General features: G+C 34.1%; 6 protein-coding genes across 9 annotated transcripts; 3 read left to right on the top strand and 3 right to left on the bottom strand.

The window, feature by feature from the left end:
* The first annotated feature begins 2,760 nt into the window (after nucleotides 1-2,760).
* On the top strand, nucleotides 2,761-6,768 carry LOC126691009 (NDR1/HIN1-like protein 10). The gene is made up of 2 exons (XM_050386094.1): nucleotides 2,761-2,833; nucleotides 6,194-6,768. Exons 1-2 carry the CDS (start codon nucleotides 2,761-2,763, stop codon nucleotides 6,766-6,768), a joined length of 648 nt encoding a protein of 215 aa, XP_050242051.1.
* Nucleotides 6,769-8,740: 1,972 nt separating this feature from the next.
* Nucleotides 8,741-9,791, top strand: LOC126692250 (NDR1/HIN1-like protein 10). The gene has a single exon (XM_050387782.1). The coding sequence runs from the start codon at nucleotides 8,876-8,878 to the stop codon at nucleotides 9,548-9,550; it is 675 nt and encodes a 224-aa protein (XP_050243739.1). The 5' UTR covers nucleotides 8,741-8,875; the 3' UTR covers nucleotides 9,551-9,791.
* A 1,722-nt stretch (nucleotides 9,792-11,513) lies between these two features.
* Nucleotides 11,514-12,434, top strand: LOC126692249 (NDR1/HIN1-like protein 10). Its single transcript, XM_050387781.1, has one exon. It carries the CDS (start codon nucleotides 11,592-11,594, stop codon nucleotides 12,276-12,278), a length of 687 nt encoding a protein of 228 aa, XP_050243738.1. The 5' UTR covers nucleotides 11,514-11,591; the 3' UTR covers nucleotides 12,279-12,434.
* A 17,391-nt stretch (nucleotides 12,435-29,825) lies between these two features.
* LOC126692248 (uncharacterized) lies at nucleotides 29,826-31,036 on the bottom strand. Its single transcript, XM_050387780.1, has one exon. It carries the CDS (start codon nucleotides 30,765-30,767, stop codon nucleotides 30,171-30,173), a length of 597 nt encoding a protein of 198 aa, XP_050243737.1. The 5' UTR covers nucleotides 30,768-31,036; the 3' UTR covers nucleotides 29,826-30,170.
* A 10,882-nt stretch (nucleotides 31,037-41,918) lies between these two features.
* Nucleotides 41,919-116,154, bottom strand: LOC126692245 (UDP-glycosyltransferase 73C3-like). Of its 4 annotated transcripts, none has more exons than XM_050387776.1 (5): nucleotides 115,857-116,138; nucleotides 90,305-90,566; nucleotides 45,483-46,503; nucleotides 44,163-44,290; nucleotides 41,919-42,230 (listed from the first exon to the last, which is right to left on the bottom strand). In XM_050387776.1, exons 1-4 carry the CDS (start codon nucleotides 116,043-116,045, stop codon nucleotides 44,254-44,256), a joined length of 1,509 nt encoding a protein of 502 aa, XP_050243733.1. In that variant the 5' UTR covers nucleotides 116,046-116,138; the 3' UTR covers nucleotides 41,919-42,230; nucleotides 44,163-44,253. The 4 variants fall into 4 exon arrangements, with proteins under 4 accessions (XP_050243733.1, XP_050243732.1, XP_050243731.1 ...); XM_050387775.1 differs by having other exon boundaries at nucleotides 45,483-46,696; nucleotides 90,498-90,566; nucleotides 115,857-116,137; XM_050387774.1 differs by lacking the exon at nucleotides 90,305-90,566 and having other exon boundaries at nucleotides 45,483-46,816; nucleotides 115,908-116,136.
* LOC126692247 (uncharacterized) lies at nucleotides 75,485-76,580 on the bottom strand. Its single transcript, XM_050387778.1, has 2 exons — nucleotides 76,149-76,580; nucleotides 75,485-76,065 (listed from the first exon to the last, which is right to left on the bottom strand). The coding sequence occupies exons 1-2, from the start codon at nucleotides 76,248-76,250 to the stop codon at nucleotides 75,619-75,621; spliced, it is 549 nt and encodes a 182-aa protein (XP_050243735.1). The 5' UTR covers nucleotides 76,251-76,580; the 3' UTR covers nucleotides 75,485-75,618.
* Nucleotides 116,155-118,216: the final 2,062 nt, after the last annotated feature.

Raw genomic sequence — 118,216 nt, 5'->3', positions numbered from 1 at the left:
GATTCTGTTATCAGTGGTCAGTTTAGTCTATTAGCTTTGTCCGAGTGAACTTTATATTTGCCTTTAGATCTGCCAATAACTCCCAGGCTAGCATTGTCTTTCCCAATTGTTGCATTACTTCTCGATGGTTTTTGAAAACACTTATGATTTGCTCCGCAATTCTCAGAGTCAGATCGTTCATAAGTTTTACTAAGAGTATTCATGTTCATCCATACTTAAAAAAGATTCCCTTCTCCCTATTTCCTCATACATTTAGTTTTTTTTTTTTTTTTTTTTTTTTTTTTTTTTTTTTTTTTTAAATAATAAACTCCACCTAATTTTAGTTGGATGTATAACACAGAATTTATTTGACTTTTAAATGCAACATGTTTCATATCTAAATAAAAATTGAAAGATTCAATGAACGGGGATCTAGGGTTCAAGTGATAATCTAATGCAGTGGCAGACTAGGATTTTAGCTCAAGAGGACAAGATTAATTTACAATATTAAAAAAGTAACATATAAAATACTAATCGATATATATATAACTAATAAATTATAGACAATGGTAATTGTAATTCAAAGTCTAAGACAAATGTAAACTAAAATTTCTTTCTCTGTTTTTTATAAATGATTAAAAGTTGGGGTTTATAGCAAAACCAAACTTTGAAACTGTGAAAAAGTAAGAGATTGAGGAAAAATTGGTAGGGGGGAGAAAACAAAGTGGCGTGGATGGCCAAATAGGTGTGACAAGTGAAACGTGTAACAAATTTACTGATTAGCTAACAAATAGTGAATTAGATTGGTTTTTATTTTTGTTGTGTTAGAGCAATTACACAAGAGAAAGAGATACTGCATCATAATTAATCACAGCAAGCAATGATGTAGTTATACTATTGACATATCGTATCTTGTATCTTGACATTATTATATCTTTCCTTCATGAGAGTTTTGACTCCTTAATTTCTCGTGTGCCATGGGTTTACAAGGTTTATTGCAAAAGGCAAAGGTGGAGGGTAGTATAAAGGGAGTGGCTATTAGTAGATATGGTCCTCGAGTATCGCACTTATTCTTTGTTGATGATAGTGTCCTCTTTTGCCGTGCTACTGAGGCTGAGTGTCAAAGGATTCTGGATATTTTGGCTATTTATGAAAGGGGAACGGGTCAAAAAATCAATAAAGAGAATACTAATATTTTTTTACAACTCCAATACCCTTCAACAAACCTAAACCCGCATCCAACAATTATTGGGAGTTCCAGCGAGCAGACAATATGAAAAATACTTAGGTTTGCCAGCACTAGTGGGGAGGGAGAAAAAAAGGAGCTTTATTTACCTTAAGGAAAGGGTGTGGAAGAAATTACAGAGGTGGAAAGAAAAGTTACTATCCATACCAGGTAGGGAAGTCCTTATTAAAGTTGTTATTCAAGTCATCCCAACATATACTATGAGTTGTTTTAAGCTCCCCAAAGGGCTGATCAAAGAACTAGAAGTCCTCATTAGGAAATTTTGGTGGGGTTACAATGATGACTCAAGGAAGGTGCATTGGGTTAGTTGGGAGAGGTTGTGTGAAGCAAAAGAAGTGGGTGGAATGGGCTTCAAAGAAATTAAGAAGTTTAATAAAGCTCTAAACAAGTATGGTGGATGTTGCATAACCGGAGTCCCTTTGCTTTAGAGTCTTTAAAGCCTGATTCTTCCCAAATTGCTCTATTCTTGATGCCAAGGAATCCAACTCCAGTTCCTATGCATGGAAGAGCATCCTTGGTGCTTGGGATGTTATTAGAAAGGGTACGGTTTGGCGCATGGGGAATGGTCAATCAGTTCAAATCAAGGAAGACAAGTGGTTGCCAGTGAAACCAAGTAGAGTAATCATTTCCCCCCTCCCTTCAGTTATGGCAGAAGCTAAGGTGAGCTCTCTTATCAATCCAAACTTAGGTTTATGGACATCTGAGGAGGTAAAATGTGCTTTTCTACCTCATGAAGCTTCTTTGGTATTGGGTATTCCACTTAGCCACAAAAAACCCCCTGACCGTGTGTCTTGGTTGTGCACTCCATCCGGGGAGTTTAGCACTAGTAGTGCCTACAAGCTGTTGGCTGCCTCGGCTTCAACAAACTGCGCAAGTTCATCCAATCAGGCCAATCAGAGAAGCTTTTGGAAAGGAATTTGGAAGATGTAGGTGCCCAGCAAGATAAAACACTTTGTTTGGAGAGTTTGTAATAACGCTCTGCCCACCAAGTGTAACCTGAAGCGACGACAAATTACAAATTCAGATTTGTGTGAGATGTGTAAAGTTACTCCGTAAGATGCCCTCCACTGCTATGCTTTCGCAACCACGTAGCCCTTGTGTGGCTACCTTTCCAATGGTTCCAGACCATGATATCTCCCCTTCCCCTAAATTTTTGTGATTTACTTAACAAGTTTATGCAGGTCCGTGAAGAGCTTAGAATGGAGATGTTCGCAACAATTACTCGGTGCTTATGGAACAGACGAAATGCACTCCATTTTGGTCACCCAACTCACCCCATATCAAATATCAGCTTTGTTGCAGGTGCATTGCTCCAAGACTTCATTGCTAGTCAGATTCTAGAAATTCCTCTCCTTCGACCTTCTGCTCGGCATCAATGGCACCCTCCAAAACCAGGCTTTGTTAAAGTGAACTTCGACGCTACCCTCTTCAAACACACGAATTCAGCTGGAATCAATGTCATTGTGCATGACTAGTGAGGCGCTACCCTTGGTGCTTTGTCCACGCCTACTCGGCTATCTTCATCAGTTGCTAATATGGAAGCTCTCGCCTATCTCAGAGCGATCCAATTTGCTGCTGAACTTGATTTTCATTGCATAATATTTGAAGGTGATTCGGCCACAATTATTTTTGCAGTATCCCAGGGGACTTCATTAAGCCTTGCCTTTAGATACTGCTGTTTTGGTAGACTTTGATGTCCATTAAGTTCTGTTTTGTTCCTTCAATAAAGTCCCAGGCTTGAGGTCTGGTTTCTCCAAAAAAAAAAAAAAAAAAAAAAGAATATTGCATATATTGTGCATTTGTATAAGAGTAATGCTACAGCCACAAACTATTTTACAATATTTTTACAAAATATTGATGTGGCCAACCTCTTATTGGTTTTCATATAAACCCATCATTAATATCACCTTTTCATTTACCAATAATCACTCACCATATCAATAATTTGTAAATTTTTTTGTAAAATAGTTTGTATCTCTAGCATTATTCTTTATATAATAAGATGAGCTACGGTAATTTTACTTACATCATGTGATATGGTGATTTTAGGTTTATTATAATTATCTTATTATTATATGATTATAAAAATAATTATCTTTTATATTCCTTTATATATATATATATATATTGATAGATTATTGTTATTATTACATGTCAGTGTGCTATAGTTATATTATTACATAGGCCAAATAAACTTTTGTAAACTCAAATTTTACACTTTTTTCTTTTTTGGTTGATTATTGTAACATGTCAATTTAAACCAATTATAATTCACTGTTTTAATGCAAATAAATCAACAACTTGAGGGGTTTGTATTGGAGAGATAAAATATCCTTCCAAATCCTCCTCAAACCCCTTTTAAAAGACCATCTTAAAAAAATAAAAATAAAAAAGCATCAAGAGAATGATTCGGAGTTCTTGCAAAGTGGAACAGTGTAGTGCCAGACAAGAGATAAATCTTCCAAAGAACAAGGCTTTTTTGTAATAAAGAAATTCTTTTGGGACCCTACGGATCCACTTTTTTTCCTATTCAAAGATCTGCCCTTTGTCTTTGTGTTTTCATATCAAGAATTCTTTGCAGATGAAGAGATATCAAAGGGGCTTCTTACTTACAAACAAACCTTCCTACATCTATATATAAACACTGGTTTATTAAGAATACGCAAGAAAAGCACTTCGAATTGTTGATTTATCACCAGAAATGGCTTAGAACCAATGACAACTTGATATATTTCGTCTAGACTTCAATTTTTCAGGAACCAATAACATATGTTGTTAAAAACTTTTATACAACTAAATCAAAATCAAGTGTATGCTTCCATTATCTTCTATTAACAATATTGGTTTCTCACAAAAACCAAACTTTCTCTTGGTGTTTGTTTGGTTGGATTGGAAAAGTTGAAGAATAGAAAATGGAGAAGTGATAAAAAAAAGTAGGAAAATAGAAGATGTTTAGTTTTCTCTCATATGTGTTTAGTTGGAAAAATGAAAAAGTGGAGATATAAAAATTTAAGTGTATGTTTGGTAACTGTTTTTCCCCTTATTTTCTGTTTCCAAAAATAATTTTCTATTTTTGAGACTGAAAAACTTATTTCGCAATCCAAAATGGACAAAAAACAAAAAATATGCTCAAAAGTCAATTTGTGAAGGAAACTGAAAACATGTAAAAGGCTGTTTTCAGTTTCTAATTTTCAAAAGTTAATGAAAACATGCATTTAATTTAATGAATATGTCTCATTTAATGAGTTAGTATTAGAGTTTAAATCCTAGTAACAACATATTTTAGTATTTTCTATTTTTTTTTCTTCAAAAAACTATCTGTTTAATTTCAACTAACCAAACATGTTTTTGATTGCAAAAATACAAGAAAATTGTTTTTTTCTTTATATTCCCAAAAACAAGTTTTTGAAAATAGAAAATAAAAACTGTTACCAAACATAACCTAATTCTTTGCTTAAGAAGAAAGTGAAAGGATGAAAAATAAAGTTGGTATAAATTGACTCATATACCTTTATTAAAAAAAATTGTGCTCAATTAAAAAAAAAAAAACTATCAACCAAATAAAATAACCCCTCAATTAAAAAAAAAAACTATCAACCAAATAAAATAACCCCACCAAGTTTATTAAAACAAAAATCATGCCCAATTAAAAAACAAAAAGCAAAGAAACAAAAAAAATAAAAATAAAAATAAAAACTGAACCATGCCCAGTAAATAAAAAAATAAAAAATAAAAAAAGGAGAAAAAAGAAAAAGAGCAAACAGCCATAATACCATACACACGCCCATTTAGAAAATAAGAAGGAAAAAAAAGGCATAGCATCAACATTGGTGGTGCAAAAAATTTAGCAATTTGGCACCATAAAAAGTTACTTTATTTATTTTACTATCTCACTTTACAAAACACTCAACATAAGTGGTTTTATTTTAGTATTTATCAACATAATAAAATAATATAAACAACACAATAAAATAATATATCTACTACAATAAACAACAACCACCATCACCAACATAATAAAATAATATATCTTTTAATAAAATATTGTTTTTTTTTACCATCCTAGCTATAGTGCACAGCCATCTTGAAAAAAATATGGTTTTTGCTCCATTGATACATTAGCCTTTTGTTCCACTTTTGTTATATATAGTTGCTAAATTTAACATTTTACCTATTTGGCTCCACTAATATTAATGCTCTTTACTGCATAGAGATAAAAGCTAAAGACAAAAACAAATGAAAGAAAAAGATACGAATGGATGAGAGTAAAAAGAGTTTTCTTTTTTTTGGTGGAGAAAACGAGTAAAAAGAAGCTTGTATAAGATAAGGGGTTAATTTTGTTAAACCAATTGATAAAGAGTTTTCCACCCTTTTTTTCTCTATGTTTTGAAGAGATCAATTTTTGGTTTGGGGAGAAAATATCTTAGTGCCCGTTTGGATTCGAATGAATCCAGCGTCTGCGTTTTCTGATTTTTTTTTTTTTTGCAGCCGCATAATATGACCAAGTCAACTGTGAACAGTGCACGGATGTACTGTTCACAGACCCACACATTCCACTTTTCAGCAACTTTTTTATTAAAAATGGGTCCCACAATACTATTCACACATTTAAAAATTATTTTGCTACAGTGTTTTCAGTTTCAGTTTTCAGTTTCAGCAAAAATAAGCTCAATCCAAACGGACCCTTAGTCACACCAAAATCCTTTCTATTTTCCCTTCTTATCAAATTATCCGAAAAGCTATTTTCGCTCCTATTTTCCCTCATCCATTCTATTTCTTTTCTAATCAAACACGCTCTTATTGAATTTCCTGCGCTTAATTTTTTTGATCAACTATGGCAGAGAAACAATCCCAGCTGAACGGTGCCTATTACGGTCCATCAATACCCCCACAAGACCAATCCTACCAACGCCGTGGCCGTAGCCGCAGCTGTTGTTACCGCCTTTTCAAGCGCCTTTTTAAAACCAGTCTCCGTGATTCTCATCATTTTCCTTGCCTACATCATTGCTTGGTTCATCCTTCACCCCAGAACCTTCAAGCTCCATGTAACGGATGCCAAACTCACCAAGTTCAATTTCACAACCAACAACAACATTCTCCAATACAAACTTGATCTCAACATCTCTCTCAGAAACCCCAACAAGAAGGTGACTATCTACTTCGACAAAATCAAGGCCAATGCACTCTACGAGGGCCAGAGGTTCGATACAGAGAGTTTGACGGAGTTGGGTTTTAAAGTAGACCGCAAGAGTACGCATTTTTTGAATGCAACTTTTGCAGGTCAGCAATTGATTGAGCTTGATGCTCATGAGATTTCGGACTTCAATGAGGAGAAGAGTGCTGGGGTTTATAGTGTCGATTTGAGGTTCTATCTTCGTATTAGGATCAGGATCGGAGATTTCATAACTGGGAAATACAAGCCAAAAGTTAAGTGCGAATTGGAAGTTCCATTGAGTTCTAAGGGAAATTCATCAACAGCTCGGTTTGAGACTACCAGGTGCCACATATATTATCTAATTGCCCGAAATGATCGTGATGTCTGATTCAGGATTGTAATATATTCTTATCATATGTTTTTTTTTTTTTTAATTATGATTTCTTCATTATTTTGTTATTTGGTGTAAAATAAGGACTCGGGTTTGTGTGATATAGATCGATCTGGTGATTATCATATTATATATGCTTTCAGACTTTATGGTCATATATATCATGGATTTTATTGGGATATCATATTTGGACTTCCTTGTTCTTTCCTTCTTTCTTTCTTTTTTTAAGTGAAAATCATATTTGGACTTCCTTGTTGTACATTGTGAAAGCACGTTTGGGCCACATAAATCTTAACCACATAAAAGCACGTTTGGGCCAAGTAATGGTTAATGGAGGGATGATTGAAATTTAGTGAAGGCTGCAAAAAGTGGCTCACATTGGGCTAAAAAATTGGTGTTGATAGATGTGAAAAGTGAAACATGTTACAAATTTACTGATTAGCAAAAAAAATAAAAGGAAACAGTTTGGGTTTTTTTTTTTTTTTTTTTTTTTTTTTTGGTGTCAGAGCAATCACATTGGGCTTCCTAAAATGGGATAAGACCCCAATTTAGGGAGAAGATAAAAAAAAGTCCGGTGTTGAACTTCTAAATTAGGTAATGACATTCTGTATGGTGTCTCATATCTATGGTTTAAACTCCACTAATCACTTTCTTATTATTTACTTATCTAAAAAAAATTAAATGAGAGAGAGAGCTATTATCTACTTATCTAAAAAAAATGAAGAGAGAGAGAACATCATAATTAATCACAATAAGTCCAGGGTACTTACTTCAAACATTTGTCATATGTATGTTTGTAATTATACTATTGACATATTGCATCTCTTTCTTTTTGCTGAATGAAAAAATGGGGCTTCTGATTTGGACTCATCGAACCCACAATCCATACCATGTAACAATAATAAGTAATACAACATATATCACCGGGGTTTTGATGGAGGTATCATTGTGAGCACAATACATTTATTGAAGCACCACTATTGACATATATATCACATCTTGGTATCGTTAATGTCTTTACTTTTGAGAGCTTTGACTCCTTCCTAATTTTTGACGACATCATGCTACATTTGAAATATATACTATTGGAATAATGCTGCATATATTGTGCACTTGTATAATAAGATGAGCTACCGTAATTTTATAACATCATGTGCTTGGGTAATTTTACGTTTTTTATAATTATCTTGTTATTATATGATTATCAAAAATAATTATCTTATTATATTTACTATATATATCCTTTAATGAATTATTATCTATATTAATATTTAAAGGGCTTCCCTAATTTGGGATTCTCATTTTTTTTTGTTCAAAAATGCCCCTACACTCTATGTTTAAGTAGAAACAAAACTAAAAAACAATTTGATAAAAATTCAACTGTAAATCCCACTAAAACAATCCCTAAAACATATAGTTACTCTCCGGTTGATTTTCAAATTCCTTTATTTATTTATAAATTAGATTTTCAAAATAAAAATTATATATATTAAATAAAAGCACAGATTTTTTTTTTTTTTTGCTACAAAATAAAAATAAGACCACTAGTTGTTATTATTATTATTATTATTACATGTCAATGTGCTATATATAGTTATATTATTACATATGCCAAATAGACTTTCGTAAACTCAAATTTTACACATCTGTTTTTGTTGGTTTTTGTAACATGTCAATTTAAACCAATTATAATTCACTGTTTTAATAAAAATAAATCACAACAACTTTAAATATTTCATCTCCATGCATATGTTTTGTCAAAATTCTAGTGAGGCTAGGGAAGTTTCCACGAAACACCTCCATGATCCATCACATAACTTAAGTAGGAAGTCTTTAACACACACAACACTCTAACGCAGCTCTTCCGTACTTGTTTCCACATTAGAAGTTTAGAACACGTTTTCTCACAATCACATAACTTCATTATTTTGTGTAATTATTTGCAACATCATCGCCTTTATGTAAAAAAGAATGTTGCATGTAACTATTACACCAATAATATCACTAACTCCATATAAACACACACTTATAAGTTATACTCTCTCACTCCAATTCTCTCTCACACTTTGACATACTCTCTGCGTCCCTCTCTTTCTTCGTTGCCATGGAAGAGAAACAATTCCACTTGGATGAAGCCTACTACGGCCCTTCAATCCCACCACCAACCCCATCCTACCGCCGCCATCGCAGTGACGACTGGTGCGACGACTGTGGCAGCTGTTGCTGCCTTATTAGCTTCTTTTTACAACTCATTGGCTTAGTTGTTGTCACTATAGCCCTTGCGTTCCTCATCTTCCACCCCAGCAAGGTTAAGATCCATGTCACTGACGCCTCACTTACACTGTTCAACTTCACCACCACACTCAACTACAATCTCGCTCTCAACATCACTATCAGAAACCCCAACAAAATGATTGGCATATACTACGATAGTATCGAAGCCAGTGCATTCTTTGGGGACCGGTGGTTTGGTTCAGTGTCTCTGACACCGTTTTACCAAGGCCACAAGAACACGACGGTTCTTGGTCCTGTGTTCGAAGGGCAACAATTGGTTTCGCTTGGGGCTAGTGACAGTTCGGTGTTTAATTCAGAGAAAAGTGCTGGGGTTTATGATATTAACGTTAAGCTCAATCTCAGGATTAGGTTTAAGTTGGGTAATTATTTAAAGACATGGCGGATTAAGCCTGAGATCAAGTGCGACTTGAAGGTTCCTTTGATTTCTAATGGAGAATCTGGGGCTGGGACGTTTGAGGCTACAAAGTGCCACACCAGTTTCTGATCATTTGAATCTTATTCATGTTTGATTGAGTCTTTGATTATGTTTTACTATCATATATCGATGAGGGTCTAGGTTATTTTCCTAGTGGATGAGGTATACAGATGATTATATATATATATATATATATATATATGATTATTGTTTCATTTTACATGGTTTTTCTTTTCATGATTTTTTTTATTTTCTTTTGTATAAAATTATAAATACATAACGAAATGAATGAAATTGATGGTTTTTTTTTTTTTTCCTGTTTTCTCGATGATCATGATTGTGCATTGATTTTTTAATAGTCTTTTTGTCTACTCATTGTATTTCGTTACTAAGAGTATACTGTAAGTGATCTGATTCTAAACTCGAAATACAGTGATTATATTATAACCAAAAAACAAGGAAAAAAATGGTGTGGAATTGGGCAGTATATGGTGCTGATATCTAAAACTTGAAATGTTATACCCATAACAATAAATCCCAATTTTTATAAAAATAATTATTAATAAAGACGTAACATTCAGCTGAATATCATGGAGTAGGTAATTTGTCACATTAAAAAAATTAATCCGACAAGAAGTCGATATTGAATTACGAACAAGTGAACAAAAAAAAAAGGTACGAACAAGTGAACAACATATTTCATATCTGCATGATTAGAGGGGGTAAAATATAGTTGGAGCACAATAAGAAATCCATCTCTCAAGGCCCATGGTAGTTTAACCCCTATGCTGGAGCCCACTCCTACATTCCTTGGTAAATGTTAGGCCAACCTGCAGCCCCCAAATCATCCCTAAGAAGTCCATTGGCAATAGAAGCCCGGGTTACCCAAGTAGCCTAAACATTTGCGCTTTCGATATGGGTTGATGGACCTAATGAGTCAAGTGTTTTTTTCTTTTTTTTATAGTATATATATAGTTAGGTAAGTGGGGAACTATATGTGAGATTTGAGCCACATGCATAAAACAATACAAAGGATATCATTACTATTTAAACTATTACCTGAATTTGTTGGACTATGTAAAGCCTAGTTTGTACTTGATTCAGTTTGTGACTTAATCTAACTTGGAAGCATGATGGTTTTAATTGGAAATTGAGAGATTTTCTAAGACTTTGTATTTTGGTCATTTTGCTTCAAATTGGGGTTTAATGTTGTATTTAAAAACTGTATTGCACGATTGCCCTTAAATTTTCTCAGTAATTAATAAAATAAAAACGTAACAGCTTCGTAAATTTAGACAAATTGTTCAACCATGTAAATTTTGTGTCTGTGATTGTTTTTTCTCTTTGCATGATTTTTTTTTCTTTCTATTTTTCGTTTCTCACATGTTTCTCACATGAATTAGGTAATTAGGTTAAATTCCTATCAGAACCCAATTTGTGGGGTATTTGAAGCAGTAAGATATTCCATGTCAAAATTGCGGCTCTTCGTTCAACATTAGGTTACGCCCTATCACAATTCTTTATTCTCAGTTGACTTAATTCTCTACCCACCCCAAATATAAACACACACTTATATACTACCACTTCTTTAATTTTCATCAAACACTTCAATTCTCTCTCACCCTTTCAAAAACACTGTGGCCCTCTCTTTCTTTGTTTCCATGGCAGAGAAACAATCCCACGATTGCCCTTAAATTTTCTCAGTAATTAATAAAATAAAAACGTAACAGCTTCGTAAATTTAGACAAATTGTTCAACCATGTAAATTTTGTGTCTGTGATTGTTTTTTCTCTTTGCATGATTTTTTTTTCTTTCTATTTTTCGTTTCTCACATGTTTCTCACATGAATTAGGTAATTAGGTTAAATTCCTATCAGAACCCAATTTGTGGGGTATTTGAAGCAGTAAGATATTCCATGTCAAAATTGCGGCTCTTCGTTCAACATTAGGTTACGCCCTATCACAATTCTTTATTCTCAGTTGACTTAATTCTCTACCCACCCCAAATATAAACACACACTTATATACTACCACTTCTTTAATTTTCATCAAACACTTCAATTCTCTCTCACCCTTTCAAAAACACTGTGGCCCTCTCTTTCTTTGTTTCCATGGCAGAGAAACAATCCCACTTGAACGGAGCCTACTATGGCCCTTCAATCCCGCCACCCGCCCGAACCTACCACCGCCCTGGCCGCGGCGATGGCTGCGGCTGTGGCTGTGGCTGCCTTATTTGCTTCCTTCTCGAACTTATTGGCACAATTGTTGTCATTGTAGGTGTTGCGGTCCTCGTCTTCTGGCTCATCTTTCGCCCCAACAGAATCAACTTTCACGTCACTGACGCTTCTCTTACACAGTTCGACTTCACCACCAACACTAACACGCTCAACTACAATCTCGCTCTCAACATCAATATCAGAAACCCCAACAACAAGATTGGCATATACTATGATAACATCGAAGCCAGTGTATTCTTCGAGGACCAGAGGTTTGGTACAGAGTTTCTGACACCGTTTTATCAAGGCCACAAAAATACGACGATTCTCAGTCCTGTGTTCAAAGGGCAACAATTGGTTTTGCTTGGGACTAGTGAGCTTTCGGTGTTCAACTCTGAGAAAAGTATAGGGGTTTATTATATAAAAGTTAGGCTCTATCTTAGGATTAGGTTTAAGTTGGGGAAGGTTAAGACTTGGCGGATTAAGCCTAAGATCAAGTGCGACTTGATGGTTCCTTTGAGTTCTAATGGAAATTCTGTGGCTGGGACATTTCAAACTACCAAGTGCCGCGTCGGTTTCTGATGATTTGAGTCTTTGATGATACAGATGATTATATGTTTATTGTTTTATTGTATTTTGTTCTGTTTTGTCTTTCTTTTCATGAGTTTATTTTTATCTTTTCTTTTGTAGTATAAAATTATAAATAAATAAAGAATGAAACTAGTTGTCTTTTCCTAATGTCCTCTATGATGATTGTGAATTGATATTTCAGTGGACTTTTTGTGTATTCAATGTTGTTCGTTTCAAAGAAAATTTAGAAAAGATTATAGTAAACTCATTCCAAACTCAGGTTTTGTCATAAGCTGATCGATTATATTACAAACAAGAGGCTAGAAGAAGTAGGTGTTGAATTGGCCAATGGTGCTGGTATCCCAAATTTTATTAAAATAATATTGATATTTATTAATAAAGACGTAACATACTAACATTCATCTGAATTTCATGAAGTGGGTAATATGTCACATTGAACAACGTAATCAGACAAGGCTATACTGAGGTACAAGTGAACAATATTAATATTACATAGTCAATCATGATTAGATAATAATAATAATAATAATAATACCTAAAGCACCATACTAAATCTATCTCTCATGGGCCCAGGGCCCATGGCTGTTTTACCCCTAAGCCCGAGCCCACTGCTACATTTCTTGGCAAGCATTTTACCCAACATGCCCCCAAATCATCCCTAATAAGCTCAATGGGCAATAGAAGCCCGGGTTAACTAGTTAGCCTAAACATTTGCCCTTTCAACATGGGCTGATGGACCCAATGAGGTGGCATTCAAATTATAGATATAAGACATCACAAAAGATATGATTAACAATAGGTTATTACTTTTTTTTTTTTTTTTTTTTTGAGAAGGAAACAATAGGTTATTACTTGAATTCCAATGAATTGAGTATTTAACGATATAACTTATAAGATATATCATATTAAAATTGCGGATTGGGAATAGTAACCCTTATGTAAAGGGAAAAAAAGTTGTCCTATTTCATTCGGACCCAACAACAAAAAATTCCTCCATCTCGAAATAGTGATGAGATGATGAAAATATGTGAAATTTTTAATTTTAAAAAATGAAGTTTTCCTTTAATTTTTTATATTATACTTTAAAAAAATCTTATTAAAAACATCTCTAGGTGGCATGGGGAAGTACTCTTTGGAGAAAAACAAGGAGAAAGACGAAGAAAAAGGAAGATATATTAAAAATATCAAAATATTTTTATAATTTTATTAATAATAATGTCATTTTAAATTATATCTTATATAGTGGAACCGCCTTAGCATTCTAGTATAGTAAGTCAATTTAGTCATGAGCTTGTACATGTACTTGTCCCTATACCTACCATTCCACGCCTCAAAATTGTCATTCTCAATTTTTGCATACTACATGCACATAAGGATGGCAATGGGGCGGGGCGGGTCCGAAGGATGGAGTCTTTGCCCCCGTCTCACATGGTTTTTTCTTATCCCATTCCCGCTCTGCCCTGCCTCGCATGATAGTAAAAATTTTCTTACCCCATTTCCGCCCCTTGGGGCCTTGCGAAGCCCTGTCCCACCCCGTAAAACTCAACTTTTTATTAATTTGCCCACAATTATTGCAATTGTTTTTAACAAAACCTGTTTCATTAGTAAAAATATACTTGAAATTAAAAATAAATTTATCTCATCAAATCAAACTAATTTTTAGCAAAAATTGAATAATATTATTAAAGTGTTTACAGGACAATATCACAACAAAAACAAAACTCTCATAATACAAAATCAATAATTCAATAGTATATAAATTTGTTTATAATAAAGATAAAAAAAAAAAAAAAAAAATTGTTAAAATTGGTACTATAGGGCTCTTGGGCCCAAGAGTTCATTATCAACCAATATATTGGGCCTATGGCCCAAGCCAAGGATGAGGATTTGTCCGAGGATGAGGAGTCTTCAACAGAAGATACTGTGTTAATGAATAAAGAGGTTAGTTTTGGTCATAATAGCTCATGAGAGTGGGCCGAGGATGAATGCGTCCTCGGCTAGACAAAGCCGAGGTCCCAAGAGATGGTCTGTTAACAAGGGTAGCGATCCCAGAAGTTTAGTTAAAGCGGATAAGCATTGCAGAGACATCAGATAGGAAGAAGTCCTAAAATATCTGAGGAGAAAGCTGCTACAAATGTATTAAATACATTGCAACTAACTCTCTGACTGCATTAATGTGGAGGTGATGCCTGAACAGTGGATTTCAGCCTTACAGCTACTACATAAGGACTTATGGGGAATGCTGATGGGACAAGTATCCACACCGACTGTCTGGCATGCACGTGGAAGATGGAGATAAAAAGGAAAGACAGTATAAAAGAAGAAAGAAGTAGTAAGATGGGGGATGGGAAAAAAATCAGGAAAGAAACATTATAGCAATCTAGAACCAGACTTGTAACATTACCTAAGAACATTATATAAGAACCAGCATCCTCGAACTTCGTCGAGGACGTTTTTTCTTCAGTTTACACTTGTGTATTTTCATTCTTTTATCATCAAACCTACTTAACTTGTTGTTTGGTTAACTAAAACCCAGTTTTTTAACACATTCTCTACAAATTCATTGTTTTTGGCTTTTTGGGCCTAAGTCTATTCACACCTTGGGCTAGGATATCAAATATGGTCCTTATAGGTACCTTCTTTCCAACCTTGCTAGAGGGGGAAAAAAAAAAAAAAAAAAAAAAAAAAAATGTAGAAATCCTTGTTCGGTAGAATAAAATAAGTTGATGATATGTTTTTTTAAATAGTAGGGTTTTATGGTATAAAAAATTTACAATTTAACCCTTATCAATGTGGGGTTGGATCTAAAAAGTCTAAACCCATCTCCGCCCTAACTCGAAATGCGTGGCAAAAATCTCACCCCATCCCCGCCTCACCACCTTTGAAAGGCGACGAAAACCCACATAGGACGAAACAGGGAGGGGTGGGTCAAGTGGGGCGGAGCAAAATTACCATCCCTACGTGCACAATGCATTCCAAAAATCAAACGCCCCCTCTTTATTTAATTATATGGATTTAGAATTTTTATACATGTATTTTACGGTTATATGTGTGTCTTCTTCCCCCAAATTACACCAGTCGTCTTATGATTTCACAAAATGCCACCCTTAATCGTTTCAAAAAATGACACTCTGATTCATGAGGTTTGTATAACTACAATAAATAAATATACTTATCCTCTATTACTTTCTTAATGGAAAATTGCGATTTTAAAAAAATATTATTACCCAAACAATGAGCAAAATGACATTCTTTGTTGAGGTTTGTGGAAAATGACAATGGCACTGACCCTTAAGGTTGTACGAATAACTATATATAATAATCCATTTTGGGAAAGTTTTTATAAGGAATTGAAAAAATTGTCAAAACAGTTCATCACTTTTTCTTTTTCTTTTTTTCATAAAAAATTTCTTAAAATAATTTACTAATATATACTCTAAGGGCACACGTTAATAAAACTATATATATATATATATATATAAATGAAATATTCCATTAAAGAATCAACTGTTTGAGAAAACATGGTTTATCTCTCTTGCATTTAGAAAGACATAAAGGGTGTGACTGCCAACTTTTGAAACGCTTAGGGGGAGATATCATTTTGTGAAACCTTAAGAGAGGCTCGTTTCTAACTTGCATCTGTCCACCAAAATGTTGGATCTCAAGCATGTGGTTGGTTCCACCTCTTAGCTTTTGAGCTACTATATATGTATTCACAGCAAGGGTAGACTTTTTTCTTCTAGTTATAATGTTCCCCCTTAGTGGTTTTGATCCTTTGGAGGTGGGTTCTTAGATTGCATCCAAATTTTTTTTTTTTTAATTTTTATTATTTTCTGATATTATTGTTGTCTCTCCTCATATATTTGGATAGACTTGGCTTCTGATTTTTTTTTTTTTTTCTCTGAGAGTCTAGTCTCTCCCAACATATATGATTCTTATAATTCTTGTCTTTTACATCTAGTTATTTTTATTTTAGCAACAAAATATTGTTGTTCACTCTCTTAGAGAGGAAAGGAAATCAACCATGGTAGAATTTTTGGGCATGGAACTGAATGACAAAACTTAACATAGCCATTATAGAAGAAACTGGTGTCTCCTTTTTAGGTAAATACTCTTGTAGTTGACTAAAAAATTTGGGGTTTAATTTTATCCATGTCTACACTAATAATTAATTAATATTTTTGTCAAATGATAAAGGACACTCATTAGAACTGGATGCCATAAGTTGTAAATCTCTCTAAAAAAAATCAATTAAATTTAAAACTATGATTGTATTGGTCAATAAATTCACTACAAGAAACAAGGGCTATAGCCACATTTCCTATAGCCACATTTACAAACGCGACCTATACTACACAACAATAGCCCTTGTAGGTCTATAGCCGCATTTTTTTAACCACTGCTACAGGTTGAGACCTATAGCCGTTTTTTTTTTTTTTTTTAAACCATGGCTATAGATTAAGGCGTATATCTGCGTTTTTGTAAACACGACTATAGGCTAAGACCTATAGCTGCGTCTTTAAAAAACGCGGCTATAGACCCGTTTTGGGCTACGTTTAAAATCGCAGTTATAGGCTAGACCTATAGCTGCATTTCTTAATACACGGCTATAGGGTCAGAACTGTAGCTGCGTTTTTCAAACCGTGGCTATAGAACACCTTTAAGCTGCGTTTGGAAATGTAGTTATAGGGTCAGATCGTAGTTGCGTTTTCCAAAACGCGGCTAAAGAACATCTTTAAACTGCGTTTTTAAACTAAAGCCTCCTACATTTGTAAAACCTATAGCCACGTTTTAAAAACGCAGCTATAGGTTTTTTTTCCTTGCTAAATCACAATTTCTTGCTAAATCATAACTCAAAACCAAACAACGATAGCCACAAACAGATACGTAAATTGAACCAAAAACATCACAAATAGATACTTAAGGATTTTTTACATCACAAAATCACAAGTTCCCAACATCACAAGTTCCCAACAAAAAATTGCCAAAAGATTTTTAACATCACAAAAAATATAAAAGAAGGATTTTTTACATTAAAAACTACCCTCAAACAAACACAGCTAGCAAGCAACAGCAGCACCTCCAAACTGTCCTCAAAAACTTCAAGAAATTGCTCTCTTGAAACACACCCAAAAAGAACAAACACAAGTAGCAAAATATACCAAAACATGAACCTAAATATTTTTAGCATTCAAAAATAACAAATTAAACATAAAATAACTCAAAGTTATTCAAATTATGTAAAATTGATTTTATACTAAATTTGCAACAATTTCTCTTTTACTGAACATAACCTTGTGTTTGTTCATGTAATGACCAAATACAATAACAAAGATTGAGAGTATTAGAACCACACATGTCTATTCACAAAAAACTAAAGTACAACATGCTTACAATGACAAACTTGACGGTGTATATTTTTAGAGAAATTTTGTTTTACCTGAGGATTCACAGTTTCATTCCCATTATTTATGTACTACCCTGAATATATTAAAGGTATCGTATTAATATCGAATAACAATGCATTGTAAAAGTAGTGTTTCACTAAATAACATTTGTTTGCTACCTGAAAAGGATTTGAATTACGCATATGTCAAATACAAATTTACATATCAGACATCAACTACTTTTATTAATTTAAAGTTGGAAAAACATTATGGTTCTAATAAATATAAAATGAAAAGAAAAATTATGTTTTCATATAATTAATATGTGAGGAACACAGTATTAATTTGTAATGGTTAGTTTGTAATGGTTAGGCATACATGGAATACAAAACCATATAGGAAATGAAAGTTTGACATGATTTAAAAAGAAAAGTAAAAAACTTGATCTAGAGGTAGAAGGTCATCAAATTTAGAAATTACATTGAATATCAACCTGCGTAAACTAGAAAAGCGAGTCTGGAATTTGTCCAGTTATGCTGTTGAAGCTCAAATCCCTTAGAAAAGGAAAGACAAAGAAACTAAAATCACATGGTTGTCTAAATAACAAAAGATAGAAAGTAACAACAAATTTTGAAAACCCAAAAAATAAATTAAACTCATACTCAGTATACCATCCCCAAGAAAGGGAAAATCTTAAAAAGATAAAATTTATTCAATAAGCTAATTTTTCTTTTCAATTAGTTTTAAGTAATTGATTTTTAATAATTGTATATACATTGAGCAAATTAGTTTAACAACTTGGAAACACAAAATTCTAAAGAAAAAAAAAAGAAGAAGAAAGGGCCAATTTGGGTAAAAGGAAACATATTATAAGGTTGCTTTAAGCCACATTAAGGGAGACGAATTTTACCTAAGGAACCTTTCAATAGAATTTGATAAGAAACTGAGTAGAAGCATTACTTCATTAAATTGATCCAATGAAGACAAAAATTCATGTTTTCCAGCATAGCCAAAACGAGATCCCAAATAAGTCTATCCTAAGCTTTATTCATATAAACTTTTTCTGGAAAAAAAAAATCTATATAAACTTTATAGGCTGCAAACCAAGTTTTCCACCTCCTGATCTTTCTAAATTTCTCATCCAAGTCATAAGCTCATAACAAAGTATCATAAATCAATCTACCTTTAACAAAAGCATGATTGGCAAGGACAACTAGGTAGCAGCCCACATAGGTCATGGACATGAGCTTGAAGATGATCTTGAAATGCTAACTTCTTAGCTGGAAGATGAAAGAGAATGTAAGTGTATATGTGTGTGTCCTTGAATTTATGAATGGTCCAACGCATACTAGCTTATACAGTTATTAGAAATCATTTTAACATTAAAGTATGATTAAATTTGATTAAGAGTAATGACATTATGAAAGAAAGTCTTATACAGTTACCAAAACACAATTACTACATTGTAGAGAAAGAACAACCCTAAGAAACCACAACAATATTATAAAGGCTAAGTTCCTTCATCATCACCACCATCATGGGATAGGATATCTATGCATGAAGCCACACTCAAAAGGGCCATGGCTCAACTTTGAAAAAAACATGGATGATCAATCACAGAAACAGAGTCATAGACAGCACATGCCCTTGCAATCTAAACATGGTCGCAAAAGCATAGAAGAAGCCTTATGCTTTTTTAGAAAAATAAAAAATACACAGAAAGAAGTGAATGCCTTTGTAGGGACTAGGGTTCAAAATAATGTATTGGGCCTTGGGCCTTGTCTGAGGACACTAACAAGTCTGAGGATGAGGAGATAACTATTAAATGATTCCCAGTAAAAGTCTCATCAGCAGGAGATGAAGGGAAGGAGATCTGAGGAGGAATTCCTCCTCAAACATGACGAATGCAGTCCAAGTATGTACTCTAGCAATTGAAATGCGTCTTATGAACATGTGAGAGGGAAGGAAACTTGAAATATCTAAAGAAAAGCTACTACCACCGCATTAAATGCATTGCAGCTATTTTTCTGGCTGCATTAATGTGGAGAGGACCTCTAAACAGTACTGTCTTGGCTACCACAACTCACAAAAGGTTGAAAGGGGTGTCTGATGGGATGGGTACTCAAGTGGGGATCCAAATGATCAACAAGTGTAGGGTCTAAATGATCATAAAGGAGCTATATAATGTGGAAGAACCCCCATGAGAAGGGGATCGTGAAAAACAGAGAGAAAACACTATAGCAGACTAAACTATCTTAATATCCAACTGTGATCAGTATACAATAACTTTGGCTTCCTCGGACTAAAAGTCCATTGACACCAATATCTCTTATTTGTGCTTGATTGTATTTTAATCCAACATTAGCCATTGCCCAATTCATTAAAACCTAGTTCTTTGATCCATTCTCTACAAATTCATTGTATTGAGCTCATTGGACCAAAACTCCATATATTTTGGGCTTGGGCCCCAAACTGTGTCCCTACAGCCTTTATGTATTTTTTTTCTTCTCTCTCTCACTTTTTCCCTTAGTGGTAATTTCTCTCATGCACCCAATGGATTTTGAATCCATGATCAAACTTAATGGGACTTGCTAATATCTACCATCTCATATTATATTACTCATCATAACAATATTGATAATTTCATCATGTGCAGTTTTTATAAATGAAAACATATAGAAACTACACATGGTATGTTACCAAGGTAACATACCTATTCATCATCAAACTTTTATCTTCTTTGCAGCAAGCTAGTCGCCACCCACCTGCAAAAATAAAACCAACCACCAATCAGCACTGGATAGTACCTAATTATTGCATTCTATTTATTTTTATTTGCAAAGTGAAAATACTGGTGCAACAGGAAATGATAAACATAAACAAGGTGTAGCTTCTTACAAATTCTGGGCATTCATGCACAATGCCAGTTGCCGCTATTTTCTTTTGCCGTTTAAGATCTCGCAACCTAATCTTTTCCAAAAACTTCTTGTGCTCTTTCAAACTCTTTTCCTAAATAATCATCATGGAATAGTAAAATGTTTAATAGCTTTTTCCTTTTTTAATTCTTTATCATAAGAAATAGTTTCTAGAGGTTATCTCTTTCATATACTCATTGGATACCTTGTCCTACCGATCACGTTCAAGTTGAACCTAGTTGACTGGCTTGTAAAACCTCTCCATCTATATATATATATATATATATATATATATACACACACACATATATAAAAGAGAGAGAAAATAATATGATCAGAGATATATTGATGAAAAGGAAATTGTGTTTACTAGCTGTTAGGATATATGTGATTCAATGTCAGGAACATATGTCAACATTTTATGTAATTGGCTAATCCTTTGACAAAACGCACTTTACTTATATTTGGGTAGATCTAAGATGTGTTTAATGTTTCAAGAAATAAGGTTTCAAGTTCAAGTGTTAAAACCATGCAAGTCTGTCCAAGAATCAAGTCAGAAAATGCAGGATTTTAAAACTCAATAGTTATCTCGATAGTTAGTATCTATCGAGGTTTAAAAGTTGCTGAAGCCTGTGGCTTGACAGCTAGCTCGATAGATGGCTATCTATCGAGGTTTATGAAGTTCGGTTTTTCAGGATTGTTTTTCATCCAATTCGTGAATGTATGTTTAAGTTTTCTTTTCTCACAACCCTAAACATATATAAGGATTATTTTAAGGGCTGAAAAAGGTGGCACAGTTGCACAAGTGTAGAACAAAGTCTTATTCATGCAAATTGTGACCGAAGACAGAATTTTCCCTAATTCATCTTTCTCTTGAAGAAGCTGTTGTGTTTGTACACTATAGGGTTTTATAACCAAAGAGCTTATTGATTTTCATCGTCTGGATGAACTCAAGAACTTTGCAGTCAACATTTTTCTTAAGTTGGTGATTAAGTCGCATACTGGAATCCGCATAATTAGTTAGTCGTGTACTAGGATCCGCGCAATTAGTTAGTCATGTACTGAGAGCCATGCATTGAAAAGGAGATATTGTCACTACAGAACAAGTTCAATTAGATATTGGGGTAAGGGTTCAACTGTAGGTTGGTATAAGATACTGGGATTCTTTTACTTGTAATCGCTTATTTTGATAATAGTGGATTCTCGAGAGTGGTGACCTTAAAATCACCTAATGGGGTTTTTGCCGTGTAGGTTTTCCCCATTCACAAACAAATCATCTTGTTAATTTATTTTCTACTGCATACTTAGTTTAATTAGTGATTTGTTTGTGCTACCACGCATATTATATGTTAATCTGATTAATTGATCAACTTGGCTAATTAAATGGTTAATTCATCACTAGGGGGTCAATACATTCTTGGCCTATCACTAGCATAGGACGAAACATAACTTCCATTTGTATGAACATAAACATATTTGTATCAAGGTAAGCAAATCTGACCCTTCTTATGCTCAGATTTTATTAAATATACAAAACTATAATACCTTAATACTAATGACACCAAACACAAACTTTTTCTTTTCCAGATAGGTGCTACACAACAAAGTTAACAGAGTGTTTTTTTCTTCTTTTGTTCAGGTTTTATAATATATATATATATATATATCTATAATAAAAAAAAAAAAAACTACAAATTTGACCCAAGGGTACTTGTATTAAAACTTTAATAGTAGATTGAGAATCAATCTCATATCATTTAATGCTTTTGTTGGATTTATACATGCATTCCAATTGGCTTAGGGGATGTGAACATAACAGAAGGCCTTCAACCTCCACTTTTCTAGATTGTTACATGATATATAGCAAATTAAACGTGGATATAAACAAACATATATACACAGAACCATATTATGAGACCACAAATATTCTTTTCCCAAAATAGATCAGCTTTGAAGATAGAGTTATTAGGACAAGTCAAGAACAACACTTCTACAAAGGGTACAAACATCTTAGCAGAAGTAGTGAATTTCCTTCAATTTTGTTTTTTTAGAAAAATAAAAAATACACAGAAAGAAGTGAATGCCTTTATGTATTTTTTTTCTTCTCTCTCTCACTTTTTCCCTTAGTGGTAATTTCTCTCATGCACCCAATGGATTTTGAATCCATGATCAAACTTAATGGGACTTGCTAATATTTCTTAGAACAAAATATAAAAAGAAACCAAGGAAATTCATATAGAAGCAAGGGCATGGTAGGAAATGCAACATGATAAGCAAACTGTTGAAGAGAAGAAGCCTTGGTTCTAAGCACAAACGTGCCTTGTTTATCAACCCATCATCGATTACAGAACTGCTAATGCTCTTCTAAAGCTCAAAAGGTGCTTCAACTTCACTAACAGTAATTGGGAAATAAAAAAGGCACACAAGATGAAAAAATTAAAACAAGAAAGAGAGAATTGAGAGAATGTACAATAAAAAATATTTATACTTATACTTATACTTATACGTTGCACAAACCCAATGCTCCTTGAACTCATCTCATAAGGCCAAAGGAATTATCTAGCATAAGAAATTCAATTTTAATAGGTAAAGCAACAATTAAGGCAGCAAGAAAAGTCACTTTTCCCTTTCTTGACTAATCAGCTTCTTATCTTGAAACTAAAGGCTGCAACAACTTGTCCCAATCAGAACCCAATTTTTTTTCTGCCGCCCCTTCTACTCATTTCACATGAACAAACACCCTCAGACAACTTTCTCACTTGTCTCAAACTTTACAAGCTATAACTACATATGTTGGCACCAAATATTTTACCATGAAATCTCAACAATGCTCATCTATCTCACTTAAATTTATGCACAAAACCATCTTTGAATCCATCCTCCACTCCATTTGATGGTTGACTTCAAGCAAGCATTTGCTGCCATAAACTAGTGGGATTGTTACCACTATATTGGGATTTGTGCAAGCATTTTGATGTATGAAGGTTGAATGATATAAGTGTTAAGTCACTCATCTATAGAAATCATATTATCTCAGCTACCCTCTAAACAATATAATTCTTTCACACTATATATTTACTACACATAATATCCATTTTCAAAAATCAACATTGCACCGAGTAAATTTTCACTATGCATTTACTCATAAACTTGAATCACTCACAAAGCGAAAATTTCTCACTAGAATCTCAATTACACATTTAGCATCTGAATTCAAAATCAACAAAACCTGATTACAGCTAAATCATCCACGAGCTTCCTTAAAACAATTAACACATTAAATTGGGCATTAAAATCATAATCAATAATATAATCATGCAAAAGAATTGAACAAGAAAACCATACATGTATAGATACATACATGTACATATATGAGAGAGAGCAAAAACTAATTACAGGTAAATCATCCACGAGCTTCCTTAAAACAATTAACACATTAAATTGGGCATTAAAATCATAATCAATAATATAATCACACAAAAGCATTGAACAAGAAAACCATACATGTATAGACACATACATGTACATATATGTGAGAGAGAGAGAGAGAGAGAGAGAGAGAGAGAGAGTAATCTCGGCAATGATTTTGCCACAGGTAAAGCTCAGATCCGCAACCAAAACACGACAGCTTCAACAGTAGATTGAACGAAATGTTCTGCCTTTTTCAAAAATTATCTTCCTAAGAAATTTTGGGTGGAGATTATGTTTGATTTTGGGATTTCGAGACAGAGAAAGGTAATGGGTTTTTCAAATAGAGAGAGACAGTTCTGACCTATGATGGCTGAGAGAGAGACCTATGAGAACGAGGTTCTTGGTGGTGGAGCGAAGATGGAGAGAGGAAAAGGGTGGAGAGGTTCTTGGCGACGACGGTGGCAATCGGTTCTCAGAGGCGGTGGTGGCGGCGTGGTGTTAAGAGTGATAGAGAACGAGGGTTTGTTTGAGAGTATTGATAGAGATCGATCTGAGTTTGTTTGGTGGTGAGGGTTTTTTTTTTTTTTTTTTTTTTTTTTTTTTCAAGTCTATAGCCGCGTTTATAAAACGCAGCTATAGACATTCTTTAAGCTGCAGCTATAATTCTTTCATGCTATATATTTACTGCACATAATATCCATTTTCAAAAATCAACGTTGCACCGAGTAAATTTTGCACTATGCATTTACACATAAACTCGAATCACTCACAAAGCGAAAATTTCTCACTAGAATCTCAATTACACATTTAGCATCTGAATTCAAAATCAACAAAACCTAATTACAGCTAAATCATCCATGAGCTTCCTTAAAACAATTAACACATTAAATTGGGCATTAAAATCATAATCAATAATATAATCACGCAAAAACATTGAACAAGAAAACCATAAATGTATAGATACATACATGTACATATATGAGAGAGAGAGAGAGAGAGAGAGAGAGAGAGAGAGAGAGAGAGTAATCTCGGCAATGGTTTTTGCCACAGGTAAAGCTTAAATCTGCAACCAAAACATGACAACTTCAACAGAAGATCGAATGAAATGTTTCGCCTTTTTCAAAAATTATCTTCCAAGGAAATTTTGGGTGGAGATTTTGTTTGATTTTGGGATTTCGAGACAGAGAAAGGTAATGGGTTTTTCAGATAGAGAGAGACAGTTTTGACCTATGATGGTTGAGAGAGAGCTATGAGAATGAGGTTCTCGGCGGTGGAGCGAAGATGGAGAGGGGAAAAGGGTGGAGAGGTTCTCGACGACGGCGGTGGCAATCGGTTCTCAGAGGCGATGGTGGCAGCATGGTGTTGAGAGTGATAGAGAACGAGGGTTTGTTTGAGATTATTGATAGAGATCAATTTGAGTTTGTTTGGTGGTGAGGTTTTTTTTTTTTTTTTTTTACTTAATTTATACCAAGTCTATAGCCGTGTTTATAAAATGCAGCTATAGACATTCTTTAAGCCGTGGTTAAGAGAATGCAGTTGTAGGAAGGCTATAGCCACAATTTATAGCTACAACTATAGGTCCTTTTTTCAGAAAAAATAAATAAAATAAAAAAAATGTTCAACCTAGAGCCGCACTTAAAACATGCGGCTACAGACAATAATATAGCCGTGTTTCTCATAAACGCGGCTCTAGGTATGTCTATGGCCGCATTTTTTTAAACGCAGCTTTAGGACATATTTAATAAAATAAATAAAAAAAGGATGGGTATATAGTCACATTTTTAGAACACGGCCTAACCCCAACCCACATAAACACAGTTGAAACATCAAAAAACACTGCTACAGAACTAATCTATAGTCACGTTTAGTAAACGCGGCTATACGTCTAATGGTGTAGTTGCGTTTTTACCAAATGCAACTCAAAGCCACTTTATAGCTGCGTTTTTTGTTAACGCGGCTTAAAAAAACGCAACTAAAGCTCACGTTTTTTTGTAGTGATTACATAATTAAATTTAATTATTCCCCATAAATATAGCATTGGTATCCATGTATTTTAATTTAATTAAGAAACTTAATACTTTTTATAAAAATTAAAAAAGAAAAAAATTTAAGAAAAGTACTTGAGGACTGAGGTATTCAAGTTTTTACTGTGCAGCCGTGCAGGCAGATGAACAAAGGAGGTATTATTATTTCTCTGTTTAGTCCGAAGAATTAGGAATTCAATGGCTCATTACTGCAGATACATGGGTGAGAGAGTAAGAAAATTGTAAGCCCTAAGTCATAACTTCTTTTATTTTCTCATTGTAATGGCAAATCTTATAATAATAACTTGCAGGAATCAGAATCATTTATCACATCGCATCACATACTTCGACAATACGACAACGTACGGCTTGCAGATTTACTGACGCCTTTGCATGCATTACTTTTACTGCCATGCATACACGATACAAATCTAAACCTTTCACCTGGATTATTAATTCATTAATGAAGCAGCAGATTGGAAATGACACCAAAATAAATGAGATGAGATTTCAGGCCGAGTAGTACTAAGCTCAAATCAATCTTTACCAATAAGTCTATGGAAACAGAAAACTTCACGCAGGTTTTCATACCCTCCCATTTGTTATTGAGTTTTGATCGGTCAAGTCGCATGGGTGAAGTGACATTATTACGTAAGGGAGGATGAGAAAAATTCGGTGCCTTAGCACAACTGCGAATCTTAAGCTAATAAATACATATTTTTTGCGCTAAACTAACTAATAGATGCATATTATCTTTCATTCCTTCTCATAAAATATATGTGTTATATCCCTCACAATATAGAAGACATGTATATGAAAGAAAAAGTATAGACCGAATGAATAAATAAATTTTACTATTGAAAAACAAAAGTGGTGAGGGTGTTGGAGGCTTCTTAGTACTCCACAAAATAGGGACGATAATAGGATAGAGTAAAGTTAAATCATAAGTGCCCTATCTCCTCTTCGTGACAGGAAAAACCTACTTAGGCCGATTGCAGGATAAGTCATGTTCACAACGGGTTAGAAATGTTATATTAGTCCTAATAAGATGGCTTGCTTTGATAAGATAAAGATGATACATAAAGTGAAATGGCAATTGCAAGAGTACCACAAAAGAAGTAGAGACAAGTGTATGGTACATAGTAGTAATAGAATATGTATAAAAATTTACATTATAACTAGGATATGTATAGAATTAGATTCTGTTTATAAGTAAAATATATATTAAATAAAATATGTATATATACATTTGAAGCGAGCAAATCTCATTTCTACCCCCATCACGCCAGGTGGAGAAAATCTGAATAGGATAGAACGGGATAAGGCAGATCTTTCCTACCACCCCTATTGCAAAATACCCTAGTCTACAAGAATATTTTTTTCAATAGGTTCCTTTGCGAGAGAGAGAGAAAGAGGGGTTGTTAAAAAGGAATTCATAAAACTAAAAACTAGTCTCTATAGTACAGTAAAAGTGTAAAACAACATTAGAAACATCACAGTAGTGCAACATGAGTTAGTGAGAAACGAGTTCAATGCAATACAAATCATCAATTGTCTTTTAATTTTATTTTAAGGAAGGACATCGATTAAACGTTTTTTTATTTTATTTATAAATTTATGATTGTAATTACATGTTAATTTTTGGTGACTTCATTTGAAACCTAATGGTATACTAATAAATTCTATAAAATATAAAAATTGTTAACAATTAGTAAGTTAATCGTGTCGGTTCTCAGCCAACATGTTGACTAGACCATATGATTTATTTTTTGTGTCAACCCTAATACGACCCATATATTAAATATAATATACATACAAGTTTTGTTGTGTTAATTTATTTAATAAAGCATATCAAGTTGGGATTGAGAAATCTTAACACAATTAATAAACGTATTGTATACGTGCCATATTCATGTCTACCAGTATAGTTGAATAGTATTATTCAGTCAACCTAACCTTAAAACTGAATTGTCACACTTGAGAGTTGTTGCAAAACAAAGTCATTAATCTTTCTCCTACAATCGGACATAAGGTCCGCAAAGCTACCTTTGACCATTCTTTTTCTTTTCTTTTTTAAGGAAAATTTGACCATTCAATTTTTTTTTTTTTTTTTTTGAGAAGAATTTGACCATTCAATTGAGATGCACAAACAGTGCCATTCGACCCAAAAAAGTCCGTCAATAATAGTTATTTATTAGTTATTTTTCTTTTCTACAAAGAAGAGTTGTGTACTCATGTATTTTTGCTATAATATGCCGATCATAGTCATCTCTTACTGGACCCTTATCCAATACTTGAACTGTTCAAGGGCTAGTCCACAAACAAATTTTAATGTGGCCAATATATATTTTATTACTAGCATAGTGTCATTTTGTGATGTGACAACAAGAAACTTGGCCTATAAAGACAAAAGAGTCTCAATCATTCAGTTCAACCGTGCTTGTTACGCACTGAAAAGATTGCCGCGTGATTTCATCTTTTTAAATAACACAGTAGTAATAATAATAGTAATAATTTTGGCCCTTAATTAGGATTCTATTTAAGCTCCGAATTTAAATTTATGTCCACTAATCAGGAAACTAGATGTGATTTTTACTGTAATTAGTCCCACATATTAAATTTCAACAAAATATCTATGATGCATATCAAAAAAAAAAAAAAAAAAACAAAAACAAAATATCTATGATCTAATCTAAACAAATTCCCCACAAAATTAACCCTAATAAGGATAGTAAATTGAATTTACTCACACACTTTTGCTTTCCAGCAATGCTTTGGTACGAGAAACAGTAGTAGAAATAAATGTTTGCACTGTATAGTTCCCCTACTTTCCCTGGTTTAAGGGGCACAGTGACAACAGAAACACCATAAAAAACGAAAGAGATAAGGGAAGGAGTTCAGCTCTAGATACGTTGGCGGTGGCAATATCACATCGTAGTAGGTGCTAACTGCTAAGTAGTAAGTACACCACCTCAAAAAAAAAGTAGTAAGTATGCACTGCAGTAATCATGTGACGGGATAATACAAATTTTTAGACAACATTTATGTACCGCTATTTTTTTTTTTTTTTTTGAATATGAGTATATTTAATTTAAGTACAGTAATCCATAATTACTCAATTAAATTGCCCCTAGGGGATGGCCTGCTGGTTGGAATCCGTGAATTAGATTTGCAGTTTTTGGTTCAAATATGAGCAAGTAGTTCAGGAGGAATTTAGGTATCTCTACTAATGAGCTTTTGATTACTAGCTCTCTCTAAGGTGTTAGGGTTAGGTCTGTAATCATTCAAGATTACAATAATTATGACTCAATCTAACATTTCTAACAGAAAATATCACTATAGTCACGTCCAGAGGGTGAGTCACAATAGTCATCCATTTTCTCTCATAAATAAAAAATTAATTAAATTCATTCATCAACCTCAACTATATGCCTTGCGTTGTTCCATAATAAATTCCCAAATTTGTTTCAACGTTAAACGGCACATTAAATTAGAATAAAAACAATACTTTTTTTTTTTTTGAGAAGTAGTGAACCTGTTTAGCAAAAAAAAAAAAAAAAAAAAAAAAAATCCATGGAGAACCAATAATAAATAGTTAATAAATCACATATCAATCAACTTTATTAACATCTATTTGAACGGATTATCATGTATTATTATCACGTCAATTTCTTGAACTTTTATAATTAAATTGGTGATAAATTTGGAAGCAAACAAACAAGAAAAGATGGTGACACGCTCGTAGGTCGTAGCATTTTTATTTTTGTAATCATTAATATAATTTAGTGCAATTAATATCAATGAAATTAAAAATTAGTCACTTTATTAATGTATACCCGGCATATAAAAGTAAAATTCATTATCAATTCTTAACCAGTCAAAATCCAATTTAATAGAGACTACCGAGGCGTATTGCGACGATTCAAATCAAGTAATCAACAGTAACAGAGAAATGAACCAATAGAGAAATGAGAAATGAAAGCCATTTCTGATTTCTATGGCCTACGAATACATCTGAAAAGGCACTACTTTTTTTTTTTCTTTTTTCCTTCTTCTTCTTCTACTTACGAATTGAATTTACTTTACAAAACTGTTCAACAAGTTCCATTGGCCAAAGTATACCAAAAAGTATTAAAACGTCGCCGTTTACATAACTATGCTAACAAAGGGCACCATGTCCGACTCACCACGATCTGGAGAAGCCAAAGGAGTGTAGTAAGGTGGCGAAGCACAAGGAGTCGAAAACGGCGTCGTTGCTTCCTCATCAACAACCTCAATCATCACCGCAGCTTGAAACGACTTCGTGTCAACCCCAGCGCGCTTTTCCTTCATTGTAGAAACGGCTTTCTCAGAAGAAGAACAATTCTCAGAGTCCACACCTTCTCTATCTTCCTCCTTTATCGTGAACAAGACCCTCGACGACCCGTACAGTTCTTGCCACTTCAAAACGTCATCGGCCTCCGTCGTTTCATCGCTTTGTGGCGGAGGCGAAGCATTAGGAAGAGGAGGAGGAGGAGGAGGAGGAGGAGGTGGGGTTCCCTGGGGTTCGATGCGAGACTGGTTTTTCCAGCAGAAAAAGTAGAGGAGTTCTTTGGTGGAGGGGCTGTAGAACGAATTTCCGGCGAGGTTTTGTCGCCGGAATCTTCTCCGGCGATGGAGCACGCAGAAAAGCTCGGCGAGTAGAGCTACAAGAGTGACTGCAAACACTACGATGAGTGCTGTGCCAAGCTTGTGCCAAGCCATTTCTGAATAAGAGAGAGAGAAAAGAAAAGGGTTTGTTTTTTTTTTTTACTTTCTTTTTCTCTTTGTGGTTTTTGTGTTTGGCTTTAAGGGATTGGTAACCGGTAAGTGACCGGGAAGCGTATTGGAAAGGAGTATGAGCGTTAAGGGAGTAGCTGGGTTTAGCAGGTTGCCGGTGGTGGAAACGAATAGTAAGTCATAAAGACACAAACAAAAGTGAAAGACTTCAAAGTTAAGGCTTGCCTAGGTTTTGGCTACAGAGTTTCTTTTGGAAGAAAATTTATTTATGTTCTGCCTCTCTCTCTTTCTAGGAAATGTAGGTGGAAAGTTGTGGCTGAACTCATACGTAAGCTATAGAGTTAATGATGACGTGGACGTCGAGGAGATGAACTGTGATGAAATGGACTTGTGCAATTAAACCTTGAATCAGATAGTAGGTATAATAAAGACTAGTATAAAGCAATTGGTAATTAATATTGGTTATATGTTAAGTACTTTAAGAAAAAAATACGTGTATATCATCGCGTACTCTTAGTATGGTAGTGATTTAATAAGTATAAGTATTTGTGGAGTGTAGGGAAAAAAGATTGGAGTTTAAGTTTTGAGAAGGGAATTTCATACATATATATACTTAAATTAGATTATAGTATAATTTTTATCTTATATAAAAATAATTTAAAAAAAATAAGTGTACAGCCTTTTAAATTCTAATGTGAGCTCCCTTAGAATATACATTAATCATTTGTTTTAGAAAATTTTTATAAGAAAATGAAAAAGTGACTAACTAGGTTAGCAAAACCCTTCTAAAAGCATCCACATCAGTAGATGTAAATATTTGTAAAATACAAAAAGTAACAAATTTTACACATTTTACTCCAAAAATCTTCTACATCAGTCATTCTAAAACTATGTATATTTACACATTTGCTACAGTAACTGTGCATATATGCATGGTTACTATAGCTTGTGTATACCATTATTTTATTAATTTCATGTTTTGCACCTTTTTTTTCTCTCTTTTTTTGTGCAAAATAAACTGACTTCTCTCCTCATCATCTTTTTCCTCAGATACACACAAACACACCTACACACAAACACAAACACATAGACAAATCAGCACAGAGATACACAAACATACCCTCGCAGACAAACCAATAGAGAGACATATCGGTGCTAGTGTTGGTTGCTTGTGGATCGGTGGATCGATGATGGTGGCGCTAGATCAGAGTTCGTGGGTCGACGGAAATGGATCTAGATGCTTGTGAATCGGTGTTGGCGGCGAAGATCGATACTTGTGGGTCGACGGGAATGGGTTTTGATGCTTGTGGATCGGTACTGGCGGCGGAGATTGGTGCATATGGGTCAACGGAGTCTGTGCTTGTGGGTTTTGATTCTTGTGGTTCTTGTGGTGGAGATTGGTGCTTATGGTGGATAAATGATTTGACCATGAGAGGAAAAGGAAGAAGAAGACGCTTGTGGAGGGAGGTGATTTGACCATGAGGAAAGGAAGAATGAAGAATTTACTGTGAAAGGAAGAAGAAAGAAGTAATATGTTAGGACATATGTAAATCATGTTAGGAACATATGTCATTATGGAATTGGCTAATCCTTTGACAAATCGCACTTTATTTGTATTTGAGTAAATCTAGGATGAGTTTAATACTGCAAGGAATAAGAGTTCAAGTCTAGTATTGAAGTCATGCAAATCTATTCAAGAAACAAGTGAAGAAGTGTTGATTCAAGAAGTGCTGATTCATTAAAGCTTGATAACTTGCAAGTGAAGAAGTGTTGATTCATTAAAACTCGATAGCTCTCGATAGCTTGCAATAGATACGAAAATCAGTTTTTTAGATCTGATTTTTGACTCATGTTTATATATTTGTGTAAGGTTTCTTTTCTCACAATCTTAAACATATATAAATCTTATTTTAAAGGCCGTCACATAAGAGAATACAAGGAGAATACATGCAAAAGGTGGCTGATGCCTTATTCTCTTGAAAAGAAGCTACTGACGAAGTGAAAAACTTTGCAGCCAACATCTTCTTCAAGTTGATGAGTTAGTCACGTATTGGGAGCCGTGCATATTTGGTTAATCATATACTAGGATCTGTGCAAAAAGGTGGCATTCATATATTGAAGAGTACAGAGGTTTGGAAGCGGTAGAAGGTTTCTACTGTAAGTTCATCTACGAGGATTGTAGAGTCTAAGGACAAAAGTTTTGTACTAGATCTGAAACTTCTCTTTACTATAATGAATTGTTTTTTGGGAAAGTTTTCCCCCAGGTTTTTTACTGTGAAACTAGTTTATTTTATTGGTTTTCCTGGGTCATCATATCTTGTTTTATTTACTTTTCCACTGTGCATGATATTGACATGATATTAATGTTTGTTTGTTTTAATAAGGTTTATTCATAATAAATCTAATTAACAACTTAGGTTTAAAATTTGTTAATTATATCAACCGGGATCTAAATTTCCCAACATAGAAGAAGGACAAAGATCAAAGAAAAAAGGATGAGTACAAAAGAAAAGATGAAAAAATAGGGACAAAATAATAATTAAAAATTAAAAAATATGATTATTTAAATAGAGGGGATTCTAAAATATATGAACTGATGTGAGTACTTTGAATAAATGGTAGTGTAAAATAGAAAAAGTAGGGTTTTAGTGTAAAATAGACGGAAAAATTTGGCCGGATTGATGCAATTGCTCTAATATTGGTTATATATTTAATACCTAAAGATGATGGAGGTGGAAGGTTCAAGTTCCTCACTAGTTTCCTAACATGTACTTGTTTAATTTTTGTTCGATTGGATGGTTATGAATCTTATGATCGAGGAAGAGATTGTCTAGGGTTCTTGTCTTTGCTTAGGGATGGACAAATGAGGTAAACAAATGATCGAAGCATGTAAGCCAACAATGTAATAAGCGACCCAATGTATGATCATGATGATCGAATGACATCAAAGATAAGGATGACCTCTCGAATAAGAAAATGTGATCCATAAAAATATGGGGTTTGTATCTATAAGAACAGGGGTTCCAAGATTGAGACCTATACACCTCGATTAGAGATGCTTCTCTAGAGTTTTCTTGTGAGGAGTCAACTAACAACCTCCTCAACCGTGATTCATGTAAGGATCGAAGCAAATGAGTGAAACACACCAACACAAGACCTATGAATCCCCATCATCTCTCGTGGAGGAAGGTATGAAAATTTTAGTCATTAATTAACATCCAATTTTATACCTCTCTAGAAAGGTAGAGTACTGTTTTAGGTATCAAAGTGTTTAGGCTAGTATCACATTGATATCACCCTAACCTTCATATTTATTTGTCTGTGTCACTAGGACTATTGTGCAATCATAAACTCATCAGGTTGATTTGGTACTATAATTTATTTGAACTACCAAGGGGAATTAAAAAAAAAAAAAAATCGTGCATAATCAATTTTTATTTATAATTTGGATCCATGAACCCATGAAGTTTTTTACCAAGATTAATTTGTAGGGGTTTTTGGAAATGTTTCTTTAACTGAACTTCATTATCAAGACTATTCCAATTTTTCTAGTGAACATTAATATCATAATTTTCCCATCTTTCCAAACAAAAGTACTAAAGAGAAATAATATATAGGGCAACCTTATGTGCTTTATTAGTATGCGTAGACTTCAAAATTCAAATAAGTCATTATAGTCTAGTCTATGTGGAAAGGACTGCAGGACTAATCCAAATCACAAACAGGAGACTTATTATTTTTTAAATGTCATTATAGTTTAAGTTACAATAATAATTTAATTTGTTCCTACGGTGAACAACTCAGAAAAAATGACCGTGCATAATTAAGTCTAGCCTGTCTAGGAAATGAGACCGAGATGAGATCAACTCATACAAAGCAACTGTATACGTATCCATCGCAATCAATCATTATGTTTAACTGTCCATATAACAATGTGTATTGGGTCTATCTAGTAAAATTTAGATGCAATTCTTATTTAACATGTTAAATTAATTGTGGGCGTGGGCTTTTAATAAGCCCTGTTCAATTCCTGCTTTTGGGCTTTTTATTGTGGGTTTTGAACACTTAAATTTCTTTTGGATCCCACATTTGTAAACTAGTTTTCACTGATTCCCAACATAATTAGTAAAATACGTGTACTGTACTGTATATTAGGGAGAGATGTTAGCTTTTGGGTTTAGCGGTAGTTTATAATGACACGTCCCAAAAAGAAAGTAAGGTTATGTTTAGTAACCGTTTCTGTTTTTTATTTTTAAATACTTGTTTTTGGGTATAGAAAGAAAAAATAATTTTCTTGTATTTTTTAGATCAAAAACATTTTTGGTTAGCTGAAATAAAATAAAATTGGTAATTTTAATGATGCTGAAACAAGATTATATACTTTTTATAAGAGGAAAATGCAAATTATTATTCATAGTTAAAATGTAGCACCTAGAGTGATTACAAATTTACAAAGAAGCTATATGTTACATGGTTTATACTCTCTGCACAAAGTTATATTGTATCAGTTTTCAATGGACATTGCACAAAGCTTTTGGCGATGCCCGTGATAGTACAACCAATTTTGAAATTAAAAATAGAAAAATTATTAGTTTACATTTTACTGTTTAGAGTAACTATCCATATAATAATGTGTGTTGGGTTTAGAGTAATTTTTAGGTACTCTTGGAACACGGAGAATGGTGCTCATTTCTCTCACATTCATGGTAAGATCCACTTATTAAATTCATAGTAGGGTCTACAATGAATGTAAAAGGAGGGAGCACCATTTTTTCGTACTCTTAGAGTACCTAAAAATTTTCTCTGGGTTTATCACGTAAAATTTAGATGCAAATCTAATTTTAACATGTTAAATTAATTGTGGGCGTGGGCTTTTAATAAGCCCTATTCAACTTCTTTCGGCTTTTAATTGTGGGTTTTCAACTCTAAAATAAAAAAAAAAAAAAAAAATTATCTATTTCAATCAATCATTATGTGTAACTATCCCTATAAAAATGTGTGCTGGGTCTATTACATAAAAATTTAGATGCAAATCTAATTTTATCATGTTAAATTAATTGTGGGCGTGGCCTTTTAATAAGCCCTATTCAACTCCTTTTGGGCTTTTAATTGTGGGTTTTGAACTCTAAAAATAATATCGTAATAAAACTAGATAATATTTATTTCATTTTTTTTTAATTTAAACACATTAGACTCATCACACAAAAAATAAAATAAAATTTAGTCTTTAATTCTTTTTGAGAATCAATTTTCATTTTTTATGATTTTTTTTTTTTTTTGGCTGAAAGTCTTCTATGAAATTTGATTTACCACATTATTAGTTCATCAAGTCTTTTATGGATTGGCAGTGTTTTGATTCTTTGATATTTGTGAGTTGCTACATTTGTAATTGTGAGATTACTATGGTAGTGTTGTAGCTTTTGTGTTTGGTGAGAATTTTCTTTGTAGATCTCTCTTTGATATATGTGGGTGGAACCTGGCATGAGATACCATAGAAGATGCGGTGCTTAATAATGAGAGAGATGCCACTAATCATGTACAATAGCTTTCTAGTGAAGAGTAAAGTTAAGATCATGTGGACATATTAATATAATTCGTGTTTTTATGTCATTCTCAATTTTAGTATTTGCTACAAGCAATATCATACACAAAGAACATCTCCATCTAGACGGATAAAAATTTTTGAAATACAAAAACTACACATCTTGCATATAAAATAGCTTAGCATTACACTTCAAAGTTTCAAACTGTTATTTACTTATTTTCACAAACAATTTTTATGCATTTCCAATCAAAATAAAATAAAACAAAATAAAGAACTATTGTCAATCCCAAACTGCAATACAAAGGGATTATATTAAACCCAAACCACGATAGGAATGGGTAATGGGTGAAGCATAGAAAACCAAACAAAATTGTTAAATTCATGCGTTTCTAAGCTTCCCTACATTGTTTTCTATAATCTTAAACTCAAACCAAATTGTTAAATTCCAATGAAGTTGATTTTTTGCAAAGAAATCAAGCAAAAAATTCCAATGAAGCTTCTTTGAAAGGGATGACCTTTGGCAAAGAAATCTAGGATAGGGGAAAAAAGATCATAATACTAGATCTATAATCACATTTATTTTTGGGTGGGTAGCTGAAACACTATTGGTGCACTACGGTGGAGAGGTAACTGGAGCATCACTGGTGGCTTATTGAGAGAGAGAGAGAGAGAGAGAGAGAGAGAGAGAGAGAGAGAGAGAGAGAGAGAGAGAGAGAGAGAGAGAGAGAGAGAGAGAGAGAGAGAGAGAGATTCCGAAATTTTTGAATGGGGGTAAGCATGAAGGAGAAGAGAGAGAAGAAATTGAAAGACCAAAGAGAAATGAGAGCTCACACGAATTGCTGACATGTCTAAATGAGGTGTCCAATTTTTGAGCATTAGATCAATTCAACGGCTAAGATTAAAGTAATTGCACACAGTGCAATACCTAACATGTTAAATTAAATGTGGATGTGGGCTTTTAATAAGACCTATTCAACTTCTTCTTTTGGGCTTTTAATTGTGGGTTTTGAACTCTAATTTTAGGTTTGGATCTCACACATTCTGAGAAGAAATATGCATACATATACATATGATTCATAAGACAATGATTATTGTCATACATCCCAACAATCAAGCCATATGTTTGTAAACTAGTTCTTCACTCATTTCCAACATAATTAGTAAATTAAGTGTACTATATGGTATATTAGATAGAGATGTAGATTTAAACCCTGAATGCTTCCTTTAAAAACACTGCAAAATACATGTTGAGTTATAAGGCTCTTAGAAATATTTACCATATTATAATTATACAAAAACTTCAACGTAACTTAACTTCGATACTTTTCTGATTGTATTTACCATATTATAATTATACAAAAACTTCAGTGTAACTTAACTTCGATACTTTTCTATAGTATTATTCTTATTTTGTTAAGGTGTGTTATTATACATGACAATGAATTTATCAAATTTAATATTTTTAATTACAAAAACATCAACATTTTCATATTTTCATTGTAATGTCAAATTTTTTATCTAGTAAGATTTTTCTATAGTTTGTGTGATTAGATCTTATTGCCATATATAGTGTATGTGTGATAATTGTAAAAATAAAACATAAATTGTAGAACTGAATGATTACAACTTAGTTTGTTATTAAAATTGCTCTTCACCTCTTCCCTAGTATTCTTTCATTTTATCACAATAATGGTTAAATACCTAATTTAATAATTTTTTTATTCATTTAAGTTTGTGTGGCTTTTGTTTGTTTGTTTGTTTGTTTTTTTTTTTTTTTTTTTTTTTTTTTTTTTTTTTTTTTTTTTTTTTAAAGAATTGCTTGTGTGGACAATTGATAGTTTATCATGATATTAAAGAGCTTTTGTGTTTACTCTACCTCCTATCTAAAAATTTAATGTTAAAATAATTGTTAACTTTTGGGTTTAGAGCATTCACACCAGCTCTTGTAAAAAATTCCATCCATTTTATAATAAAAACCTTTTTTTTTTCTATTTTACACAACTACTTTTCAAAACACTCATATCAGGCAATTTATTTTACACTACATTTCATTAAAATACTATTTTTTTACCATTTTTTCTTTTATTCTCTTAACTTATATCTCTCTCTTCCTCAACCAAAAACCATGGCCCCATAAACCAAAATTTCCAGTAGGAAGCAACATCAAAACAAAATATTAGTATCCAAATTTTTCTTTAAAAGATTAAAAATTTCTTAGAAAAACAAACATAAGCTAAAAATATCAAAGCAAAACTAAAACAAACCCATAAACTTGACAAAATCAAATTATGATTCTACTGCTACTAGTAGCCAAATTTATCATTGATCCTCAACAAACCCACCAACTTCTCAAATATCAAATATTCATACCCAAATCTAAACCAAAATAGATACCCCAATCAAATCATTGATCTCACCCAAAAGACATTTTCGCTCAAAATTTATGCCATGGACATTTTCTTTCAAATCAACCTTCTTCTACTCCAATCGCTCAATAAAATCCCCATCCAAATAAACCTCTCTTTGCTCCAATCACTCAAAAAAAAAAAAAAAAAAAACCTTTTCTTTTAACTTCGACTTGTTGGAAAATCCGGTTTTGTATCTCATACAAAACACACAGCGGAAACAACAATCACAGATTTACTTCATTCATGAGAGATAACATGTAACCTTGAATTCTATAACAAAAAATAGAAAGTGTACCTTAATGCAGTGAAATTCAAAACCAAGACTTGAGAATACCTTTGACCTTCATCTCGATTCCACATGATGTCCAAGAAGTGTGGTCTCTTAATCAGTCTTTTTGTACGTTGATTCTCAAAGAAAGTTCTTCTTCTTCTCCTTGTGGAGAAAAACTTATTTCTTTTCTTTTCAGCATACATACATCCTAACTACCTTGGTAGTTACTTTATTTATTAACTGTTATTAAATAAAAATTGATTATCTAATTGGATTAGCCTTTTGGGCATACTCAATTGGGTTTTAGTTTGTGGCTTGAGATGGGACCAAAGGGAACAAATAAGACTCTAGCTCCAATGGGTTTTGGGCTTTTCTGTCAACTTTTGACAAGTCCAAAGTTATCATTAATTATATTTAATACCACTATATAAATATAATTGCACTCTAAGCCTTATTAACAAATTATATCCCAAGACTTTATTATACATAAAACCCCTTTATTAAAATATTCGTAGTAATACAAAATCATAAATGTTGACTGCATCTTTGAAGATACATCTTAATTCTTAAGTACCCGGTTTAATCCTTTATGTTATTCATCATATATTTATGAAGTCCAATTTCATAAATATATACTTTAGTAACTCCTTACTAAAGTGGTTGGGCTCAATACTCTGAATAACCAAGCCTATTAAACTTATCTAAAGGGAATATTTTATATCTCCCTTAAGAGATTATGAATTCTATCTTGAGAATATATATTCCATCAACACTAAATGTGACTGCCCAACATACTGAGGTTTTGATCGTGTCTTATAGATCTCACTCCTGATATATCAAAGCAACTTACACCTCATGATCAAGTCTATTATTCTCTCAGGATTTAGAGTTGATATAAATTGAAGTCGTGAGATTTATTATTCATTTGACAGTCATTAGGAGAATAATAAATCTCACAACGATCCAGTTTAATATGTCTTAACTCTTAAAACATATCAACTAGAAGTCTCCACTTCCATGATTAAGACATATCATCTTAGTTAATATGTTATAGTCTTTGTAGATGAAATGCCTAGTTTCATCACCGACTACGAATTAAAATTCTGAATTTACAAAGAACCTGTGATTTATATCTTTTGTGACTTTTCACATAAATCACATACTATGCATCTCATAGACTAAGATAATGTCTCATTAGTTCATTAATAAATAGTCTCATATAATTAAATAATTTAATTATTTATGACATGCCAATAAATTGGATTTTAGGGCATAAACCCTAACACGACTTTAGCCACAACAACAATTTGCATGATCACAAAAGTCTATCTCAACAAATTAACAACACCACCATGAAACACAAAATGCCATGGAGAAAATCAAAGAAGCCTCCTTTGTTCTTCTAAATCTTAGTTAAGGTCATTCACAACAATCAAATGAAACCAATCTATGTATAGAGAGGGATGGGCATAGAGTGATTGTTGTTTAGGCGAAGAGAGAGAAGGAGTGAGATGAAAAAAGAAGAGACTAGAGAGTGATGGGTGAGAGCTTATATGGGAGAGAACGAAGATGAGAGAGAAGAGAACGAGAGATGCAAGAGAGAGAAAAAGCAAGTGAATAAAAGTTGTGAGAATAATATAAAAAATAGGATATTAATAAAATAATGGTTTAGACAGCTACAATAGCCATGTAAATATACACAGTTACTGCAACTAATTTATATATTTACACACTTTTACACCGGCTAATGTGGGTTAGTTTTAAGTCATATTGTGTAAAATTTTCCACATTTTATATTTTAGTTTAACTAATGCAATTGCTCTTAGTGGTAGTTTGTAACCACCCACCCCAAAAAGAATGTAATCTTTCCATGGTCAAAGGAAAATAGTGTTTTTTTTATTTTAATGGAAAGGGAAAATAAAGTTAAGTATAAGTAGTATGAAATTAGCAAATCGGAGAATACAAATAATTGAAAGCACATGCAATTTCAAGAAAATGAAAGAAAGCTTGAAGACTCAATAAAAGAAATGTAGAATTCACCATACATTAGAGAAACTAGCAAGTTGCCTGCACAATGCACAGATAATGCTATAAGCTTTTATGTAAGATGATTTTGGAAAATGTTGTACATATATTATAACACAAATGGTGGATATTTTCATTGCTAAAATCACTTACAATTATAGTTGAAACTTCAAAGCAAGTAGGAATATTTTGTTCCCTACCATCAGTTGATCATGAACCCAATTAAATGCAAGCGTATGTTGTACATATTCGACTCATTGAACCTATCACTTTTCATATGAAATTTCTAACCAAGGCATTGAACTCATCAAGCATTCTCAATAATATTTTAACTATATATAGCAGTGTCAAGGTCGCATAGTGAGTCATGTCTAAGCAAAATAGTTAGCTTGTTATCAATCTCATTGGCTATGCAAAACATGGTTTTTCTTCAACCATCAGAAGTAACAACCCAATTTTATGGTGGTTTTGGACATTTGATCGAAAGGTGTAAGGACTTTATCCTTCATTAACATGGGCATCGACACTCTCCCTTATAGAAGTCATTGTAACATGGAGTTGAGTCTCCTTATATTAGCCTTGTAATGTTAATTTAGGATACTTTGGGTATCAGCAATTCTGATCTGCATAAATATAATTCCACCTATTTTAAATGAATATAATAAGATATAATTATCCTAAAAAGTAAAACCTAGTCCAAAAACTTGTTCTTAACCCACAATCCATCTTCAATGCACGCATTACAATAAACTAATTACTTAGTATAGGCACTCAACCAATTAATTAAATTTGAAAACACTTTATAGGAAAGCAAAAGTACAAATACATTATTTAGAAAGTCAATGTTTGATTTATGATAAAAAGAAGTGGCAAAGTGAAGATCTAGATAGACGACCAAATAAGTTTGTATTTCAAACAATTTGCAGATTTTGCTATACCTTTCTACAAAATTCATGCTTATAGTACTGTTGGAATAAATAATAGTCACACAAATAAAAATAAAAATAAAAATAATGGAAAGAATTGACTTGTAATACACACACGGGAAAGAATTGAAAAGCTAAAAAAAAAAAACATTAAAGAGTGGAACATACATGGCTGCCACATCTAAATTGATGCACACCATCTATTCCCAATTGTCACCACAATGCTCAGCACCCACGCAATTAGGTGATGCAATCTTCATCTTTTATAAATTCCTACAAAAGTAAAAAAAAAAAAAGAGATTTTTGTCTATCAATTTAAAAAAAAAAAAAAAAAAAATTGGACAAAGAATGATAATTGAAAGATAGAAAATGATGTGCATGAAATTTATATAATAAAATACTCTAATATTTGCATTTTTGGCCATACTTTTAAGCTATCTTGTGACTGAATATAAAGAATCTTTGTTTTATAGGTGATACATGATAAAGGGAATTAATGAAAGAGAAGGAATAGAAAAATCATTGAAGAAGCAATTCACGTGGAAGTCAAATGCTACAAGATGGGCCCAAAGTCATGCCTAACCTTGAAGAGATCTAGTGAAGTAAAGAAAAATAAAAGAGAAGAATGAAAGAAAGCCCAATCCAGGCGTGATGTGTAGTTAGAATAAAGGAAAAGAAAGATTGAAAATTAAAGAATGAGAAGTGAGGCCCAATTCTAATGTCCTAGACGTGTGGCCTACAACTAATAATAAATATAGTCCTTGTCCGACTTGTACTAAGAATGTGTCAAGCAGCTTCTCACTTTTAAGTGGCATAGGTCGGTCTTTGTGTGATATATAAATATGAGCCAACAATAGAAAAAAAGAAAGGATAGTGTGTGGGCTGAGGGCTGGACATATAAAGAGCTGTTTTGTTTCTTTCATGATAGTTAGTTTTATTTATTTGTCTAGTTTAATGCTTAGTATTTTATTTTTGTGTTTTCTTTCAATTACTATGAGTAGCTAAATTTATAATATGAAACCTTGTTAAGGATTATCAGTAATATTTATGTGATTTGATTTTTCCCATAATAGTTGTTCTTTAATAATTTAAATTGTTCTTACTTTATATCAATTGACTAAGATGAGATTCTAGATATGAGTTTCAATCATGTTTTTCTCATGATTTAAGATTTGTCTTAATTAATTGAATGCTTGGTTTATTGTTTCTTGATTTTAAAATTGGATATCTCTTGTGATTTGTTTGGTTATGGATATGATTGATGATTTGATTTTATACCTAGGAAGTGAAGAAGAGCATGCTTTAGATATTTAAGTAGAAGTTTTAATGATAATATTTTTCATGATAGCAAGATTGATTTCTAGATTATCATGCAGTGGTTGGGAAAAATTAATGATCATAAATATATGCTAATATGACTTACAAGACGGATTCCAAAATCTTAATTTCTTTCTCTAAATTGTTTACATCTCTTTAATGCTTTATATTATATCTTTGCTTAGTTTAATTATTTGTTTAGTTTATTTAATTGCAAACAACCAATTTTTATTAAACTAGATTATGATTAATTTGGTTAAGGCTGAATTAATTTTCCTATATTTATTCAAGTTCTTGTGGGTTCGACCTCGTTCTTATCAAACTATACTTCGGTACGGTTCGAACATTTGTGAGTACTTTAAAATTTCACAACAGAAACCTATTTGAATGAGACAATTCCACTCCCATAACCTTAAAATAATCATTTTACTATCTTTGTATTTGCAATAAATCTGATAAAACACACATGAATGGTTTTTCTCAGATCTAAAAACCCATTTATCAATTAGATTTACCAACAAAGTAATAAGACGTATTCAACAAACATGTCCATCTTTTTTCTTGTCAACCCTTTTCATGGGTGTTTCCATCAAACACATGAAAACATAGAGATACAATTATTTGGATTAATGTTATCAACAAAATAGGGAGCAACACACTTTGCTCAAATGCAAACCACTGTAAAAGATTTCATACATATGGTGTTGTTTTAATCTATCATAACACATATCTAGGCAACAAACATACATTATCTATTTCCCAACATCGTCCACTTGTCTTACCTACTCATAATCATAAATTATAATAAAATTGAAAAAGGAAAGGAAAGAAATAAATGTGATGAGAATAAATCAAAATATTAATTCAAAGGTCAAAGTGGAATCTTACCTTTTCCTATTGAGACCTACAGGAAGTTTAGCAGCAATCAAGACCATCAAAGCCAAGTGGCACATAGGATCAACGATTAACTCTGGACTCTTTATGTCATGATTGATCTCTCCTTTCCTTTTTGTAGTCTACAACCAACCAATTTACTCTTAAATGTTTTGAATTATTCTAATATCTCTCACACATACACAATCAAAATGTTGCAAAATGGACATCATTTAACATAAATTTCATAGTCGTAGAATTATTTTGTCTTGTTTTTTATTTTGTTCTTGGTCTAGTAACAAAATTATCAAGTTAAGCAAACCATAGACATTATAGAAAAAAAAGCAAAACCAAAATAATTTTTATTTTAAGCAATTTACAACGTTACCTCTAGCACAACCATATTTATTGTGTATTCCTGCAATTTACAATATGAGCACACGAAAAATAGTTTGCTATTACTGCATTAATTGTTGTCTACAGCAAATCACTCAACTATTTTATCAAACAATTTACGTGCATGTAACTAAAAGGCAGTTGCATCCAAACCAAAATTATAAAGTAAAAATTAAAGAGATCAAAGTAACAAAGCAAAACTTTAAGAAAGTAACAGAGAAAGGGTTGTTTTTTAGAGATTATATACCCACCTTTTAGTGGAAGAATTACCTTACGATTCAATTTGGGATCCGAAGCAAACTCCAAGAAGAAGATATAACGGTTCAAGCAAATTGGCATCAATGGAGCAAGAAAAGGCAGAGGTATCTAATGGGATTTGAGTTATTTTCCAAAGAATTATTACATTGATTTATTTTCCAGCAAGCTCTAAGGGCTATAGATATGTATAGATATTGATTTCAAAAGAAATACATTAGTGTGCATTTAATTTGAAGGGCAACTAAAGAGTTAAGAAAGAGGAAGAGGTGAACTGGATTTTGCTAAAGCAATAAGTAATATGCATCTTTTCAATTTCTAAAAGGATGCTGGAATTTAGTTTTTAAGCGAAGGTGATTTAGAAGGTCAAATGCAATAATTGCTTTAATAAAGTTCTAATAAAGCGTCACATGGCAAGATCTCATACTCTCTTACATGAAGTCTCTACTTTTATATATAATATTGATATTGATTGATGATCATCATAAAATTTAGAAGAGCATTACAACAATACCATTATATTCCTACGCTAGAAGATCAACTAAAAAGTAAAGCACTTTTAAGGAACAAAATAATAAAGTAAAGCACTTTTAAGGAACAAAATTATCGACTTAAGCATTCATCTGCCTTGATTTTTATTCCCTAGCTTACAAAAAGACCATAGAAAACTTTGTTTTACATCACCTGATGATTGACTTGTTCTCTGATATATGTTGGATCAACTTCTTCACATTCATGTAAGAAGATCCCCCTTCTTCAACTGACTTCTTAGCAATTTCTCCAAGCTTTCTAGCTCTCTTTCTTCTCTCTTCTGCCTCTTCTCCTTTATCCATCAACTGCTTTATTGCCTTCTTCACATCCTCACTCCTCACCAACACCCTATCCTTCTCTTCCCCATAGTCCGCAGAAGTCTTAACTCCTACACTCACACCAATCCTAAAAACTTCGACAAGTAATTTCTCATTGTAGAACTGCTCAGCAAACATAGGCCATGTTATCATAGGCACGCCTGCACTTATTCCTTCTAGTGTAGAATTCCAACCACAGTGCGTTAAGAACCCTCCAGTTGCTAAATGGGATAGTATTTGAACTTGTGGTGCCCATGCTCGAATTATAAGACCTCTCCCTTTAATCTTCTCTTCAAAATTTTCTTCAACTAACCAATTTTCTAACTCTTCGGAATACTTTCCCCTTTTAATAACCCAAATGAATGGATAGTCGGATGATTCTAAGGCCAAAGCAAGCTCCACTAATTGTGAAGCTAACAATTCAGAAAGACTTCCAAAGCAAACATAAATGACAGAGTTGGGCTTCATTGAATCTAGCCAAGTCAAGCAATTGCACTCATCAATGGAGGTCTTGTTTCCTATTTCAAACTTATCAGATATCGCTTTGTTACATAAAGATAGCGGCCCTATGCACCAAAGTTTCTGGCCCCCTTTCTGGTATTCTTCCACGTATCTTGCCTCTAACTCTTCAAATGTGTTAACCACCAACCCTTCTGCAGATAGCTTAGCCGTTTCAAGTTGGTTCATAAATTTTTTGGATTCATCCGAACTTGTTCTCTTATCTGCAGGTAGCTGGGCCTTAGTGAATTCAATCCTGTCTGGGATGTTGGGAACCAAAAATGTCTGTGAGTCAGATGTGACTCCCTCGAGCACCCTAGAGCAAGATATGTTGTGATTACACACTAGACAGAAGCAACCTGTTGTATAGAAGACAAGCCTTGGAATCTTGAAATTGAGGCCAATCTCTGTGGTCCAAGGAAGACATATATCAGAAATAATACAGTTAGGCAAAGATTCTAACTCTTCTAGCCACTTTTCAAGTGGTTTTTGTAGCATGCTACTTGCTGCAAAAAATTGTAGTGTTAAGTTGAGAGAAGGGAGGGCGTCCATGTTTTCGCATCCTTCAGGAAATCTGGCTTCTTGGCCAGGAAAACGAAGTGAAACGAATTCAATGTTGAGGTTTGAGGCTTTTGCTTGTTCAAGGATTGTGTTGAACCGAGCTGCATTAAGGTGTGTGAGGACAATGGTAACTTTTACGCCATGGTGTGCAAAGAGTTTGGCCATTTCAGTGAAAGGGATGAGATGGCTTTGGGACATTAAAGGGATAAGAAGGAAGTGAAGCTGGTGAATTTGTGACTGTGAGGCCATGACTGAATTGGCTCTCTCTGATTTCTTTAGTTGATCTAGTTTGCAGTTTTATTGTGCAAGTAGTTTAGGGGCTATTTGGTAGACTTGTTTATAAACATGTTTTTAGTTTTTAAACAACATTATACGTATTTTCACACTTTTTCCACCACACATATTTCTACACATGTTTTCAAACAACAAAACACATGTTTTCAAATACATGTATCAAACACCCCCTTAATTGTTCAAGTTTGCAGTTTTATTTTATTTTTTATATATGCTACTTTATTTCTTTGTCCAAGGTTACAATCTACTAGAAGGTCATACGCGTATATTATTAGTATATATTAATAATATATAATAAATATAATAATGATCATTGAAATTTGATTAAAAAAAAGTATATTATGCATAAAAATGATAAAATAATATAATGTGTAAGTGGAGATCTTTGTTTGGTGATAAAATATCCACCTCTTACAATGATACTTCCGCGACTCAAACTCATGTCCTTGGCTCTGATACTACTTGTCGAACTATAATTTGTGCTACTCCCCTAAACTAATTGGTAATAAGAAAGACATACTAGAGTCTTTATGGCATTCAGTATCCCGCCCCATGGCTCTATTTTTAGAGCAGTTATAAAGAGTCAAATTGTGATTCCCACGTAGTAGATAACACTATCATACATATTTTTAAATCCTCACTTAAGACTTATCCACATGTTAATTTTGATAGATCAAAAAAATTTATAATGATATGAATCTATTACTACTATTTAGAAGATATCATGAAAATTTTTAAATATTTGCTTAAGAGTTATCCACACGTTAATTCTAATTGATCAAAAACTCTTATATTGATGTGTCATTGTTGTTTAGACTTTAGAAGATACAAATGATATAAATAATAAATTCTTGGCTCTTTTTTTGTCTTTTTCGAAAGCATTGACACAACATTGGAGGGGATGACCGTAGACGTGTTCTTGCTCGCCCCTAGGTACAAATACCCAAGGAGGTGCCATTAAACCACTAAGGTCATTGGCTAGACGCGTTCTTCTCTAGCTATGCAAGGGAAAGTCATTGGTGATGAGGTAGTTGTTACCTCATCACCAATGTCAATTATATCATGCCACTATCTAATTTATTTGACATCGGAGAGGTGGAACAAGAAACAAATGACGTTCTTGGTCCAAACATTCACATCGGAATGGTAGGCGTAGCTAAACCTTCAAGAGTTCAAGTTGAAGTTCCACTTCCACACATTAACAAATAGATGTTAGTGGTATAAGATAAACCTTTTGCATTCGGAAAACTTCAGCCACATATTCTTTTTGTTGAAACATTCAACCACCAACTCTCATTCTTCAATCAATCCCAAGTTCCCAACAACAATTCTAATCCCTCCATTCAAACCTTAGAACTTTCCATTCCAAAGGCCAATGGCTCCTATTCAAAGCAAAATCTAAAACTTAATTATCTGGAGTTTGGTTTACTTCCAGTACTTTTTTAACTAGACATCTCCTATTATTTTATATATATATAATGCATATGGCAACTTTGGCAAGTAGTAGTCGATTTTAATTTCTACATTTTATTTAGTTTGACAATTTTTTATTAAAACAAAAGGAGATTCTAGTTAAAATAGCATTAGAGGTAAGCCAAACTCAATCTCCTGACCCATGATAGACGTATAGACTACTGGTACAGCATGATGGGACCTTCACTATAAATTATAACTAGTCGCTAACCCGTGTGATGCACGGGAAAGTTTTGCAATATATATATATTATATTATGATACATATTTAAATTATATGCAATTACAATAATCTCATTTCTCATGTTCAAACCCATGCAATAATAAAAACACTAAATAAGAAATGTTGTATTAAATAAAAATGACAAAAACCACAAAAACAAAACCAAAACCAAAAATACAAACTCACTTTTAAGGAAGTCAACTCTTTGAAGAACTGGAACAATTAGGACATGTGGCATATGAAGAAACTTTCACTTGTCAAACTATTGAATTCCATCAAGCAAAAACATATTAAGCAAAGAAGTTAACAATACCAAAACCCAAAATCCAAACTCACTTTTGAGATCTTAATTGGGCAGTGAAGACCCTTTCCGCATTTGATGTTACAAAGATTGCATGTTAATTTATTAAGAGCCATGAGGTTTTTGTTTATGTGCACAAATAATAAATTATCTTCTCATAATTATGTTAATGTTACAAAGATTGCATCTTAATTTATTAAGAGCTATGGTGTTTTTGTTTCTTTGCTTCATATGTTTTTGCTTAATGGAATTTATAGTCATGAAATTAATTGAAAACTCAAAAACCTTAGGCCCCGTTTGGTAGAATTGTTAAACAACTCATTCTCAGTTTTTAAACAACATTACACACATTTCCATACACTTTTTTACCGACATGTATTTCAAAAAACTACAAACAAAATTACTCAAACTTCTCTACCAAACGGGCCCTTAATATGTAGGGTCTGTTTGGAATCTGCTTATTTTGCTGAAACTGAAAACTTTTTGCTGAAAGTACTGTAGATAAAAGTAAAAATTAGCTGAAATGGTACAGTAGGACCCATGAATAATACAAAAAAGTGCAGTGAGCCCATGAATAGTAGCAAAAATAAGCTAAATAGTAAAATAAGTTGACAAAAATAAGTGTTGCCAAACACACACGTAGCAAACATACCCACAAAGTGAGCCTTATATCAAAACTAAAAACCTATACATGGAATCTACCTCAATTTTGGACCCCTAAATTTACCAATAAATAAAGAAGGAAAAAAAAAATGTAATGCAAGAATAAATGAATGATATAAGAATTTATATCATTTTAATATTTTTAGTGTACTTCCAAATACATGTGACCAAATATAATTCACCTTATTCACCCCTAATGAAAATAAAAGTAGAGAAGTGTTGCATTTTCTTTTTTGTTGACTGTAAATTCTAGATATTTCTAATTTAGAAAGATATATGTTTTAAACAATGCTTATCTAGAATTCATGGTAAATGCTAAATGGCCTACTATTAAAAACAACATCTTCCTCTTTGCCTTAATCAAAACTGAAATTTTAATTTGAAACCAAAGCTTGTCAATAAAAGAACTACAACTACAAAAAATTAAAGTTTTCAAGCAAATCCGTCAATCGCACTTTATATGATCTACCTTTTTAATTTCTTTTTCCCATCTAATAATACCATGACCAACTCTCACATCTTGTAGAAAGCTAATCAATTAATTGTTAACATGCACCAACTATTAGAACAATTAGTCCAATCATAACACAACCAAATATCGAAAAATGGTATCAAAAGTTTATTGTAAAAACAATTAGAAAGACACAATCAATATCAATTAGTCAAGTTCCACAACCATGTATATGTGGTCATGTGTTGATAATGGATCATCAGTATGAAGGAAACTACATTTTAAATTATAATTAGCCATGAATGAGTGAGTTCTATGACAATGTTAAAAATATATTTTGTTTTTTTGCGACTTATGAAGTGCAATTCATGAACTTAAGGTTTTGACCTTTGCAATCAGTTAGATCAAGACAACCCCATGCACTGTCTTGAAGAAATGGACCAACACCCAAAATCGCATTCTGCAGCAAATACAGTAGGCTAGATGTGTAATTTACATCCAATAACCCCATACCCACCATTTCTTTATGTTCTTTATGGGAGGACACAATCAAATAAGAGGACAAAATTGCCTTATGCCATTTTTACCCAAATTATATAGCTTTATGCCCCTTTTCCCAAACTAATTAGGGAAATGCCCCTCTTTTGAAACTTGACTTTCTCAAAATCGAGTTAAGCCTTATAGTGACGTTTTTAAGGACCTATAGTGACGTTTTTAAGGATTTATAGTGACGTTTTGTAACCCGATATCCATGAAATCGAGTTATAGGCAATTTTTGTAACCCGATATCCATGAAATCGAGTTATAGGCAATAAAGCCTATAACTCGATTTCATGGATATCAAGTTACAAAACGTCACTATAGGTCCTTAAAAACGTCACTATAGGGCTCCAAATTTTTTTTTTTTTTAACTCAATTTTTTCAAAATCGAGTTACAAAAGAGGGGCATTTCCCTAATTAGTTTGAAAAGAGGGGCATAAGGCTATATAATTTGGGTGAAAAGGGCATAAGGCCATTTTGTCCCAAATAAGAAGTAATAGAAAAGATTTTGCACAATTATAAAAGAAAAGCCACTTATTGAATTATACCTCTTGACAGGACAAAGCCACCCAAAGCAAACCACATGACCAATGCAAATGATCCAAATGTGTTGGCAAGAATTAGGTCCCCACTACCAATTGCCCCAATAAAGCGAAATAATGTAGAAGCCATCTGGTTAAAGTAAAAGCAAAAGGTACTGCCTAAAAAACCTGCAATATGAACATGAGAAAATATATAATTTGAAATAGAAAAAGAAAAAAAGAAAAAGTGAAACATATCTTTGTATGTTGACAAAAAAAGTAGCATGATTTTATTTATTTATTCTATCTTTTAACTTCCAACACTTGGATCAAAGCCAATGACATAGTAAGTGATGAATACCCATACAACAACTTCTACAAACGTGTTTGGAATCTTGATGATCCATGCAAGGAGAGAATATGCCCATAAAACCATAAAAGAGCCAACAATAACAAAAGCAAATCTTGAAACAGAGTCCATTACAGAACCAAAAAATCAAAAATTAAACACATAATAGATCTAACAACACAAATATACATTAAAATTAAATCTCACATCAACCATTCACATTTTAAATTTAGTATAATCTCTTACTTCGGTATAAAATGAATTTCATCAAACATGTGTCATGCAACACCAAAAGAAGACCTAAAAAATTAGTTAATTCAAAGCAACCCAAAAAGATGATTCAAGGAAAAACACTTACCGTTTCATCCCTTCAAGCAATCTAGTTCCCAACGAATAGACCCATGAGTACAGTATGTTGACCAACAACTTTGATGACCCTGAAACTGAAATTTTGCATTTTGATTGAACAAAGAGAAAAACAGTGTGAGACCACGATAAAAAATTAAATTAAAAAAAAAAAAAAAACAAATTTCATCGAATATTAGAGAGTGAAACCATCACTTTAGAACCAAATACAGTCCTAAACAATAAAAAAATAAATATATGAGACGAATATTATCTAAAAATAAAACTGAGTTAAAACACAGTAAAAACAAATTGGTCAAACTCAAAACTAATGATGATAACTTTCCAATGCAACATAGAAGTAGCTATGGCACTTACGAATGTCATATTTCACAAACGAGATGTCACGATCTCGCACAGCATTAATCTGTGCCTTCTAATATTCCTAATTCTTATGAGTAGTTTGTCTCCATTTGATATTATTTTATTTCATTATGTTGTAATTTTCTTCCACTTATAGTTCTCACTGTTTTAAATATCGTAAATTATTCCATGTTTTCAGATTATACCTGTTACATTAGCCACTCCATGAGTCCATGATCCACAAACTGACTTTGCAAGTTACAATGCCTTAACTCTTACTACGTCACCTTTGCCTTGCTCTCCCTTATTCATTGTCAAAAAAAAGAATTTCCCCTATATCAATATTCATAAACCAAAAAAAAAAAAAAAATCAGTTTGAAGTTTAAATGACATCCCAAATCATTAATTGTTAACACATGAACAAATCAAACAAAACACACCAAAAAATTTATTTGAATTTTCTCAAAAACGACCCTAGAAACCCAATCTTGACTGCCAATCTCTTCAATCAACAATAATTCTCACAATCACAATTCAAATAAGAAATACATACCCACTTAGACAGCCATTGGTTTCTGCTTAGAGAATTTTGTAGGGGGATTTTTGGAACCATGAAAAATCAATCAGAAGGGCAAAACTTACTACCTGATCCTGAAATCAATGGAAAAAAAAAAAAACAGTGAAAAAGGAAAGACGAAAAGAAGACTGCTCAATAGGTTTTCTGAATCACAAGGTAATAGGGTGGTGAGACCGTTCTCTCATCTTCCTCCTCCTCCTCCTTCTTCTTCTACACCTTCTCTAGAGGATGATTGATACAGTTTTCTGAATTGGCTGGGGCGTAGCCTTCGTCTATTTAGGTTTTTACCATATCTTAACGGTAGTGCCCTCAAATTTCTCATTCTTTCCCAGGATCCAAAACCCATTTTTCCCTTTTCTTTTCCCTCAATTTCTCACCAAACAAATACAATCATAAGAAAATTGCAAAATAAAAATGAAAAGTATTGGACTTACGGTGAACCTTTGGACTTGGTTTGGAACTTTGCTGGTCAAAAATTGTGAAGTCTTGCTTTGAGTGCTTTTGCAGATGGGAAAAAATTTATATGAAGGGAAGTACAGAGAAAGGGTGAGAGAGAGGAAGAAGAGTAGATAGGTTTTTATCGGGTTTTAGAAAAGGTTTTTCTTCGCTTATTTTTTTTTTTTCGTTTTATGTTTTTTTTTTTTTAATACTGTGCTGACGTGAAAAATTGTGGGAGTTTCAGAAGTTTCGGTTATATATATATATATATATATATAGATTACCACAACCCTCAATGCTACACATGATAAACCAATCATGTTAACCCACAGAATCCAAACACTCCGTACGAGCTTTAGTCATTTATCTCTAATATGTAATATCACGTGAACTTATATTGGCACGTGATTAGTGAGGTTAAGAGTTTGTTCCGTTTCAGAATTCCAAAGGCTATCATCACCGCGCACCCTTGGCGCAATGATCATTCTATAAGTGCTTGTGGAGTGTGAGGGATAAGGGCCGGGATTCAAGTCTCCAAGAGAAAGTTTCACACACATATATACACATAGATTAAGGTATAGTAGAATTCTATCTTGTAAAAAAAAAAAAAAGGGAATTCCAAAGGCTATCTAATTATAATAGAGAGCTAGTTACAATTACAAATCTCTAATTAATCACAGATTGATTGAGATTCTATAAAGGATTGATTAAGGTAATAAATCATTTAAAGGGATAAGAAGGAAGTGAAGCTGGTGAATTTGTGACTGTGAGGCCATGGCTGATTTGGCTCTCTCTGATTTCTTTAGTTATTTTAGTTTGCAGTTTTATTTGCGCAGGTAGTTTAGTTGTTCTAGTTTGCAGTTTTATTTTATTTTTTATACTTCTTTACATCTTTGTCCCACGGTAATAGGTTAATCTAACAGATAGTCGTTCAGGAAATTATTTTTCAGAATCTCAATACTTTCAAGCACTACTTTTCTTCATCTTGTCATTTACCATTAAATTAGTATATATTAATAATATATAAATATAATAACAATTGTTGAAATTGATTTTTAAAAAGCATATTATACATTTAATAATATAATGTATAAGTGGGGATTTTTTTGGATGATAAAGTGTAATTTATTCTTTTTTTTTTATTATTATTATAAAAGATTAAGTGTAAGTGATTATTTGATTATATAATTTTGTATGTATTCAATAATTGTTTGTCTAATTTTTTAGTAATTTTTTTATTTGTTTATTTTTTATAAATTCAAAGTGTGAGTTGTGTCACTCTACCTTAAAAACCAATTGATGATGAGAAAAATACATTAAAGTCTTTATGGCATTCAACATCATGCCTCGTAATTCTATTTTTAGAGCAATTGTAGAGAGTTAAATTGTAATCCCCTAACAGTAGATAACACTATCAGGCACTACTTTTCTTCAACTTGTTATTTACCATTAAATTAGTATATATTAATAATATATAAATATAACAACGATCATTGAATTTTTTTTTAAAGCATATTATGCATAAAATAATATAATGTGTATGTGGGGATTTCTTTTAGTAATTTTTTATTTGTTTATTCAATAATTGTTTGTCTAATTTTTTAGTAATTTTTTATTTGTTTATTTTTTTAATAAATTTGAAGTGTGAGTTGTGCCACTCTACCTCAAAATCAATTGGTGATGATAAAAACACACTCGAGTCCTTATGCCATTCAACATCACATCCCATGGCCTTATTTTTAAAGCAATTGTAGAGAGTTAAATTGTGGTTCACAAACAATAGATAACACAATTATACAAATTTTTAAATCATCGCTTAGGACTTATCCACACGTTAATTTTGATGGATCAAAAAGTTTTATAATGATATGGAGCTGTTCCTACTATACAGAAGATATCATGCAAATTTTTAAATTTTCGCTTAAGAGTTTTCCATAATGATGTGAATCTGTTTTTTTTTTTTTTTTTTTGTTCGAAAGCTTTGACACAGCATTGGAGGGGTTGACCATAGATGTGTTCTTGCTCACCTCTAGGTACAAATACTCAAGGAGGTGCCATTAGACCATTAAGGATAGTTTTTAGACCCCTTAAAAACACAATTGGATTAACCTAGGTAATTAGCCAAGTTGTTACTTAGTCCAATTTAACAAATCTAGGTTATCACAACAATCATATCATGCATAGCAGCAGAAAGATAAATAACACAAAGATATGATCACCTAGGAAACCAAACTGATAAAAACCTGGGGAGGATTTAACCTAACTATCCTCAAGGTAAACCTGAATCCACTATCTTGAAAGAATCGAAGTTCATACAATAAGACTTACAAGCCCCCACACTCGACTTCTTATTGCTACTCATCAGTAGAACTTACTGACACGACCACGTGCAAGTTTCGAATCCACGGACTCCTTCTTTCTTGGATTCACCACCAGATACAAGCACACCCGCTTATGTTTCTTTAAACTTCAATGGCAGCAACTGAATTGATCATCAAGGTGTAGATAATATCTCCTCCTTGAAAACCCTAAGTTTGTGTAAAGAAAAGCTCCTTTAGATCTCACAAGAGATTTACACAAACAGCAATATGAGCCACACCAAAACATGGCTAGGGTTTGCCTTTTATACTTAGGACAAATTAGAAAACCCTAAACGTTTTAAACAAACTAGGGTTGAGTTGGAATTCTGCAGAAAAACGCCTCTGACCCGATTTTCGATTGATCGAGCCTAAGCTTCGATCGATCGAAACAGGCCAAGAAACTTAAATGGTTCTTGCATCAGCTTATTCCAACTTTACATAAACAAACCAACTTTGAGCAAGTCTAAACACGACTAAACATATTGTTTTGATCATGGTTTGCCAACAATACACATTAGAGTTCTAAATACATAAAAACCTAAGTCTTTAGAATCTAACAAACTCTCCCTTTGGCAATCTGTGACAAAACACAACTAGACACTCAAAGTTTATAAGGAAAAGCCCTTTACAAAACAAATGCTCATAAAACAAATTCAATCCTAACTACTATCCATCAGTTGTAAGTGTAGACAGCAGCTCAATTAAATCAATCTATATATTTCCTGAAACACTAAACAAAATGCATAACTGCATGTGTGACAGAAAAACAAAAACAGGAAATCAACAAATATGCAAACTAACTCTCCTTCTAAGTTAGATACATCAAAAACAATGTTAACTCCCCCTAAACAGAACATTCTTGTATTTTCCACACATATTCCCACATTTCATCTAAATCTCCCCCTTTTTGTCACGTATTGACAAAGATAACTCAAACAAAGAGTAACAAAGGTTAAGAGAAAATAGACAATTAAGAGAACACAAAACAATTCAACTCTATAGAAAATAGAGACAACTCCCCCTACGAAGAGCAACAATTGCCCCTATGAACAACAAGGGTTAAAAACAAGCTTCTCCCCCTATAAAAATAGGAAAAACAAAACAAGTTTTGGGAAAAATTTTGGAGGTGGGGAAAATAAAGACACACAATCCAAACTTAACAACTAAGTTGAGGATACACATGAAGAAAAATAGTCTCTCTTTCAATAAATGCACATTTGACACTATGTGACCCATAAACAGTTGCAAGAGTAGAAAAAATATTTACACATTGATTATTCATCATATCTCTTAAGAAAAATATTTTCTACAGTTCACACATAAAAATAGCATATACAAAAAAGTACATAACTCAAAAATTTATCAATCAATTTTTAAATCAAGTTAAGTACCCAATTTAGCAAAGTGTATGCATGTTATATGTGAAAACAATGAGATATATGACTGCAAAACTACAAGATGGATACAGAAAAAATCAATGCAATACATGTGAATCCTAAACATAAATAATGCATGGAAAAATCAAATTTTTGAAAAAGAGATCAATTTAATGCAGAAACTCCTCAAAGCACAATATTTTATGAATGAAATGTATGAGTATGAGATTAAAAGTTTTTCAAAAAAAACACTTGAATTCAACCCAGATATTCCAAAAACAAGTTTTTCAACCAATTTGTCTCCAAAACTCAAATATTAAGCACATTTTGCATCAAAATCAAGGAACTTTTAATCTTGGATGGCCAAAACAAGATCACACACAATATAATGTACCAAGTTTAGCAAAGAGTAACTTTTGTAGTGTGTGCAACTAGCAAAAACTTGAAATCAATCACAATTTCTACAAAATTCATCACATAGAATTTGAAAGAGACTATCACCAAAAGAGTTACATCATAAAACTCCCACATCTCCTAGAAAATAAGCTTGCAATCATGTAAGTTTCTTAATTTGCCTTATATTGTACACACAAATTTTAATTATTTAGAAACTTATTAAAATAGCCGGAATAATGTACACACCAATTTTATTTGATTGATTTAACATTAAGTCCAATAATGTACACACCAATTTTAGCATTTAAATTGAGGCTACACATTTTGTTCTTTTTGTGCATGTGCTACACTTTCTCGAGTACAAAATCTTACGATATGCACTAAGATGTTCATGATTGACTACTGAACAGTGATGAGATGGTTATTTATGCCTTTCTCTAAAGGTTTAAGTCCGACAGTCAAAGACATGTGACTTCAAGATCAAGACAAAGTGATCAAAACCATAAACATCTTTCCCACACAACATGCACTGCAAATCTTCAACTAGTAAAGTGCAATAAGTAAGTTCATCAAAGCTAAACAAGGTACATAAACTTGTTATGTAAAGATAATATGGTCAATCCTTGATTATTGTTAGGTTCTAAAGTTTAGGTTTTTATGTATTCAGAACCCTAATGTGTATTGTTGGCAAACCATGATCAAAACAATGTGTTTAGAAGTATTTAAAGCTAGCTCAAAGTTGTGTGTCAATGTAAAGTTGGAATCGAGTTAAAGTAGGAAGCACTGTGCCTTTCGGCCTGGCTCGATCGATCAAAGTTTAGGCTCGACCGATCGAAGCTCGGACAGAATGCTTTTCTGCAGATTCGTCCAACTCAGCCCTAGTTGTTTTAAAACGTTTTTAGGATTTCTTATTTGTCCTAAGTATAAAAGGCAAACCCTAGCCACGTTTTAGTGTTGCTCATATTTGCGGTTTGTGTAAATCTCTTATGAGATCTAGAGGAGCTTTCCTTTACACAAACTTAGGGTTTTCAAGGAGAAGATTTATCTACGCCTTGATGATCAATTCAGTTGCTGCCATTGAAGCTTAAAGAAAACACAAGCGAGTGTGCTTGTAGCTGGTGGTGAATCTAAGAAAGAAGGAGTCCGTGGATTCGGAGCTTGCACGTGCTCGTGTCAGTAAGTTCTACTGGTTGGTAGCAATAAGAAGTCGAGCGTGGGGGCTTGTAAGTCTTATTGTATGAACTTCGATTCTTTCAAGATAGTGGATTTAGGTTTACCTTGAGGATAGCTAGGTCAAATCCTCCCTAGGTTTTTACCGGTTTGGTTTCTTAGATGATCATATCTTGTGTTATTTATTTTCCACTGCTTTGCATGATTTGATCTTTTATATTGTGATAACCTAGACTTGTTTAATTGGACTAAGTAACAACTTGGCTAATTACCTAGGTTTAATCAATTGTTTAAGGGGTCTAAAAACTATCAAGTGGTATCAGAGCGGGTAGCTCTTTTTGTTGTTGATCCTTTGATCACTGAGCTGATCCTTGACCCCTATTGTCATGGAACACGGACACTCTCTAGTTATTCCTCCTCACTTTGATGGGAATAATTATGCTTACTGGAAAGTAAGGATGAAAGCATTCCTGAAATCCATTGATGAGAGGGTGTGGAACTCTGTTGAATACGGATGGGAGAAACCCACTACTTCTGTTAGTGAGTGGGAAACTTATCAAAAAGAAGCAGCTTCGTTTAATAGCAAGGCTATGAATGCGATTTTTAACACTGTTTCTATGGAGGAATTTAAGAGAATCTCGAATGTTGAGATCGCTCATACTGCTTGGAATATCCTCCAGACTGTGCATGAAGGTACAAAGGCTGTCAAAATAAACAAATTGCAGCAATTGACTTCTAAATTTGAAAGCATTAGGATGTCTGATGATGAATCTTTTGATGAATTCTATGCTAAATTGAATGATATTGTTAATTCTGCTTTTAACTTGGGTGAAATCTATGATCAACCTAAAATTGTTAGGAAGATTTTTAGATCTTTGACTGAAAAATTTAGACCCAAGGTGACTGCCATTATTGAAAGCAAGGATGTGGACTCCATCCTTGTTGATGAACTTGTAGGATCTCTTCAATCCTATGAGTTGGATCTACCCAAAACTACCAAATCCAAATCAATGGCTCTTAAGTCAGTTGATGATGTTGAAGGTGGTGGATTTGATGATGAACTCTCTGCTACAGAGATTGCCTATCTTGCCAAGAACTTTAGAAACTTTCTCAAGAATAGCAATAGAAAGGCAAGAGGCACAAATACTGCTGAACCTAGAAATTTTAGGAAGCATGATCCCACTAAGGTTAACAACAATGATAAGCCTAGAGAAAGAGTAGGTCAATCTTCCAATAATTCCTTGGGCTCTCAATGTTTTGGATGTCAAGGGTATGGACACATGAAATTTGAATGTCCAACCTATTTGAAGTCTAAGGGTAAGGCTATGGCTGTGACCCTTAGTGATGGTGAAGTTTCTAATCATGAGTCTGATTGTGATGAGGATGGAAATTTCATTGCTTTCACTGCTACTGTTGTAGTTGATGAGAGCATATCTGTTGAAGAGAACCCTTTTGATGGAGAACTCTCTGAAGATGCAAATCTTCAAGAGGCCTATAACAAACTTTGCAAAGTTGCTGCAAAGGATGCTATGAATGTTGAACTTGGCCTGAAGAAAATTGAATCTCTTAAGCTTGAAAAGAAAAATTTGCTTGTTAAATTGTTTTATGCTAATGATCTTTTGAACAATGTGAAAACTGAAAACATGCTTTTGCTTGATAAAGTTAAATCTTTGGAACTTCATTTATCTGTTGCTAGATCTACTAGTTCTAAACTTGATCAAATGCTGAGTGTTCAAAAGTCGTCTTCTAACAAAACTGGATTAGGATATGTTGATAGCATCTGTGTGTCTGCTCCCCATTCCACTAAGTTTGTTCCTTCATCTTCTTCTTCTGAACCTTCAGTGAGTGAGATAGTGAGTGAAACTGTCAAGCCCTCTGTGAGTGAGGTTGCTAAACCCTTAGAAGGTTCATCATCTAGGAAGATTAGGGTTGATCTGAAAGAATCTAAGCCTAAGAAGCCTACCCTATCTAAGGACAAGACACATGATAAGCCTGCATGGGTTTGTCACTTTTGTGGAAAGACTGGACACATCCATTCAAATTGCTACAAGCTACAAGCTGCTAAGAGAGCAAACAAACCAAAAATACCTGTGCCTCAAGCACTTGATCCTATGGTACTTATTGGTGATTTGGTAAATGCTTTAAACCTTTATTCCAATCCTGGAGTTGGTAATCATTCTCAAGTAAATAAGAACTCCAATGCTCGTGGTGCATCTAAAAGGTTTTGGATGCAAAAGACTCGACCTAACTGAGTCTTTCTGACATGGTCCTTGTGCTTCATTACTCTACCCTTTGTGACCATTGTTCTTTGGTTTTTGTTTTGTTTTGGTTTTTTTTTTTTTTTTTTTTTTTTTTTTTTTTTTTTTTTTTTTTTTGTTTCTAGGATTTGCATAGCATAACATTCATGTACTTCATTCTAGGTGTTTTTTTTATTTTTATTAAAATAAAAAAAAAGGGGGAAGAAAAAGGAAGCACATTTTGTTTTGCACTATTCTTTTTGGTTTTTGAGAACAAGGTTGGTCAATTTATTTTTACATAACATGTCTTTTGTACCTTGTTTAGCTTTGATGAGCTTATTTATTGCACTTTACTAGTTGAAGATTTGTAGTGCATGTTGTGTGGGAAAAATGTTTATGGTTTTTGATTATTATGTCTTAATCTTGAAGTCACATGTTTTTAAATGTTGGACTTGAACTTTTAGAGAAAGGCATAAATAACCATCTCACCACTATTCACTAGCCAATCATGAACACCTTAGTGCATATCATAAGATTTTGTGCTCGAGAAAGTGTAGCACATGCACAAAAAGAACATAAGGTGAAGCCTCGTTAAACTTCTTAATTCTTAAAATCAAAATTGGTGTGTACTATTAGGCTTGATGCCAAACTCACATAACTTAAAATTGGAATGTATATTATGAGGCATAAATACAAGAAACTTACATGATTGCAAGCTTATGATCTAGGAGATGTGGGAGTTATATGATGTAACTCTTTAGGTGATAGTCTCTTTTAAATTCTTTGTGATGAATTTTGTAGACTTTGTGATTGATTGCTATTCACATATCACCTCACATGTATCTCAAGTTTTTGCTAGTTGCACACATTACACGAGTTACTCTTTGCTAAACATTGTACATGTTATTGTGTGTGTTTATGGTCTGACCAACCAAGTTATTGCAAATACTTTGAATTATGTGCAAACTAAATTTGTTGCTTGAAAATTTGTGGAGAATGCAAGAAATTTTGTTTTTGGGAATATTGGGCTTAAAATCCTTGATTTGGAAATCATATCATCTCATACTCATGCATTTTTATTGCTTTGAGTTAAATCATCTTGTTTTTCAAAAATTGTGTTTTTCCTCAAAAATATGGTGAGTCTCTGCCTAATTCGATCGGTCCATTCTGTTTTTCGACCGATCAAAATTTTTAAAATTTGAGAGGAGTCTCTGTCTGCTTCGACCGATCGAGGCTGATTTTTGACCGATCGAAACTTGTGAATCAGGTTTTTCAAAAAGGCAGAATTGGACATTTTCAAAGTTACTTTTTAAATAGTTCTTTTCTTTTCTCTCTCTCCGCGTTGGCTCTAGGCTCCACCATTCAATTTTTGTCGTTTTCCTTCAAGATTTTTGCAAGGTTTTTGTCCTTGGAAGCCGGTAAGTCCCTTTTGCCCTTCTTTTTCAAGTTTATTTCTTGATTTCATGCATTTTTCATGCATTCTCTTGGGTATTTTCGGAACTTTCAACATATTGGAGTTTTTGATGATTCGAACCTATTCTTGTGAAATTGATCAATGGGTTTTTGTGCTATGATGCTATAATGATGTTCTCTATAGTTTAATTTGATCAATTTTGTGGTTTTTGAAAAATTGGAAATTCTAGGGTTTTGAATTTGATCCGAATTGGGGATTTTGTCTAATTGGGTTAAATTGATGAAATTGGCTTATCAAATTGATGTATTTGGTCATTATTTTTGTTATTATATCATGTGTAATGATCAATTCGACAATATTTTTCAAATTGATCAAGTGGTTTTCCAAATTTTGGGGTTTTTGTGTTAAAAATCTTAATGTTCAAGCCAATTTTGTAATTTGAACCTTTTGGACTTAATTCACTGCATTAGAACATGCATCATGACATTTAAACTTGTTCATGCATCATATAGATTTTTATTCTATCTTTTGTTTTTGTGCTAACTTGCAATCTGCCCTTGGTTTTTGGTTTTGTGTTTTTGTTCTTTCGCTCTGTGTTTTGATCTTTATCTTAGCACCATGTCTAGGAAAACTAGAGCTCATAGGACCACTTCCACTTCCTCTAAGTCTCCCACTAGGGTTGAGCTGTTTAAGAATGATAAGTGTAGAGAAGCCTATGACACTTTGAACTGTAAGCGTAAGATTTGGTCTGAGCGAGCTGTTGTGTTAGATGCGTTTGATCCGGCCATTAGGGCTAATTTTGAGTCTAGAGGTTGGTTGCCTCTCTTAGAGATAGATCATCCACCCCCGACCGCTCTGATTAGAGAGTTCTACTCGAACCTCTCTTGCCACGTCTATGATTCCAACACCCTAGTTAGGAGTTGGATACGAGGTGTAAAGTTCACCATTACCCCTTTGAGGTTCTTGAGGTGCTGGTTGTTCGGGATGCTGACTATCCTTATGATGAGTCACCCTCATTAGACGTTATCTTGTCTTACATCATTGGGTCATCTATCCAGTGGGGTTCTGATCCTCGGATCACGTCCGCTGAGCTTACCGAGACGGCCTATCCCTTCTTTAGGATAGCGTGTCATTCCTTGTGGCCTATCTCTCACTTCCACACCATCCCTTTAAAGCGATGTGTGTTTTTGTACACCTTTGTTTCTGCCGTAGGACATGCACTGATTCATCCTATTTTCATTCATAGGATTTTGCTCTACTTAAGTCTAGATGGTTTTCCGTCTAGTGAGCCTGTTCATGTGATTGCTCCCAGAGGTGCCACCTTTCTTCGTCAGAGGGCTGCTCAGTTGAGAGTTGCTCCTTCTCGTCCTAGAGGTGCGTCATCTAGTGGTGTTCCCCCTTCTCCCTCTTCTACAGGTACTGCTGCTGCTGAGACTTCAGGTGCTGCTGCTGATGCTGATGTTCCTCCACCGATTGCTTCGGATGATTCAGACATTCGTCGCACGTTGGATTATGTATTGACCGTTCAGGCGGCTCAAGGACAGATTTTGGTGGACGTGCTTGATGAGATCTGTGCCTTGCGTGCGAAGTTGGCGCAGTTTAGACCACCTCCTTTTTTATGATGGATAGCTTGTTTGCCCTTTGGCATTCCGTCACAAAAAGGGGGAGTACTTTGTAGTGTTTTTGCTTTCAGGGGGAGTTTATAGTTTATTTGTTTTTGGTTGGAGCTTGTGGAGTTTTAGATTGTATCTAGGTGCTTCATTTTGTACTTATGCATTTTTAGCTCTTACCTTGTTTTTTGATGAGATATTCATGTTAGGGGGAGTTTTATGATTTGTTGGTACTTTATTTGTTTCTTGTTTCTTGTTTCAAACTGCTTATTGATTTATATTTATGAGTTATTCATTGATATATGTCTTTATTTGTGTGTTGTTTGAAATCAAGAAGTTATTTTGTTTACTTGTATTATTTCCACACATGCGGTTATGCATTTTGTTTAGTGTTTCAGGAAATATATAGGTTGATTCAATTGAGCTGCTGTCTACACTTGCAACTGATGGATAGTAGTTAGGATTGAATTTGGTTTATGAGCATTATTTTGTAAAGAGCTTTTCATTTTGTAAACTTTGAGCTTCTAAGTTGTGTTTTGTCACGGATTGCCAAAGGGGGAGTTTGTTAGGTTCTAAAGTTTAGGTTTTTATGTATTTAGAACTCTAATGTGTATTGTTGGCAAACCATGATCAAAACAATGTGTTTAGAAGTGTTTAAAGCTAGCTCAAAGTTGTGTGTCAATGTAAAGTTGGAATCGAGTTAAAGCAGGAAGCACTGTGCCTTTCAGCCTGGCTTGATCGATCGAAGCTTAGGCTCGACCAATCGAAGCTCGGGCAGAATGCTTTTCTGCAGATTCGTCCAACTTAGCCCTAGTTGTTTTAAAACATTTTTAGGGTTTCTTATTTGTCCTAAGTATAAAAGGCAAACCCTAACCACGTTTTAGTGTTTCTCATATTTGCGGTTTGTGTAAATCTCTTGTGAGATCTAGAGGAACTTTCCTTTAACTTAGGGTTTTCAAGGAGAAGATTTATCTACGCCTTGATGATCAATTCAGTTGCTACCATTGAAGCTTAAAGAAAACACAAGCGGGTGTGCTTGTAGCTGGTGGTGAATCCAAGAAAGAAGGAGTCCGTGGATTCAGAACTTGCATGTGATCGTGTCAGTAAGTTCTACTGGTTGGTAGCAATAAGAAGTCAAGCATGGGGGCTTGTAAGTCTTATTGTATGAACTTCGATTATTTCAAGATAGTGGATTCAGGTTTACCTTGAGGATAGCTAGGTCAAATCCTCCCTAGGTTTTTACCGGTTTGGTTTCCTGGGTGATCATATCTTGTGTTATTTATTTTCCGTTACTTTGCATGATTTGATCTTTTATATTGTGATAACCTAGACTTGTTTAATTGGACTAAGTAACAACTTGGCTAATTACCTAGGTTTAATCAATTGTTTAAGGGGTTTAAAAACTATCAATTATAAATCTAAGATGTGAAATACAAAACACAATAATCTTTTTGGTTTAAAAAAAATTTATGACCAAAAACAAAAAGCACACATTATGCTAAATGAACAATGCAAATGCAATACATGACAGTGCTTAACTAAGCTATAGAGGGTACACAAATAAGAAATATCAATTTATTAATTAACCCTTGAGTATATGTACAAACTAGTACATACTCACACAAAATCAGAAAAAGCTTAGCACTTATATAACACATGCTATTTAAGTTTCTCCACATTGTCAAGTATGTTCTAAATCAAGAGAAAGATATCATAATTCATGTAATCCTCAAGAAAAATAAAACTAGACACAAAATAAAATATTTTTGTCTTTTTGAAAATTTTCAATGTTTTTGGATTTTTTTTATAAAAAAAAAAAAAAAACAACCAAAAACAAAAACAAAACATCTCCATAAATACTTGAAAGAATTAAATCAAGGACATGTCAGCAAGACTCACCTTAGAGAATCTTTTCTCACCCATCTAGCACAAGTACAGCTTTGTAGGTGAAAATCCATGTAAAGCAGAGTGTATTTGAGGGATTACACCAATCTTCTGAGAAAGACTAAAATCCTGCAAATTCCTTTCACAAGCCAACAAGCTCAAATTTTTCAAAAGAATATGAAACAATTTATATGGACTTATGGCAGGAGAAATATCATCACAAATCCTTGACTGAAACACAGAATGCTTAAATTTCAGTTTATGACAATTAGGACGAATGTGACCGGAGACACCACAAAAGTGACAAACAGGAACAAATTTAGGAACATCAGTATTCCTAACAACAAGTCTAGTCTTAGATTTTGGTTTTTGCGTTAGCAAAGAACAATTTGGTCTAATATGACCAACAACACCACAAAGGTGACAAGTAGGCACAAAAATAGATTTATTATGCTCTCTAACAATAGGTTTAGACATAGGTTTAGAAACTTCAGCGTCTACATCAGAACTTTTACCTTTGTCTAACCTAGTAAAATAAGCATTTTCTTTATTATTCCTCTTGAAAGGAGGGATATAAACCTTTTCAGTTTTAGGCTTAAGAGAAACAGAAATACTTCTGTTATCAACAGCAGGCTTGGTACTGGTCAAATTTTCAATTTTAGCTTTAGATTCAACTAACTCTTGTTCCAAGCTTTTCATCTTCTCATCTTGAGAGGAAATTTGATTTCTCAAAAATTCATTCTTTTTGTTAGATTCATCTAATCTAACAATCAATTCCTCTTTTTCAAGATTAGCCAATTTTAACTATTCCTTGAATTTCTTAGCAATTTTCATAGATTTCAATAATTCCTTACGAAGAGTTTCACAGGCATCAATAAAATCAACAGAAGTATGAGCAGAAACATGATCAGAAAGACACTTCAAATTATCCATGACAACAGGGGTCAAGAATCAGCTCTTAGATCAAAAGATCTAAAACAAAAGAGCAACCAGCTCTGATACCACTTGATAGTTTTTAGACCCTTTAAAAACACAATTGTGATAACCTAGATTTGTTAAATTGGACTAAGTAACAACTTGGCTAATTACCTAGGTTAATCCAATTGTGTTTTTAAGGGGTCTAAAAACTATCAGAGGTCATTGGCTAGATATGTTCTTCTTTAGATATGCAAGGGAATGACATAGGGAGATACTAATCATAAGCAACAAAAATGGTTTGTATTGTAATTTTTTTTGTTTTAGTTGTGGTAACAAATAGAGTGGAATCACTATTCTTTAGTGCACTCTTGTTGTGTTGGGGAAATAATATTTTGGAAAACCTTAGTTAGGTTCTAAAGATTTAGGATTACATGTTTAGAATTATATTTTGTATGTGTTGGCAAACCAAGAACAAAACATGTCTAGTCTATGTGTTAAGCATTGCTCAAAGGTTTATGTTTCAAGCTTTAAGTTCGAGCTGACTATAGAAAAGAAGAGTCAGAATCTGCCAAGCTCGATCGATCGAAAATTAGGATCGACCAATCGAGAATCACAAAAAACAAATTCTGCAGAATTTTTTAAATAAGGTCCAAGCCCACGAAAACGTTTAGGGTTTCAATCTAACTTGTCTACATATAAAAGGGAAACCCTAACTACATTTTGGTAATTTATTTTTACTTTTGGAAAACTTGTGTGTTACTCCTTGTGAGATCTGAGAGGTGCTATACCTTCTAACTACACAAGCGTCTATTGGAGCAAGATCTACAATCAATCATTGGTAGAACCTAATTGCTGTTGCAAAGATCAACAACTGAAGGTGATCTAAAACCTTTGAGTGAGATCTCAAAGTCACAAACGTGGGTACTTGTGTAGCTATAAATCCAAGAAGAGAAGGAGTTCGTGAATTCGGAGCTTGCACATGGTCGTGTCAGTAAGTTACTACTTGAGGTAGCAATAGATTTAAATCTGATTGTAAAAATTTCAATTCTCTTATAGTGGATTTGCTTTACCTTAAAGATAGTTAGGTCAAATCATTCTTAGGTTTTTACCTTGAAATGGTTCGTTTCATTGGTTTTCTTAGGTCATCATATCGTGGTGTTATTTACTTTTCCGCTGCTGTGCATGATATGATTCATTATTGTTTAACCTAGATTTAAATAATTAACCTAAGTAATCACTTGGCTAATATATTAGGTTAAACAATTTGGTTTAAGAGGTCTAAATAAACAAAAAAACCTTCAATTGAGTAGTTAATAAATATAATATATATGGACGCCACCTAATTCAAAAGACATAAGTTTTTAGGTTTGGACTCAATATATTATATTACTCACACACTCTTGTCATTCTTATTCAATTAATGTAGGATTTTACTCACATATATATTTTCTAAATGTTGTAATAAACGAATGATATAGTTGTTACTTCATCACCAATGTCAACTATATCATGCTACTATAAAGTTATTTGACACTTCTTTTTTTTTTTAACAAAAATAAAACCTAATTAAACATCGGAGAGTTGGAACAAGAAACAAATCACGTGCTTAGCCAAAACATTCACATAGGAATGGTAAATAGTCCAAGTTGGAGTTCCACTTCCACACGTTAACAATAGATGGTAGTTGAAGTTCCTCTTTTTGTTTAACATTCAACCACATACTCTCATTCTTTAATCAATCCCAACAATAATTCTGATTCCTCCATTAAAATTAAAATCCAATGGCTCCTATAAAAGTAAAATCCAAATGCTTCACTTTATTTGGGTCCCTCACTTTTCCCTAGGCCATACGTTTGTAAACTAGTTCTTCATTCATTCCCAACACAATTAGATTATTACGTGTACTATATCGTATATTAGAGAGAGAGAGATTTAAACCTTAGACAATTTCTTTACAAATACTATGAGATGTCAGTTGAGTTATAAGATTTTTGAAAATATATAGAGTATTATAATTACACAAACACTTTAACTTAACTTACCTTTAATACTTTTTTTATAGTATAATTCTTTTTTTTTTTTAAGGTGTATTATTATATTTCATAATGAAGTTATCAAATTCAATACTTTTAATTACGGATACATCAACATTTTCTTATTTTAATGTTGAATTTTTTATCTAGTAAGATTTTTATAAAATCTGAATCATTAGATCTTGCCATATATATAGTCTATGTGTGACAATTGTAAAAATAAAACATAAATTGTCGACCTGAATGATTACAGCTTAGTTTGTTATAAGTTTGTTATTAAACTAGTTATTCACTTCTTCTAATGATCCCGATTATACATTCGTCTATAGGATAACACAATGACAAAGACAATCCTAGAAACCGTCCAATCAGTGATCGTCATCAGGCTGGGACAGACTCGTCCGTCCTTAATCATTAATGAAGCGTTACAAAGCAATGATGAATTTCTATACCGTTGGGTAAATAACCCACCATCAATGTTCTATGAAGGCGTTACTAATACGAGAATAAAATCACCATTAAGGTAGCCCCAACAGCTAGAAGGAAGAGGAAAACACTTGTATAAATACCTACCCATAAGGTCCAAAAGAAAGGTACACATACACTCAAAATACACTACGTCTAACATTCTGTTATTCTAGTCATTCTAACTTTGGCATCAGAGACCTTGTGGCAGGCGTCACACCGGTGACCATTTTCTTTCTTTTCATAGCTTGACTTGTTGCAGGATTACGACTAGCTGAGGACGACTCCTTTCTGGACGAACATTTAAACTGACGATCTAAGCATCATCAATTTGGTGCCGTCTATGGGGAATTTAACACTTAGCGATTCTTGAGCACCCAGTTCGAGAACACAGCTCCATTCCCAAAAACAAGTTCAGATGGAGTCCAGCAATAACCCAGATCCTGCCGCACTAGTTTTACAAATTCAGTCACTTGTAGCCACTGTGGAAGAGCTTACTAGGCAGAATCAAGAGATAATGTAGCGGCTGCAATAGGAAGGTAATCGCCTAGAGATCTATAGGGATGATGAGGGGGATGGTCATAGGAGGCGACCTAGCACCCCAGAAGGTGCGAGCTCAGATCTTCTCAGGGAGATGAGAAAGGAGATGGACGAATTGAGAAACGCCATCAAGGGAAAGACAGATTAGAGTCTGGACAGAATGGTCAGGAAGACGGACTCATCTTTCACCTTGGCTGTCCAGGAATGCACGGTGCCTTCCAAGTTTCGTCTACCACAGCTCAAGCCCTTTGACGGATTGAAGGATCCACTAGATCACCTCAACACCTTCAAAACAACTCTGGGTCTCCAACAGTCCCTTGATGACATCCTATGCCGCTCATTTCCTACCACCCTCAATAGGGCAGCCTGGGAATGGTTCACCAAGCTACCAACATCCTATATTGAAAACTTTAAGCAGCTAGGCAGTGCCTTCGTTCGTCACTTTGTCGGTAGGTAGTGCCCAAAAAGGCAGGATGACCATTTGCTCACCATCAAGCAAGGAGAGAAGGAAATCTTAAGGTCCTATGTGACACGTTTCACTCGAGGAACTTTGGAGGTGGACGAAGCAGACGACAAAGTACAACTAACTGCCCTCAAGGCTGGGTTGAAGTCCAGGGATTTCGTGGTCTCCTTGGCGAAAAACCCCTCTAAGACGATGGCAGAGGCACTTCTGAAGGCACAGAAGTACATGAATGCTTAGGATGCGTTGGTAGCCATAGACAGGATAAAGAAACCCAAGGAAAAGAAGAAAGAAAAGGAAGACAACTGAAGAGGACAAAAAAGGGATCGAGCAGACCAGTAAAATGCTGAAGGAAGTAGGCGCAGGGACGACAAAAACCCTCGTCCTATAAAATTCACGCCTTTAGTGATGCCCGTAGACCAAATCTTGACGGAGATTAAGGACGAAAAATACCTCAAATGGCCCAGGCCATTACACTCGTCACCCAGCGTGCGCGACAAGAGGAAATACTACCGTTTTCACAAAGATCACGGGCATTACACAGAAGATTGCTGAGGCCTGAAAGAGCAAATAGAAGAACTTATACGGAAGGGGAAATTACACAAGTACATGAAGAAAGGAGATTCAAGAAGGTACAGGGACGGGAGTAAAGATCAACACAAAGTTTCTCAAAGAGACGAGGATAACCTACCACCTCATCCACAAAGTGCAATAGGGGAAATAAAGACCATCACGGGGGGGGGGGGGGGGCCGTCCACGGGAGGATCGTTCAAATCCCTCAAGAAATCATACCAAAGACAGGTGAACAATGTCCATAGCCTGCCTCCTCCGAAGCAGAAACGGATTGACCAAGACATGTATTTTTCAAAGGAAGATGCCAGAGGGGTAAAGTAGCCTCATGACGACCCGTTGGTCATTTCATGATTGAAGGATTCAACACCATAAGGGTTCTAGTTGACAACGGGAGCTCGACAGACATTATTTACCTTTCTGCATTCCAGTAGTTAAAAGTGGACCCAAAGAGACTTCGTCCTTTCGAGTCCCCCCTTGTCAGTTTCAGTGGAGATAAGGTGTATCCCCAAGGAATAGTGACATTGACGGTCACAGCTGGCTCGTATCCCCTACAGGTAACAAACAGGCATAACTTTTTGGTAGTAGACTTACCCTCGTCCTACAATGTGATTATAGGACGGCCTACCCTCAATCGCTGGAAGGCAGCCACCTCCACTTACTGTTTGAAAGTGAAATTCCCAACAAAACAGGGGTTTGGCAAGATAAGAGGAGATCAGGTGCTGGCAAGGGAGTGTTATCAGGCAGTCCTAGCCTCAAAGGAGAACCACATGTGGGTGATTGAAGACAAGACGCAAGAAATCGTTAAGAAGCTGGAAACAATAGAGTTGGTCGAAGGAGACTCTACGAAGACGACTCGAATAGGGACGAGCCAAATCCCTAGACGAAAAAAGAGATCGTTGGCTTCCTAAAAGATAATCTGGATGTCTTCGCATGGAGTCACTAAGATATGCCGAGTATACCACCCAACATCATTCAACACCATCTAAAAGTAGACCCCATGAAGAAACCCGTCTAGTAAAAGAGAAGAGTTTTTGCCCCTGAACGGAACAAAGCCGTCATGGACGAAGTGAACAAACTGCTCGCTGCTAACTTCATTAGGGAAGTCTATTATCCCGAATGGTTGGCCAACGTCGTCATGGTCAAAAAGGCGAATGGGAAGTAGAGAATGTGCGTTAACTTCACTGATCTAAACACCGCTTGTCTGAAGGACAACTTTCCCTTACCTAGAATTGACCAGTTGGTAGACTCGACCGCCAGGCACAAGCTCCTTACCTTCATGGACGCATTTTCTGGGTATAACCAAATACAAATGGTCGAGGAAGATCAAGAACAAATAGCCTTCATCATCAGCCAGGGCCTCTACTACTACAAGGTTATGCCTTTTGGTTTGAAGAATGCAGGAGCCACATATCAGAGATTGGTAAACTAGATGTTCAGCAAGCAGATTGAGAGGAATGTAGAAGTGTACGTTGACGATATGCTCGTCAAGAGTAAAGAAGAAAAGAGCTATTTGGACGATCTCAGGGAGACATTCAACACACTCAGACAGTACAACATGAAGCTAAACCCGTCCAAATATTCCTTTGGATTCTCCTCAGGGAAGTTCCTCAGGTTCATGGTGTCACAAAGAGGAATAGAGGCAAACCCTGAAAAAGTGAAGGCTATCCTCGAGATGTCGTCTCCGAAGATGGTGAAAGAAGTGCAATCCCTTACAAGAAGAGTAGCTGCCCTCAATCGGTTCGTCTCAAAAGCGACGGACAAGTGTCTTCCTTTCTTCAAGACCCTAAAAAAGGCCTTCGTATGGACGAAAGAATGTGAAATAGCATTCCAGGAATTAAAACACTACCTGAGCAATCCCCCACTCTTGAGTCCGTCCAAGGAAGGAGAAGATCTATTCCTTTACCTGGCAGTATCTGTAACTGTAGTCAACGCAGCCTTGGTTAGGGAGGAAAGTAGGGTACAGCTTCCAGTGTACTACATTAGTCAGGCTTTTCAGGGAGCTAAAACCTGATACCCGAAGATAGAGAAGATTACCTTCGCTCTAATAGTGGTCTCGAGAAAACTCTGGCCATACTTTCAAGCTAACCCAATCATAGTAATGACGGACTAACCCATCAAAAGAGCGATGAAAAAACCTGAAGCTGCAGGACGAATGGTACAATGGGCAATTGAGCTTAGTTAGTTTGATATAGAATACGACCCCCGAACGGCCATCAAGGCTTAGGCACTAGTAGATTTCATAGCAGAATTCACCAATCCCAGCATGAAGAGAACCACAAAGAGCTTTGGACGATCCATACGGATGGCTCATCCTAGAAGGGAGGAGGGGTAGGCGTCATCATCACCTCCCCTGAGGGAGATGTTTTGAAGTATGGTTTCCGGCTTAGGTTCCCTGCAACTAATAATGAGGCGGAGTACGAGGCTATATTGTTGGGGCTAAGAATTGCCAAGGCACTTAGAGCTAAAAACATTTCACTAAGGAGTGATTCACAGCTCATCGTAGGGCGGGTCAGAGAAGATTTCGAAGCGAATGAGACAAGAATGTAGAAATATCTCAAATTGACGAACCAGCTGGTAAGCAATTGTGATCATGCAGAATTTGTTCAGATCCCGCGAAGCCAGAATGCTGAGGTTGACGAAGTCGCACAGACTGCATCCGCAGACGATCAATCAAGGGTAAATGACTGGAGACTGGAAGAACAAAATTTCCCTAGCATTGAAGAATTCCAAACCTTTACCATTCACACTCGCTCAGGGTTGACAAGTCCTATTCTATCCTACCTTAAAGACGGACGGTTACCATTGAACCAGGAAGAAGCTAAGAAGATCAAAAAGCGAGCCGTCAGGTTCACCATCCTCAATGACGAGCTCTACAAAAGGGGTTTCTCCCAGCCTTACTTGAGGTGCATAGAAGAGAAAGAAACTAAGTATGTTCTGGAAGAAGTGTATGGGGGAGTTTGCGGCGACCACATGGGAGTAAAATCCTTCGTCCAGAAGATCATGATGGCAGGTTATTTTTGGCCCACAATGCAGAAAGACGCAATGGAGTTCATCAAAAGGTATGACCGCTGCCAGATGTATGGAAATATCCAACGGTTTCCCGGGGAAAAGATGACTACCATTTCCTCACCCTAGACATTTTCACAATGGGGAATTGACATTATAGGCCTTTTACCACAGGGAAAGAGACAGATGAGGTTTTTACTCGTCACAATAGACTACTTCACGAAATGGGTAGAAGCAGAAGCACTAGTGATGATCATAGAAGCAACGGTACAAAATTTTGTTTGGAAAAATATTGTGTGCAGGTTCGGGATACCAAAGACGATCATTTCAGACAATAGTCGATAATTTGACAGCCACAAATTCAGGACATTTTGTACGAACCTAGGCATCAAGAACAAGTATTTGTCACCAAGACACCCTTAGGCCAATAGACAGACGGAAGTAACGAACCGGACCTTGCTAAAGATCATCAAGACCCAGTTAGTAGGAGCATGGCCCGAGGAGTTACCAAATGTTCTATGGGCCTATAGAACTACAGCTAGAACACCAACAGGAGAGACGTCGTTCAATCTAACCTACGAAACAGAAGCAGTCATCCTGGTTGAAGTAGGACTCACCAGCCTCAGAACGGAGTTCTTCGACGAACAGAGTAACGACGATCAATTAAAATTAAACTTGGATTGCCTGGACGAAGTCAGAGACCGAGCCTCTCAAAAAATGACCAAGTACCAGTTGAAGATGGCCGAATACTACAATCAGAGGGTAAAGCTGAAAAGGTTCAACATTGGTGATCTCGTCCTTCAAAAAGTAACTGCTGCAACTAAAAACCTGACACAAGGCAAACTAGGGCCAACTTGGGAAGAACCGTATAAAGTCGTCCACTATTCCCATCAAAGAAGCTACCATTTGGAGGATCTGGACGGGAATAAGCTACCTCGCCCTTAGAATGTGGAACATCTAAAGAGGTATTATGGACAAGAATTGTAACCCAACTGTATGCATTATCTCTTACTTTTTAATCAAATAAACATATTATTCAGAGCCCCATGTATTCTTGTTATCTTTCTCTTTCTTAAACTATGTACATAACCTGATAAGCAAAGACATCGTCTAGAGAAAAATAAGACGATAAGATTCCTTAAATTGATGTATATTGTCCAAAAGAAAGATAAAGCGATAAGATTCCTTAAATGGATGTACATCGTCCAAAAAATAAGACGATAAGATTCCTTAAGTGGATGTACATTGTCCAAAAGAAAGAATAAGATGATAAAATTTCTTATGTGGATGGACATCGTCCTTGAGTGTTATACATTGTCCAAAAGATTTCTTAAGTGGATGTATTCCACTTAAGTTAAAGATAAAAATTTTACACGAACATCGTCCAAGTAAAGGACGACCAAGTCCACGTTTGGACAAATTTCTTCAAGGAGAATAAGATGATAAAATTCCTTATGTGGATGTACATCGTCCTTAAGTGTTATACATCGTCCAAAAGATTTCTTAAGTGGATGTATTCCACTCAAGTTAAAGATAAAAATTTTACACGAACATCGTCCAAGTAAAGGACGGCCAAGTCCACGTTTGGACAAATTTCTTCAAGGATGAGAATAAGCAAAAATATCAGCAAAAATCTAAGTCCACAAAAGGACAAAAGTCATATTCTGAATAAGACAATAGTGAACAAGAAGTGCATGCAAGACGAATAAAGACAAAGGCATTAACATAAAGTTGTTCAAAAAAGCCCCAAACCCAGGGGAACATTCAGATATGAGATGTTCAATGGCCCTAAAACATACAAGGCATTTTTCAAAATAAATAAATAAATAAAAAGAGAGAAAATTCTTCTTCATGGGGCAACGAGTTCAAGTTGGTGGAGCATCGTCTTCGTCCTTATTAGCCTGAGAAGGGTACGCACCAGTAGACGCTACAGCCTAAGCTGCCAGGGCCGCTTCATCCTCCTCCATTTCCTTATCAACAGCCTTAAAGTCTAATTCCTCCAAATCAATCCCCGGGCCATGTTTGATCAGGTACCTCTTCAATAGTTTGAAGCCTTTAAAATACCATTGAAATAGAATGGTGTTATACTCATCAATAGATTGAAAGGCAAGGACGGCCTTAGCAACGGCAGCTTTCATCCTCTGACCAGCTAAGGCAAGAAGCTCGTCCTTCTGCTTCACCAGCTGTTTCTCAGAATCCAGCTGCTTAGTCAAAACCTTGAGTTGCTCCTTAGAAACGTTGTTGGAATTCATAGCAGCAATCAAGTCTTTCCGTAGTCCGGAAGCCTCGGCCTCTAGTGCCTCCACTTTTGAATTTGCCATGACGGCCTTCTCCTCATTTGCCAAATACTGGGTGGTGATGTGCATGGTTTCACCCAATACCTAACAACCAAGGTAGCCAAAGTTAGCAGAGAAAATTAAAATCTTAAGGACGAGGAAGAAAGGGACAAAAGTAAGATAGCTACCTGCACAAGCTTGTGAACGTGACGGCTCACCATCTCATGGGAAGGCACACTTGAAATCTCTTTCATCTCCCTAGGAGTAAGGAGCTCACTTGCACGGTCCATAGCTACTCCAGCGTCCTCCCAAACACTAAAGCCTACTTTTTCTTTCCCCTTGTCTCCTGTCTTTCGCTTTTTGGAAGGACGAACAACTTCTTCAATTGAAATACCGGGAGAAGCTACCTAACCTTCGTCCAGATCCGGGGCAAGGGTGGACAAGACTCTTTCCACCATCTCTTTTTCCTTCTCCTTGTTTGTAATTTTCAACTTCCTTTGCCCGATGGTAGAAAGGGGTTCGTTCTTCTTCGTCTTAATTTTAGCATACATCTCCTTCTTAAATTTTGTCGTCATCTCTGCACCAAGAAGAGTAAAGTTAATCCCAAGAAAAAGAAGAAGAGACGATCTTACATAAAATAACTCAGATAACTCAAGTTTTTTCTGTTCCTAGTCAATTGCACAAAGGACGTAATCTGATGGCTCCGACCCCAAACAATGACGAGCTAAAGTGTGCGGATCAACCAACTCATCAAAATCATCAATAGTACTCACGTACTTGATGGCCTCTTGAACCCTCTTTTTGAACTTCTCTTCATGCTCTAGATGCACTTTCACTACAAGACAGAAAAATAGGCAACGTCAGAATGATGATCAAAATAACAAAAGGATGAAAAAGGAAAAACATCTCATGGGAAGCAAACGCGCCAAGCTGAGGGATCTCCCACCAGCGCAGCAACCAACGGACGTCCCCCAAAAAGTCATCAAAAAGAGTCTCCCAACCATTGCCAGACACGAAGAAAAACCTAGACTTCCAGTTATGGAAGGATGATGGAAGATCAACAACGAGATGGGACTTCCTATTCCAGGGTGTGAGAGACCGCGCCCCCGGCCTGTTTTTATGGAATGTTGGGCCAAACCTATGTGAATGGGTGGAGTCGTGCTATTACCTCTCAAAATGGAGGTTCGACTAGTTATATTTTTGCCTTTAGATTAAGGGTTTTACAATGGAGTCGCCACTTATTTAATTATTGGAAAAATAAGAAAACCATAAACGAAAAATTCCTCATTTTATTAATTTGAAATTGAATTTACATTGATCATAGGAAAATTACATGGCTTTGGTTTTAGATACAATCTAAGATAAAGTACTTGGCTTTGTTTCCTAGTTACAATCTAAAAATCGAAAATTACATGGATAAGTATTTGATCTACTAACCCTTGATCTAAGCTCGGAGGCTATGTTACAAGATGGGAAGGTGTTAGGCACCCACCTTGTCCGGTGAAACCGGTCTTCTAGACTATGGTGGCCAACATTCATATCATATCATCCAATATGTCAATCAATTTATATGTTGAATTTAAAGTGTGTGCATGTGATAGACCCTAATTCAATTTATTAAGCATGACATTTGGATTGAAAAATAAACTCTAGTGAATGTGTGTGGATAGTGATAACCTAGATTCAAGGATTTGAAAGAATTACTAAACAAACATGTTTTTCATATTTTTGATGTGGATTTAAGATTAAATCTAGTGATATGCATGAACATGTGATGAACAACTAAGAACATGTGAAGAACACATAAGAACAATTAAGAACATTCAAACATATTCAAGGGAATTATCATGCTTTAATCTTAAATTCTCATCATGGCAATATAAACAAACAGTTAGGGAAGGGAATTATACCTTCATGCAAGATCCATATAATGGAGGAGAGGATTCTTGATGGAGGTCCTAAGAGTGGAGGAAAAGAAGATGTAGGAGAGGGAGAGTGAGTCTCACTCAATACCTTGAGTCTCAGGAAGACTAAGATATGACAAGACTACTCAACTCCACTAGAACTCAAGAGAAGAGAAGAGAGGGGGATTTTTTGTGTGTCTTGGAATGAAGGAGATGGGGGGTTTATATAGTAGTGATGGAGGAAATATGAATGGAAGACCATTTAATGAAGGTTGACAAAGAATCATAAACCTAGACCTCATTTTAGCTTTGGGGAAAATCTGGTGCATTAAATGGAAAGATTTGTGGGAGTGAGGAGCAAGCCAAAATTCGGTTTTCCCGTAGCTGCTGTAACAGCCTATAAAACTAACTTTGAAAAATCATATCTGCCTCAATTCTGATCGGAATTGTCTCATTCTTGTGCTCAAATTGAAGCCCTGGATGTCTAGTTTCTGGGAAAAATAACCTCATTCACAGATTCAAAATATTCTGAGAGATATCAATGAAATGGTGAGAAGAGGTCATTTGTTAGAAAATAGTTTCAGCACAATTAACACCAATAGGTCCCCAAATTAGCTCCCAATTAACATTAAATGGCTCCAATCACTCCCATTTCAGACTTATTTGGTTCTAAATTTACTCTAATTAAAAGATAATTGAACAAATTACTCATTGAATAATTAATGTTTAACTATCTAGTTAATTAGGTGTGTGCAACCTTACCATAAAATGTAATCCTAACCAACCAAATTATGACACATCATCGATCTCAAATTGATTATACTTATAACCAATTGAAATCAATTGTTCATAATCACATATAGTTGGACTCAATTTGTGATAGTGCATTTCAGCCATTAAAACTTGATTTGATGATAACTTTCAATCTAATGGTCCAATTAGGACTCATGACCAGTCGATTTAATCGTTACAACATCAAGATCACTTTGGTGAAATAAGATTAAGGATCTAATGACCAGAATCAAGATGCATATTTTCAATGTGAAATTACCATTTTACCCTCCATGTGAGGTTAAATACGGGTTGCAAAATAAGGTGTCAACAGAATGCCCCTCATTGGTAGAGCTTGAAAAGCGAATGCCAATGTATGAAAAGGACACCTAACTTTGCAATCAGTATTTAACCGTGGTGAATGTAATGATGCATGAAAGTAAAAATGCAAACGGTCATGTTCTAGATCAAAATGTGGACCGAATCTCGAGGGAGATTGCCTACGTACCTCTTAGTGGGAGGATTAGGTCTAAACGTAGTTCATGCATGCAAATTTTTTTATTTTTTTATTTTTTGTATGAGTACAAGATATGTTTACCTGGAGGACGACGGATTTGGGCTTTGGGTCATGCTTTCAGAGGACCAAAGGTTCTGGATCCTGGCTCATGTTTTCAGAGACCTAGGATTTTTGGATCTTGGCTCATGTTTTCAGAGGACCAAGGGTATTTTGGGCTTTGGCTCATGTTTTCAGAGGACCAAGGGTTTTTGGGCTTTGGGTCATGTTTTCAGAGGACCAAAGGTTCTGGATCCTGGCTCATGTTTTCAAAGACCTAGAATTTTTGGATCTTGGCTCATGTTTTCAGAGGACCAAGGGTTTTTTGGGCTTTGGCTCATGTTTTCAGAGGACCAAAAGTTCTGGATCCTGGCTCATGTTTTCAGAGGCCTAGGATTCTTGGCTCATGTTTTTCAGAGGACCAAGGGTTTTTTGGGCTTTGGCTCATGTTTTCAGAGGACCAAGGGTTTTTTGGGTTTTGGCTCATGTTTTCAGAGCACCAAAGGTTCTGGATCCTGGCTCATGTTTTCAGAGGCCTAGGATTTTTGGATCTTGGCTCATGTTTTCAGAGGACCAAGGGTTTTTGGGCTTTGGCTCATGTTTTCAGAGGACCAAAGGTTCCAGATCTTGGCTCATGTTTTCAGAGACCTAGGATTTTTGGATCTTGGCTCATGCCGATGTGTGTGGCCTTTTACACTAGTACCTGCAAAATAAACATTTTCAATTAGTAATGAAGTTATTCATTGAAAAGAAGTTGGCATACATGGAGAATGCCCCTAGTTTGGGACATATTCCATGCTTCGATGAATGCTGAGGGTGGACAGTTGACTTGATGTTGCACCACTGGAAAATATAGAAGAAGATCATAGTGTTCTGTTCCTGAAGAAGAATTTAATGAAGATTTTTTTTTTTCTTTTGAATTTGGAAAACTTGAATTTTCTTGAAGGAATTGAAAATTTTGATTAATGAATTTTTTTTTTTTTTTTGTTGAAAAATTTGGAAATCTTGAATTTTTTTAAGGAATTGAAAATTTGGATTGATTTTTTTTTTGAAATATGAAGATTTGTTCATTATCAAAAAGTGAAGAAGATGAAGATAAAGATAAAGATGGAGTAAAAGTGATGAAGATTTATTCATGATTATTTTTATTTTTTATTTTTTGAAAAACCTATCCTTTGAATGCGAATAACTTTGGCTGGAAGTTGATGCGGATTGCTGGATAAGTCCTTGCTTAATTCCTGCAAAAAGATAATTTCAATTAGCAATGGATTTATTCACTGAAATGAATTGGAAGTACTTACCCAATGCCCCTAGTTTGGGGCATATTCCATGCTTAGATTGAAGTTGAATTCATCTGATGTTGTGACCATTGGGGAACATGAAAGAAGATCTTGGTCCACCATTCTTGGTTCCTACAAAAAGGCTTTCTTTCTCTAGCTTGATAGAAACCAATTATCGTGAAAACTTGCACACAATATAAATAGGCTAACGCACCAAGTTTAAACATGCTTAATGCAAACAAATAGGCTTAACCTAACATGCACCCAAACAATTTTGTCACATTATTTTGGATTTGTTCTCCAAGGTTGTTTGGGTGAATGGGACCGGGACTATGCAAGGCTGCCTACGTACCTCTGTCATAGAGGATCAGGTCAAGACGTAGTTCAAGAGAACTGGATTTTGGAAAAGAATGATTTTTTTTTTTTTTTTTTTTGAAATGAGATTTCACTTCTTCTTTTTTTTTTTTTTTTTGAAAAAAAAAAAAAAAACAAATTTCCAATTTTTTTTTTTTGGAACAAGAGGTGATCCTTTGAACAACCATTTTGGCAAATCAAAGTGTTTAAGAATCGAACAAATCTCTTTGATTAGGAAGGATCAAGATCATTAAACTCATGTAATCAAATTTGCTTCATCCTTTTGAACATCGTCAGATTAAGTCTCCAAAGGCAATCAAGAAATGAAATGTGATAATATTTATGAATCACATTGTTGGGTGCAAACAAGGAGAGTGCTCCAGGTTTGGAAGTTCTTTTGAGTCATTTTGAGGATTTGAGAATTTGAGAAATTTTTTCTCGGACATGTCATCATGTGGGGTTTGACAATTTTAAGCATTTTTCCTTTTTAATTCAAGAGAAAATATTATAAGAGTTTAAGATGTGCCTACAATTAGCAAGACTTCAAGGAGGTCTTTACTCATGGGTTGTAATGTAGGCCGGGTTTAGGTTATGAAATGAATGATATAAAAGGCTCAAAATTCCCTATGATCTTCCCCCAAGTATACATTACTCAAAAATCAAGTATTGGAGGAGTTTTCTCATATCTTCGTTGTCATCTTCTCACTATTCTTCATTGGTCACTTATATCAACATTTGCTCATTCATCTTGAATCATACCTCTAGACTTTCATCTTGTAAAATTCTTCTCTTTTTAGGTTGCATCCTCAAGTTTCCAACTTGGTGGGGATTTACCCCTTTTTTTCTTTTCTTTGGCCCTAATTTTTGCCTAAGCCGCCTTTTCGGATTTTCAACCTAGCGAGCTTTTTTTTTTTTTTTTTGGCCCTAGCTTAAACATGCATACTTTGAATTTTCCCACCCTAGGTTTAGATTTTAGTGGGTTCATGCAAAAAAGAGGCTAAGTGTTTAAAGGCTCAAATGGGCTAGCAATGGATAATGATCATTCTAGGTATTAAGGTATAATCTTGTTTTACCAAAGACGGCCTCCTATCCCTAGTAATGCTTGCTTGCAGGCACAGTGACTTGAGCTCTTTTAATAAATTCCTCTTAAAAGAAAAGGTATGAATGCTCTATTGGAGACACAAAAGTTTTCAGAAATTTGGAATGAATGCATGAGCTTTTTGAATTTTCTGATGGATAGATTTTCTTTGATTGCCTTGTAAGACTATTTCTTCTTTTATTCAAAGTAATTTAGCAAAAGTGTTTACATGGATCAAATGAAATTAATCATTTCTCAATACACGTTGATTGTTCAAGCCTTTAAACATCACAAAATGGTTTTGTCTAAGGGATCCTCATGTACCATTTTGAAAAGGAGACTTCTTCCTTCTTCTTTTTTTTTTTTTTTTTTTTTTTTTTTTTTTTTATTCTTGAAAGAAAAAAGGTCTTTTTGAAAAAGTCACTAGGAAGATCAATGGTCCTAGTTCAAAGATTGTTTTGTTTTTTTTTTAATGACTTAAGGGCTCAATGCCCCTAGTCCAATGACTTTTTTCATTTGAAAATTTTTCTCTTTTTTTGGGAAAGATTTGGAAATCATGAATTTTTTTTGAATTATTTTTGTTTTGTTTTGTTTTGTTTTTTTAATATATATACACAAACAAAGCTCATTAAATGCTACATGAGAATTTTGAATTCAAAGAAACATAGAAACATGGATTAAACAAACAAACAAACTTTAAGCTTAACCATGATGTTGCAAACCAAATGTGGAGTGAGGCAAAGTTGTGCCACTTGCTTCTTCTTGGTCCATTTAGGATGCTTGAGGCTTGGTGTGCTTGAACCTTGATTATGATGAAATGGCTTGGGCTTGCACTTGGAAGGCTTGAACCATATGATCATTTGGTATTTGCTTGAAATGGCTTGACCTTACACTTGGAAGGCATGCATCTTGTGAACTTTTGGCCCTTGATGTTGATCATGCGAATACACATTTGATGGGCTCAAGTATTGGGCTTAAAATGATTCAAGAAACAATTTTCGGTTTCCCTTCCAAGTAAAGTTCAATCATAGGCCTTTGGGCTTAATTTCATTCATAGCATACAAGGTTCAAACAATCATGATGGGCTCAAGCGTTGGACTTGTGCTCATCATGATTCAAACAACGGCCAAACACATGCATAATGCAATGCAATTTACATGGACCGACCTAAAGGTAGGTTCTATGGGTCATTACAATATGGGTAGAAAGTAGGTTAAAGGTCTCCACAAGCTAGGACGTCGTACCTCCCAACTTGTGACGCCAGGAGCGCCGCGTTGGTCCGAACGGTACAGTTTGTCCCTATGAACCACCATGGCATAACCATGATGATCCTTGTCACGGTGGGTGGTAGGTTCATCGCTGGGTATGTGAGTCTCAGGAAGACCACAATCCACAGCTAATACTACCGGGCTTCCAGGCTAGCACACAAATAAAATAAATTTCATTCAAGCAAATGATGCATGAAATGCAATATAATGACATATTAGACATATTATATACAAAAAGCGATAAACAAACAATGACATGGTTGGCCACCATAACCTAATTGAAGCTTAGCCCTCAATATTCCTTAGTGGAGTCGCCACTGTGAGAGACCGCGCCCTCGGCCCGTTTTTATGGAATGTTGGGCCAAACCCACGTGAATGGGTGGAGTCGTGTTATTGCCTCTCAAAATGGAGGTTTGACTAGTTATATTTTTCCCTTTAGATTAAGGGTTTTACAATGAAGTCGCCACTTATTTAATTATTGGAAAAATGAGAAAACCATGAATGAAAAATTCCTCATTTTATTAATTTGAAATTGAATTTACATTGATCATAGGAAAATTACATGGCTTTGGTCCTAGATATAATCTAAGATAAAGTACATGGCTTTGTTTCCTAGTTACAATCTAAAAATCGAAAATTACATGGATAAGTATTTGATCTACTAACCCTTGATCTAAGCTCGGAGGCTATGTTACAAGATGGGAAGGTGTTAGGCACCCACCTTACCCGGTGAAACTGGTCTTCTAGACTATGGTGGCCAACATTCATATCATATCATCCAATATGTCAATCAATTTATATGTTGAATTTAAAGTGTGTGCATGTGATAGACCCTAATTCAATTTATTAAGCATGGCATTTGGATTGAAAAATAAACTCTAGTGAATGTGTGTGGATAGTAATAACCTAGATTCAAGGATTTGAAAGAGTTACTAAACAAACATGTTTTTCATATTTTTGATGTGGATTTAAGATTAAATCTAGTGATATGTATGAACATGTGATGAACAACTAAGAACATGTAAAGAACACATAAGAACAATTAAGAACATTCAAACATATTCAAGGGAATTATCATGCTTTAATCTTAAATTCTCATCATGGCAATATAAACAAACAGTTAGGAAAGGGGATTATACCTTCATGCAAGATCCATATAATGGAGGAGGGGATTCTTGATGGAGGTCCTAAGGGTGGAGGAAAAGAAGAGGTAGGAGAGAGAGAGTGAGTCTCACTCAATACCTTGAGTCTCAGGAAGACCAAGATATGACAAGACTACTCAACTCTACTAGAACTCAAGAGAAGAGAAGAGAGGGGGATTTTTTGTGTGTCTTGGAATGAAGGAGATGGGGGGTTATATAGTAGTGGTGGAGGAAATATGAATGAAATGTCATTTAATGAGGGTTGACAAAGAGTCATGAACCTAGACCTCATTTTAGCTTTGGGGGAAATCTGGTGCATTAAATGGAAAGATTTGTGGGAGTGAGGAGCAAGCCAAAATTCGGTTTTCTCGTAGCTGCTGTAACAGCCTATAGAGCCAACTTTGAAAAATTATATCTGCCTCAATTCTGATCATAATTGTCTCATTCTTGTACTCAAATTGAAGCCCTGGATGTCTAGTTTCTGGGAAAAATAACCTCATTCATAGAGTCAAAATATTCTGAGAGATATCGATGAAATGGTGAGCAGAGGTCATTTGTTAGAAAATAGTTTCAGCACAATTAACACCAATAAGTCCCCAAATTAGCTCCCAATTAACATTAAATGGCTCCAATCACTCCCATTTTAGACTTAATTGGTTCCAAATTTACTCTAATTAAAAGATAATTGAACAAATTACCCATTGAATAATTAATATTTAACTATCTAGTTAATTAGGTGTGTGCAACCTTACCATAAAATGTAGTCCTAACCAACCAAATTATGACACATCATCGATCTCAAATTGATTATACTTATAACCAATTGAAATCAATTGTTCATAATCACATATAGTTGGACTCAATTTGTGATAGTGCATCTCAGCCATTAAAACTTGATTTGATGATAACTTTCAATCTAATGGTCCGATTAGGGCTCATGACTAGTCGATTTAATCGTTACAACATCAAGATCACTTTGGTGAAATGAGATTAAGGATCTAATGACCAGAATCAATATGCATATTTTCAATGTGAAATTACACTTTTACCCTCCATGTGAAGTTAAATATGGGTTGCAAAATAGGATGTCAACACAGGGCACAAACTTGTAATACCCAAACTCCTTGGATTCTTTCAAATGGTAGAGATGGACGAACTCGTTTAGCGTGATCATATCCCCGTCAGCTATGATCGTCCAAATCACCAAGCAGCTTATGATGATTCTCCATGAATTCGACATAAGCTGCCTCGAAGCAAGGTTCAGGTAGTGAAGAAGCTCCATGATGAACGAATGGACGGGAAATCTGAGGCCACACAAAAACGCAGCCTCGTAGAAACAGACTTCTCCATAGGCAAAGGCACAAGCCTTCTCACCCTTCCTAGGAAGACGAGCCCTAGTCTCATCAGGAAATTGAAATCTATCCCTAAATTTATTAAAAACCTCTATCTTCAAGGAACACTTTTCTTTAAGAGCATGGAAAGAACGAAGTTTATCCGAAACGGAAGGATGAGAGAACGAGGGCGCACCAGAAGGCACAAAAGTAGCCGTGTCTACCCCTGCTCCAACTGTGCCTACATCAGAGGACGAATTCCTCTCTAGATTGTCCGAACCCATCTCGGACCCCATATTCTCCCTCCTTAAAGCCTCTCTAATGGATTTAAACCAAACTAGGGAGTTATGCAACAGTGGGTACAAGTCACCCAACACCAAACCTAGACCACTACCAACCACCACAAAATCCCCAATATGTGGATACGGACCACTAGATGGAAAAACACCTAACGTATCACTACGGGAATCTGCCAATGCCCCTAAGCGAGAAAATAAGAAGGTGATGGAGGGGGAAGTGCACCTAATTTCAAAAGAATCCACCATTAAAGAGAGCAATACAACCCAAAAAGGAAAATAGGAGCACAAGGAAAAGGAATACAAATGAAACTCAGAAAGGAAAAGGAGTAAAGAAGGGGCGTACCTGAAAACAAGGGAGGAAACTGAGAAGACTAGAAGCAAAATGCACAACCGTGAAGTCAAAAAAACCAATCGCAGAAAAGAAAGTGAAGAAATAAGAAGGGAAAAGCAAAAATTAAAACTTTTACCTTGAAAAGTGCGGGAAATCTGAAAAGGCTTCACTGGAAACAAGACCATCAACCAATCAAAGGGCGACACGTGGCCACGATGCGTGCCATGCCGCCATGGAGCAATTAATGTGGGAGTAGAACCCCAAGCGCCCCAACTGTGAAAAAAAAAAAAAAAAAAAAAAAAAAAATTCTCATATTCCTTTGATCGTCCAAACTACGGACGACCTCGGAATAGGGGGCAGCTGATGATCAAGATTATACCTTCATCTATAGGACAACACAATGTCGAAGACAATCCTAGAAACCGTCCAACCAGTGATCGTCATCAGGCTAGGACAGACTCGTCCGTCCTTAATCATTAATGAAGAGTTACAAAGCAATGATGAATTTCTATACCGTTGGGGAAATAACCCACCATCAATGTTCTATGAAGGCGTTATTGATACGAGAATAAAATCACCATTAAGGCAGCCCCAACGGCTAGAAGGAGGAGGAAAACACTTGTATAAATACCTACCTATAAGGTCCAAAAGAAAGGTATACATACACTCAAAATACACTACGTTTGACATTCTGTTATTCTAGCCATTCTAACTTTGGCATCGGAGACCTTGTGGCAGGCGCCACACCGGTGACCATTTTCTTTCTTTTCATAGCTTGACTTGTTGCAGGATCAGGACTAGCTGAGAACGACTCCTTTCTAGATGAACATTTCTACTGACGATCTAAGCATCATCATCTTCCCTAGTATTCTTTGATTTTTATCACAATAATGGTTAAATAATTAAATTTCTTATTTCTTATCCATTTAACTTATGTGACTTTTTTCTTTCTTTCTTTTTTTTTTTTAATTTTTTTTTTTTTTTTTTGAGTGTGTGTTGATTGTTTATTACCATATTAAAGAGCTTTTGTGTTTAGTGATAGTTTCTAACTACCCACCCCAAAACCTATAAATATATATATATATATATATATGTATATATATTTCCATGGACAACAAAAAATATAATTTTTTTTAATAGAAAGGGAAAATAAAATTAAGTATAAGCAGTATGAAATTAACAAATAAGAGAATATAAATATTTGAAAGCACATGCAATTTGAAGAAATGAAGGAAAACACACTTTACCATTTGGTTGGAGAGATGGAAAGTGGGATGATAGAAAATAGGAAGGTTATAGAAAAGTGAAAGGATAGAAAAGATTTTAGTTTCTTTCATTTGTGTTTGGTTAGAGAGGTGGAAAAGTGGAGGGATTGAAATTTTTTTTGTTTGGTTGAGAAAAAAAAATGAGAGGATGGAAAATGTAATTTGTACCAATTTACAATCATGTTCCTATTAGATAAAACCAAAAAAAAAAAAAAAAAACATTTTTTAAAATATTTTTATTAAAAAAATATATGAATGTGGAATTCATTAAAAATAAATAAAAACACCAAAACTTATGGGGAAAAAAAAAGGAGTGAAACATATAAGGCCTAAAAAACCTGTTGGTGCAAATACAATAATAATGGAAATAACACAAAGAAACTGAATAATACGCTGAATATTATTAATTTGGAGATAAGAACACAACACTATTTGGACTGAGGCGCAGCACTCACTCTCTTTAAGGAGATTCAAGCCCTTGGTTGGCTAATCTTTGTAACCGGTGCAAACCTTTTTTGACTTGTCTCCCCTAGGATACAACAGCCCAACAAATGTTGTATGGCTAGAATAGCTTCTGCACAAAGTGTTCAAGCCCAAAGCTCCACCAGAAGAACACCTTTCTTGGGCCCGAAATCTCTCAAGTATTTAGGAATATTATTGAATTCACTCTCTCACACAATACTCTTTACTTTTAACTATTTTCTTCATTCACTCTTAATATGAAAATACTCCATAGCATAGCCATATATATAGTCTTCCAACCCTTCATGTTATTTATTAATTTAGAAAACTTCTCTTAATTTATTTAATCTAACTTACATACAAGTAACTCTTTCTTTAACAAATTATAACTCATCTCTTTATTCATCTTAAGTTATTTTGAGTTTCAACATATTTAATTTAAAATATACTAAAAAAACCAAAACTGATGAAAAGAAAGAAAGAAATGAATAAGGCTTAAAGGTGGTCAACGTTGGCAAAGGCAAGAAACAACTAGGAAAAAAAAAAAAAAAGTGAAGAAGAAGAAGAAGAAACGTTGTAACGTTGGCAGGTATAGGCATTTTAGTCCAAAATTGTGAGCCCCACTTTCACCCATATTTTCTCCTCATTTTGGGAAAATTGGGTTTTGGTAGACTCGGAAAGAAAACAGCTGACCAGCTCCACCATTTTTCTCTCCCCTTCTCGCTTTCGACCAAACACCCCTCTTACCCATTTTTTCTCCTATTTTCCACTTATTTTTGTCCATCCTCCCCAAAATTAACTCAACCAAACATTAAGAATTCAGCTTTTTATTTACTTCGTTCTAGCTTAATAGAAAACTTGAAGACTCAACGAAAGAAATGTGGAATTCACCATACATTTAAGAAATTATAATAGAATTTAGAAGAGCATTACAACAATACCATTAAATTCCTACGCAAGAAGATCAACTTAACCAAATAAAATATGCTTATAGAACAAAGTTAACCATTCATCCACCACCGCACACCCTTAGTGCGATAGTCACTCTACAAGTATAAGTGCTTGTGGGGTGTGGAAGGCAAGGGCCGAGTTTCAAGTCTCCAGGAGGGAGCTTCACACACATATAAACTTAGATTAAGCTAGAATAGAATTCTATCTTGTAAAAAAAAAAAAAAACCATTCATCCGCATTTAAGGGACAAAAATTATTGACTCAAGGGTTCATCCGCTTGACTATTATTCTCTGGCTAATAAAAATAACCATAGAAAACTTTGTTATACATCACCCGATGATTGACTTGTTCTCTGATAGATGTTGGATCAACTTCTTCACATTCATGTAAGAAGATCCCCCTTCTTCAACTGACTTCTTAGCGATTTCTCCAAGCTTTCTAGCTCTCTTTCTTCTCTCTTCTGCTTCTTCTCCTTTATCCATCAACTGCTCTATTGCCTTCTTCACATCCTCACTCCTCACCAACACCTTATCCTTCTCCTCCCCAAAGTCCACAGAAGCCTTAGCTCCTACACTCACACCAATCCTCAACACTTGGACAAGTAACTTCTCATTGTAGAACTGCTCAGCAAACATAGGCCATGTTATCATAGGCAGGCCTGCAGTTACTCCTTCTAGTGTAGAATTCCAACCACAATGCGTTAAGAACCCTCCAATTGCTAAATGGGATAGTATTTGAACTTGTGGTGCCCATCCTCGAATTATAAGACCTCTCCCTTTAGTCTTCTCTTCAACTTGTTCTTCAACTAACCATTTTTCTAATTCCTCTGAATAATTTCCCTTTTTAATAACCCAAATGAATGGATAGTTTGATGATTCTAAGCCCAAAGCAAGCTCCACTAATTGTGAAGCTGACAGTTCACAAAGACTTCCAAAGCAAACATAAATGACAGAGTTGGGCTTCATTGAATCTAGCCAACTCAAGCAATTGCACTCATCAATGGAGGTCTTGTTTCCTATTTCAAACTTATCAGATATCGCTTTGTTACATAAAGATAGCGGCCCTATGCACCAAAGTTTCTGGCCCCCTTTCTCGTATTCTTCCACGTATCTTGCCTCTAACTCTTCAAATGTGTTAACCACCAACCCTTCTGCCGATAGCTTAGCCGTTTCAAGTTGGTTCATATATTTTTTGGATTCATCCGAACCTGTTCTCTCATCTACAGGTAGCTGTGCCTTAGTGAATTCAATCCTATCTGGCATGTTGGGCAACAAAAATGTCTGTGAGTCAGATGTGACTCCCTCGAGCACCTTAGTGCAAGATATGTTGCGATGACACACTAGACAGAAGCAACATGCTGTATGGAAGACAAGCCTTGGAATCTTGAAATTGAGGCCAATCTCTGTGGTCCAAGGAAGACATATATCAGAAATAATGCAGTTGGGCAAAGATTCTAACTCTTCTAGCCACTTTTCTAGTGGTTTTTGTAGCATGCTACAAGCTGCAAAAAATTGTAGTGATAAGTTGAGAGAAGGGAGGGCGTCCAGGTTTTCGCATCCTTCAGGCAATCCGGCTTCTTGTCCAGGAAAACGAAGTGAAAGGATTTCAATGTTGAGGTTTGAGGCTTTTGCTTGTTCGAGGATTGTGTTGAACCGAGCTGCATTAACGGGTGTGAGGACAATGGTAACTTTTACGCCATGGTGTGCAAAGAGTTTGGCAATTTCAGTGAAAGGGATGAGATGGCTTTGGGACATTAAAGGGATAAGAAGGAAGTGAAGCTGGTGAGTTTGTGACTGTGAGGCCATGGCTGAATCGGCTCTCTCTGATTTCTTTAGTTGTTCTAGTTTGCAGTTTTATTGTGCAAGTAGTTTAGTTGTTCTAGTGTGCAGTTTTATTTTATTTTTTATACTACTTTATTTCTTTGTCCAACTGTCCAAGGTTGTTTTTCTGGTAGACATTTCTTTGTCCAAGGTTACATCTACCAGAAGGTCGTACGCTTGCCTTCGTTCGTGGTCTAAGTTGTTGCTTTTTTTTTTCCTTATTTTGTTATGCTCTGTTTTTCTGTAGCTTGTACTCTGTTTTTTCAGTGTATCTTCTTGACTGTTTATGAATGAAAGTTTTCAGTTTGGTCTCAAAAAAAAAAAAAAAAAAAAAGGTCGTACGCGAACATTATTAGTATATATACTAATATTAATAATATATAAATATAATAATGATCATTGAAATTTGATTTTAAATAAAAAGTATATTATCCATAAAATAATATAATGTGTAAGTAGGGATTTTTGTTTGGTTTTAAAGAATCCACCTCTTACAATGATGTTTTTGTGACTTAAACTAATGTCCTTGGCTTTGATACTAGTTGTCGAATTGTAATTTGTGCTACTCCCCTCAAACCAATTGGTGATAAGAAAGGCACACTAAAGTCTTTATGGCATTGAATATTATATCTCATGGCGTTAATTTTAGAGCAGTTGTAAAGAGTCGAATTGTGATCTCTTAGCTGTAGATAACACTATCATACAAATTTTTCAATCTTCACTTTACATCTTCACTTTACACTTATCCACATGTTAATTTTGATGGATCAAAAAAATTTATAATGATATGAATATGTTACTACTATTTAGAAGATATCATGCAAATTTTTAAATCTTCGCTTAAGAGTTATCCACACGTTAATCCTATTGATCAAAAACTCATATTGATGTGTTATTGTTGTTTAGACTTTAGAAGATACAAATGATATAAATAATAAATTCTTGGCTTTTTTTCCTTTTTTCTTTTTCGAAAGCATTGACACAACATTGGAGGGGATGACTGCAGATGTATTCTTGCTCACCCCTAGGTACTAATACCCAAGGAGGTGCCATGAAACCATTAAGGTCATGACTAGATGTGTTCTTCTCTAGCTATGCAAGGGAAAGTTATTGGGAGATACTAATCATAAACAACAAAAGTGGAGCCACCTATTTCAAAAGATTTAAAACTTTTGAGTTTGGACTCAACTACATTATATTAACCATTCATTCTTGTTACTTTTATTTAATATGAGATTTCACTTGTATTCCCAACAGGTTGTAATGAACAAATGAGGTAGTTGTAATAAACGAATGAGGTAGTTGTAATAAACGAATGAGGTAGTTGTTACCTTATCACCAATGTCAATTATATCATGCTACTATATCACCAATGTCAATTATATCATGCTACTATCTAATTTATTTGACATCGGAGAGGTGGAACAAGAAGCAAATGCCGTTCTTGGCCCAGACATTCACATGGGAATGATAGCTAAACCTTCAAAAGTTCAAGTTGAAGTTCCACTTCCACACATTAACAAATAGATGTTAGTGGTATAAGATAAACCTTTTGCATTCGAAAAACTTCAGCCACATATTTTTGTTGTTGAAGCATTCAACCACCAACTCTCATTGTCCAATCAATCCCAAGTTCCCAACAACAATTCAAATCCCTCCATTTCAAACCTTAGAACTTCCCATTCCAATGGGCAATGGCTCCTATTTAAAGTAAAATCCAAACGCCACTTAATCCCCTCAATGCTGCACGTGATAAACCAATCATGTTACCCACAGAATCCAAATGCTCCGTACGAGCTTTAGTCATTTAACTCTAATATCACGTGAATAACTTATATTGGCACGTGATTAGTGAGGTTAAGAGTTTGTGCCATTTCAGAATTCCAGAGGCTATCTGATTATGTTAGAGAGCTAGTTACAATTACAAATCTCTAATCACAGATTGATTGAGATTCTATGAAGGATTGGTTACGGTAATAAATCATTTAAAGGGATAAGAAGGAAGTGAAGCTGGTGAATTTGTGACTGTGAGGCCACGGCTGAATTGGCTCTCTCTGATTTCTTTAGTTGTTTTAGTTTGCAGTTTTATTTATGCAAGTAGTTTTTTTTTTTTCTTGAGAAAAATTTGTGCAAGTAGTTTAGTTGTTCTAGTTTGCAATTTTATCTAAGAATTAGACTTTTTTGGATATATACTACTGTCAATTTTTTTAATACCTTATTATCTCTCCCTGTATGTGTTAAAAAATATTTAGTATTTTCAACCCAAAAAAAAAAAAATTTGCAGTTTTATTTCATTTTTATACTTCTTTATATCTTTGTCCCACGGTAATAGGTTACTCTAACATAAAGTCATTCAGGAAATTATATTTTTCAGAATCTCAATACTTTCAAGCACTATATTTCTTCATCTTGTTATTTACCATTAAATTAGTATATATTAATAATATATAAATATAAAAACGATTGTTGAAATTGATTTTTAAAAAGTATAGTATACATTTAATAATATAATGTGTAAGTGGGGATTTTTTTTGGATGATAAAGTGTAATTTTTTTTTTTTAAAGATTAAGTGTAAGTGATTATTTGATTATGGACAAAATTTAGTTACAAAATTGGTTGCAAGCTGTAGTCTAAGGCTACAACCTTACTCAATATCATTTTATTAGAGGTGAATTTTGAAAATTCCATCATTGGATTACATCTTCTTCTTATATTCTCCATGCTTGCAAAATTTGTAGAAAATTAAAGATTAATAGTTATACCATCAATAAATTGTTTAAATTGCTAATTTTTGTCATTTAAAATTATGTATAAAATATAAGCTTATAGATCTTATAGTATATAATATAAGATTGACATAAAATTTGACATGTATATTAAGAGTGTAAAGAACATACAATTCAACGGTTAGATTTTTAAAATATGTAGTAATGTTTATTTTATTGAGTAAAGTTGTAGATTTAGACTACAACCAATTTTGTAACTAAATTTTGTCCTTTGATTATATAATTTTGTAGTATTCAATGATTGTCTAATTTTTTGGTAATTTTTTTATTTGTTTATTTTTTATAAATTCAAAGTGTGAGTTGTGCCACTCTATCTTAAAACCAATTGATAATAAGAAAAATAAATTAGAGTTTTTATAGCATTCAACATCACACATCGTGACTCTATTTTTAGAGCAGTTATAAAGAGTTGAATTGTGATCCGCCAGTAGTAGATAACACTGACTATCAGGCACTACTTTTCTTCAACTTGTTATTTACCATTAAATTAGTATATATTAATAATATATAAATATAATAACGATCATTGAAATTAATTTTTTTTTAAATATGTTATGCATAAAATAATATAATGTGTATGTGGGGATATTTTTTGGATGATAAAGTGTAAGTTATTCTTTAAAAAAAAAAAAAAAAAGATTAAGATTAAGAGTAAGTGATTATTTGATTATATAATTTTGTATATATTTAATAATTTTTTGTCTAATTTTTTAGTAATTTTTTTATTTGTTTACTTTTTATAAATTCAAAGTATGAGTTGTGTCACTCTACCTCAAAATCAATTGATAATGATAAAAACACATAGGAGTTTTTATGACATTCAATATCACGTCCCGTGACCTTATTTTTAAAGCAGTTGTAGAGAATTAAATTGTGGTCCCCAAACAATAGATAACACTATTATACAAATTTTTAAATCATCCCTGAGGACTTATCAACACGTTAATTTTGATGGATCAAAAACTTTTATAATGATGTGGATCCGTTCCTAGTTCCTACTATACAGAAGATATCGTGCAAATTTTTAAACTTTCGCTTAAGAGTTATCCACACGTTAATTCTAATTGATCAAAAACTATTATAATGATGTGAATCTGTTATTGTTGTTTAGAAGATACAAATGATATAAATTTTTGACTTTTTCTTTCTCGAAAGCTTTGACACAGCATTGGAGGGGTTGGCCATAGAAGTGTTCTTGCTCACCCCTAGGTACAAATACTCAAGGAGGTGCCATTAGACCATTAAGGTCATTGGCTAGATGTGTTCTTCTTTAGATATGCAAGGGAATGACATAGGGAGATACTGATCATAAGCGACAAAAATGGTTTGTATTGTGATTTTTTCTTTTTCTTTTTTCTTTTTCTTTGTTGTTGTTGTTGTTGTTGTGGTAACAAATAGAGTTGAATCACTATTCTTTAGTGCACTCTTGTTGTGTTAGGGAGATAATATTTTGGAAAATCTTATTGAGTAGTTAATAAATATAACATATATGGATGCCACCTAATTTAAAAGACTTAAGTTCTTGGCTTTGGACCCAATATATTATATTAATCACTCAGATCTTGTCATTCTTATTCAATGTAGGATTTTACTCACACATATATTCCCTAAATGTTGTAATAAACGAATGATCTAGTTATGACTTCATCATCATGTCAACTATATCATGCTACTATAAAGTTATTTGACACTTTTTTTTTTCTTTTTGCAAAAATAAAACCTAACTAAACATCGGAGAGTTGGAACAAGAAACAAATCACGTGCTTGGCCAAAACATTCACATAGGAATGGTAGCTAAGCCCTCAAGAGTTCAAGTTGAAGTTCCACTTCCACACGTTAACAATAGATGGTAGTTGAAGTTCCTCTTTTTGTTTAACATTCAACCACATACTCTCATTCTTCAATCAATCCCAACTGTTAGGACATATGTGAATCATGTTAGGAACATATGTCAATATAGAATTGGCTAATCCTTTGACAAAACACACTCTACTTGTAATTGGGTAGATCTAGGATATGTTTAATACTTCAAGGAATAAGGTTTCAAGTCCAAGTGTTAAAGCCATGCAAATCTATCGAAGAATCAAGTGAAAAAGTGTTGGATTTTAAAACTGGACAATTGGTAGGACATATGTGAATCATGTTAGGAACATATGTTAATATAGAATTGGTTAATCCTTTGACAAAACGCATTTTACTTGTAATTAGGTAGATTTAGAATGTGTTTAATACTTCAAGGAATAAAGTTTCAAGTCCAAGTGTTAAAGCCATGCAAATCTATTCAAGAATCAAGTGAAGAAGTACTGGATTTTAAAGCTCGATAGTTATCTCGACAGATAGAATCTATCGAGGTTTAAAAGGCTGTGTAAGCCCGATGCTCGACAACTGCTCGACAGATAAGCTATCTATTGAGATTTACGAAAATCAGATTTTCGGTTTTGATTTCACTCCAATCCGTGTATATTTATTTAGGCCTTCTTTTTTCATAACCCTAAACATATATAAGGATTATTTTAAGAGCCGTCACAGCTGATGCAACTTAATGCAAAAGTTTTTCACAAGCATATTGTGACCAGAGACGTATGCTCTAGTTCATGTTTCTCTTCAAGAAGTTGCTGTGTTTGTACGCCGTAGAGTTTTGTAACCAAGGAGTTTCACAATCTTCATCGTATTGATGAACTAAAGAACTTTACAGCCAACATCCTTCTCAAGTTGGTGGTTAGTCACGTACTTGGATTCGTGCATCGATTGGTTAATCACGTACTGGGAACCGTGCATTGAAATGAGAGATTGTCACTACAAAACAAGTCTAATTGGGTATTGGGGTAAGGGTTCAATTGTAGGTTGATATAAAGTACTGAGATTCCTTTACTTATAATAGCTTATTGTGATAATAGTGGATTTTCGGGAATGGTCATCTTAAATCACCCGATGGGGTTTTTGCCTTAGAGATTTTTTCCATTCATAAACAAATCACCATGTCAACTTTATTTTTCGCTGCATTTTACATTAGTTGGTGATTTAGTTGTGCTGCCATGCATATTGCATGTTAATTGGATTAATTAATTAATTCAGTTAAATTAATTGATTAATTTATCACAAGGATTCAATACATTCTTAGCCTATCACCAACAATAATTCTGATTCCTCCATTGAAACATCCCATTCCAATGGCTCCTATAAAAGTAAAATCCAAATGCTTTACTTTATTTTGGTCCCTCACTTTTCCCAAGGCCATATGTTTGTAAACTAGTTCCTCAGTCATTCCCAACATAATTAGATAATTACGTGTACTATATCGCGTATCAGAGAGGGATGAAAATTTGAACCCTAGACATTTTGTTTATAAATACTAAGAGATGTTAGTTAAGTTACAAGACTCTTGGAAATATATACCGTATTATAATTACACAAAAACTTTAACTTAACTTACCTTTAATACTTTTTTATAGTATATTAATTCTTATTTTGTTAAGGTGTATTATTAAATTTCATAATGAAGTTATCAAATTCAATACTTTTAATTACATAGACATCAACATTTTCTTATTTTAATGTTGAATGTTTTTATCTAGTAAGATTTTTCTAAAATTTGAATTATTAGATCTTGCCATCTATATAGTCTGTGTGACAATTGTAAAAATAAAACATAAATTGTGAAGCTGAATGATTACAACTTAGTTTTTTATAAGTTTGTTATTAAACTAGTTCTTCACTTCTTTCCCTAGTATTCTTTCATTTTTATCACAATAATGGTTAAATAATTAAATTCATTATTTCTTATCAATTAAAGCTTGTGTGACTTAAAAAAAAAATTTGAGTGTGTGTGTTGATAGTTTATTACCATATTAAAGAGCTTTTGTGTTTAGTGGTAGTTTCTAGTGGGTCCTATGGGTACTGTTCACATATCACCAAACTCAACAAAACACAGATTTTTAGGTAAATTTGGGTCCCACAGCACTATTCACACTTTTAAAAATTATTTTGCCATAGTGTTTTCAGCAAATAAATTTTCAGTTTTCAGCAAATTAACAATATCCAAACACACCCTAAGAGAATATAAATAATTGAAAGCCAATGCAATTTCAAGAAATGAAGGAAATCACACTTTAACATTTGGCTAGAGAGATAGTAAAGTGGGAGAATAGAAAATTGGGAGGTAATAGAAAAGTGAGATGATTGAAAAGAAATTAGTTTATCTCATTTTTGTTTGGTTGGAGGGATGGAAAAGTGGAGGGATTAAAAACTTCTTTATTTAGTTGAGAAAAAAACCAAGAGGATAGAAAATGTAGTTTGTATTAATTTACGATCATATCCCTATTAGATAAAACAAAAATAACATTTTTAAATATTTTTATTTAAATCTATATATATATATATATATATGAATGTAGAATTCATTTTAAAAAAACACAAGAAATTTAAGAACTCAAAGTTGTTGTCTTAAAATAAAATAAAAAAACCAAAACTTATGGAAAAAAGAAAAAAGAAAAAAAGAAGAAGAGTGAAACGTGTAAGGCCTAAAACTGATGAAAAGAAAGAAAGAAATGAATAAGGCTTAAAGGTTGTCAACGGTGGCAAGGGCAAGAAACAACTAGGAGGAAAAAAAAAAAAAAAAAAAACGATGTTAAGTTGGCAGGTATAGACATTTTAGTCCAAAATTTTGAGCCACATTCTCATTCATATTTTCTCTCCATTTTGAAAAGACTAAGTTTTTGTGGGCTCAAAGAGAAAACAGTTGAGATCCACCATTTTTCTCTCTCCTCTCCATTCCAACCAAACGCCCTCTCCTATCCATTTTCTCTCCTATTTTCCACTCATTTTTGTCCATTCTCCCCAAAATTAACCCAACCAAACATTAAGAAAACTTCGTTCTAGCTTAACAAAAAACTTGAAGACTCAATGAAAGAAATGTGGAATTCACCATACGTTTAAGAAGTTATAATAGAATTTAGAAGAGCATTACAACAATACCATTAAATTCCTACGCAAGAATATCAACTTAGCCAAATAAAATATGCTTAAACAAAAGAACAAATTTAAGCATTCATCCGCATTTAAGGGATAAAAATTATTGACTCCAGGGTTCATCCGCTTGACTATCTCTGGCTAATAAAAATAACTATAGAAAACTTTGTTCTACATCACCTGATGACTGACTTGGTCTCTGATATATATTGGATCAACTTCTTCACATTCAAGTAAGAAGATCCCCCTTCTTCAACCGATTTCTTAGCGATTTCTCCAAGCTTTCTAGCTCTCCTTCTTCTCTCTTCTGCTTCTTCTCCTTTATCCATCAGTTGCTCTATTGCCTTCTTCACATCCTCACTCCTCACCAACACCTTATCCTCCTCTTCCCCAAAGTCCACAGAAGCCTTAGCTCCTACACTCACACCAATCCTCAACACTTGGACAAGTAACTTCTCATTGTAGAACTGCTCAGCAAATATAGGCCATGTTATCATAGGCACGCCTGCACTTACTCCTTCTAGTGTAGAATTCCAACCACAATGCGTTAAGAACCCTCCAATTGCTAAATGGGATAGTATTTGAACTTGTGGTGCCCATCCTCGAATTATAAGACCTCTCCCTTTAGTCTTCTCTTCAAACTTTTCTTCAACTAACCATTTTTCTAATTCCTCTGAATAATTTCCCTTTTTAATAACCCAAATGAATGGATAGTTGGATGATTCTAAGCCCAAAGCAAGCTCCACTAATTGTGAAGCTGACAGTTCACAAAGACTTCCAAAGCAAACATAAATGACAGAGTTGGGCTTCATTGAATCTAGCCAACTCAAGCAATTGCTTTCATCAATGGAGGTCTTGTTTCCTCTTGCAAACTTATCAGACATCGCTTTGTTACATAAAGACAGCGGCCCTATGCACCAAATATTCTTGATCACTTTCCGGTACTCTTCCACGTATCTTGGCTCTAACTCTTCCAATGTGTTAACCACCAACCCCTCTGCCGATAACTTAGCCACTCTAAATTGGTTCATAAGAGCGTTGGTATTATCCGAACTTTTTCTCGTTCCTTCAGGTATCTGGCCCTTAGTGAATTCAATCCTATCTGGCATGTTGGGCACCAAAAATGTCTGTGAGTCAGATGTGACTCCCTCGAGCACCTTAGATTGAGATATGTTGTGATTACATACTTGACAGAAGCAAGATGTTGTATAGAAGACAAGCCTTGGAATCTTGAACTTGAGGCCAATCTCTGTGGTCCAAGGAACACCTACATCGGCAATAATGCAGTTAGGCAAAGATTTTGACTCTTCCAGCCACTTTTCTAGTGGCTTTTGTAGCATGCTAGTTGCTTCATAAAATTTTGGTGATAAGTTGAGAGAAGGGAGGGCGTCCAGGCTTTCGCATCCTTCAGGCAATCCGGCTTCTGGGCCAGGAAAACGAAGTGAAACGAATTCAATGTTGAGGTTTGAGGCTTTTGCTTCTTCAAGGACTGTGTTGAACCGAGCTGCATTGAGGGGTGTGAAGATAATGGTAACTTTTAGGCCATGGTATGCAAGTAGTTTGGCCATTTCTGTGAAAGGGATGAGATGGCTTTGGGACATTAAAGGGACAAGAAGGAAGTGAAGCTGGGGAATTTGTGACTGTGACGCCATGGCTGAATTGGCTCTCTCTGATTTCTTTAGCTGTTCTAGTTTGCAGTTTTACTGTGCAATTAATTTAGTGCCACACGCGGTGTCCCGATTTAAATACAAATAATCATCTTTCTTCCCATCCAAAAAAATAAATAAATAAAATAGTCATCTTTCTAGATGTCTTTCTTTTTAGCTATACTGATCGCAAGAAACAAATCACGTGCTTGGCCGAAACATTCACATAGGAATGGTAGCCACGTACTATTTTTGTTGAACAGGTCAACCGCATACTCCCAATCTTCAATCCAAACAATAATTCTCATCCCCTCCATTAACATCCCATTCCGATCGGTTCGTAAAATCCAAAGGCTCCACTTTCTTTTGGTCACTCACTTTTCCTAAGGCCACGTGATCCCCTGGCCCATGACAGACATGTAAGCCCAGCTACTAGTACACTACAGCATGGTGTGACAGTCACCATAGAAAATAAAATAGTGTAGCCCAAGCGTATCACGAAACGGTGTCGCAGATTTAACTCTAGTATCAGTGTGTAACTTTCTTTTTTTTCTTTTTTTTTTCTTTTTTTTTTGGCGAAAAACCAATTTTCGTCCCTATGATTCTCACTTTGATCCCTAATTTTCTTTTCCACCATTTTTAGTCCTTATTTTGAAAAATGCGTTCCGTTTTAGTCCTTGCCGTTACTCATTTAACAGAATTATCCTACGTGGCAAACAGTCCAATAGTAAATGCTAACGTGCCCATTAAAATAATATTAAAAAATTATTTACATTTTTAAAAATGCCACATTAGCAATTTATGGTTTTTTTTTAAAAGCCACATTAGATAAAAATAATATAAAAATTTCTAACCTAATTATTTAAAAAAAAATTAGTTAAATTAATTTTTTTCTTATTTTTGGAAGAACATGAAGAACTCAGAACTATGTGTTCTTCATTTTCTTCCCCAACTAAGCTTGTTCAGAAAATTAAAAATTAAAAATTAACTTTTCTTTTCTTGCATTTTCTTAGCAAATTCTCTTCTCCTCTCTCTCTAAGCTTGCCCAAAAAATTAAAAATTAAAAATTAAAAAACAAACACAAACACAAAAATAAGCTGGAGCTTACCAAATCTCAGATCAAATCAAATTCTCTTCTCCTCTCTCTCACTGAGCCATTCCACAGCTACCATGAGCCACCACCAGCTGTGGTTTTTACACAGACCCAGATCACAAATAGAGATCAAACACAAACGAAACCCAGATCACAACCTAAACGAAAATCATCAACGGACCCAACCACCGACCCATGTTCACAACACCCACATGCAAGGCTCCAAATTTTTCCCATTGTTTTTATGGCATCGAGACCCCATGGCCTCCATGATCAAAACCTCAAAGACCAGCCTCTTGATTTGCTCATCATTGGTTAATATTGGGTATAAGGTTTTGAGCGGAGATGAGATTATGAGATTAGAGAGTTTGGGGTCATCTCAGCTTCACAACCACTGATCTAGGCTCCAATACCAAATCGATGACTGGGGTTTTGTACAATGGAGCCATACCAAATCGGCGACTATGGTGAGTTACCGAATCGACGGACCTTCGCGATGGGTTTTCTTTCTTTGACGGCAGCGATGACCTCACTGAGTCTTGAATGAGTTCGACGACAACGACCTCATCACTGAGATTTTAGAGAGTTTGGGTCAAATTGGAGTTTGGAAGTCGGCAAAGATGAGATTTTGAGAGAGTTTGGGTCTGAGAGAGATTTCGTTGAGGGTGAAGAGAGAAAGAGAGAAGTAGAGATAGAGAGAGTTTAAAAATGAGAATAAAAGAAAAAGAAAAAGAATTAAGGTTAAAGAAAATTTGATTTGATCTGAGATTTGGGAAGCTCTAGCTTATTTTTGTGTTTGTGTTTGTTTTTTAATTAGATTTTTTTTTTTGAAACCGTTTTTTTAATTAGATTTAAGTTTTGTTTTTTAATTTATTTTCTTTTTTGGTTTAAATTTTCTGACATGGCTTTTTATAATAAATTAAAATGCTGACGTGGCATATAAAAATGCCAAATAATATTTTAATCGCCATATCAGCGCCATGTCAGTTAATAGGGTGTTTCGTCTACCACCTAAGACTTTGCCGGTAGGGTATTGACCGCGGTATGGACAAAAACGAAATCGCTTTTTTGATTTTAGGGACTAAAAACGGTGGAAAAGAAAGTTAGGGACCAAAGTGGGAATCGCGTGAAAATGTAGGGATGAAAATGGATTTTTCGCCTTTTTTTTTTAATGGAAGTGTGTAACTTTTATTAGCATGTGATTAGTGAGGTTAAAGGCTTGTTTGGTTGTGTTGTTTAAACAATAGTTTTCGTTGTTTAAACAATACAACAAGTATTTTCAGAACACTTTTTCAATCACACGTATTTCTATAATACTTAAACAACGTTATTAGAACAACATTACCAAACGGGGTATAAGAGTTTGTGCCGTTTCAAAATTCTAAAGGCTATCTGATTATGTTAGAGAGTTAGTTACAATTACAAATCTAGCTCTAATCAGAAATTGATATTGATTGAGATTGTATAAAGGATTGGTTAAGGTCAGGGTTTGTTTGATTAGATGAGTAGAAAAATGAGAAGATAGAAAATAAATAAGAGATAGAAAAGTATAATGATATAATAAATTTAGTTTTCTCTCATCAGTGTTTGGCTAGGAGACTGGAAAAGTGAAAAGATGAAAAACTTATTTGTTTAATTGAAAAAGTAGAAAAAATTGTTAGTATAAATTTACTATCATATCACTGTCAGATAAAACTACAAAATAACACATTATTTATGTACAGTAAATGAATCCACCAGCCCATTATCTGAGGGCCCAAGGGTTGTGGATCACATATGGGCCATACCATTGGCCCAACCCATACTATTTGACCCGGGGATAACCCAAGAACTATTACAACCTCGAGGTCTAGTGTTGCTCGGAGCCTATCTCTAATGTATCTCGGTAGTGCCTTAGGGGAGATCGCCTACCGAGCAATATCCGGTGTCAGTCGCGAGTTCCAAAGCTGTCATTCCTGCTCCCAAAGTGGGACCCCTTTTTTGTCAGGAATAACCACAAAGGGCCCCCCACTTGCACGAGAAGCCACTCTATGCAATCATGACAAACCCACTAAGCAAGCCTATAAATAGAGGAAAAGAGGGAGAATGGGGTTGGACATTTTTTGTGGGGAGATATCACAGAGAGAGAGAGAGAGAGAGAGCTTACTTAGGGAACCACAGGGAATTGTCAACAAGGTAGAAGAATTGCGTTTCTAGGAACTTTCCATTGTAGGATACCCATAACCCACACAACAACAAGTAGATTATGAGCACAACCTGGTAAACAACCCATTAACCGAGCTAAACACGCCACAATTTATATTAAAAATGTATATATAAGTGGTACTTTATTTAACCCAAAAAAAAAAAAAAAATCAAGAATCCAAAACTTTTTTCTTAGAAAAATAAAACCTCAAAATTGTTGAGAAAAGAAAGAATAAGCACAAAAGAACTGGTAAAGTCTCTGATGGTTGTATAAGAAATTTGGAATTCAATTTCCACCTACATCAAAAATTGATTAATATCTTGGTTTGGTGATAAAGAGTTATCATCAAAAGCGAATGCCATAGATTTTCTATTATCTTCTCTCTCTACCAAACAACCATAAAAACTATTCTCTCTTCATTTTTTTTTATCCTCCCTAAAATACATCCAAAGGGCTCATCAGGTTAAGTGTTGTTGGGTTCTAAAAATAATGTATTCAATTTTCATTTTCATTTTCTGAATCTAAATGATAAAGGACCCATTTTCACATTCATTTATCATTTGGCACTTGTTCCCTATTTTTTTTTTTTTACTTTAAAAAAAGCAATTTTTTTTTTCACTTACATGTATTCATTTTTACAAAAATGAAAATATTGAAAAGTTGTACTCAGTTTTTGTATTCAAATTCGGTTTTTGGAATACTGAAAATAAAAACTGAGTACAAAAAACATAACCAAACCAATTTTTTATGGTAGGTCCTATAAAAAACTGAAAATGAATTCTGAAAACACCACTTTTTTTCTCTTAACCAAGCAACTTTTTAGTTTTTCCTTAATAAGTGTTTGGTTGAAAGGATGAAAAAGTGGAGGGATGAAAATTTTTTTTGTTTAATTGAGGAGAAAAATAGAAGGATAGAAAATGTAGTTGTAGGGACACAATTTGGGGTCCAAGCACAAATATGTATGGAGTCTTGGTCCAAAATGCCCAACACAATGAATTTGTAGAGAATGAGTTGAAGAGTTAGGGCCTAATGAGTTGTACAACGGCAAGTCTTGAAATAGATGATAGTTAGGCACAAGTAAGAGATATTGATATCAGTGGACTATAAGTCCAAGGAGGCTACAATTGTGTATGATGATTACAATTGGATATTGAGGCAACTCAGGTTGCTACAGTGTACTCTCTCTTTTTTTCCGATCCCCATCTCATTGGGGTCTCTCACATTATATAACCTTCTTCGAGTTATCTTGATCCTATACTCGTTGATCATCCGAATTCCCACTTGAGTGCCCGTCCCATCAGACACCCCCCTTCAGCCTTCTATGAGTTGTGATAGTCAAGGCAATACTGTTTAGACGCCCTCTCCACATAAATGTAACCAGAATAGTAGCTGCAATGTATTGAATGCAGTGATAGCAGTTTTTCCTTAGATATTTTGCATTTCCTTCTTTCCTGTATGTTTATATGGCACACTCCTATCACTAGGGCCTTTCGGAGGGGCCCTCTAATTTTTAGAGTTACGCATTTGAGCTACATTGATCAAATCCGAGAAGGTATTCCTCCTTGGATCATCTTTCATGTTTTTCCTATTTATGAGACTTTAATTGGGAGTCCCTTTTACAACCATTTGCCTCTCCTCGGACTTGTCAATTGTTCCGGGTGAAGTCCAAAGCCCACTATATGATTTTGGGCTTTTGTTCCTACAGTAGTTTATATAAGTTTAATCTTACAACCTTAGTGTATAATAAGGAACATATAATTTCTTTGTAAGAAGAAAATAGTAATTATTATTAAATAAAATTAATAAAAAAACATAAATACATTAGTTATTATTTTTCGTACTCAACATATTATTTTCCTCTATTAATATAATATAATATAATATATATTATGTTATATATGATATATTTCTGGCTGGAAACAAAATATGAGAAATAAAAACATGTCAAAGAACAAACCTGGATATGTTGTTTCACGTGGTTGTGTAGATAGCATAGAAAAAACAAAAGAGAGAGAGAGAGAGAGAGAGAGAGAGAGAGAGAGAGAGAGAGAGAGAGAGAGAGAGAGAGAGAGAGAGAGAGAGAGAGAGAGAGAGGATATGTCTTTCACATGGTTGGAGAAGTGTAGGAGAGACTCATTAAAGTGGGGGCAATTTGGTAATTGGGCAAGCAATAAGCTTTTCACACATATTTTCTCTTCAAATTAAAGAGATCAATTCTTAGTACAGTTGGGCCCATCAAAAATTTTCTATCATTTCTCTCATTACCAAACAACACAAAATACTAATTTCCCTCATTTCATTTTTATCCTCCCTATTTTTTCTCCAACCAAATACACATAAATGTTTTGTTAGATTGGTCAACATAATCACAAAAGAGAGAGAGGTTAATGAAGAGTTAAGAGATTTTTTTCTTTAATTTGATGCTAATGTGGCAGTACTCGACTACTCGTAGCTATCTATGTGATATGAAAATAATATTTTATAGAATATATTTACAAGAAATCTAATGAATTAAAAAAATAGAATATTCTTTCCTTCTATATATATATATATATATATATAATGAGTTTAAATTAAACCTAATGTAACTCTAGTAAAATTACACTTATTTTATAGAATATATTTACAAGAAATCTAATGAATTAAAAAAATAGAATATTTTTTTCTTTTCTCCCTCACTAAATTCCAAACGACATGTGGAGAGAGAAATTTTAGTAATGGCCACATCATCCATCAAAATTATTACTAGACATAGAGATAAAATTAAAAAAATAAAATAAAAATAGTTAGTGTCATTGACGTTTGACTGTCATCCCCATTTTCTCAACAACTTTTCTTCTTTTTCCTTATTTCTACAGAATCTAGCATTCCTCAACCTATGTTCCTATTCAATCTAATCACTAATTAGCTCCTACACATATGTCAAGAGACATAACAAGTAGAAATCTACTCACAAAATCTCTGTTCCTATTCAATCTAATCACTACTTAGCTCCTACCGATAAGTCAAGAGACATAACAAGTAGAAATATATTTGCAAGGAATCCAAATGTTTTGTTAGACACATGACAACAGTCACGGCCTCTGGGCATCCCTCAACGACTCAACGTAATTTGGTTGTTGGGTATTCAGATATTTTGAGGGTGTTTGGTTTGAGTTTATCTTAAAATTCAAAATTCATCTTCCAAGAAGAAAAAGCTCCCAACGTACTGAGCTTGGATTTGACAAGCCACTGACTTTGGCCCCACACACTTGCAATTAATTACAAACATGACATCAAACCAAACACCCTCTATAGTACTGGCTTCTTAAAAAAATTTAATTCATTCTTTTCATTTGCTTTATCCAAACAAACCATAACCTTCCAGCCTATTGTGCTAATGCTTATCATATGCGGGTGTGTCTAGGGGCCTTTTCACACTTTTGGGCTAAGGCCTTCTGTTGGGGGTAAAAGAGTTGGGCCTGATTCCTTGCGCAAGATTTTACCTGAAATCGGTCTGCGGACAAAACAAATAACACTCCAAGATAATATATATATATGTGTGTGTGAGAGAGAGAGAGAGAGAGAGATAGAAATAATTCATGGGTAAAAAGTATTCACAACAGAATGTTGACTAAAAAAATCTCAATTGTTCCAACTCACACAATCTTATTACCAAATATGGCTATAAAGTTATGTGGATTGGAACATGAGTCAGAGTAATCATCAATTGGAGATTACAAAGAGTGTGCTTTGGTGTTTTTTGAGGGAGGGAAATGATTTATAGCGATGCATGCTATACTCTCTTGCTATATATACTCTACTTTCTTTCTCTTTTCTCTCTTCTTTCACTATTAACTCACCATTTAGATTGCCTTGGTTACTGTGTTGTTGTTCTTGTCGTTCCCATATTTATGGGTATTGTTCCTATTTATACCACAACTCAATCCATGCTATTTTCCATTTTTACCTTATTTTCACCAACCATTTTGTCTACTACAGTCATTCAACCAACACCCACAACGTATTGTGCACCATCTTCTGGCCATGTGCAGGTGGGTTCAATCCTACTACTTGGTTTTATGACAAAGTTCCTCATCTTTTTGGTAAATGACAATCTGTCATACACCATTACCTCTCTCTCTCTCTTCCCAAAATGGTAAAGCCCTCATTAATTCTCTTTGTCTTCACTCTCTAGCATGCATTAGATAGTTCCCACTTATCTTCTTCCCATTTTTGGTAAATTTGCCTTCCCAACAAGGCATACTCCCAAAAGTGGTCTTAGTGGGATACCAAATCTAGGTCATTTCCCCTTTCCACCAAACCACACCCTTTGCACCTCGTTGGCCATGGGCCTTACTCCCCTTCCATAGCTGGGATGCAGAAGGGCAAAGCCTAGACCTTACCTTTCTCACCTACCTCTTTTCTCCAATTTTGGCTTCTTTCTCCTTCATGTGATTTCTAGCGCTACTACTTTTTTTTCTTTCATCATGTCTCTTACTAGGGACAGATTTGGCTTCTTTTGATCTTATCCTTTTATACAAAAGTATTTGGCCCTTTATGGGCCTATGGGCACAGGGGTTTTCTCCTAAAAGGGGAGTACGCTTCAGCCGAGTGGACCAGTGCGGAGAAGAAATGGAGTCGCCACCTAATTTAAGTCTAGGAACCATAAATACAGTGACCTTACGTGGAAGGACTGATCTTACTACCAAAATATAAGTTCGGAGTTTAGGTATGGGAATGGGAAGGTGTTAGGCACCCAACCCACCCGACGTGTGAGTCGATTTCCACTCATTGTGTCTTACGTCTTAATCTCACTAAAGACAAATTCAATATTTATCATTCTATACTCACACACACACACACACTAGCATATATCTAGCAAACAACATGGCATTTCATCACAAACCCTAACATACATCAATGGCATTATATCACACCCAAGGCAAAAACATAGACATGGCAGCATCAAAGAATTATTGGAGAGCATCAAGAACATCAAGAACACAAACATATCCATCCAAACTCAAATATCATGTTCATCAAATCTAAACGAGATCATATCCTAATCGAATTAATGTACATATGAATGCATGCCTTACCTCATTGCACCACAGCACCTATGCATCAATGCATGTTCAAGTTCTCATGAATGTTCATGTGGTTCATCAAAGCATTAACTCTAATTATCAACTCAACAATCAAAGCATGTGAAACATGTTATTCTACTAACTCTAATGCTAAACATGTGAAAACTAGACTCAACAAGATCTAAACATGCGATTAAAATTAAGCAAAACAAATAAAATAGTAAAAACCCTAAATCTGGGTTTCTGGGCATGAGTATGCGGACACATGCTTAAAGCATGTGCACACATACACGCCTAGAAACTCAGTTTTAAAGTAGCAACAAAACAGCAATCAAACAAAACCTAGCATGTTTTTAATACAAAACTAAACAACCTAAACTAACAACAAAAATATCAAAGATAAATAAAACAAAATCTATTCCTAAACATGCATTGGATGTAACAAACAAGAACAACACTTAACACATCAAAACATGTTCATCAATATATCCAATCATTCAACTCTTTGATAAAAAATGATAAGACACAGTAAGACAAAATTAAACAAAGGAAAACATATTTCTAGGCATATATAACATGTAAATCAAATTAAAAACAACAAGAACACAAGTTATAAAAACCATAAATTAAGGTAGAGTCATGGGGAGAGATTCACCTTGCTTATGGATCACAATTTGGTAGAGATTTAACCGGCCCCTCAGTGCCTACACAACAAGATTCAATGAGATTCAAAGGTAAATAGAATATTTCAATAGTTCTTAGTTATCACAACTCAAAATAAAAATGATTCTTGAAAAGGTTTTGATTTAATGATTTGAAAAACTTAGTTTCTGCTTGGATGAACACTAGAGAAAGGTTTTAAAAATGTGCTCCTGGCTGTGTGTGCAGAAATTTTAGAGAAAAAAGAGAGTTTTGGAAACATTTAGGTGAAAAATCAACTCTCTCTTGCCAGGGTTTGAGTTTGGAGGTATAAGGTTGTATTTATATGTTTAAATCAAGGTTTTCATGCTCATTTAGAGGGTTTTGGACATTCCAAAGGGTCTAGGGGCCGAGCCCCATCAAAGAGGGAGGCTTTGGGCCCCAAAAAATGAATTTCTAGGCCTCTGGAAATTGGCCTGCATATGCAGGTTTGGGGATGCGGATGCATGCATGCTCCCCGTGCACGCATGCATCCCCAAAAAACCTAATTTTGACAGCTCTGATGGTTTGACTTCAAACGGTCATACTCACTCAATTTAAGTCCAAATTAGGCAAAAATTATGTTCAAATTGAAGCGTAGGATGTCTAGTTTCCAATGAAATAAACCTCACTCAAAAATACTTTGTGGAGCAAAAGTTATGGTCAAAAGAGTGAGCAAAGATCATTTTTCAACATCATTTTTAAAGCGATTTGAGCACTTTTGAGTTGTGATTACTTCCAAACTATCAAAATAACTTCAATTATCTTTTGTAGATATATCAAGTTCATCATTGAGACCGGAGACTAAAGTTTATTAGCATGGTACAAAATGAGGTGTTTATAGGGCCAAATATTATTTATTGGATCAAAAAGGTCTTGGACCCAATCTACCCCAATCTGCCGAAGTCATTCCTGCAGAAGACATGTGTTGAGCTTTTCATCTCTAACTCTTTTCTATCCGTAGAAGTGCCCAAGGAAGTTTGGGATTATCTCCATTCTTCTACTCCTTTTATACAAAAGGCTTGGAACTTAGTGGAACTTGGTGGGTGTGACACTTGGCTCATATGTGTCAATGTGCCTTAATTTAATTGCCCATGGGTGTGGGTGCAATTACCAAATTGTCTTCCCTTAATACATTTTTTTACTGAAATGTCATTATGTACTCCTTAAGGCCCGAATTCATTGGATCTTTGGCTTTACTTCTTGGCCCAAAATGTTTGCAATTTTGGGCATAAAAAAATAACAATGTTATGGATAGATCATTTCCACTTATTTTATCAACCTTGGATTGTCTTTTTCTTTTAAAAAATTAAAAATTAAAAACCATTGGAAACTAAGCAAAAGAACATTTTCTAAAAAAACTAAAAGCAAAAGAACAAAAAAGAAAAAGAAAAAGAAATTAAGGATATTACCTATCACTAGAGATCTATGGAGATTGGCAAACAGGGTAGGGAAGAAAGAAACCGTTATTTGGAGAAGAAAAGTGGGGGGGGAGGGGAGAGAGAGAGAGTGTGTGTGTGAGAGAAAAACTAAGAAAATGAAATTTCTCACTCTACCTTAAGATGGTTTGGAATTTAACGAGGGCGAGAGAGAAAATATATTCTTAATTAGACATGCTGGTGTGGACAATAATGCTTTCTTAACCCTTAGATTTCTTATGAGAGTTTTTTTTTTTTTTTTAACCATATTAAGAAATTTAGTTTGTTATTAAAATAGTTCTTCACTTCTTCCCTAGTATCCTTTCATTTTTATCACAATAATGGTTAAATAATTAAATTTATTATTTCTTACCCATTTAAACTTGGGTGACCTTTTTTTTTTTTTTTAATTTTGAGAAAAGATTGTGTGTTGATAATTTATTATGATATTAAAGAGCTGTTGTGTTTACTCTACTCCTATCTAAAAATTTAATGTTAAAATAATTTTTAGCTTTTGGGTTTAGTGGTAGTTTATAACTACCCACCATAAAACCTATATATATATATATATATAATTGAAAGGGAAATTCCGGACAACGGAAAATAGAAAGTTTACTGGGATTTAGAGAAGATGAATGTAGAATGAGTAATACTGTATGTGGTGGGAGATGAAGAATAAGGTTACTGGGTTTTTTCTAGTCTAGGAGAGTGATGTCGCACATAACAACCTAAAGTCTCTTCTAAGTTTTCTCAAGAAATTTCTATAGCAATTTGTTATTCTGAAATTTCTTCAAAATCTAAAGATATGATCTTTAATTTTAGAGAAAAAGTCTAAAAAGCGGTCCATAATTTAATGAGGGAACGACTATTATAGGAGTGAATAGATTAGAGAGTTTAAATTTCCCTCATTTCCATCACTTCAGGAGTTTTTGAATTTCTTTTTATCCTCATGCATATTTAAACTAATTTCTAAGCAAATAAGAGACGTTCAAATTTGAATACCTTTCTAATAGAAAATAAACTAGTAGTATAATAAATATGTACTTTTTCCTCTCATATAAATAGAGGGCATGCATTTATTATTCTCCTAAGTATTATTGTTGAAATATTAAATTTTCAACAACAAAAATTTGTTACTTAAAAAAAAAAAAATGTCCACGCAAGATTTATCAAAGAATATAAATTTTGGACAAGTTTGTAGGACAAAAAATAAATGCCCTCCAAAATTAACAAAGTGAATTATAATAAAAATAGTGCAAACAAAAAAAATTATAAGGATGATATAAAACAGAAAAAATATATATATTAAACAAAACCCCATACTCACATCACGTGACGAAGGAGGTGGGGTTGTTTATGACAGCCTAAACTTAAAGCATCTCCAATGGTGTAGCTAAAGGCAAAATATTCTCTATAATAGAGAATGAGACCAAAAAAAGGCCTCCAATAGATTCTCTAAACCCTGAATTTTTTTTGGCTCACGAACAATAGCTCATCAAATCTAATGGGCTACTGTACATCCTTTAAATGTTTTTTTTTTTTTCTATTATAATAATCAAGTATTGAATAAAAAAATGTTGGAAGATGTGTAGTCATTAAAAAAAGAATAAATAATGAATAAAGAATGAATGAAGAAATAATATTTAAATGAGATAGAAAATGGGATAAAGAATCTGTTGGAAAGTGTATTTGAAAAAGTGGGTAGATAAAAGGTAAAAGTCACTGTTCATTCTCCAAACAGTACAAAAATTTAAAGAATCTGCTGGAAATACTCTTAAAACCACAATGTCACATCTTAAAAAAAAAAAAAATGATAAGATGTAAGTGGGATGTGTGGCTGGGTAACTTCCTGCCACACACACCACTCAAATGCTTTCAAAAGCAAAAAGTAGCCGATAGTCAGCTACAATTTATGCCAATTGCCGTGAAAAAAGCAAGTGAAGTACTACAAAGTTGAAAAAATTAAGGAAGTAATTGCTCTTCAAACTCCATATAAATTGAAGTAATCAAAACAGAAAAAGGCTTCAGCAAGCACGCACAAAAGTAACTACTATCTTTTTCTTTTTTTAAAGCTTAATAATTTTCATTCATCATAATTCAAATTTGCTACATTTTTCAATCACATTAGTTTGGTTTTACTATTCAAATCATACTTAATGATTGACTTGGTTGCTTTAAACTTTGTGAAAAAAATATATAATAGCAAAGGTTTGAGTCATCGAATAGTGATAAGCCAAAAATGTATTAACCCATTTGGTAAATTAATCAATTAATTATCTAAGTTAATTAATTAAGTCAATTTAACACACAATAGCGTGGTAGCACAAAAAAATCACCAAAAACTAAATGCAACAAAAAATAAGATTGACACAAGTGATTTGTTTACGAATGAGGAAAACCATCAAGGCAAAACCCCATTGGGTGAATTTAAGGTCACTACTCTCAAGAATCCACTATTATCAAAATAACCAGTTACAAGTAAAAAGAATCCCAGTACCTAATACCAACTTACAATCGAACCCTTACCCCAATACCCAATTGGACTTATATTGTAGTAGCAATCTCTCCGATCAATGCACGAATCCCAATACGTGACTAACCAATGATGCACGGATCCTAGTACGTGACTAACACACCAACTTGAGGAAGATGTTGGCTGCAAAGTTCTTCAGTTCATCCAACAATAAAGATCAGGAAACTTCTTGGTCACAAAACCCTTAGTGTAAAAATGTAGTAGGTTATATAGAGAATACGATAAACTAGAGCAATTTCTATCTCCGGTCTCAATATGTATAGATTATTCTTTTGCAATACCTTGCATTACTTTGTGACGGCTCTTAAAATAATCCTTATATATGTCTAATGTTGTGAGAAAAGAAACGCTACACAAATATTCAAGGATATGCATGTAATCAGATCTGGAAAACCTAATTTCGTAATTCTTGACAGATACAGCTTATGTTGAGCTTTTGTCGAGCTTCAACATTAAATCTCGATAAAAGTCTATCTGTCGAGACTGCTGTCAAGTTTTAATGAACAACACTTCTTTCACTTGTTTCTTAGTCAGACTTGCATGACTTCAATACTAAACTTGAACACTTGTTTCTTAAAATACTAAACCCATCCTAGATCTACCCAATTACAAGTAAAATACGTTTTGTCAAATAATTAGCAAATTACATCAAATATGTCCCTAACATATATCATAAGCCCTAAACCAAGTCTTTTCAATGAAATTGTGCAGTAAGTCTCGCAATGATAGTAAGCAACTTCTTCAAAATTTGAATGCTACCTAAAAGAGAGGGGGAAAAAAGTAAATAAAGTTTGTTAATTGCTAATTAGTATATAGTTGATAGTTGTACCGTGTTAGAATTTAATACTAAGATCAACCATAGTTATCTAAAAATTTAATGTTAAAATAATTGTTAGCTTTTGGGTTTAGTGGTAGTTTATAACTACCCACCATAAAACCGATATATATATATATATATAATTGAAAGGGAATATAATCTTTCCATAGACAACGGAAAATAGAGTCTTTTTAAAAAAAAAAAAAAAATAGAAAGGGAAAATAAAGTTAAGCATAAGCAGTATCAAATTAACAAAATTGAGAATATAAATAATTTAAATCACATGCAATTTCAAGAAATGAAAGAAAGCACACTTAAGAACTCAGCTTTAATTTATTTGCTTCATTCTAGCTTAATAGAAAGCTTGATGACTTAATGAAAAAATGTAGAATTCACCATACATTTGAAAAATTATCATAGAATTTAGAAGAGCATTACAGCAATACCATTATCAACTTAGCCAAATAAAATATGCTTAAAGAAAAGAACAAAGTTAAGCGTTCATCCGCATTTAAGGGATAAAAATTATTGCCTAAAGCGTTAATCCGCCGCCTTGACTTTTATTCTCAAGCTTATAAAAAGATTACAGAAAACTTTGTTCTACATCACCCGATGATTGACTTGTTCTCTGATATATGTTGGAACAACAACTTCACATTCAAGTAAGAAGATCCCCCTTCTTCAACGGATTTCTTAGCGATTCCTCCAAGCTTTCTAGCTCTCTCTCTTTTCTCTTCTGCTTCTTCTCCTTTACCCATCAACTGTTCTATTGCCTTCTTCACATCCTCACTCCTCACCAACACCTTATCCTTCTCTTCCCCAAAGTTAACAGAAGTCTTAGCTCCCACCCTCACACCAATCCTCAACACTTGAACAAGTAACTTTTCATTGTAGAACTGCTCAGCAAACATAGGCCATGTTATCATAGGCACGCCTGCACTTATTCCTTCTAGTGTAGAATTCCAACCACAATGCGTTAAGAACCCTCCGGTTGCTAAATGGGATAGTATTTGAACTTGTGGTGCCCATCCTCGAATTATAAGACCTCTCCCTTTAATCTTCTCTTCAAAATTTTCTTCAACTAACCAATTTTCTAATTCTTCGGAATACTTTCCCCTTTTAATAACCCAAATGAACGGATAGTTGGATGATTCTAAGCCCAAAGCAAGCTCCACTAATTGTGATGCCAACATTTCACAAAGACTTCCAAAGCAAACATAAATGACAGAGTTGGGCTTCATTGAATCTAGCCATCTCAAGCAATTGCGCTCAACAATAGAAGTCTTGTTCCCTCTTTCAAACTTATCAGATATCGCTTTGTCACATAAAGATAGCGGCCCTATGCACCAAATTTTCTTCACCACTTTCTGGTATTCTTCCACGTACCTTGGCTCTAACTCTTCAAATGTGTTAACCACTATCCCTTGTGCCGATAGCTCAGCCACTTTAAATTGGTTCACAAAATTTGTGAATTCATCCAAACTTTTTGTCGTTGCTTCAGGTAGCTGGGCTTTAGTGAATTCAATCCTATCTGGCATGTTGGGCACCAAAAATGTCTGGGATTCAGATGTGACTCCTTCGAGCACCTTAGAGCAAGATATGTTGTGAGAACATAATAGACAGAAGCAAGATGTTGTATGGAAGACAAGCCTCGGAATCTTGAAATTGAGGCCAATCTCTGTGGTCCAAGGAAGACATATATCAGAAATAATGCAGTTAGGCAAAGATTCTAACTCTTCTAGCCACTTTTCTAGCGGCTTTTGTAGCATGTTGCATGCTGCAAAAAATTGTAGTAATAAGTTGAGAGAAGGGAGGGCGTCCAAGTTTTCACATCCTTCAGGCAATCCAGCTTCTTGGCCAGGAAAACGAAGTGAAACAAATTCAATTTTGAGGTTTGAGGCTTTTGCTTGTTCAAGGATTGTGTTAAACCGAGCTGCATTAAGGGGTGTGAGGACAATGGTAACTTTTACGCCATGGTGTGCAAAGAGTTTGGCCATTTCAGTGAAAGGGATGAGATGGCTTTGGGACATTAAAGGGACAAGAAGGAAGTGAAGCTGGTGAATTTGTGACTGTGAGGCCATGGTTGAATTGGCTATATCTGATTTCTTTAATTCTTATAGTTTGCAGTTTTATTTTATTTTTTGACCATTACACTCTCCTCCTTTAGCCTTTATCTGAGATGAGGGGATGAAATGAAATGAAAAAAATATCTTTGGAATATACTTCTTCTTTCTTATTTGGGAGAATGACTATTCATCCCAACTCTATGGGGGAAAAAATATTCTCCTCCCATAAGATTTAAAAAAATTAACACTCCTCGCTCCTTTTTGTTTATATAAGATTATTAGTAATTAAATATTTTTTTATAAGATTCTCTTTAAAAAAAAATGTAACCATTGTTAGTAAAAAAATAATGGATCAATTTAGAATAAAAATGCAAAATTTATCAATCACCAAACCGCTTGCAATGACAAATCTCTCTATATCTGTTGAAAAATAAAAATAATAAAAAAAATTCACATTTAATATTTTAAAATACATTTTAATTAAAAATAAATAAAATAAATTTTAATTATGAAATAAGATAATTTTTAGAAACCTTCCCTTAAGCAAAGGGCAGGTTAGTACACTAAATTTTTAATATTAATTTTACAAATTATGTTTGGTCAATTGAATGTAAAAGGGGAAAAAAAATTTACCATCAAATTTTGGGTGTAGTATCATTTCCCAAACAACAATGTTGTGAATAGATCATTTCAAATTATTTTATTAACCTTGGACATAAAAAAAATATAAAAAAAAAAAAAAAAAAGAAAAGACGACGACGACAACAACAACAACAACAACTACTAGGCAAAAGAAAAAAAATTATGGATATTGAGATTGGGGGGACAAAAACTAAGAAAATGAAATTTCTCTCTCTACATTAAGATGGTTAGGAATTTTAAGAGGAAGAGAGATAAAATATATTCTTAATTAGACAAGATGATGTAGACAATAGTGCTTTCTTAACCCTTAGATTTCTTATAAATCTACAATGTAAAAAATGTGTATATTTACAAGAGTTACACCAGGCAACTTCCAATCATACACACACATATACATACGTACATATATATATATGCTAGGTTCAAGTTACATTTAGTGTAACTCTAAGTATACTATATCACCCAATAACTTATTATTGAATTTATATTTAAAATATTCCACTATTGAATCATATGTTCTTAACATGCATACCAATATTCTAGTCAATCAGTTGTTATTTATAATTTGATCTATAAACTTATCTTTTATTCATTATTTTATACTACAAAAACTTAAATTTATTCAATTGATTGATAACATGAATATTGATATTTAATCATCTTGAAATTTTGCAAGCATGGAGAATACATGAAGATAATGTAATCTAATGGTAAATTTTTTGAAATTCACATTCAATTAAAAAATATTTAGTGATGTAACATTGTTTAAAGTTACACTAGGTGTAACTTGAACTCATCATTATACATACATACATACATATAAATATATATATATATATATATATATATAAACTCATATTTTATTCATTATTTTAAACAACAAAAACTTGAATTTATACAAATGGTTGATAACATGACTATTGATATTTAATCATCTTTGAATTTTGCAAGCATGGAGAATGCATGAAGATAATGTAATCCAGCAATCGATTTATTAAAATTCACATTCAATTAAAAAATATTGAGTGATATAATATTGTTTAAAATTACACCAGGTGTAACTTAAACTCATCCATATATATATATATATATATATAGTTATATAACTCAATGCACTGCAAATTTCAACAAAATATGTCTGCTTTTTATTTTTTATTTTTTCAAATACATATTTTGAGAAGTATCGTAGTCTTTTTTTTTTTTTTTTCTTTTGATAAGTATTGTAGTTGGTACTAGGCATTTAATATGAATTTGTTTGCATATAAAATTATTTATTTGTAGCAATATGCTAACCAAGGGTATTAGTGTATGAAATATAGGATGTTTAATAAAAATTATTTTAGAAACCAAACTCAATTAAAAAATATATATTAGAATAATGATGTGAAAAAATATAGTATTTCAAGAACTTATGTCTCAAGATTAGAAGAAGCCATCAAAAAGACAAAGACTTTGATTTTATATAAATTATAAATTTAATTAATTATGACATTATTATGAAGTCTTTTGGCTAAGTATTGTTAAAATTAGAGTTTGCAGACACT

This window comes from Quercus robur, chromosome 7 (genome assembly GCF_932294415.1).
Source record: "Quercus robur chromosome 7, dhQueRobu3.1, whole genome shotgun sequence".
Classification (NCBI taxonomy): Eukaryota; Viridiplantae; Streptophyta; class Magnoliopsida; order Fagales; family Fagaceae; genus Quercus; species Quercus robur.
This window is presented reverse-complemented; position numbering and strand designations above follow the sequence as displayed.

Coding starts and splice junctions, on each gene's coding strand:
- LOC126691009 (XM_050386094.1), top strand. CDS start 2,761: ATGGAAGCTCTCGCCTATCTCAGAGCGATCCAATTTGCTGCTGAACTT. Junction 2,834..6,193: donor TCATTGCATAATATTTGAAG/GTGATTCGGCCA, acceptor TTTTAAAACCAG/TCTCCGTGATTCTCATCATT.
- LOC126692250 (XM_050387782.1), top strand. CDS start 8,876: ATGGAAGAGAAACAATTCCACTTGGATGAAGCCTACTACGGCCCTTCA.
- LOC126692249 (XM_050387781.1), top strand. CDS start 11,592: ATGGCAGAGAAACAATCCCACTTGAACGGAGCCTACTATGGCCCTTCA.
- LOC126692248 (XM_050387780.1), bottom strand. CDS start 30,767: ATGGCTTGGCACAAGCTTGGCACAGCACTCATCGTAGTGTTTGCAGTC.
- LOC126692247 (XM_050387778.1), bottom strand. CDS start 76,250: ATGGACCGTGCAAGTGAGCTCCTTACTCCTAGGGAGATGAAAGAGATT. Junction 76,066..76,148: donor ACGTTCACAAGCTTGTGCAG/GTAGCTATCTTA, acceptor CTTGGTTGTTAG/GTATTGGGTGAAACCATGCA.
- LOC126692245 (XM_050387776.1), bottom strand. CDS start 116,045: ATGGCCTCACAGTCACAAATTCACCAGCTTCACTTCCTTCTTGTCCCT. Junction 46,504..90,304: donor GCTTGTCTTCCATACAGCAT/GTTGCTTCTGTC, acceptor TCTATACAACAG/GTTGCTTCTGTCTAGTGTGT. Junction 44,291..45,482: donor GAGAACAAGTCAATCATCAG/GTGATGTAAAAC, acceptor GGTTGGTTGTAG/ACTACAAAAAGGAAAGGAGA.